The 121339-nt window shown below is 39.5% G+C and overlaps 3 protein-coding genes across 4 annotated transcripts; 1 reads left to right on the plus strand and 2 right to left on the minus strand.

The window, feature by feature from the left end:
- Positions 1-6827: 6827 nt before the first annotated feature.
- ERCC8 (ERCC excision repair 8, CSA ubiquitin ligase complex subunit) lies at positions 6828-37186 on the minus strand. 2 transcript variants are annotated; one of them, XM_076362645.1, is made up of 12 exons: positions 37054-37186; positions 34729-34824; positions 34478-34579; positions 29759-29882; positions 28126-28207; positions 27416-27484; positions 25273-25339; positions 23467-23570; positions 20505-20629; positions 15589-15786; positions 10371-10457; positions 6828-8693 (listed from the first exon to the last, which is right to left on the minus strand). In XM_076362645.1, exons 1-12 carry the CDS (start codon positions 37128-37130, stop codon positions 8625-8627), a joined length of 1200 nt encoding a protein of 399 aa, XP_076218760.1. In that variant the 5' UTR covers positions 37131-37186; the 3' UTR covers positions 6828-8624. The 2 variants fall into 2 exon arrangements, with proteins under 2 accessions (XP_076218760.1, XP_076218761.1); XM_076362646.1 differs by lacking the exon at positions 15589-15786 and having other exon boundaries at positions 37054-37185.
- Positions 37187-37415: 229 nt separating this feature from the next.
- NDUFAF2 (NADH:ubiquinone oxidoreductase complex assembly factor 2) lies at positions 37416-102621 on the plus strand. The gene is made up of 4 exons (XM_076361656.1): positions 37416-37584; positions 73940-74029; positions 82892-82932; positions 102264-102621. The coding sequence occupies exons 1-4, from the start codon at positions 37458-37460 to the stop codon at positions 102519-102521; spliced, it is 516 nt and encodes a 171-aa protein (XP_076217771.1). The 5' UTR covers positions 37416-37457; the 3' UTR covers positions 102522-102621.
- Positions 102622-103415: 794 nt separating this feature from the next.
- On the minus strand, positions 103416-106282 carry SMIM15 (small integral membrane protein 15). Its single transcript, XM_076361657.1, has 3 exons — positions 106221-106282; positions 105922-105997; positions 103416-105198 (listed from the first exon to the last, which is right to left on the minus strand). Exon 3 carries the CDS (start codon positions 105169-105171, stop codon positions 104947-104949), a length of 225 nt encoding a protein of 74 aa, XP_076217772.1. The 5' UTR covers positions 105172-105198; positions 105922-105997; positions 106221-106282; the 3' UTR covers positions 103416-104946.
- Between the last annotated feature and the right edge of the window lie 15057 nt (positions 106283-121339).

Genomic DNA, 121339 nt, shown 5'->3' on the forward strand with positions numbered 1-121339 from the left:
AGGGTTCGGGTGATCGGGGCACCACAGAAGTGAGCACTGGCCTTGGTGATGCACCACTGCAGCATGGAAGATTGTCAAACATGCACACCCTGTGCATCTTGAGGCACAAGCAGGGCTCTACCTTCCCTTCTGTAAACTAGAATGGCTCCTTTGCTTCCTTTCTCTATCTTCATTTTTCTTGTGTCTGTCAAACTTAATGCTTGAGCAGTCTTGTGAACTATGGGACTACTTTCCACCCTTTGACTTGCATCATTTTTCCTCTCTCTGGCAGGAGAAAAAACTTTGCTGGCACAGTTTTCAAGGCCACTGGAATGTATGATTCCTACTGATACGAGATGTACCAGTGAGACCTTATACATGTTTAGGGCACACAGAGCAAGCCTCCTGAAGTACTGAAACCTATAATCCAACACAGGGGAGTTCTGCTAAGCAGCAATATAATTCTTATACCCCAGAGTTCTGCGTGTCTCACAGGTATCTACATTTAATATAGTAGCCCATCACTGAGTGTTATTTAAATTACTTTGATATACTTCATTAGTCAACCTAAACTTTAATAGTTATCCATAGTGGCAGAACAGGATGAAGCAGCTGCTTCAAACATTCATTTAGGCCCTCAGGTATATTAGCTGTCTGCAAAACGATTAAATGTTCTGGAAACTTTCTTTATAAACAATGATGAATAGCATACGGACAGCAAAGTTCCATGCAACTCTAGAGATGCATTTTTTTTTCCTTGGGAAACAATTTATGCACTACCTTGAGAACGTGCAATACACTCCAAGTAAGTACCAAATGTGACCATTTCCCACAGAAGATGTGCAGAAGAACTGCTCAGTATAAGGCTCCTGTTGTACTAGTGGCAATGCAAAACCACAGAAGAGCGTCAGACCATTTGGATACTTAAGATGCTTAGCTTCAACTCACATAGGCCGTAACGCATGATTCAGGTATAAAAATATATTCTCTGGGCCATATACTCCACCTGGAAGAACTAGTGATGGGCAAAAGAAAAGAGCTTCATTCAAATCTAGTATTTTATGAAGTCCCAAAACATTTCTTTCATGTTTGCTAGCATGAGAATCATAATCAGCTGATTTCCTGAGGTGTTACAGAACAGTGTAGGAGGTGATAGCAACAGTAATTAACTGTTGAGCAACACGAGACACTCCCTACTGATGGCCACAAAACATGAGAACTTGATATTCTTACCGTACACCTACTGTTTGGTATATCTTTTATCATAGCAAAGATGGGCTCCCCAAACTGCTGCATTCATTGTGCCCTGCTGACACAGCATACCTACAGAAAATAGGAAAGAAGCATATTAACATGGTAACAAAGTAGTCTAGCCATGGCAGTATTAAGCTCATATAGGTGAATTGATGCAGCATCCCAGCAAGGTACATTAGCCTGTGGTGGGGTTGCTCACTTAAGCTGGAGTTAACATCTCTGTATTACGCTGCTGCCCGCAGAACAGATGTACCCTAAGTTAGAGGAAAGGATTCTCTTTTTTCTCTTTCTTTCTCCCAGGACAGATTAAAGATCCACCATACTGACCAAGATATATTTGTGTGGATGAAAGTAAAACATTGCAGGCAGGCATTAATAGCTACAGTTCCTTCAGAGGCCATCCTGAACTACTAACGAAGAGGATTAAGAGTCAACTTTAAATTTTAAATACAAATGGAACTGGCTGGCTACCAAATGTAAGTTTATTCTTGCCAATGATCTCCAGCAAGAGCATAATACATTTCTTCATTTATTATGAATATGTTTTTTGAGCTAACTTTTCTAAAAATATGATTCCAAATTTTCTTAGAATGTTTTAATAATTCTGTTGGAGGCTAAGACCTGTAACTAATATATAAAGCAAGTATCCTGTTAAATAAATGCTTTGCAGTCAACAGAAAAGGAAAATGCTCAGTATACTCCAAATGTGGCTGCTGAGAGCAGCGAAAAAATGTTTCAATACCCCCTCCCCTTTCTCTGCCCTCCATGTTAATCTATTTTGTATTAAACAAAGGCATATTATTTCTGTTGCTGAATAAATTACCCCATTCTTGCTTAAACATGTTACTCTAGATTACAAACATATGGCTGTAAAAATAACTGGTTGGACTGATTTAAACTGCTGATTTTAATCTCCGATTTGGCATGAGGAAATTTACTATAAAACCTGTTTAGGATCGCAGAAGCATCTCTGTCCCACAGCTGCAAGAAAAGGCTGGATTTGTAATCTTCCAAGTGTACAGAACTCAGTGACTGACTGAAAGTCTCCTTCTTAGCACAAAGCTAAAATGCTTAACTAAAAATACCCTGGTTTCTTTCTGCCTTAATTTGAAAGCAAATGGTGATAAAATGAAAATTAAGAACAAAGTTGTATGCCTATGCAATTAAAAAATTCTATCATATTTAAATAGAAAGCTGCCTTAATAGCCCCAAATATTTTTTTTCCAGTCTCTTGGGCTTGGTCGAATTTGGCAGGACTGGGGGTGGTTAAGGGTTGCCAGCATGGTGGATGACATTGGTTAGCTGTCATCTGGGCAGAACGTGTGGGCTGGTGGGTAAGGCTGACTGCACAGCACACAGGTACGATTAGAAGGGATGGAGCTGTGGGGAGTAGTTATGCACCTGCCTGAATTCCTGGCCAATCAGTCATCCCTTTTTATCCTCCATTCCCACTGTTTTTATAAAATAGACTAAAAGAAAACAAAAACAAGGGGATGATGGAAGAAGGCATGTCTATTTCATAACTCAGCTTTAACCACACAAAAGGACTTTATTGATATGTTTTACATACTTTCGTTTAGTTGGGTATTATAAGCATTAACTGCTGTCCACTGAAACCAACATACTGCCTTCAAGAACATTTCTCAGGTGTCAAAACCTCAGCACACATATTAGTGGCTAAGCACATGGCCAATACTCAAGCTCTCATTCTTTATGGACTACTTTAACCATGTTAGTTCCCACGTTTTACGTACCAAAAACATTTATCTGGACAGTTCCCGTGGTTTAACTGATATGCCCGTAACTTGACTATGTATCTCAAACTTTACTTGTACTAAGCTAACAGTAGGCTTACCTGTTCATTGTGGCAGATCCTAGACCAATGTGCACAGAAGAGCTTACAATTCTCAACTGTCTGCACTAGACCTTTACCTGCATTAAAAGATGAGGTAGGAAGAAAACCGAGAACTATCCTCCAATGGTGTCAAAGCAGTGGTATTTTAGATATATTTATATCTTGTGTGCATCTATGTGTGTGGGTGTGTATACATATATCTCCTATTTCTCCATTCAGGGTAGGATAAGGACTATAACACAAGGGGAAACATAAGGGAAAAAAATGTAACAGACAATTCTATTGATGTTCCCAAATCTAAGAATTTTTCAGCTTTACAATGACAAGGGTCTTAAATTCTGGGCCCTAAGCTGACTAAGCATATAAGGAACTCATTCTTGATTAAAAAAACCCAGATGTCTTGTGCAGTGAGAAGCCTGGCCGGACTACAAATCCAAACAATGCAAAAAAAGGTGTCAAATAAATCCCTACATTTTTACTCTTGTCAGCCTCTGTGTAAAAGTGAGTATATTGGGGATAGAGGAAAGGACAAAGGGAGGTAAGCACATGGTGTTAACTTGTGCTTGCCAATACTTGGGAGTTAATCATATTTAAATTCTCATGTGCTAATACTTTCTTCCAGGTCTGTGTACAGGAGGAAAAAAAGAACCAGGTTTTTGCTTGGATGTCGCAATACCGGATTCTTTCTGAGCATCATAACCTAGACAATAAACAATCAAAGTCCTATCTTACTGTCTCTGCAGAACTCAACTTTCACTCAAGCTGAAGGAGGCTTGTCTTAGGCTCTCTGGATTTCTTCAGCTGGGCTGGCTCAGACTGACTCCCACCTCCATTGTTTTCTTAGGCTAAAAGGGAAAGGAAATTCTTTGATCTCTTGTAAGAACAAATAAATTCTTTTCCCTCTTTTGGTACCGGCTGTATCAAGCTCAAATAAAAATCTCTGCCTTGGCAGGCAAAGCAAGTCTCCTAAGCAATAGTCAATTCCCGGAACCGCCTGAAAAGATGAAAGCACTTCTCTACAAATTCTGATACAGAGTATGACTACTAAATCCCAGTACTGCTACTGCTGTAAGAGTGCAGTCCATTCCAGATTAAGCTCTCTCTTTAAACTGTTAACTTTCTTACTGTTTTTAGCAGGAGCTTAGAATCCAGCTATCAGCTATCACAGCATACCTTCACTGTCCTTTAAAATTTTTCATTTTGAAGATACCAGCAGTTTATTTAGTAATTAAGTACAGCCACCACAAGAATGAAGCAGAAATAAAAAAAAATATTTTTTTTTCCTAGAAAAAACTTAAATAATAAATTTATCACATCTACAGAAAACCAGAAGTATTGAAGAGAATCATAACATTTGCCATTATTCAAAGTAGAATTTTCACAGAAATTGGTGTTTGAGATGCTGGCTAGTACCAAGAGGTTTCAAACCTTGCAAACTAAACATCACCTATCAGCTACTGCCATTATATGGACGGTTTGCAGATGCTGGATTGTAGAATGTGACTGGATTCTTGCCCAGATAAGACACAAATGTTTTTAATTTCTCTCACCAGAAACACCTCTCCTTCCAGCAGAGGACAACAGTCAAGAGGGAGAATGACATAATCAACTGATACCAGAAGAGAATTTGGAAAGATTCCTGTGTAGAAGGTACTAGCTGTTAGTAGGAGCAATACGCCCCCAAGGCAACCAATTTCTATTTTCAGCCATTTGGGACAGCTTCAGACACTAAACCAACAGGTGCCTGGGTGGATAGATACTTGGGCTAATAATTCCCAGACCACCTCTTCTTGAGCTGAATTCCACATTGCATTCACAGTGCAACTTATGCAAAACTCACATGCAAGAAGTTATTCAGCAACAGTATGAAGATGAGCCCCATAGAAGTATAGAGGAAAGCTTCCATGTTTCCAGATAGATCTCTATTCAGGGTTCTGTCTGGAAGAATCCCATGGGATATGGCCCTGATGAGAAGGAGGGTCCAGGAAAGCTGGTTGATTTTCAAGGATGGTTCATACTCACATGCAGGAAATAGAACAAAGGTGGAAGGATGTCTGCATGCATGAAAACGGAGCTCCTGACAAAGCTCAAGATGCAAAAAGGAAGCTCACAAGAGGTGGAAGCAGAGAAGAAAATAGAGAAACTGTCTTAGCATGCACAGATATGGCTAGGAAAGCCAAAACCCATCTGGAGTTAAATCTGGTGAGGAAAATGAAAAGCAAAACTAAGCTATATCAGCAGCAAAATGAAGACTAGGGAAAATGTGGGCCCACTGTTAAATGGGGCAGGGGAACTGGAGATGAAGAACACGGAAAAGGCTGAGATACTCACTGCTTCTTCACCATGGTCTTTAGTGGTAAGATTGGACTTTAGCAACCCCAGCTCCCTGAGACCACTAGAAAGTCTGGAGCAAGGAAGCAGTACCCTTGGCAGAGGAGGATCAGTTAGGGAACACTTACACAAACTGGACATACACAAGTCCATGGTGCTTGACTGGATGCACCCACAACTGGCTGATGTCATTGCAAGACCACTCTCAATTATCTTGCAAAGGTCACAGTGAGCAGGAGAGGTTTCTGAAGATTGGAAGAAAGCCAAGGTCACCCATGTCTTCAAGAAAGAAGATCCAGAAAATACAGGTCAGTCAACCTCACCTCCATCCCTGGGAAGGTGATGGAGCAAATAATCCTGGAAACCACTTCCAGACACTTAAAGGACAAGAAGGTAGCAGTCAGCACAGATTTATGAAGGGAAGATCATACCTGACCAACGTGATAGCCTTCTACAACACAGTGTCTAGCTTGGTGGATGAGAGGAGAACAGTGGATGATGTCTACCTTTACTTTAGCAAGGCTCCTGACAAGTCTCCCAAAACACCGCTATAGATAAGATGACAAAGTACAGACTAGGTAAGTGGACAGTGAGATTGAAAAATGGCTGAAGGGCCAGGTCCAGAGGGTTGTGATCAGTAGCACAAAGTCCAGTTGGAGGCCAGTCACTAGTTGTGTACCCCAGGGGTCGATAGTGGGGCTAGTACTGTTTAACATCTTCATTAATGACCTTGATGATAGAACAGAATGTGCCTTCAACAAGTTTGCAGCTGATACAAGACTGTGAGGAGTGCTTGATGCACCAGATGGTTGTGCTGCTACCATTCAGGGGGACCTCAACAGACTGGAGAAATAGGCAAACAGGAATCTTGTGATGTTCAATAAAGGCAAATGCCAAATCCTGTACCCAAGGAGGAAAAAGCCCATGGCCCAGAAGAGGCCAGGGACCAACCTGCTGGAAAGCAGCTTTGTGGAAAAGGACCCAGCACTCCTGGTGGACACTAAAGTGACCAGCAATGTGCTCTTGCAGCAAAGGCGGCCAACAGCATCCTGGGTTGCATAAGGAAGAGTGCTGTCAGCAGGTTGAGGGAGGTGATCCTCCCTATGCAGAGAGGCTGAAGCAGCTGGGACTGTTCTGCCTGGAAAAGAAAAGGGGGGGGCGGGGGGGGGATGTCACCAATGTGTTCAAAAAACCAGGAGAATTAATGCAACATTCTTATTTATGTGTTTAATTTTTATGATTTCTCACTTTTTTTAATGAATGTAATTTTTCTACCTCTCCCATTTTATATACCATTCCCATATATACCATATTCCCATATATATACCACCATAGAGCTGGTGGTTTTTCTGGTGGGTTTTTTGTTTATTTTAAAATCAACACCATTTATAGTCACATTACAGATAACTGAAAACTGAAAAAAAATAATGCGTTTATTCTTTGATAACTAGCTCTATGATTTACTGAGCACATTTTCAGAAATTCAAATACCAAATACATGCACTGCAGTTGGCATATACAAATGATATGCACAATTACAAAAAAAGTTATCCTCTTCAAGACAAAAATCAAAATGTGTCATCTTTCTTCAAATTTGTTCCCGAGTTTTTCCAATTTTAGAGTGAACAGCCACCATTGGTAATGAAAACTATCATTTGAAAAAAACAGAAAATTCTCTTCTCTATTCCTGTAAAGTGACAGTGTCAGGCTGATCCTTAACTTCAGCTGAAACTTCTGAAAGTCTTCCACCCTGCAGGTATCCACTTAATAGCGCAACTTAAATTTTGGGTGTCTCCCAGCAAGTATGTGCTATATATGAAGCTTGTTTAATTACAACATTCCCTTCATATGCCCAGTCCTCACTTGGTATCATTTTACAATGCTAGATTCTAGATTGAAATAGAAACTGACAGCCTATATCTTGTATAGATATTAGAATACAAAAGCACAGTGAATTAATTCCAGAGTACATACTAATCATAGAAATAATACACATTATACAAAGATTAAATTATTATCTTTATTTGTACAATATTTTTTTCCTTTTGTCTGAATTTGTGGTCCTAATATCTGCTCTGTTTTGGAAGGAATTTTTCCTCTACAGAGCTGCATCTACATCTGATGGGAACCTCTAACTCAGCTCTCAGACTGGTGAATACACTATGTCTGAAGCACAAACTAGTGACTAAGATGAGACTATAACTCCACAACAAAGCTCCTCCCTTTCAAAACAGAGCAGGCATTAGGACCACAAATTCAAATGAAAACAGTTTTGAACGACTACATTTGATATTTCTAACTTGAAATGTGATCTACTCTCTGCCTTGTACTGTACCTCAAGCCTGTTTCTGTCCAGGAATTCTTGACGCTGGCTAGGGAAGTGTGAAAGATTCACACATAGAAGACTGATCTTAAAAACCTGGTAACAGGAGCAACAAAAACTCTAATTAAACTAGTTTCTACTCTTAACTTTGATTTACTGAGCACATTTTCAGAAATTCAAATACCAAATACATGCACTGCAGTTGGCATATACAAATGATATGCACAATTATAAAAAAAGACTTAACTTTCTGGGACAGATTCAGGTACTACTTGATGGCGTCACCATATAAATACTTGAATAGATGATCCCAGCTATACTTCTTTCTGAACTGAATACTGCTTTTATGGAGAAACTTATGCAAAACTGAAAATGCAAAAGAATGGGCATAAAATCCTGTTGGCTCCCACAGCACATAAGCACTTGAAAATGGATACAGTCTGCTCCATCTAGACATTGATAAAAATAAGCTGTAAGTATCCCTGAGCTAGTCCTCCTTCAGGCAAAATCCTCTGTATCATGTCTCTTGGAAACATAGGGATTATCTCCTTATGTATTAGTGATACCAGAAACAATGCAATATTAACTGGTCCCAAGGGCTTTTATTTTAACTTTATCAGCTGTTCAACACTGAATAAAGTATACCAATATGTAAGGGTAAGTATAAAAGTCAGTAAGTATGAAAAAGTAATCCTTTAGATTTAACTGTAACAGTGAAGAAAGAACACAGAGAACAGTGGAAACTCATTTCTGAAAGATCTTGCTCTAACAGAACTGTACCAAAAATCCAGTTGTAATAAATCTGACAATATCCAATTCTGTAGATAAAGTCCGTGAACGCAGTGCCTGAATGTCAATTTTATATCAGCACATAATTGAAATTCAGCCTTCATCATCACTGCTGCTCCATGCGTCTTCATATGCTGGATTTAAATGCTGTTGAGGCAGAGACTAAAGAAAATAAAAATTTTCTCAGTGGTTTGCTTAATTAAACATACTAAAATAAAATAAGGGCAATGCTAAAGGCATTTCTTAAATTACTATATGTAGACAAACTATTGTGTCTCTCATGGCTACTGGATTTTTTTTTAACCACTTCTTTGGCCATTCCGCTGATTAGAGACAGGATAAATTATGAAAAGAAATAGTACTCTATTCAATTCCAATTTCAACAAAAAAAGATCTGGAGCACTGACTAGAAGTTTTACAAATGTCTGGTATAAAATATAACAGATAGATATTACTGTGTTTGAGACTGGTTTTAAGTCATAATTTCCCTGGCCCAGCGTAACTGAGCACTACTATCTCAAGAAGTAGTCCTGGCCTCTATCCACATCCAACAACTATTTCTCATCTCAGCCCCTCTAGGGTCAAGCTAAAGGGTTTGTGCAGCTACACAGTGCACTGAATCACAGTTTTGACTCGGCGTAAATTTTTTTTCTTCTTTACTTCTATCCTGCGTTCAGGTTCTGGTCATACAGGCACTCAAATGGCTATCCTAGCACATGAGAGCGAGCAGGAATTAGTGGCCTGTGGACCCCAGAACTGCTTCTTTCAGGGGCAGTGCTCATCTACAACATTTGCAAACAGCAGCTGTAGCTTAACAGATTTCAAAACAATGGCACATATTACATACCTCCACCGTGTCAAATTTAAAGGGGCAGTTCTAATCAGAGCTGTGTAAATAATCTTGTTGCTGTGGGTTTGTTTTTGTTTTTCAGACTAAGAATAAACAAGTCACACACATCAAAATTCTCAGTTACAGCAAAAATGTTCATTTCAGGTCAACTGAACACATTTTGGGTTTAGGGTATCTAACCTTTGAAACTATTTTTTTCTTCTTTGCTTAAGTGTAGGATAGTTTTAAAATAAGTTGTCTTACAAAGCAAAGCAAATGTTACAAAAATCTTATGCTTCTTATTTCCCCATCCAAAATGGAACATTTCAGAAATTTTAAAAAGTGGAATTTTTGTATGCTATGAGGCAAAACATTAATATATCCTGACTTTTTTAACATTAGTACAGTTTGCCAAACTCTGATTCTGTGAATGGTTTCAGTTCCTTAAAATCTATAATTTTTCCCTGTTCACTGAAATTTTTATTGCCCAGCTGTAATACTAAGAGAGAGAAAGTACTCTCTTGGAAAACAGTGTTACATATGATCTTTTCTGTTAACAGCCCGAATGTCTTGCCTCAAACACTAAAATAACCTTGTTTAGAATCTTCTTTAATATATTTCTGCATCAAAAATATTTGGGTATGAAGTGTGGCATCCCTAATCTTACTGTTTAATACACAGTATATTCTTAAACAATTTAAAATACAATCTATGGAAATTAAGGAAGCTAAAGGAGAAGTTGAAAGACTGATAGCCAAATGACAAGTATTGCTTTTAATTAAGTAAGAAGCTAAAAGTCTGCAAAAGTTTTTACTAGACTATGAAAGAAAGTGTCCTCTCGAAACCCCACAACAATCAAATGATTGCACAGAAATAATAGGTGATTCTCCTCTTAATTAGGAATTGTTACAAATTTTGATGGTGAAACACATACTTCATATTTAATTTCCACACACACCCCCAAGTAAAATAGCCATGAAAAGTATAGTTCAAACTCACAAATTCATTACCTTTTCAGAAACGTCATCAGGAACTGGCTCTCGAAGAGCTGGTATCCACGCAAGGATATTGCAATCTTTGCTACCACTATAAAGTTCCTTTAAGAAAGTAAGCAAAAATTACTTTTACACAAATTTACTGAACAGTGACACAGATATAATGTTGGGAAAAAAAGTGTATGAAAATTTTATTTAAAAATAAAGACAAATATCCAATTTCTAATTTGTATTATAATCTCGATAAATGGTATTTTAAATGATATGCCAAAACAAAAATGAGTGTTTATATTTTCCCAGATATAAAACAGCACTACCCACATTTAAATGAACTTTATTGCTTAAATGCACTTTTCTTCTTCCCTCTCTCATGTCTCCTGAAAATACACCTATTTTAACAATTAGGAAGCTTAAGAGATCATTTATGTTCAATGGAGAAGTAAGAAAAAAAAAAAAGAGGAAAAGATTTTTTTATTATAATTAAAAAATATTAATCTACTCAAAAGGATCTAGAATATGCTTCATGTTAGAAGCGTGCGTAAGTATGGAACAAAGAAGTATTAAGTAAACATAGTTTCAGTATGCCTAGGGAAGGAAAAGAACAAATAAAGAACAATTTGAAGCCTGTATCCTGTTGGGAAGGCAGAGATCAGAAAGACCAATTTATTATTTTTAATATAAATAACTCTATTTATTATGGTAGTGACTAAGGACTGAGATCCTATTGTGCAAGGCACCCTGCGAACACATGGAAGCAGTCTCCACACCAAACAGCTAACAGTCAAATATAGCTTAGTTTTCTTAGCTCTTCATTAAAGGAAATACAGACTTCTCTGTCACTTTAAACTGAGGAAATTTTGTTGATGAGAAATACTGCACCATCTTTGCAGTAAATTTTGCACTAATAATGCTTCTATTTTCCAAAGTGCTACTTAAACGAACACACATGAAGATATTCTCATATGCCTTCAATCTTGAATCATACTCCTGCATATTATATGCGATGTCTGACAACACTTGAGTATTGTCCTGTGTTTAAACTGCCTGAGTGAAACATATAAAGTATTTTTTCTGTATTCAGGCCAACAGTATGAAAGCCTTGCTTTAACCCTGTTGGCTTTTACACTTAAACTAGCAACTCTGTGCATATGTGCACATTATTAATACATTGATTCAACATAATTTCAACAAACTATTACAGTTCTGTGTTTGCAGAAAGTCTCCTATATTACGTAGATTTAATTCTAGAACTGCATGAATCACGTTGACGGTGCAGGAACTTAATGCCTAATTCCTACAAATACCCATTTATGTGGGTAATCTTATTCAAGAGAGCTGACATGCTCACTTTTGTAAAACTGGTCCCATGCATGAAGTTATTCATGCATAAAACACATACAAGATTAGAGTTTATAATTTTATAAGAGAGAAACATCCTACTTATCTTGCTTAAAAGAAGACAGGTCAAACTTACACAAAGGTATAGATCAAATCCCACTTTATCCTGTCAGCAGTACTCTACTCAGGCCTCCTGTCTTTGACAGGATACAGAATACCACTAGAACTTTAAAACCTCTTCCCATGCCAAAATCTCTCCTTGTGAGCAATGTCATGGTGACATCAGCGTACTTTCATTTAATCTTTATTACCACTTGTCTCACTTTCTGATCCTGGCATTGCAAGATCTTCAGATAATATCCACTGCATTAAGTAATACTTACAATTAATTATTACAACCTGAAATGGTGACTCATACTTTAAGTCGGTCAAAAGAATAGCCAGTGAGCTCCATACATGTTCATGGTACAGGACATACACATATATTGTACTACAAATATGCTCCATGCATGTTTACGGTACAATATATGGAAATATTATATTTTAAGACTCTGAGGGAAGATTGCAAATAAAGCCTAATTTAACTTTCAGTATCTTTACTTAATTAGCCAACTACTGGATTTGCCAAATACCTTTGCAGATGTCACTGGCATTTCTTGAACAATAGAAGTAGCTATAATTTAAAGCAAAATTGTTTCCTGATGCCTATCTAATATTTTATGACATGTTATTCGTGCATGGTGCTTTACTCCATTTCTTTTTCTGAAAGGGAAATGTAGGTCTTTTTTGTTTACTTAAATTATTTTAAGGCAGCTAATATGGCACAATGGTGTCTAGCATATTAGATCCAACAGTAAACATCATCTAAGAGATTGCATAATGAAGATTTCCTCTTCCACACCACCCTTGAAATTACCAACCTCCTATTAAATTAATGGCTCTTATTAAAGGGCCAAATTCTGCAGTTCTTATTACTCAAGCAGACTAACATCTTATTAACTTTACAGAGATATTTACGTAAGAATAATTTAGGCCAACAATAATATAGTGTATTTTATGGTTCTATTCCCAGGATCTCAACAGGCATATATACGCACATTAACTAAATCTCACCCCACTCTGTGGAGACAGCTCCACACAATATATCAAACACAACAGGTATTCCACATAAACCTGCTAATTAATTTGGACCTCGTAAGAACAGATAAATACTAGTATCATTGGATTGCAAATAGCTAGTTCCTTGGGTATCAGTGATCATATTTGATTATATGGTTCTGAGCAAACAGAAGACACTTCTCATCTCAAATACATAATTGGTGCAAAGTTAAAGTTCCTTTTAGGGCCTATTGCATTTATGAAGTGAAACAAAGGTAGTGATTAAAATACAGTTAATGAACAGAAAGAATGTGAGAGACTGGCAGCAACCAATATCTACCAGAAATTTTGAACACAGAAAAAAATAGTAAGAAAATCTAAGGACCAGATTTAGGGGTGGGTAGGACAAAAATCACTCAGCAGGGTTAAAGACAGCAGAAGAAGTTTAGAAGACTATTAATATGAAGAAAACTCTTAACAACGACAGAGACTCACTGCTAGATGGAAATGGTAGAAACTATGCAGAAAAGATGTAGACCTTGTTTCACAGGAATATAGTGTACTAATTTCAAATGTGCTAATAAGCAAGAGAAATGTTAGAAAGCCACATGCTACACATTTCACCAGTAGATGCATAACATACCACAGAGACTTAGAAAAGTTGTCTAAGACGACTTCTGACTTACTTCAGTTAATTATGTTTTAATACGTATTGAAATACTACAAAGCTGAAAGTGAGCTAATATGCCATTCAGAAAAAAAAAAGAAAAAAGTGGAATGATACAGATACAAGCGAACTAACTGACATTTCTTTAATCCTAAACAAGACAATGGAAAAGGTGATTAAATGATTCAGTTACTGTAGAGTTAAGATATAGGAATATAAACAACATCAGTCAACATGGTTTGCAACAAAGCGGGTTTTGTCAAGCAAAACGGATTTTATTTACAACTAGTAACCTAAAATAGAAATGCACAGCTGTGAATAACTTTGTAACATATTGATTTAATATCACTTGCAAGACTAAAATAAAACAGGTAACTATACATTTTATAAATGAGTGCATTCTCAGAAAATGAATTTTAACTGGGAAATCATCATTTCTATTGGATTATATGAAGACTGATTAATGTACTTAATTGTCTCAGGACAGAATGAGCTATTTGGAAGTATAGGTGTGAACACAAAGAGTCAAAATAACACTACCACTACCTTTGGGGTTGACACACTGACTATAGTGATGTTATTCCATCAGAGTAACAATTCAATACAACTAAAAGCAGAGCACTTAAAGAAAAAGAAAATCCAGTCACACTTCTAGGATATAGACCTGAACTCTGGAAAAAGGTGATTCTGAAAGAGAATCAAGAATCACAACGGATAAACAAACGAAGTTTTTGCCAACATAAACCTATAGCTATAGTGACTGATGCAGTTCTTGGTGCATGCTCACACACGAGTGATCCTTTTCTAAGGATCTTAAAATCCAAGAGACACTTCCAGGGCTGGAAAACATGATTTACAGTGAGATTTAATGAGCCTCACCTCTTCAGCTTATCAAAAAGAACATCAAAGATGACTTAATGTAAACACTAGCACTTTTGTTGGGAAATTACTCTTAAAAACACAAAGGACTTTTTAAGCTAGTCAAAAACAGTCCAGAAAAGATGTGTCTTAGCTACAACGTGAATATTGCACCTTTCAGTGGATCTAGTATCTCACTGCCTATTCATGCCAGAACTGCTTTCCAGGTCTAGCAAGGCTTATTAGCTTGGGCTCTATTGCCTCATCTGCAACACGTCCAAAACTTTCAGTGAAGTCCACCTCAGTGATAGGGAAACATTGTTTCAAAGTTACTGGACTCAAAGAAAGAGCTACCAGCTTAACTTCTATGACGTATTGTAGGAGAGGTCATGAAAAGATATCCATGTGCCCTTTCTGCCTCAAATATTTCTGCCTGATATTTCAGAAACAAAAGATGAGAAAAGAGGAGCTGGAACATGAAGTACAATACTCAATACCTGAGGGCAACTATGTAAGAGCCGTAAAAATCCATACTAACATCCACTCTGCTCGTCACACCACAAGCCATAAGAACAATCCGTTGTGAAGTATCTCGTAACGAATTCAGCTTTGTCATCCTTAAGCCTTTTATTACAAGTGAAAAATATACCATAGGGGTAGAGGAAAAGAAAAAAAGGCTGTCAACACCATGAGTCCTTGTAATGCTACGGTATTAGGTGAAACGTTCTCAGATTAATTTAAGAAGCTCATCATGTTCTCAACACTTCATCCAAACTGTTCATAGAGCCAGTGATTGGTATAACTACAGGCATTTGAGCAAGATCACCTTAGCAAAGTACTTGATAGGTTTCTCGGTACTGAAAGCAATACTAATGCACTTCACCTAAATGCACTTCACCTTCTTTCTTTTATTGCCTTAGGTATCTCAGAGAAAGACAAATGCCTCCTCTTCAGTCTTACAGAAAACAGGCAAAAGCCTTAATACATATGATTTATTAATGACAATATAAGCCAAAAAATTACTATAGGTATACAGAAAAGTTACCTATGTGAGATGAAATGCATAGTGGAAGGAACCCAATATAGAAAGGGCCGCGCCAAGAACTTGACCAAACTTCTCTTGCTTGACACACACAGGCCACAGAACTCTCTCTTATGTCAAGATCTTTGATTAAAGCACATCCCTGAAAAGTTAATACTTTTTGTGCAAATGTTTTGGAAATCTGCATAAATATTGCAGGTTGTCTGGAATATTGTTTCTACTTTACTTACCTGAAAATTAGGTTGAAATACACAGCAGTTGACAGTACTATAATGCCCTCTAAGCATAGTTATCAGTTCTCCTGTGAAAACTGTATAAACAGCAATGGCACTACCATACGGTACAAAGGCAAACTCTGGATTACAGCCACAAGAGACGGTAAATTTGAGTCCTTTTCTACTTTCATTACAGACTTTCCCATAATTCACCTGTAAAATGAAGGATTATGCAGTTAGCTATTAACTAAAACTACAGGAAATAACTTTACATGAAAAGGTCAATTTCATTTCTTTTTTAATACGCGATAAAATGAATTTTAAGCTTCTCAATGTTAACACAACTCTTGAGATTTCCAATTACAAATGTCTATCAAGAGAATAATTTTTCTGTTCATTAAAGTTCACTCTCCTTAATATCAACTTTAAGAAAGGGAAAGAAAAATATGCCTAAAAATCAGCAGTTCCACACTTTGAAATAGAATTTGCACAGGCTGTTGCGTGCCAGATCTACACTGAGCACCTAAACTATCACTGAAATTAGAACTCATTCAGGAATTACTGCCTTAAACATTTTCCTAGATGATCCACATAGTAATTTTCTCTCAGATATTGAAACTATTAAAAGAACTCCTTATGCACAACAGTGTACACTTATAAATCATAGAATGGTTTGGGTTGAAAGGGATCTTTAAAGGTCACCTAGCCCAACTCCCCGGCAAAGAGCAGGGACATCTTCAACTAGATCAGGTTGCTCAGAGCCCCGTCCAACCTGACCTGGAATGTTTCCAGGGATGGGGCTTCTACAACCTCTCTGGGCAACCTGTGCCAGTGCTTCACCACCCTCAGTGTAGAAAATTTCTTCCTTAGATCTAGTCTCAATCTACCCTCTTTGAGTTTAAAGCCATTCCCCCTTGTCCTGTCACAACAGGCCCTGCTAAAAAGTCTGTCCCCATCTTTCTTATAAGCCCCCTTTAAGTACTGATAGGGTGCAAGAAGGTCTCCTCGAAGCCTTCTCTTCTGCAGGCTGAACAACCCCAACTCTCTCAGCCTTTCTTCACAGGAGAGGTGTTCCATCCTCATGATCATTTTCATGGCCCTCTTCTGGACCCACTCCAACAGGTCTGTGTCTTTCTTATGCTGAGGGCTCCAGAGCTGGATGCAGTACTCCAGGTGGGGTCTCACCAGAGCAGAGTAGAGGGGCAGAATCACCTCCCTCGACCTGCTGGCCACGCTTCTTTGATTGCAGCCCAGGATACGATTGGCTTTCTGGCCTGCAAGCACACATTGCTGGCTCATGTCCAGCTTTTCATCCACCAGTACCCCCAAGTCCTTCTTCGCAGGGCTGCTCTCAATCCCTTCATCCCCCAGCCTGTATTGATACCAGGGGTTGCCCTGACCCAGGTGCAGGACCTTGCCCTTGGCCTTGTTAAACCTCATGACGTTCACACGGGCCTACTTCTCGAGCTTGTCCAGGTCCCTCTGGATGGCATCCCATCCCTCAGGCGTGTTGACCGCACCACTCAGCTTGGTGTCATCTGCAAACTTGCTGAGGGTGCCCTTGATCCCACTGTCTACGTCATTGATGAAGATATTAAACAGCATTGGTCCCAATATTGCAAGACTTTAGTCCACAGACTGAAGAAAAAATTGATCTACACTACCTTCTACCCTGTAAGTGCCCTTGACTAATGTTGCACAAAACTACGTTTCTGAAGTGTATATGCCAGTAGGATGGCAAAGAACAGAAGCATCAGTCTAGACAACGCAAGAACTAGCCCTAAGGATTTCTCAGCAAGTCATCCTTTGCTCGGTGAAGAAGGAACAGAGGAAAAACATCTGCAATGTAGGGAAAGATCCTGCATCTCTCTCATGTGTTACCAAGAAACAGGAGGAGATGAATAGGCAGTATGAAAACAGCTGAAGGACAAGCAGAGGGATGGCACAAGTAAAGGGTGAAGTAAAGGGATTAGAAGAAAGAGACTCATGAAGAAGAAGCAAATAAAGGATAACTTGCTAAATTATTATGGACCAGTTAAGAGTGATAAAAAAGCCTATCTTCTAACCAAAGGTAAATCACCACTGAGAAATTCAATACTGGTCCCTATAAGGGCAGCTAGGATAGGAGCAAATGCTACATTTCTGAGACCTGGCTTGTGAGGTGTGTGGGAAGCCTTGCAAATAAAAGTAGTATAGCTTATTACTGTCTGTACATTTCAAGCTCTTGACAAGTCCTATACAGATAAAAATCTCACCAAAGGTTGAAAGTGGAAAGTTTCCAAACACGCTAGGAAATACTCCATTTGGATATATCAGTCTAATTAGGTCTTATCAGACATCAAAAGTGTATTCATGAGAAAATACAGAAATATATTCATGAGAACAAACTTAATTAAAACAAAGGATTAGAATTTTGACAAATAAAATATACATTTTTTTTTTCATGAAGAGGGAGAAGTCCACTACGAACACCTGAAATCCATACATTATTTTATGACTTAAAAGAAGCATTTTTTCTAATAAAAATAACAGTACTTTAAAATTAAATTCATTAATACTATATAGCATTATATATAAAACATTTTTTCAAATAGTATTGTCCTACAACCTATGCTTTTAATTTCTGCTGAAAAACAGAGATTCACTTATACATACAATGTTAGGAAAGCTCTCTGGTTAATTTTAAAGCTCCCTACCTTAAACTCATGGCCTATAGTTTAAAAAAAAAAAAAAATCCTAAGTGTGAAATCTTTTGAGTATAAGCTAACAGATTCGTAAAGTTTAGCAGGTAAATATTCTAATACAAATGTCTTGCTTTGTCAGGTTCTTGATCCGTACTACATTAATTGCCGGAGTTGGAAGTTTGAGGCAAATATAAGCATCAGTCAGCATAAGCCAGGCAAGAAAGGAGACTACTTGTTGCTCTATTTTTAAAGTATGCTCTTTCATAGCAAAGAGCACTTCTGTAAGAAATGTGTAATAAAAAGGAGTCCTGAGAAAATCTCTCTCAATCATCATAAAAATGTACACAAAGAGAGTTTGATTAGCATACAAGTAGGTTGATATTTTTTCATATTGAGAGGATATTTTCATGAGATGTGGAGCTTATATCATGTCCTTTGTGGATAATACTGCTCATTTTGTAAAGAAAGTGTTTGTAAATATTGACTGTGTTAAGTCTTGTTAATTGCTAGTTGTTTTAAGAAGCATATTACCCTGCTGATAAAGAGCAATTAAACTCCTTTACACAGCATGTGAGCTGTAACAGCGACAATTCCCAAGCTACAACACTGCTCATAACAAAGGCATGTACAATGAAAGGGAGGAGCGAAGGCTGGGAAAAGTAAATTACACGGATATACTCAGTGTAAATGTTCCTGCTTGATAGAGGAGCAACATAAAGGAAAGGATACTGCCAAAACAAGAACTGAAGAAAGATCTTAAAAACTAGCTTTGTCCTCTGAGCACACAGACAAACAGAAAAGCTGCTTCATTCTGTTTGATTCTTCCTATACTCAGTGAATCAGGACTTTCTACTCCTTTCTGTGATAAAGGATGTACACAAGATGTGTACGACTCCAACATTCATTTCTCTTACTAACAAAAACAATCCATTAGGCCCCAAATTTGGCTCATTGCTCAAGAAATTTCATATGCATGGCTTAATTTCTATACCTTTTGAAAGGTATAGAAAAAAATCATGGAGATCAAAAGGACTGGCTAGTAGGGGAAATAAAGGGACTATGGTGTGAACTTGTATTACCCGTACATGCATTTATTTGTCTGCTGGTGCCTTGAAATTATTTTAAGCAATACCCCTGGGCAGTGTGTGAAGAAACAGTACTCTGGACAATATAATTCTGGACTTGAAAAAGCAAGGCAGGATCAAGCTATTCTACACCAAGTAAGAAAATTGTAAAATAGCCTATGAAACAAGCCAATGAACTAACAGGCACAGAAAAACAAAAAACAGTGATCCAGCTGGTGACAGGATAGTGAACAAACTGTATTATCTACTTTAGCTATGGTGATGTGAAGACAGAAAGATGTCTGTATATGAAGTGTTGAGAACAAGCTGGCAAATATGGGTAGCGTGGAGATAGAAAAGTCCTTTCATTTAAATGTCTATAAGGAATTCTTTTTGCTGTGTTCTGAAACTAAGCAGCAGAAGTAAAAGATTTCTAAGGTAGAGCAAAATTTCTTCCTTTCCTGATAGCAATGACAGACCATAATCACAATTGTCTTAAAATCCCATGGAAACTGACTTACCTAGTATGTCTTTCTTTCAAAATAAGCATAGGAAACAATTTTCTTTACTGAACAGAAAATTAAACAGGAATCTTCAGCAAAAAACAAGCCATAGAAAAGACTAGAGTAGCAATAGAGATTTCATTTCTGCCTCCCCCCCTGCCCCCTTTGGTTGCAATGCAAATGTAGAGGGACAGATATTTTTAACACTGCTATATAACTCCACAAAGAAGATTCCACAAAAACACAAATAAAGTTGCAAGAAGGCCAGGCAGTCAATCAGTGAAACTCTTACATATGGACAATTGCTCTGTGGATAGCATGCTGACAACTAGTGTTTAAAAAAACCCCAAAACTTCTACCAACAGTCACTGCATATGAAGGTTTTCATTACTGTCTGAGGTGTTTTCAGCTATGCTCACAAATTAATGAACTTAAAGTTACCATATTCAATTGTTAAGTAGATCCAGGCTTTTTCTTTTTTTTTTTTTTATAATAAGTAGAAATAAAAAAAGAAATCTTGAAAAAAAATGCTCACAAAATCTTCTAATGATGAGATTAAGCAGCTATATCCTTTATGAAAATGAATAAATATCCAAAGTTGTAATGACAACTGCACAAATCATAAATCTTCTAAAATTAACTGCAAGTAAAAACATAACTGAAGATCCTTGAAAACTTACTAATGTGTTTTCTCCAGTGGAGCTATTCCAGAGTCGCATCCGATCATCTGTACCAATTGTCAACAGATGAAGTCCATCATTCGTATAGCGTAAACCGTTAACTCTCCCATTGTGAGCTGTGTTTGCTGTCAGGAAAAAGAGCTGGTTCAGGTTTCCACAGAAGAATTACTATTTTGTATACACATTTTTATTTCAGTGTATAGCACTGAAAGTGCTGTTTAAACGGTAACATATCAGTAAATTAATAATTTAACTCTTGGTTTACAAAAGCACTTGGCTGGCGACCGGTCACCAGCAGCGTTCCTCAGGGTTCAATTCTAGGGACAGTTCTGTTCAATATATTTATCAACGATCTGGATGCAGGAGTTGAATGCACCAGTAGCAAGTTTGCTGATGATACCAAACTGGGAGGTGCTGTTGACTCTCTCGAGGGATGAGAGAACTTGAAGAAGAATCTAGATAGATTGGAGCACTGGGCAATGATTAATGGCACGACATGTAACAAGAACAAATGCCAGATGCTGCACCCGGGACGGAGTAACGCCGGGCACAAGCATAAACTGGGAGAGGAGTGGCTGGAGAGCAGCCCTGCAGAAAGGGATCTGGGGGTGCTGGTCGACAGCAGGCTCAATATGGGTCAGCAGTGTGCCCTGGCAGCCAAGAGGGCAAACTGCATCCTGGGGCGCACCAAACACAGTATAACCAGCCGGTCAAAAGAGGTGATTCTCCCGCTGTATTCAGCGTTGGTGCGGCCTCACCTTGAGTACTGTGTGCAGTTCTGGGCCCCACGATTTAAGAAGGATGTGAAGGTCCCTGAATGCGTCCAGAGGAGGGCAACAAAGCTGGTGAAAGGGCTGGAAGGCATGTCCTGTGAGGAGCGGCTGAGGACCCTGGGCTTGTCTAGTTTGGAGAGAAGGAGGCTGAGGGGCGACCTCATTGCTCTCTACAGCTTCCTGAGGAGGGGACGTGGAGAGGGAGGTGCTGAGCTCTTCTCCCTGGTATCCAGTGATGGGAAGCTTGGGAATGGTTCAAAGCTGAGCCAGGGGAGGTTTAGACTGGACCTTAGGAAGCATTTTTTTACTGAGAGGGTGGTCAAACACTGGAACAGGCTTCCTAGAGAGGTGGTTGCAGCCCGAAGGCTGTCAGTGTTTAAGAGGCATTTGGACAAGGCTGCCCTTAATAACATGCTTTAACTTGGTCAGCCCTGAATTGGTCAGGCAGTTGGACTAGGTGATCGTTGTAGGTCCCTTCCAACTGAATGTTCTATTCTATTCTATGTTGTTTATAGAGTACAATAAATGAATTCAATTGAGTTCACCCTGCAATACTGCACATTCTTAAGTATGTTGAAGTAGCTAAAATCCAACTCAGTGCTACCACAGCAAACTTAATTATGGTGTCCATAAATTAACTCACTGAAAAATGGATAAGGTATCTCTGCATTATACTGCAGTACAGAATTTAGACATACTTCTTAGATAAAAAGTGCATTTGTTTTTCAAAGATTTTATTAAAAAAAATTGTTAGCTGCATTTGGTTTAGTTCAGCTATATTTCAATACATTTAATATCCTAGTCGATTTCACTGCCATTAGATTATCAAAAAATCATCTTGAAGCTGACAGAGAAATAAGGTTGAAAAGACAGTTGTGTTTGAACAAGACGACATGTCATTCAAATGAATGTATATAATGGCACTAATTATCTTGGGAGTTACATAGAATTTTGGTTTTCGTAAAAGAAAATTTGTCCAAATTTTTCTTTTTTTTGTAAGTCTTAGATTTCTTTAGAGCATTTTCATCTCAGTAATTTCTTGAATTTCAATGAAATTTACAATTGTCAAAACCAAACATCTATATTACCACACTACAATTTACACATCAGAGAGCATGGTTATTAAAACAGATACTTACTGCTACTTCATATCCTCTAACTGTACACTTTGGAAAATTAGTTTGACTTTACAGAGATTTGCATGTATTTTTCTACATGCAAATTAAGTTGCACATAACAAGTCAGACAACTGACTTTTAGCTTTAATCACTATGATTTATGCTATGCAAATCCCTTTGTTCAGAGCCATGATACACAGTTTCTACTTTGTGATTCAACTCCAAATACTATGTATTTCTACGTCAGAGCAGCGACTGTTCAAGCACTTTTTTGGCCTGCTGTAATTAAGTATCTTTTGTCCAGAATTGACCGAAATTCATGAACTATAATTTAAAGTTCAGAAACTTCCCTTTGATTTAGTGGGTTTTTTTGGTTTTGTTTTGTTTTTTAGGTACAGAAATGTGACCTGAAGAGATACATAAAAATGTTAACGTTGTAGCTAATAACAATTGATACAAGGCACCATTAATGCATTTGACTGTACTGAAATAAGAGTGTAATTTAGCTTCCTGTACAATTAAATATAATCATAAATTTATACTCCGTTGTATACTTTATGCAGTATAAAAAGAATATAATTGATTTTACGGCATCATGTATGAGAAAATATTCTAGAGGCTTGCATTAGAAGCAAGACTAATTTAAACAGCAAAAGGAATGCACTTTTGTGGGTTTTGTTTGTGTTGTCTTTGTTTTTAAAGGAGGGTAATTCACCACTGGAACAGCTTCTGAAGTATGAAGTGATTGCTGTTTATATGAAACTTAATCTACAGCAGGAAAAAATTCTCCCGCCCATAAAACTGATGGCAAAATTTCCCATTTTAGGGGGAAAAACATTTAGAACAGATACAATACTGTTGCCAAGGAGATGTCTCTAAACAAGATCCCCAACCACAAACACTGTCTCTATAACTGAAGTAACTGAATAAAATTCAGTGGCCTGTGTTATGCATTAGGTAACAACTGGGTTACCACTAGCCTCCTTGCTGGTCTTGGTATTCAACACATTTATGAAATATAAGAATGCTTCTAGTTACATATGGATTACCACCAATTATATTCTGTATTACCTGCCTCAGAAGATGCTTTGGACTTTTCTCCATTGTGCTGATCAAGCGTAGTCAGACATCCAGATGCTCTCCTCACATCCCATAATTTTACTCTACTGTCAGCACTAAAAAAACAGATTTGCATACATGAGGGAAATTGCGTGCACCCTGGTTCAATAACTGTTTTTAGCCAACCCACCTGGCCCTCACCCTGGTCCAGCAACTATTCTGAACTACTCATCATGCAGTGACATTGAAGCCAACAAAATTTCATGAAAAGATTTTTAAGACAGACTTCAGACATTCATTTACATGAATTAATAAATATAGCTGGTACACTACAGACACCTAAGTTCAGAGTGAATATTTGTCTACAACATACAACCCTTGCATACTTATACAGACTAGGAATAAACTTGCTAATTCTTCTGTTGATTAAACTGTAGCTACTGACTCCAGCATTGTCTGTCATGGTTGTCTGGGAACTCAGGCTCTTGTTATCACAGATCTACAGTCTGACTGGTACGCAAGTTGGCTACATACACGTAGGCTGGATAGGTCTATACGCTCTGTAGTCACATGGTGCTATGGCAGAGAAACACTGACAGCTTGCTTCTGTAGGAACTCACTGGCTTTGTCTACATTACCAGGGTGGCACAAGGAGGGAAAGACCAAGGCTCAGGCTGCTGTGATTCATTCTGGTTCCCAGGCTGCATGCTCAGGCTTTGCTCACACTCTGTCTTTGCCAGCAACAAAAGCTATGATAACTGTTGGTACTAGGTACACGCTTAGACAGCAACATTGCAGACAATGCACTTTGTATGGCACCTTGATGTGCAGCTTGACTTGAGCATTCCAGTAGTATACTCCTGTGTGCACCACAAGACTCCCAGGTATAGACAGGAGGTAAATTCATAGAAAAGACCACTTCCCATGCGCTAAGTCACCAGTGTAGATGTATTTACTGAAACTATTTAGACAGTTCCCAGCAACTTAACTGTCCTTTTGGAGAAAACAAACAAACATACAAACATAAATCACTTTTTACCCCAGCTAAACAAAAACAACTGCACCTTTTCGATCTACAGCTGGAAAATATACCAAATCAAACTGCTTCTTAGATAAGCAGTCTTCTAACTGAAGTACGATTTGCTTTTTCCTGTGTGTTCTCAAGTTAGATCAGTGCATTAATATCGGGAATATATATAGTGTATCTCTCTCTCTCTATCTCAACTGAACAAAGCAAACCTAACTGTTATTCCTCATCTGTTCTGCATCTGACAAAGCTAATGACTAATTTGTTCTTTTGTGCTCCCCTCCACTACAGATTGACTCTGTTAACTTCCAAGTGGTATTCCAACTGAATGTGCTGACAACACATTACTTTGCTGCAAATATTCTAAGACTGTGAATAGAGATATTAATAGCTAAGCTACCTGCATTATGCTCTTTGACATAATTGAGCGTGATTAACCAGGATGGTACCTCGAGCTAAACATGTTTTACTTTGTTATAAACCAGATTAGCAATGCGCACACTAATATAAGAAGTAAGTAGCTCCATAATGCTCTACCATTTTGCTATACCATTAAATGCAATTACTATTTCAAAATTCTGTACAATCTTCCTATAAAATAAGCATCACTTGGATAGCTTTTCAGGCTTAGTTTTTCTAGGCAAGATGTACAAAATTGTGAAGAGGTTAAAGTAAATGATGAAGATTAACTTTAAAAGTGCATTTGAATTGTAAAAAACATGCGTAATGAATATATTAAATTTTACCATCAGACATTTTTAATGCATATAACAGCCCAGCAACATCTTTACCTTGCTGTTGCCAAAACATATTCGTGACGTGGGGACCAAGACACTGCCAGTACTTCTTGCCTGTGACCTAAAAATTGCATGAAAAAGTTTATATGATTTTCTAGGAAAATATTTATACACACCATTTTATGTAAATAACTGAAAGAAAAAGCAAATACTTAGTTCTATAGGATCCACCAATCCAGAACAATAATCTAAATTGTAATATGAATTTGAATTTTGTGAAAATATATTATTTTGGGCTAGAGGTTATTTCTCTTTCTTCCTCTTGCTCCAGTGGAATTGCAGTAAGCTGAAAGTGATACATGGAGTATTACATGTGTATAACTTCTGATAACAAAGATGGTTTGTCTTATGCAAAACACATTATCGTACAGTCACAGCTACTGAGCTCACTTTAAGTACTGTTATTAAATTTTGTGTTAGCATTGGTGTTCTCACACACAGAAGGAACTTTCCATTTGTTTTTCTTCAAATCCTTTCAAAATGTGTAAATATAAAGTATATTTACCTTATGTACTTAAGATTAAAACTTTATTCAGCTTATCCTCAAATACTCTTGTCCTGAATTTGGGCTATTTTTTCCCATTACTTGGGAAAAAGACTTGGAAAGTTTTAAAAATGTTAGACAAATACAGACAATAGGAAGTGTAAGGTGTCCTAAATGGAAAGACTGCAATCACGCTTTGTGTAATAATAGGAACACATTGCTGAAAAATAAACTAAGTTATACAAATACATTTTTGCTAATGCAGTTTAGAGTTATGTGAACGACCTTGTTTCTGGTACATCTTCTAGTAGCTGGTTTTCCATTACCTGAAGTAATCAAAGGGCTGTGATGCCCAGGATAATGGAAAAAATCTCCATAATACAGGTACTACAGGATATACTTGGAAGGCTCAGGGCAGACACATTTATTTGGATCCATTAAGTAAACTACAGCCAAGCATTTAGCTCCATTTCAGCTGCTAGAGTTAGCCTATGTGAAAAATATTCATACCTGTTTTCAAGACGCTAATGAGTGCTTCAAGTTCTGTAAAGAATGATTACGTTTAGTGGAAGACATAATCTGCTTCCACTTGTGCAGATTTCAAAGTTCCACTAAAATTGCACTTGAGCTAACTGTACCAGGCTGTGTACAAGGACACAATCAGCTTGTGCCTGGAAAGTACTAACTCTTGTGTCAAAATTAAGAAGCCCTGCTGAAACCACACTGATTCTTTAGAGAACTATTTTTGTGTCTGCACCTTCTGGTGGCTCTCAGTTCTAGAAACAGAATGTTGAGATGCCCATTGTGGCTGATTTAGTTCAGAAGGACTTTACTGGCTTAAGCTCTGCATCACACGAAAGCACCTAGGCTGCTTTTAGACTTGAGCTGGCCAGTGAAGAAATAGAGCTGCATTTGCACATTGCTGTGTCTGAGCTAACACTTCTCTACAGTTTCTAGATCAGATCTGGCTCTTGCCCTGTTGATTTGAAGCATGAAGATTTACCTTGTAATTGCCTTCACTTGAGCATGTGTGTATATACTCATACTCCAAAAAGTAAACAGAAAAGAGACGTTAAGGGCAAATTCTCATTAAGTGCAAAAAGTAATGGATTACGCAACAATAAACCCCCGTGTTTACTGAATTAGGTAAATGCAAAGGATTAGATACCATCCTTCTATAGCAAGTAGTATCTTGCCTGTTACACAGAAACTTCTAAACAAATCCATGCAAGCAGCTCCACAGGATATTTTGTTAAAAAGAGTGAAGGTTTTTTTGTTTTGGTGTTGGCTTTTTTTGTTGTTTTGCGTTTTTTTGTTTTTTTAAAAAGCAGCACCCCATATTGAATTTCCATGAACACAAAACCAATGCCTACACTTAACCATGTAATAAATAGTAATCACTATTGATTAGGTAATGAAAATGCCCAAACATCTGTAGTAACTGTTCATTAATTAATATTTGTATTCTCCAATTCATTAGCACTACACTAACACCCAGAAGAACCTTTTGCCACTGTGTAACTTTTATAACTGGCAATAAATAAATTAGTCATGTTACTTACAAAGAATACATTGTATACAGTGTTTCTTTACAGGACTTGTTTTACTCAAAGTAGTTATTGTTTAACATTTATGTTTCAGACTAAAAAGTACCCTGCAGAATGTGAGAACAGGATCCAGACTTCAAGTCACAGAGCTGTACTTTGGGGCTTTTGGTACCAACTGTAACAAAAGAAACAAAGACAGCTAAAAAAATCCCCAGCATTTGAGAGAACAACAACAACAAAATCTTAGCAATGACAAAGAAATAGAAGAAAAACATTAGCTGCATAACAGTTCATTTAGTCAGCGCAATGCATTCTATTAACAGCTTTACATTTTTAGTCCAAGTAAATTTACCATATAACACACAAAATTTAGAAACCACGGGTAAACAGGACAGTACTTATGAAACATAAAAATTAAAAATATCACCTCTTTAAATATTTTTTTTTGCTAAACATAGTTAAATTGCATACATGTAAGCAATACACACACACCCCTATTTACACAATTTACTATGTTTGGAGCTAATAACCTTCAAATGCTAACTTATGTAATGAAAGGTAACCTAGTTATAGCTAGGTATTTTTATCTAGAAGGTGATTTGATTGATGTATTATTTCAGAAGAACAAATGCGATATTCTCATCGACATAATCCGACTAACTGATAACATTTTATTTTACCAATGACCTTACGTCTTATGAAAACTCAAATTATGTAAAAATAAGACAGAGGAGGGAAGAAAACCCTACTGAATATTACTTGCTTTTTACTATAACCCCAAAATACATAGGGCATTTCTGAAAAACACATACATACCTGCTATTAAACAATGCTTTGTAGCAACTGGAGACATGTGATGGCTATAGACTGTTCCCTCAAAGTGAAATATATCTGCAGGCTGATAATAAAAAGATTAAATTAATCACAGCGCCAAGTATGTTATCAGAATGTAAATCCTCATTATTAAGTATTTTTCAAGTAACAGCTACAAATGAGACTAATACAAATATTACTGTTTACATACTAACAATAACTCTCCTGGTTAGAAACCAGATCACACAAACATCGCAAAGTAAGTCTGTTTCCAACACTAGAACAATTATGCCAGAGCTCAGAGATGACTCAAAAGAAAGACCAAGAAAACTGGATAATCAGAAGCATGAATGGAAATTATTTAAAAATTATAAAAAATTAAAGAAGTTAGCAAGAAAAAACAGCAAGAAAAAAACCCAAGAAGGTTATAATATGGAGATAGAAATCAACAGGAAAGAGGCACTTAGACTAAATTTAGAAGCCCCTTGTCATTCACAAACATCACATACTATCTTCAATTCCTCAAAAAAAAAAATTATTAGCTCCCTTGTGAATGTTAAAAATTAATGAAATATAACATTGGCTTTAATAATCAGTACAATTACTTTCAGGTACAACTGCTTTTGTTGTCTCATTCTAAAATATTGTATATATATAAAACCTAAAAATCTTAAAACTAAGTTGTCTGTGTTTTCAAATACACCATTTGGTGGCAGAACAGGTCGATCAATAACCTTCACATGAACACTGTGTCTTTTAAGTGATGCTCACAGAACTACCTGGAAAGTGAATTGAAATTTGCATTTACAAGAAGATTTAGTAACTGCAAACACAGCTTCACATCTCACAAAAAAGAGGTCAAAATTTATTCTCTGTTGTGTCCCTAGGATGACAAACCTCTCATTTTTTTGAAATTCTTTCACTAGGCATGAAACAACATTCAAATAGCATCAGTGTAAATCCATTAATACATGCATACTGGAAACAGGATAAACTGCAGTCCAGAATTCATAGTTCAACAACTAAATGCGAGGATTTGTGAGTCAAAGCAACCTAAAATCCTACAGAATCTGTTTACTTTAATGAAGCCAGTTACATTGGTTAGCATTTTCTTAATGGTTTCTCTCATTCTCCACCAATTTTTAGAAATGGTGTCTGTACTGCTTACAACACCAGAATTTTGGACCTAATGAGACCCTGAATGCCAAGACCACCAGTCCTTCAAAAGCAGTATTTAGGCCTTGGTTACTAAAAATAATTAGCCCTGCAGTACACTACCATTACACTCAACAATCCCCGAGAATGAACTTCAGACCAGTCCTTGGTGGACAAGTTTATATAGCATAAATTCAACTAGCTGTATTCTTGTTCACGGCAAAAGCAGAAAGGAATTGTCCCAAGGGTTCCGGGCCCTCACACAGTTTAGACATTCTGGTCTTCAGAAACAGACAGGTACACACCAAGGTACGCATGAATGCCAGAACCACGTCACCCTCTGCTGCACCCACAGTTCCAACAATCGGCTGGTTTTCATCCTTTTGGATGCTTGGTCCTGTTGAGCTCTGGATGAACTACAGATGTGGAATGAATAACATGTATACAAAGAAGCCTGCAAGCTGTAGAAGTTTTCTCTTACTTGTAAAGTATTTGTATCCCATATTTTCAAGGTTTTATCAAATGAGCTGGATGTAAACATGCCAGTGTCATGAGGATACCACTGGACTGTCTCCACACTGAACCTATGTACATCAGGATGGCTCCTAAAATCAAGGAAAAGATTCCAGTTGGTTAGAGTCTTGGTAATTGTCTTATAATTGTCTTGATATTCGATGACAAGTTGAAAACATACTTTAATTTTTTTTTTTAATTTGTACTGAGGTTTTCAAGAAGAACTTCTTGTTTTGATGCCTCAATTTTCAATCAACCTATGTTAATTACTCTGATGAGCCCTCATTTCAAGAAACTACAGATCATTTACCTTTTCAAAATATGGTATCTGTAGCATATCTCAAGTTAAGACACTCAGTCTGAGGCATAAAAGGCACTCATGTCTTTTGAAATTTTTAAATTCTTATGTTTAAAGATCTAATGTTTAAAGTGAGGGCCTAACACTACAAACCATTTATGCTCGTGGAATCCCACTGTCTTAGAAACGGATCTACTGAAAAATACAATCACATATACAGTTCAAAAAATTCATAGAATCATTGAGGTTGGAAAAGACCTCTAAGATCATCGAGTCCAACCGTCAACCCAACACCACCATGCCCACTAAACCATGATTATTAGCTAATAATTACAGCTACACAGTTATCAGGAATTCATGTATACTGAAGTCACCAGAGAGCAGCGGACTGAGTTACTGAGAGTTAGTTATTTTTGCATTCAGAAATGAAAGAGGAAGAACAATATGAAACTTTCAACTCAACTATGCATAGTAAAAGAACGTAATATAATTAATAATACTTTAACAGTGGTGGGAAGAAGGGACGCCAGAGCCAATCTCGACAGCTCCAGTATATGATTCAACTGACCAGGCTCTGAACAATACAGCTCATTTCACACACCTGCTAGGCCTCTCTCATCTGAGCTGGATCCACATGGATTCAGCTTCAGGGCCCAAAACCATGCTCCCAGACTCAGAAGTACCATACTGTTGTGGGTTAACCCTAGGCAGCTAAGCACCACCACAGCTGCTTGCTCACTCCCCCCCTGCAGTGGGATGGGGGAGAGAATCCAAATGGCAAAGGTGAGAAAACTTGTGGGTTGAGATAAAGACATTTTAATAAGTAAAAGGAAAGGAAACAAAACAAAACAACCCACAAAAAGAAGAAAAACAAGTGATGCAAAAGCAATCCCTCACCACAGGCTGACCGATGCCCAGCCAGACCCTGAGCAGTGGCAACCCCTGGAAAACTCCCCCCAGTTTTATTGCTGCACATGACTTTGTATGGTATGGAATATCAATATCCCTATGGTCAATTTGGGTCAGGTGTCCCAGCTGTGTTCCCTCCCAGCCTACTTGCTGAGGCAGCAGAGTGAGGAACAGAGAGTGCCTTGACACTACGCAAGCACTGTTCAGCAATAGCTAAAGCATCAGTGTGTTATCAAGACTGGTCACAAATCCATAACATAGCACCATACAAGCTACTATGAAGAAAATTAACTCCATCCCAGCCAGATGCAGTACACATGCGAAAATAGTCCAACTGGCTCCATCTGCAGCTAGTGAAGGGCTCACAAGATTTCTTCACTTCAGCTCTTATCTTTGCATTGTTCTCTCAAGTGTCCTGGCCTCCAAAGCGGTAACTATTGCAGGGGTATCACTGTGTAAACGCAGATGCAGATCTTCTGCATAGATCTGGCACTACACCTAAGCTAATAAACCTTCCTGCTTACTTGGATTGCTAGAAAGCACAGAAGCCAGCACTGACAATACTAAGCAAGAGCTATTGAGCAACTGTTGAGCTTAGTTTAGTAACTCCTGCACTGCTTATCTCTGAAGCATACCCTAGAACAGCTTGTTACTTTGCCACGGTGCTAAAAATCAACAGATTTTGTGCACTTATTCTACAGGGGGTTAAGCTAAAAATCTTCAGTACCTGCAGTGCCAGGAAATCAAGCCTGACTCAGCGTGAACTTACTCCTGCAGAGGCATTTGTAGGCATTGTGCAGAAAAATCTAAACTCATGGAACTAACTATCCTGGTACAATAAATATAAGTGCACAACACTGGACTGTGTTCAGCACTGCACCAAAGCAATCAACTCTCCCATAATCCAGAGGGCTGAGGAATGAACTAAAATACTCTTGAGTAGCTGTGCAGGAATCACCTTTGATCTGGCTAGGCTTAGTAGTGGCCACATGCCATTCAGCCTGGCTTCATGTCTCAGGGCTGTATGTTATTCCCAGCTTATTCTATACACAGTATTTCCCCCCATCACTCAGAATATCCCAACCTTTTCTACCAAAGACCAAATACAGAATTAATTCTATGGATAGTAAGGTCACTGCCATTCATTCTTCCTAGACAGGTTTTGAGTAGAGGACACTACCTTACACACAAGCATCAGCTATATATTATCTAGAAGCTGGTACTGTTGGGTTACTCTCAAATGCCAGTTTTTGCCACAGGACAGCGTGGATCATGTGAAACCACGTAAAGCTCTGTGTTCTGACTCCCGGTGGAGTTGGTTGTTTTTGTTTTTTTTTTTTTTACAATAGTGGCCCTACATTCTAGATGAGAAACACTGGGTAAATCACAGCCTACCATCAGGAATTATCGCCTCTGATGTTCTAAACTCCTGGACCCTCAGCAGGCCCAGTTCAGAGTCTATTCAGAAATAGTTTTGAAGGGCCTCTACCAAGAGCTTATTCTTTAAGCAACTTCGAGACCAGAGTTGCATTGTGCCCTGCAAACTTGGAACACAGACAAGCTTTTGCAACAGGTCATTATCACATGCTTCAAATATAGGAGCTGGATAGTCAGATGGGAATTGTTTCTTACTGGTAATTATAAATTCATTTATGATGTCAGGAACTCTGCATGAATACTATTCCAATATCTGAAGCTACATCTGTGGCTAATTAGCTACAATAAGTAATTAAAACATACTAGGAAGCTACATGAATACTGGGAATAAATAATTGAGGCAAAAAACCTACTATGGTTACTTTAAGTGATGATAATAATAATAAGCCTATCATTTAGATCATTGTGTCACACAAAATCAGATTCTACTAGTATGATTTATGCCTCTACTCAACTAATAAAAAATAAAAGATGCATCTATGCAAATTAACACTTACTCAAGAAACAAACTACGGACTAACTATGCTTATAAACAGAATTTTCAAGTATGGAATATTTCTACTGACCTAATTGAAGTTAACAACGGCATGATTTTAGCACAGATTTGCCAGTTTTTATGCTGTCTTCTCAGCGTGTATTTCTTCAGTTTGCTCTATCTGTTTCAGAATTCATTTTGGTATTGAGATTTGGGCATGCATAGTCATTACTTGTTCTTAGTTACAATTTTAATTAATTTTGTTCAAGAAGTCCCAGCCATCAACACTTACCAAATGCAGCTTATTTGCAGTAGATTCTGTTCCTACCCATTTGTTTTGACGCATGTTCTATTACCCTTTTTCTTTCTTATGGTCTAAGTTACCATTTAGGCCTTTTATTGTTACAAATCTGATCTGTTCTTGTTGATCTTAATTATGAAGCTCTTAGACCTCAAATAATTGGAAGACTGGGAAAAATAAGGGGAAAATGTAGCTACTAATCTTTTTACACAGTAGGATATATCTTATTATGAGCCTCAGATAAAGTCCTAACCTACTAGATAACCTTACTATGTAAACACAAGGAAAAAACAGCTTTTGCTAGAAGACTTAATGCCCATAATGGACAAATTTATACTGCCTGCAGGGAAAGTCTGACATATCAGTAAAGGCTCTGAGTCTTTACATAGACTACACAGTATGGTAGTACCCTGTTCTTCAGAAAAATATGTTCAATTTTTATCAAACACATCTGTCTTCATTCAAACATGTTCTTACAAAGTTCTGTATTAATTACTTCCGTACCTGGTGAACTTGAAATAGCTATTAGTTAAACTGGGAGCAGGGAGAGGGGCAATAAAACCAACAACTGCAAATCTGCATTAGATTTTTTTCCAATCAGATGAACAGGGTTGTGCAAAGATTATTTTCCTTTTGCTTAGACACATAATTATTCAAAGAGATATATATTACATGTATTTGGGGGATACAAGGAATATTTCTACAACAGTCTGAAAATTACTTTCTCATAGTTACTGGCATAGAGTCAGAAAATTTCAACGTGAAACAATAAGAAAACTCACAGGTGAGGAACTGTGACCTGGAAGATGGTTGGGTTTTTTTTTTTTCTTCTTTCTAGTGTTAAAACATGAGATTGGAGTACTAACTCTAACTTTTTTGTGGGTTCTACAGGAACACAAGCCTCTCTACCTTAGTTTCCATATGTTTACATTTAACACCCTCCATTTTAACTTCCGAACTGTCAAAGATCTACTCAAACAATATCATAGAGTCATTGTACATATTTTGTAACTGTTAGAGTAGACAAATAAAGAAAAAACAATTAGCTCCTGCTACTTAGTAAATCACATAAATAATAACAAAGTTTCTTGCTTATTTTTTGCATGCCAAAAACCATAATGTATCATGCTAGCCTTCAAAGATTTCTGGTACTACTTTCCACAGTCTTTTTATCCTACAAATAAGAACACACATTAATTTGTGAGTTTAATGCTAGTCACACAAGAGACATCATCATGAACTTTTAATAGAATTTTTGAGTACCTACCTTCCCACAGAACAAAGTGCTTTACATGTGTAACTTGGTTTTCTGCTCAAGTTTTCAAGGTCATAAAGTACAATAACACCATCTGATCCACCGGATAACATGCTGAAAGTGTTAATAAAGCATACAAGTTACAACACTCATGATCTCAATATGCTCAATATAATTGAGTGTTCAGCAAGAAAATAAATCCATAGTACCAAAACACAGTGAAGTTCTCATACACATTTTTACCAACTAAAGTATATACTTACTATCTTCCTTCAACAGGCTCAATATCAAGGGTGTTGATACCACTCCCATGTATTCTTTCCACATCTCTATCTTTATTTAATTCCAAACTTAGAACCCTTAAAACAACAACAAAAAAGAAAAAGAGAGACATTAACAGTAAGAACAGAATTGTAGAATGTTACTATGTAGCTCTGAACAGCTCAAACCGTAGTTTCACACTTCCTCAATGCATTTAACCTATCACTGTTATTTTTTGCAAGACTTGCAGACACGATACAGGGCTGGAAATAAGTCCTGTGAAGTTGGCAGAAAAAATATTTTATTCTTTATGTTGTTTGGAAGGTAAGAGAGAAATAATTATGTAAAATAGGCTCAAAGAAATAGCAAAACTACATTTGGGGCCAATATATGAAACAAAAAACAGAATGTAATTTTAAAACACTGAGCAGAAGAAACATTAAGAAGTAGTTGTAGTCACAACAAATATTAGTTATTTTGAAGCTTCATCATGTACTGTCCTTCCAAGCTTCATCCTACTTGGAACTACGGACACCTAGTGGACAGATGCATTTAGTTTAACAGATTACAGTATTTCCTTTAAGGAAACAATGTTTGTCTGTTATGCTTTCTGTAACATTAAATAAAAACTATGCTATCCACATGAGATGAAGCTTCCACGACAAACTTTTCTGAGCTGCAAGTAGTGTCTTGTACTACTTTGTAGTAGCCTGTATCTTTAAATATGCTAATATTGCCTAAAAAAAAAAAAAGGGACAGATTCTGCTTCCTTAAACCACACAACCTGATATAAAATTAGCCTTACAAGATGATCAGTGCTTCCTACAGCACTATTTTGTAAAAACCATTATCAACAAAAACGTAACTAAGTAGATAACCGAAAAGCTGTAAGGCAGAGTGCCCCTACTCAGCTTCAGCTTGAGTGGCAAAACTCGATGTGAGAAGCTTAGGCTGTTACAGGCAGACCCCCAACAGCATGTCTGTAGGCATGCTTCAAAAGCAGCAAGTCATTTAAGCTCTTTTAAAAGATGTGAAATATAATTATGCAAGAAGTCACCCAGAATAAGAATTTTGACATATACAAGATACCTAGTTTAAAACTTTTGAGCTCAAGATTGAATTTTAGTGAAGCAATAAATTCCCCTTAAGAAAATGTTTTAAAATATATGAGTTTAAAATGTAGTTATAAATACAACCTACCAAAGACTATAGATCATTTCTTTTTAAAGCCAAAATTAAAATGTTTAGGAAGGGAAATGTTAGGTAGACAGTTGTCCAAATAACGTAAATTCTGTCCACTCTGCTTCCATTCTTAACACTGTCTGCTACACAAGTGCTGAGGGCACAGAAAGGACGTAATTGTGTTGTCAAAATGCACCTAGAAAGGAGCTTCCTGAATCACCAAAATTCAATTTCAAAGAGACTCTTTTTACAATCATACAGCCACAAAAGCTGCATCATTGTATGGGTAAATCACCAACACAAATCCTTCCTGACAGAGTTGTGTGAGCAACTGAACTGAGGTTGGCTTTATTGGATTTATCTTGAAATACAGCTGCAAAACTGATTCTCTGATAATGAACAAATATTATCACATTATAACCGTCAGCAGGAATATCAATAAGCCTCTCTATGCAGTCACCACTTTTCACAAAAGCTGTTAGGAACCTAATAAAGCCCCGGTATCTGATTCTTTTGCAACCTGCCAACAGACCAAGTTTTGGAAGGAGGGAGGACGAACCGATGCGGGCACACAAGCATCACATAAATCTTGTTTCTCCACAAAGCGGAGCATAGCCGCATGCAAATTGAAACATCTGGTGAAACCGTTAAGACAGCAAGGGCAGCAGTGCTAAGGTACAGTTTACTGCCCTGTGCCCACTCAGCCTACCAAAGCACCATTGCTCAGCCCACCCCAGGGCTGCTAATCCACACACGTAACCAAAAAAATCCCCACGGGAAACTCCGAGACGAGGCACGGCAGACACGCGGGAGCCCCTGCCGGGGAGCCCAGGCCGGCCCCGGGGGCTCCCGGCTCCTCCGCTCCGGCTCCCCGCGCCCGCAGCACACGCAGCGGGGCAGCGGCAGGACAAAGCTCGGCTCTCTCGGCCGGAGCGGCAGCGGGGGCAGCCCCGGGCCACACCTCAGGCCAGCCCAGCCTAGCGGGGGGGGCGGTTCGAGGGCTCCCCGGCAGGGCGGAGCCAGGGGCTGCCGCTGCCGCTGCCGCCTGGCGGGCCTGAGGCGGCCGGTCCGGGCCCCCCCCCCGCGCAGCGCAGCAGCGCAGCGCAGCCCCACCCCGGTCCCGGCTCCCCACCGGTCCGTGCTACCTCCGGGTGGACTCGGCCCGGCGCAGCCGCACTGGGTCGTCGAGCCCGGCCTGACGAGCCGAAATGAACCCCAACATGACGAGGCCGCAAAGCCACTCGACACCGCTCCGCCATCTTGGGCTAGGGGTGGCCGGGATTGGCTCGGGGCAGGCCGGCCTCCACCAATGGCGAGCGGCGTTGCTGGCGCGCCCGCCACCGATGGGCGGAGTCGGGCAGGCACGGCGGCGCCGGAGAGCGTGGTCGGCAGGGCAGGGCAGGGCAGGGCAGGGCAGGAGGGGGGGCGGGGCGGGGCGGGGCGCGCGCACGTACGTGACGCAGCCCGCCGGGGGTGGGGCTTGAGGCGCCGCGGCGGGGTCGGTGGGTGGCGGCGGCGACCTTGGCGCGGCGCGTGTCCGCCCGCCGGGATGAGCCGGCCCTGGCGGGCGCTGCGCGCCCTGCGCCTGCGGCTCTTCGGGCCCGCCAAGGAGCTGGTGGGCACCGACCAGTTCGGCAACAAGTACTACCGGGTGCCCAAGCACGAGACCCGCGCAGGTAGGCACGGGGGGCCGCCCCGGTGGGGCGAAGGGCTGCTTGCCGGCGGGGGCCGCGGCCGGGGGCCTGGCGGGCCGGCGGCGGCTGCTGCTGGTGGCTGAAGTCAAACGTGCGTAGGGGGCCCTGCGCGTACGGGCGCCCAGGCGTGCTGCCTCTGCCCGCCGCCCGGGAGCCCCGGGCGCTTCTGCGGAGAGCCCCCGAGCGGCCGGCGGAGAGCGCCGAGCCCCAGCGGAGCGCGGTCCTGCGTGGTCCGTGACCGTGTTGCTGCTCTCTGTAGACAGCGGGGCGGTTTGACTGCTGCTGCTGCTGCTGCCCGGTTCAAACCGTGTTCAAACTTTGCTTTTTATGCTGTTGATTTCTCCTGCGTTATATTAATTGATGGAACTCACTGTTACAATCGGACACACTTGACCGCGAGATGCGGGACGTAACAATCATTAAGGAGGGAGGGAAATAAGTAGACAAAGAAGCGCGCCTTCTGAGTGAAGGAAGGGGTGCAGCTGCTGAGGGGACCGGGGGTGGGCCCGCTCCGAAAACCACGCTCAGTTTCTCTTTAGGCTGAGGCTCTAGTGCAAGAGGAAACCTAAAGCCAGCCATCAAAAGATGTCACAGCGTGGGCATCACCCTGTAGTAGGTAGGCAGGTAGCAATAAACAAATTGACTCGCGATAATTCAGAGCACTTCTGCATATGTTTTTAAATTAATTCCTGTGCGTATGCTTGCTGCACTCCTGAGGAAAAATAGCTTTCTAGGTTTCTGCCTGTGTTCCAGGGAGCCTGGGTGCTCCTGTAGCATGTCCTCACATCATTCCGTACAGATGCTATGCTTATGCTGCACAGCTATGTGTAATTTACTAAAGGCAGCTTCCCTGAAGGTGTCTAAGTGCACATGCTATAATATTTTACAACCCTGTTTCCTCTCTCTGCACAGGCTTGTTTATCTGCTTGCTGTACTCCGTATGTTTTGTATGACCGCATCAACTAGAGCACCCCCAGGCTGTGGAGACTTTCTATTTGGTATTCTTCAGAGTACAAGGAGAAGCAGAAAGTCTGAGGCTGTGCAGTCACTTAAGCCAGTACCCTTCCTAAAAGGAAGGGAGGGAAGGGGCGCACACCTTCCCTTCAGAAACATGTAATGTCTTCTGGAGTTATTTTGCCTTCAGAGCAGTTCCCTTGAACTGTTTTGCTGTGCGACTTCATGAACAACTGGCAGTGAGTTAAAGCAGTATGCTCAAATGAGTGTTTGGGAAGCTGATGTGCACACCCTTTCGTCAGCAATGTGTCTTTCCTCTGGGTTGATATGACAGTGTAACACTTCTAGGCTTTCCGCATCTTGCTTTCAGTTTTTGGTCTTCTCACTGTTAGGGTTCATGGTGACTTTGAGGGGTGTACAAAAGGCTTCTAGTGTACAGGAAGCAGTAAAAACTACAGCCAGATTTCTTGTGTGGGATTATTGCAGTGTCAGTCATTATTTACCAGTAAAAATGACTTGTTTTATCAGAAATACTTGCAGTCTTTTTCTCGGTACTTGAATTTATGCTGGCATGCCTTTCACAGTGAAAGCCCTCTGCTGAAATCTTTAAGACTGATCTCTGTATTTAGAACTTAATTATATGGTAGTTGTAGTGCCAGTAAGAGGGCAGGGGAGGTGGGACATCGCTATTGAACTCAGCAGGAGCACAGTATAAGAGGGTTTTAAAGTTAGTAATGAATTGACATAGTTGTATCTAAAACCACATTGTGGTAGCCTCTATGTTTCCCAGTTTTTCTTCAGATGAACTGTAGGAATACTGACCGTAACACTTCAGAGGTGAAGTTGCACTGATTTTGCCTTGAGCAGGGAGGGCTGGCTCTTCAATGCTCGGCAGTTGCAACTCTGCATATTATGTGGGAAAAATCGTGTATTTTAAAAAAACATAAAAAGGCAGACTAAGAAAAAAATATCTGGCAAAGGGCTAATGTTTTATTCACTCTTCCCATGCTTCTCTTCTGTCCTCAGAGTGAAAGTAAGGGAAGGGTTATTAGAATTTTGCTTTACAAACTGATATTTGAGATACTCAAAAGTAATACCGCATAAATGTGTTCATTCACAGTCAGTTAATTCTCCCTTACTGTCCTTTTTTATGTAACTAGAGAACAGGAGAGTGCATATGAAAAATACTAATACTAGAATTCTGTGTGAAAATACTACTTTTGAAAATTCTGTTTCTGTTTAATTTACTGACGTATGTTTGACACTGTGTACTAGCTGTCTAGATGATCTCAAAAAACCTAACCCCTCAACATCAGCAGAATGAAAGAACTCTGAATGAAGTAGGCAAAACTTCCCCACAGGAAGAAGAAATTTATGGTGAAACTTTTTCATGAAAGTGTTCAAACTTTGCTTTTTATGCCGTTGATTTCTTCTGCGTTATATTAATTGATGGAACTCACTGTTACAGTCGGACACACTTGACCACGAGATGCGGGATGTAACAATCATTAAGGAGGGAGGGAAATAAGTAGAATGAAAACAGCTTATTTCAGGAAAACGGGCTTCAATAAATGCAGAAAACGGATAGGGGAGAGCCTGTGACTGTCTAAACAGAATAAGTGAAAAGATGTGTAGGACAGTTCATACCTGTACCTTCTCCAACTGTTGAAAGCACAAGTACAAATTTCCCTAATGTGGATGAAGTCTAAGAAGTATAGCAATAAATAAACCTGGCTAAATCATGAGTTTTTAGTGACCTCAAAAGAAAAAACCCTCCATGAATCAGCTTAACTGGCATGGGTGCTGGAAAAATAGAGGAACAAGTAATAACTTGTAAGTGTATTCACAAGATAGTGAGTGAAAACTGATGTGAAATTGTTGGTTTGACAAGATAGGTTCTTTTCAAAATTGTTTTCTCAGTGGACAATACTTCGATGTTTTTTAGACCTTTTTGTTGCAAAATTTAAGACTGTGGATTATGAATTTGCTGTGTGGGTACATAGCAGGTTGGAAACTGTTCTTGGAATAGTCAGAAATGTTACCTGTCAGCCGGAGGGAAGTATCCATAGGGATCCACCAGCTGTCTGTTGAAGTCTAGAACTACTCAAAGTTTTTATTAGTGATTTGGATGAAGAACAAGAAAGTATTTTTCTTAAATTTGCAGGTCAAACTGTACAGAAGGAAACTGGGAGTAGCTGTGAGCATCTTATGGAGGGTCAACTGTCATATAATTCAACGGGGGGATCAGCTGAGGTCATGCCTTGCTTATTTCTAAACAAAGATCATACAATGTAGTGGTTAAAGGGTTCCGAGAACATGGATCTACACAACTGAGAAATATTCTGTAGTGCAGTATGTATTGTATTAGTAGTTATAGATTTCATTTCTGTGTTCTCTTAATTTGGATACTCATTTTCTCCCTCCATTTTCACTTTAAAGACTTCCTCATGAGTATTTGTTGTTATTATTTTAAGATACAGTCTTCCCTGAACCTAGCCAGCCTCTTGCGGCAGTCCCTTGTGACTTTGGGTTCCTTTGATGTAGGAGATTCTATATCCGTTCAATTTCCCCACCACTGGTGACTCATTTCCGCTGTAATTTGTGCTTTTACTTCTGTGGATGGCTATCCTTGTGGTGTCAGCAGACCAAAGACACTAGGTTTGGTCTATTCCAGAGCAGGAAAGTATGCCAGTCCTCCCTGAGGTTTGTATTGCCTTGTGGCTGAGGGTAAGTCAGTTCATTCTATCACTACCAATCCACTCGCTAGGGAAGTGATCACAGGTGGTTACACCCACTGCCTTGGGTGGGGGTAACTGACTTGCTCTCACCTTATAACACTTTTGAAGAGCATCCTGTGCTGGTCACACCAGGACTTGGGGACTTTTAAAACTTGTGAAGAAGTTTAAAGATATGGGATGGGGAAGAAAATTTATTTTAGCCTGTAGAAAACAAAATGTGCACGTGCAGAAGAATTCTGAAGCTCAGTTTTTAAAGATGTTAGGAATTTAAAAGTGTGGAGGATAACCATATTGAAGCAATGCTCTTTTTTGAAGTGTTGGAGAGTGTTATTTGTTGTACATTAGGAAAATCTGCAGCATAGGTAGTTCATATCTTATCCTGCGTCCTAGCCATGTAGAGATCAGTGCAGGGTGGGAACAGCACTGGAAAGAAAATGAGTTGTAGAGGCGGCGTTGTAGAGACGCTCAGCTGTTGTGTACAGGTTCCACTGCAAGGTCACTGCAGTGTGTCTGTGCCATGCTTTGCTGTCCTCCGGCTTTGGGGAGGACTGATTAGCTCTAGCACAGTGCCAGGCCTAATGTGCTTTATTGCTTTGTGTTGCACTTGAGCAAAGAAGCTCTTGCAGAAAGAGAGCGCAGAACAGACAGGTGCTGCTTTCCTTTTCATGTGCTAGATGTGGTAGGTCTGTCAGGACCCAGACCTGGGGCTGGGCTTTGTTTCAGACCAGCAGGGAGATCCCGCCTTCAGCTAGAGCTGAGGATGGATGGCATAGGTAGTATCTACACCTTCTTGTGCTTCAAGCAGAAGCTGGCTGACAGCTTTCTTTTGGCCTGCCTGGTCCTCGACAAGGATTTAGAATAGAAATGCATGGAGCTTATGGTGCAAAGAATCCATGTTTAGTTTCTTTCAGTTGTGAATTGCTCTCCTTTACACTCAGTCCAGAGTCCAGGATGCTCTTGGACCCCGAGGCGTTGCCTACATTAGTAAGGAGCAGTAGGAGCAGATCAGTGGATCCGAGTGGTTGATGTTGAGTTTCCTCACACCTCCATCACATGTGATTCAGAGAGTTTACTTCAGATTAAATTTAGTCTGTTTCCTAGGACTGAATGTCTACAATACATGTAGTTTGAAGTTCTCAAAAAGGTAAAAAAGTGTTAGGTAAATGCTGCAGGTGTGGCCTTCACACTGCATTGGCATCTAACATCCTGTTAATTTTTGAAATGTTTTATAAGTAAGGATTCCTTCTTCAAAAAAGCAAGTTGTGCACACAAACTACTTTGAGGTCCAAATCAGCACGTGGTAAATAGAGGCAGCACAGGATTCACTACAAAACTACACTTGCTTTGAATCACATCACTGCTGTAGACACAGTCTCACAAATACCCTAAAATCTGGGATGGTCCAGGTCAAACTCAAGACGTAGCAACTGTACCCTGAGACCACCATTACATGTTTGTAGTCACAGGAAAGTTGTCTTGCATTCCTGATTTTGACTGCCTGTGAATAATTAGGTTATTAGAAGAAGAGCTAGCAACTTGAATGGATTTCATTGTGGTGTCAATGTGGAGATTTAAACAGTGGTATCAGTTGTCAGTGACATGCAAAGGTGCTGATTTTAACAGGTGTTTTGCCTTATTTTAAAAAGGCCTAATGTGTAACGGCAAAAAGATAGGAGCTTGCAAGGGTATCATAGTTCCACTGGGTGAATATAGAAAGGATTGGCAGTTTGGAGAGGAAGGGAAGGAAAATGTAAAACTGAGCTGTTTGAGTCTGGTTGTGTTAATTCTCTTGAAAGAGAGAAAATAAACATTGAAAGTCCCTAGACTGTAAGAATAAGAAGTTAGTAGATTCAATAAAGAAAGTAATTGCTAGAAATAGAAAAGGAGTTAAGAAGAATTTAAGTGTCAAGACAGAGGGGAAAGACCCTGAAAAAGGAACTGTTCTGCCTGCAGGAATATAAAAGAATTTAGAATTAGCGTAGTTACTTTTCTGAAAACATGGACCTTCAGACGCAGTGGGACCGAACGTACATTGTGTAATGTTTATCAGGGACTTTTATTTTCAAGTGGGAAGAAACTATCATCTCCAAAGTCAAGTCAAACCTTCAACACTACGGTGAGGTAGGCTCATTTGGAAGAAGACATGACTCTCTATTTAATGACATTCTGCAAGTAGTATTTTTTACAAGATTACCTTAAAGCGATGACAGTGATTAAATAGTACAACTGCACCATGCCTGTCATGAGAGGTCCAGCATAACGCATTATGAGATGACTCTTCAGTTGCCAGTCCTGAAACTGGATGTGATAGAAGATGGCAATAGACAGTTGAGTAGTGGTGATTGATGACCCATTTCAGTATCTCAGACAAGTATTTCACTAAACAGACTAGATTTATCAATGTAATGCATTTATTTTTCTTACTGTATAACATGCTGTCAGGGCATTGCCATAGCTTTGCTACATGATGAATTGTTCTTGCTGCAGACCATGGAGTGATACTTAAAATGTTCATTTTTTTTTTTTTAATTATAAAACAAATTCCTCATACAGTTTGTGCATTAATTACAACAAAATATATCTTACAGGAAATAGCTGATTCCATTTTCCATTGAAAATAATTTATAAAGACAATAACCAATTTATTAAAAAAATGCAGGAAGATAAGAGGCACTAAATATTTAAGATCTAGTATATATTTTTTATCTGTTCTAAAGGTTGATTAATAAGCAGCTTATATTTAAACTTTTTCAATATCTTCATTGGTACCGTCATCTGTTGTAATAATTAAGAGTTAAAACGAGCGCTCTGTGAAATACCAGCATATGCAAGCTTTTACAAGAACAGTGGATCAACAACAAGAGGGTAGTTTCTTTAAAAATTACGTATCAGTGCTAAAAGCATGGCTCAAGTTTTAAGGTTCCCTTTGGGGAAACCTGAGGAGACTCAGGTTTGACTTGGTTTGGAGCTGCAGCCTGCCAGGAGCAGTGGGGGAAAAAGCCTGAAACATTCTGTATCTATAGGTTTTTATATGTTGCATAAATTCTGTGTTAGGGGGCATATGTGGCCTGAGCCTGTGATGATAGGAGCTTTAAGAAGGAAACTGTCAAGTGAAATATGTTTCTCAGTATTCTTGTAAATACCATCTGAAACAAAGGGGGCGTTACCAAGCTTCAGTTGTAAATTTTGTTGCCAATAATTGCGTGTAAGCACTAACTTCTGTGGGAATCCTTTTGTTCATGTGAAATGCCCACTCAGGTTCGTGTAAAAGGCCTGCATCTTGTGAACTCTTTTTCTCCACAAACCAGAAATGTGCAAATAAGAAAGAATCTGTGTAAGGAAAAGATACTAATTGCTCAGTTGCGTGAAACGTGTAGGATGTCCTAAATCTTACTGAATCCAGACTTCAATAGAAATAGATACATTTTTTATGAAAGTTAGAAAAATTTACAATTCTGTTGAGATAAAGGAATCCTCTGTGATTGTTTTTGTACTGCCTGGTTTTTGTTTTAGATAGTGGCACGTTGCCTTCCTGTGCATCAGAAGTGTGGAGTAGAATTTCTTTTTTTTTTCTTTTTTTCAAAATTTGCTATAAAATAAAATTTTATGTTGAACACTAGACTGAAACATTCCTGTAATGCTTTATAGTGAATAGGATAGAGTGGAAAGAACAACATCTTATTTCCAAAACATATCTTCTGAGGTTAGAGCTATGGTTTTCTTTTGACTCTGAATATTACCTTTCTCACTAACAGGACTGAAGTCTGAGGAAGAGGCAGAAACTGATTCTGATTGTATGAAGCATTCATAAACTAATTATCAAGTGTGGAAGATAATTTTACAGAATGTTGGTGAACATTAAAAAAGTTTTGCAAGCTAGTTTTTCAAGCATTGGTGGAAAGCCAGTAAACTCGTTTTAGTTTTACATGTCTAATTTTAAGATACTAAGGAAACACAGAACTTGAATTTTGATTAATGAATATGAAACCAAATTTTAAAAGACTTAATTATTTCGGATACGGAAATAAGTGTATTGAGAAGGTGTTTTTTTCACATAGGGAGTTTTTATCCAGATACCTACTCTCGGGTCCAGTAATAGCTGGCAGTTGCAGGTTTGTCCAGATGGTGGCAACGTTGTTTCAGAAACAGTGCATACTGACAGCTCGCTGAATATTCCTTTCGGGTTTCTCTGACATAGCAGAGAAACCTAGCTCTAAAATAATTGTGTGTATGTGTGTTTGTACAGAAATAAAACTTGCATTGCAGACTGCCAGCTTCCAGGACAGTAATTCTGGAATGACAAAATAGCTTTTCAGTCTGGGTGATGCATTATGCAGCAAAGCAATTATACTGTGAAGAGCTCACTGTAGATTATAAAAGCATTAATATTTGAAAAACAGTGTTTGGGTGCAGTGATATTGTTTTCCTTCAGCTGCCAGAAGTGAATTGACAACAGGCATGGTATGTTAATCTTGCTGACTTGAAAACCAGGAATAGCAATAAGTAGTCATATGGACAGGCAGTAACTTGCACGTTATCTGTTACTATGGCCAGGTTTGATCTTCAGTGTGTATATTGATAGTAAACCGAGATGCTGATCTTGTTGAATTTTGCCTGCCAGTATTAAGTTTTATATGCTGTACATTTGTTACTTTTAATTATTGTGGTTTTGGTTTGAGAACCCGTTTTGATTCTTTCAGTAGAGGTGGAGGGGGGTGTGTGCGTGTGATGATTTTGAGGTTTTTTTGAGATCTGTTTGATGGCTAAAAATCAGGTAGTAAAAAATATACATTTTTAATTTTCTTGTTATAATAGCTTTCTTTTTACTGTCTGTAGAGAAAGAAGTAAAGTGCTGGACAGATACATGTTTTTAATACCTGGAAAAATCATACTCGATTTTGTTAATCCAGCTGACTTAAACAGCTGTCACCTGCAGGGTTCAGAAAAGCAGCCCTTTTGTGTAGTTGTTACAAGCGTATTTCATTAGGCATGTCTTTTCTAAGAGTTAAAATAACTATAGGGTACCTGTGCTGTCTTGATGAAATTCCTTGTGCTTTGTTTTCCTGCCTGTATATTAAAAAGTGGTGTGACTCACCACTACATCCTTCCATTGTAAGTTAGCACAGGTGAGCCTGTTTTGGGTTCACGGTGGCAGGAGGAGGAGGACAGCTGTCCCAGAAATAGAGCTTATAAACTGTCAGCAGTCTTGTCCATGTTTCATCCTTGGAACATGATCACTAGAGCTATGAGTGTTGCAAACATGATCATTATATCAATCAGGATTGTCGGCATATCATCATACCTGCTTTATGGCTAAATTCTGTTGCTTTTAGTTTCATTATCCTGAAGTACAAGAAGAATTCAACTTACTTTTCTGGTTCAAAAGGAGGGAAAAAATCAGTCATTAATATATATAAGAACAAATCACCTACTCTCTATAAAGCTTTAGGGTTTGAAATTGTACTGGCAAAATAAAGAACAGGTTTAATATATAGAAGAGACTTGAAGTGTGTCTGTAGCTGCTACAGGAAACTTTTTCTAATATGTCTGTATAATTAATTTCAGCTCATTATTTATATGAATTTGGATTAACAAGATTATAAATACTGTCCAAATGCTTTGTTCATTGTGATTGTCATGTGAAAATTTTCAATGTCCACTTTTACTGGTACCTTATTTGGTATATCTTTTTAGAAATGGTTTATTACTGTAAAATAAGACTAGAAAGAAAATTAAAGCATTTAAATAAAAGTGGAGGAGCTACATTATTATTTTAAAAAAGAAGATAGAACAGAAGGGTAAAGAGCTGAACAAAAGAGTGCAGTTGAGAAACTGTAGTAAAAGAGAGGTTAAATAAAAGGAGCTGAGGAAGGTTGGCATGCTACCCTGTGGGTCACTGTAACCTTTTCAGTTTCTCCTGAAGAACAGAGAAGGTGGTAAGGAATTAGGTTTGACTTCTGCTTTGTACAATAAGTTTTTTGTGTTCTTTATAGATCTTTAAAATACCAAATAAAGTTTCTGTCATAAGAGGCTTGGTAGTTTTAAGGTCAGATTTACGGAGATAAGAACTGCTTTGCTTTGAGGAGAGGGAAGAATTGGTTTCATGCTCTGCCTCTGGGTACAGGAGTTGCACAGAAAGGAGGAACACTTAAAAATGAGTGTGATAGGTTGAAGAAATGGAATGGTGAAATAGGGAGGTAAGATCTTAGTTTCTAGGTATCCATTATGTATGGCCATGTGCATATGAAACACCCTTCTTGAAATGAAGGACTAATTTGACTAGCCTCCTATGTCTAGATGATCTGGAGGCACCATCAAGGGGAATTGCAATCAGTATGAATTTTGCTTCTGATCAGGAGAGGCCAAAGGAAGGATGCATTCTGGCAGACTTCTGCAGGTGGTAGTCAGTGCTGTAGGAATTGAAAATGTCACAAGCTTTGGAACTCATGAAGCACGTGGATTGATTGATCTTTTGTACCTGTAAGAGGGATATTGAACTCAGGGATGAGGAAAAGTTGGTCCACTGAACTACAACCAGAAAGGTAGAATGGAAAGATACATAGCATTATGCAGCAGGATGACCGCTGCAATGCCTGAGGAGTACCCTAGAGATACTAGTCACAGCAGAGTTTAATCTGGCAGAACTAATGTCCTTGAAAGGGGGTCACATCCAGTCACTGATATGCAGTGAGAAAGTGAAAATGGATGTCAGTGAGGGTGGCATCACCTCAGCCAAAAATGTTATTGATTGTTAAGGTTAATAGAGAGAATGGGGGAGCACAATTATACAAGGAGCACAATTATACAAGGGTCCATTGCTTGCATGCAATTAGTATTTGTACAGGGGTATTGTTTGGAAGCATATTGGAAGAAAATGCCTGTTTGGCAAATAGGTGCCTCTACATCTAGTAGCCTGTCTACATTGGCTTGAGTTTTATTTCAGTCTTGCAGCAGAACTTCCTGTGACGCAGAATTTCCAAACACCATAGTTTTCTAAGCAACTTAGACTTCCCAGACCCTCAACAGTAGCTATACATTCCCATCAGTCATTTATTTGCTTCTCTGTAAGATGAAGGCAAAAAGGTCCAGGGCATAATTGAGGCTTTTCTTCCAGTGATATAGAGTAATTGTTTCTTTTCTACTGAGGAATCTTAAATTAAGATGATCTAACAAGGCAGCTTAGAATAGCAGAACACTACCAGTGTTTCCCAGCCTCACAGTCCTGCCCACTCCTTTTTCAGCCTTATCCATAAACAGTATTCATATTTTTTCTCCTTTTTGCTTAGTATATAGCAGTGACTCATTAGTATGGTCAAGAATGCTTAAATTTAACAGTTGTAACAGGAAGATACTATGTAGTGAAGAAATTAAGATAAATTAATTGAGCTCAGTTGCTCCTTCATATTTTGTTGTGTAGAAAATTAAATGTATCTCCCACCCCCATTTGGTCAGAAATATTATTTATCAAGTTTTGCCGTCTGGATCAGGATGCACCACCCCAAAAGCTGATAGCAGCCAAGATGAGGTTCTGCCTGAAGCGGGTGAGGAATTCATTCAGGAGCATAGTTCATGTTTGTTTGGTATAAAGGTTAATCACATAGGTTGATAATGAAATTTACTACTGCACTTTTAAACTTAAGTGAGCTGAACTGTTGGTATTGTTTCTCTGAATGTATGAAGCATAAGAGAGGAACTGAACATCTTTTTAATTCAGCGTCATCAGTACAATAAACTGGCATTCAGAGAAGACTGCCGGCTGCTTCTGCAGACTGGGTGATTAGGAATTGAGCAGGGGGGAAATAAAGTTCCCAGTCACGCAGAGTGGCAAAATCTGTGGCTTCCAGTAGGATTACAGGCAGTTATCTCAAGCAGATGCGTCCAGCAACAGGGTACTAAAGGAATGCTTTTTTTGCTCCCATGACCAAACTGATCACAGAAGATATAAATTTTTTTTTTTTAAGAAATGTCAAGAAATTTGGAATGCACAGCTTACAGTAGCAGTGTGTGTGTGGAAAAAAACATGGGCAATTTAAAAAGACCTTGCAATTTGAAAGAACTTCAAGGGTAGTTGCTTAAGATAAGCCACATTTTTGGCAGTTCTTGTGAGGATGTCATGCCGTAGTTCTGTCTGCTTGGTCCCTGGATCACTACTTCACTTCAGGTCATCTTGCATCAGGTATTGTCTCGTTGGTGGTCCTGTGCCCTTACTCAACGTGGTCCTTGCTACTACTTTTTTGGACCAGCACGGGGCCAGGGCACAGTGAGTTCAGTGTTAGCTTAATTTGTTTGTATCTAGCAGCTTTTCTTCTTTCCCTATCAACAAGCATTCATTCTGTGTTGAAAGAAATGAAAAAAAAAAAAGATAAGTTTAGTGATGAAGAGCTTCATGCTATACAAGAGCTGTGAAAGGTTCAGGTCGAGCAAGAGAGAGAAGCCTCAGAGTTGGTTATTACCAGGAGACTCTGCAAAGACTGTTTCAAAATTATGGCTGAAAGAAGTGTTACAGTTGTCTGTTTAGCTATCAGATCTTGCCTACTTGTACTGGAGAAGTGGTAACTTTTTCTAATATACTAGCTAGAAATTGAAATATTGAATGCTGGTTGGTATAGTCATCACAGTATTAAAATGACTAAATATTATTTTAAGCTTCAGATGAACTGATCTTCTAGAAGCTTTAAAAAAGTTTGTCCTGATTTAAACGACCTCTAATTGTGGGACTATGAATGTTTCAGTTAGTGATATGACTTTCATAAGTGGATGTAATATATCTTTTTCTATTTTTTGTCAGTGAAGAAATGTTAGTTAATAAGTGATGACTTGATTATGGCCAGACCCATCTGTTATGCTTTCTCTTTTACTACATCAGATTTTTAAAAAACAGATTTTGAGTGTTTTTCCTTAAGAAATGAGAAGAAACTTATTGTGTTGAAGTCAATGACAGAATGTCTGTTGTCTTCCAGAATTTCACCTCCCTTTTTGCCATTCTTGCAAAATACCTACTGAGAGAGTTCTGTATGTAAATGTCTATTTAATCTATTTCATGTGGCATGTGTTGGCGTTTAAACTGATTTAAAAACACGAACTGTAAATACTTGATCTAAGCAGTATGCTAGAAACACTGGACTCTAACATTGCTGAAAAATAACCTCTTCATGGTTTCCATTTTGTGTGAAACTACTTGGCTATAGTAAAATTGACATCCAGGTTTATTTCCATGATAAAGTAAATATCTGATCTGAGAGTTAGTAGAAGCTAGTATTTCTGTCAAAAAAAGGCAGAACAGTCCTTTTCCTTCGTCGGGCTGCTCATGTCTACCTTCTAATGCTGGCCTCTCCCTCTTTCTCATTACAAGTGTTTGTAATGTACTAGATCTGTCATCTCCGTAACCTAGTGCGCTTCCTTTTTTCAGCAAGAGTAGTTACTTGGTCTGGTTCATGGCACAAGCTGTGCAAGTGCAACAGTGTAAGGGAGCAAAAAGCACCCGGCAATGAGAACAAGACTGGTCTGCTACTTTCAGTGGCTCTTCTAGCTTGAAATGCTAGTTGAACTGCTAATCCAGGTTCACTGTGGAGTAATTCTAGTAATTCTAAAGAGTCAAGGGCTGCACTGTTCATTTTTACCTATCTGGTAAGTAAGTGGAGATTTGCAAAGTACTGGTATTGTTTTTCTTAGCTCATATTTGTAATAGCATTGAGAACTTTGCCACTGGGCAAAGAACTTTTTCATCTTTCCATCTTATACAAAGCAAACTTCTGAATTAAACCTAGTATAATGATTATAAAATAATAAAAAAAGTTTTAGAAATAAGTTGTGGTTATTATCTTACCTGGCTGGGGTATTATTTTCTTTTTACTTGGTGTAATAGTTTTGTATCTTTAAGAATTTCTTCAGATGAAATAGATACATTTGTCCATGCTATTAAAACATACCTGATGTAAGTGTATGGATATTTCCTCATTTAAAAAAAGAAAAGTTTGCTTAGTCCATTCCTGATTTGAGAACCAGGAATACAGTATCCATAAGCTAGTCATGACATTGCTTCAATGTGATGCACCAAAATTTCCTAGGTTGTTCTTGAAATAATTAAGTGGGAAAACGACAGGTAGTTTATGAAATCAGCTGGTTTTGTGAAATTTCTGTCATCTCAGGTCAAAAAGACATGTTGTGTAAGCAGTTTCTGAGCCAGAGCTGGAAAATGGACAGCTCCTGGATTTGGGTCTGACCCAGATATGTAATAGTATGGGATAAAGTCCAGAAAACTGGAGCCAGGATCTCTTGTGAACCTGAAGGTGAAGTGAGGTTGACTCAGTTGATTCCCATAAGTTTGCTGTTGCTGAAAGGGAGAGAATCTTGTTCTTTCTTTATCTTCTCTCCCTCAAGCTGGCAGTGGCACTCATGAGACCAGCTGCTGTGCCAGTTTAACTCAACACAGTAGAAAAAGGTGGGCAAGTGGTTCCATGAGCTATGAAGCTAGGACTAAGGAGGAAAGTAGAACCTTTGAGCTAAAAGTAGGGTGGGAGGTTGGTGACTATGGGTGGGGGAACCCAAGAGACTTGCCAGTGGAACACATCCCATCTTGTGTAATCTTCAGTGTTTTTCTAGGATTACCTATGAGATTCTGATTTTTGTTTTGTGTTAGAACAAAACATGGATCTTTTATATGAGAAAGAAGTGGTAGTACTTGCTGAAATACGAAGTTTAGTGTGATTTGTTGTTATGATCACAGATTTTTGGCAGATATGTTAAACACTTTTCCAGTCCTGGAAGAAGCCATTTAACCCTGTCACCAGAAGAGAAGATTGCCAAATTGAGCATTTTAACAGACTTTCTATAAAGTTTCTGTCAGTGGAATCTCTACTAATATTTGACTTACCTTCAGCTGGAACGAAGGTCTGTATGGTCTGCGCAGGTCCCGTATGATGGTAAGGCTTCTGAGGAGCAACTTGTCAGTGCCAGGCCAGGGCTTTCCTCTGAGAGGGGGAAGGAGGTATGAAGGCCCAGTTTCTTTGGAGGTCATATTAATTTTTAGGCTTTTGCAACAACCGCAGTACTCCTGAGTGTGATTAACTCTGTCACTCTGTCCTCTGAAACAGGAATATAGGCAGACTCTCAAAGAGGAATCGTTGTCTAGTTTCTGCTGTTCCAATGTGCAACAAGGCAGTTCTGTACAGCCCATAACTCTGACCTAGTCTCTTCTGAGTCCTTTGGGTGATCACATCTTCACCTCAGTAAAAGAAAGGTGGCTATTCCAAATCAGAGTTAGAGGCCTTGGATGCCTAACCACAACAGCCTACCAAAATAGCTTCAATGTACCAGAAAACCAGCAAGAAATGTGCTAGTTGCCTAAGTCACATAGTTGCACGGCAGTGGTTGTATATTTGGTATTTTGCTTTAATAACATTCAGGCAGCTGGTGAGCAGACAGTTCAAATAAGGAGCAAACGTGGGTCACCCAAGCACCTTGGAGCCAGTTACAGTCATGTCTATGGAAGAAAGAGAGCTTCAACCAGTAACACATCCTGACCTCCCTCCTGAGTGACAGCTGGCTATCTGGTTTTTACAAATTGTGACTCTGTATGTCTCTAAGCTTGTAGTAAGCTTATGTGTAGTAACCTTTTGTATGAAGAATAGTCATCAAACTATCTTGTAGTAATGCATTTTTAAATTATTAAAGTACATAAGAAATCAGGACTTCTGATACTTTTAATATGGATTACTATCTCATGACCCAAAAAAGACTCTGCATTGAATTTTATCACATGGTTCCATAGCTATAAATATTGTTAGTTTACCATGGGAGTCACCTTTTCACAACTAGTGTAATTCTGGAGGAGGGATGGAGAAGGGGCAAACACCCATGTGTACTACCCAAGGGAAGATGGAGATGTCTAAGATACTATTGTGTTGGATGTCCACATGTAAAGAATGATCTAAGTTTTCACCCTGGAGGCCTGCTGCTATGAAAATCTTGCTGCAATGGATCGTGGGCTTTACCATGAAGAACGGTAGGAAGACACAGCTGCACTTTCCTGAATTTCCCACCTTGCCACCCTCTCAGATAAGGAGAGGAATGAATCAGCCGGTGGGTGAAAATGGAAGCTGATTGTCAAGGATTTGTGTTAGTTATTCCTTGCTAGAATTTATGAATCTGTTCTGATGGAAAAACTGTTGTGTTGAATGATTTTTTTGGCTCAAAGCATTTCCAAAATCTGCAGCTTGAAAAAGTTGATTTGAATTGTCCTTGTTTAAAAGTTTGGAATAGCAAGAAGTTTATATATTAATTGATTGTTTCAGACTGCTTACCAACATCCACATACTTTTACTTACCATGCAAGTTGAATACATTCAGTAATCTGGCTTGGGACAAATTTTTACAGCTTGGTTGCTACCCTTTAAAAGGGGATGTAATAGAAATGCTGGTACAATCAAGACAGGCTCCTTTGTCTTGATTACCAGAGGTAGTGATTAAAATTCATCAACTTGCAGACTCTGGCCTTTTTTGAGCTGAAAGGGATTGTCTTCTCTTCCTCAAGTGTTCTTGGATCCTTGTAGATGTATTACCCTGGGTGCAGAGTTCACAAAGAAAATCTTTCTGTAGTAGGAAGGTATGGCATAACGTGAAGTAGGAGTACAACTAACTAAATGTAAATGGAGAATTAAGTGGAAATAAATCTTGTGAGCTAGAAGATAAGAAACTGATAATCTGTGATAGTTGTACAGTGGAAGCCAAAGGCAAATTCGATGTGATGCTTTGTTCTGTTCAGATGTATAAAGTGCAAATGCAGGCCCTCTTTATAGATGTGTGAGCTGAGGAAATAAATTTTACCTACCTTTCTTTAAAAATGTTCTTGTTTGTTTTTCTTCTGTTGGCAGGCATGTCCTGAGACCAGGTATGGCTTCAGTGGCTGGCTTCCTGGCTGGCTAGGCAGAATATATGTATTAAACAGTCTAGACGAAATATTGTTAGGCATTACTTAATGCTAAAATTACAGCTACCAGGTCGTATGTTCTGCATATTGATCAGGTGTGGATTTATGTAGGCTGCTAAGTGGATTATAGGCATCTTTACTCTTACGCTGACGTTGCTCAGTGTAATGCAATAGGAGTGATGATTCCTGGTCATTGTTTCTGGCACCCCCTTTACTGTATCTTCCTCTCTTCAAGTGTTTTAAAAAAAAGTTAGGAAATCTCAAATATTTCATTTCTTCTGTACTACAGTTTCATTATCTGTAGAGACCTGTTTTCTTTCTCCCATATTCTACCAAACAAATGTTAAAAAGAAGCACCTCTTTCTGAAACTGGAATAATACAGAAGAATTACATTAGGAGGAAAATGAAGTTAAGTTGCTGCGTGGCGAAATGTGTTTGTTTATATACAGTTATTTCAAATTGTTGACCTTATAGGAGGAAAACACCCTGCTGTAAAACTGTTTCAAAATTTGCTGTAGTTATGGGCAAAGAACAAGAGCCATCTCTATAGTTTTATGTTATCTTCCCGGCTATTGCAGCACTATTTCTCCCATCCATGTTGTTTAAATTTATTTTCAGGTATTGCTCTTTTTATTATTAAGTGTATTACGCTTATGAGCCATAAACCATAGTCTTGCATCTCTGAGTACCTGCTTAGTGATTTAGACAGAAGGATAGTCTTTATCCAAAGTGTTTAAAGTTGATGCATAAGAAAAGGTACTCTAGATAAATATGGATAGTAATGGTCATCCTCAGTAGCAAAAATGCAGTCTGAGTAGCTGAAGTTTTTGTTTTATACTTCATGGCAAAATAGAAGGTAGAGGAAAATTTTGAAATTAACTTGTGGATATTAATGGAGATCTCCTGTCTAGCCAAGGAGGCAGAAAATAAATTTAGGTTGATTGATACAGACCCGTATGTGATAGGAGTCAACCTGTGTCAGGCTATAGAAAGACAGAGGAGAAGGGGACAGTTTGCAGAGGAGTTTGAAAATGAAGTAGCTTGTAGCCAGAGTGAAAAACAGAGATCCTGTGGAGGGTCTAAAGACAGAATTGAAGTGCTCACAGTTTCTGACTAGAAAAGCAATCTTTGCAGCAGTATTATAAATTCATGAGTAGGGTAGGATGCATATGCCAAGTCAAGAGAAAATGATGTCATAGTAACTGAGCCTGGATGACAGATTTAGCAGTGTGGAAAATCAGGAAATTTTATTGAAAAAGCCTTACACAGAAAGAACCTATACGTTTGAGAGAGAGCCTGAGTATAGGGACAAGAGAGCTCCAATTATAAAACAATACCAGAAAGAAAGAAGAGTGATGACATTCTTCATCATGATTGTGGGGGAAGGAAGGAGGAGAAGATCTGTTTTAGACATGCTGATTTTAATATAAAGATCAGGCATCTATTTGGAGGTGTCAGAGAGAGAGAGAGGTATCTTAAGGCAGAAGGAGGCAAGTCTTGAAATTCTTAGAAGAGAAGAATTTGGTTTTGTGTATTAGATGGGTGAACCCTGATAGTAAACTCAAAACAGCTATGGAGAGTGCTTAGCAGTAATTTGTATCGGAAACAAGAGTGAGAGATTGGCATTAGGCTGTGGCATTCTGTACTATGAAATACTTGTCTGAAGAATGTTTGTGTTGCAAAGATTGCAGCGTTTCCAGAGATGAAATACAGAAAGAGAAGAGGGGATCAAGGACAGCCAGTGCCATGAGGCAGTAGCCTTGTAAGTATTGCAAGAAAATTATTAGTTACATATTTCTGAGAGCAGCTGTTAGAACAATTGCTGCAAACCCTGTAGTGCACTGGAGCTTTCTAGCTCATCTTGCTGTTCAAAATGCTGACACACCAGAAAAAGCTGGAAGCCAATGAAGTAGCGTAATAGAGAAAATGTAACTATAGCAAGAAAGGTTATGGTGGGGTTTTTTTGAAAGCAGTATTGTTGACAGACTATATAGAGGAAGTAAAATGAAAAACCAAACAAGTATACATTGGAGATAAGGTGAGAGAGGACAAGGACTTGGATCAGATCAGAGATTTTCCTTTGTAGTGAATATAGTTAAAGACATGGATTTAGAGAAACTGAAAAGGTAAAAAAAGCACTTTTCAGTGGGAGCTTAAATGTTGGATGGTGATTGGTATTTAGGGTTTAGTCCATTTATAACAGTCCATTTATAAGTGCTGTTTGAAGCAATAAAACAATGCAGAGGAGGGGAAGAGAACAGAAATGTATATGAATTTTAGATTTAGGAGAGTCTTACCCTGCAGAGGTGGTTTTTTTTTTCCCTCCACCAAATATGGAACGTGTATTTTTTCTCACATTAATGCACTGTGCATTAATGCCTATTGTTTCTTCAACATTTAGTTTGAAGTATTGCATAAATGTATAATGTGATATAATAATGTCAGTCTAATCTCTGCAGCATTCAATTCATTGTTTTGGGGATGGTGCACCTGCTTCTTAGAAGGGACTAGCTTTCAGCTTAATTTGAATTATATTTTAAGTATTGGTCCAGTTAATAAAACCCGAGAAATTCCATCTGTTCAACTGTCATGTAGAAGAATGTTTTGTCTCTGAAGCACATTATCGTATCTAAAATTGACAGTATAATCTGTTGATTTTTTTTAATTTTGTGCCACTTCCCCAGTTGTCTCTTGGTACAGTTTTGATTAAAAAGAATTAATTCTGTACTTAAAACCAACCTGTCTCAAATTATGAGATTTTTTTTCTGTCATTTCTGTGGCACTGCAGTGGCCAGGCAAGTTATGATATGTATGCAGTATTCACTAGATTTTCCACTTACTTCCCCTTCATACCCTCAACCTGTGAAGAGTATAGCAACCACTGTGCTTAATTTTAGTAACAATTCACAAGTAGCAATAACATTTTACCCCTTTATGGATACCCTGCTCATCTGTAGCTGGCATACCACTATTAGCTGCGTGTGCTCCTTTTTCTCAGGGTAGCTTCCCAAGGCAAGTTCCGTGGCTTGCCTTTTGTCGTGCTGAAGGAGCTCACAGATGACGAAGCCAATATTTCTGTGAATTTAGATAATTTTGCATTCTCGGATCAAAGTTTCTAATTTACTGAATATTGCTTTATTGTGAGCCTTTTCAAAAGAGGTTCAAATTTATTTCTGAAGAGTTATTGGCAGACTTGAACTCTTACTTTATGTTACTGTAGTGAAAGTTCACACAGTAGGTTAAATCATAATATCACTATTTAATATTTTTACAGTGTTAGCACTTTAAAATTATGTTACCTTGAAATCTTATGTAATAGAAGACTTCATAACATTGAAACTGTTTATAGGAGCTAATTTCTAGGCAAGAGTTGATAGTCTGCATGAATAGGATGGCAAGCACTTGGACTGACACTGGCATAATGGGGTTCTGATGCATTTTGTAAGTGAGGGAGTGGGATACAGCAATTCTGAAATGTTTCTGTAACTTATTGAGCCATTTCAGCTGCTTTCTCTGAAATTCTGTGAGATGAGGTTCAAGAATGCATTGACTCTGTTTTTGAGCCTGTGACGAGATATGTACCTGTAGTCCAACTAAATGAACTAAACTGGTGGGAAAAGATGGAAGAATGAGCTAAGTAAAAAATGGTGACATTGCTCATTAGGAAAAGATACAGCGTAAGGAAGTTGGCCAAAATATTAAAGAGGAACCTGGAGCTGGCTCAAAAGGAAAGATGCTATTGGGTGCATCTGAAGATTGGCGTAAGTGTGGATGAGTAATAAATTGCTGACGATGAATGAGAACTAAAGCACAGTAATGCTCTGTAGAGAAGAAGAACCTGCAACTTGTTATAAAATGGGAGAGAGAATGCAAAATATATTTAAAGTGCACAATAGAAACTGCACATTAGAATATTTGGATTAGTTTATTTTAAGTATGAGAAACATTAAAGACCTAACAAATAGTATGTGTGCATCTGACAAGCAACAAAAAAATGGACTAAAATGAAAGTAATTGGTAGTTTCCTCTGTATCAATATTGATAAGTATTTAGATAGTATACCTAAAAGATGTTTAATAGGTGCTAAAGAAAATAGAATGGAGAAAAAAAACTATTAAAAGGCACCTTGTCCGATGAATGTATGGGTTATGGTGTTGAATTAGTCTGACATTTCAGTTATGGCTGTATCATACATGGGACATCCTGATGTGAAGTGTTTGTATAGCTACCCTTTCCATGGCCAGCTTCCAAAAAATAGGGTGGATCTTCCATCCCTCACTCTTTTGCTGTCCCCAACGTGTGGAAAGCCTTGGATGGAAGAATCTGTACAAGGAAGTCCCAAATTTCTGTTTTTCTATAGTTTTTCATCAGGGCAGTACTCTGAGCCGGCTATTTGTGATGCAGTTTACAAGAGCAATTCCATTTAGAGAGCCTTTAACATCTCTGTGTGCATTGTTGACTGCCAAATTCTATGAGACTCCTGCACTCCAGGGAGGGAAGTTTGTGTAGAGGAGATGCGCTGTCATTTGAAGCAACTGTGAAACAGTTTTGTGGTGGTGGTTTGTGTTTTCTCTCCATTAAGAGAAAATAGGAGAATAACAGAAAGGTGTTTGGACTAATCTTTGAAGTAGCAAGTGAAAGAAAGACAGGTTTATGAAACAACCATTGAAACTTCTCCTACTTTTAGGAGGGATTAGGAATGCAGTTGTAAATATTGGTGAGCACAGAAGGCTAGGATTTGATGGCAGATACCTAAAAATTAAGTTTAGTGTTTGTCTTCTTCCTGTTACATCAAAGCTGTTCAGAACTCCCATGTTGTGCACACAGCCTATTTGGGATTTTTTTAATGATTATAAATCTTATTGTTGATATCTCATTGGTGGAAAATATTTGAAAATGAGACTTAATGTGTAGTATCACAGAAAAAGGATATGTGCCTGATTATTAACTAGCATAGCCTCACTCCAGATGAGGCTTTTAAGGCTATCATAGATAATGATATTGGATATCACTGAGTAACATGATTATTTATATTGTTTTGCGAAGGCTGCAACAGTTCTGGAACGCAAGCTTTTACAGAAACATGCACACAAATTAATATTATACTGAGAACTATTTTTGAGAGACTGGAGATTGACCATGTTTTCTTTTAAAGGATAAATCTTGTGTATATTGGGGTGATGCAATGTTATTATAGATGACATTATCCAAGCAATGCCTATAGAATTCTAGAAATGTTTCAGTCTTTTTCCTGAGGAATAAAACAAGCATTTCCATTCACCTTTTAATTTCACTAGGGCTTTACTTGGTTAATATGACAATTTTTGTCTATGGATCCAGCAGCTGATGGAAGCACTCTTATTCTGTTTCCTCCTCCCCTATGGGCAACGGAAAAGGAGAGGCCATTGAAAGAAATAAAAGCGGAAGGGAGATGAAAACGCAAGCACATAAGAACCAAGCTGTGTCCAAAAGGAAAGGGTTTTCAAGTTCGAATCATAGAATCATTTAGGTTGGAAAAGACCTTTAAGATCATCAAGTCCAACCATTAACCTAGCACTGCAAAGTCCACCACTAAACCATGTCCCTAAGTGCCACATCTACATGTCTTTCAAATACCTCCGGGGATGGTGACTCCACCACTTCCCTGGGCAGCCTGGTCCAGTGCTTTATAACCCTTTCAGTGAAGAAGTTGTAATGTTGTTTCTTTTTCTCCATTCTTGCTAGTGTCCAAGTGCTTTTCCACAAGCTCTTCCTGAGAGCGTTCAAGTACAAGGATATCCCACTGGACAGCTTGCTGCTGTTGCAGTGTTAAGCTGTTCTCTCTGTATCACTCCCACGTTTCCTTGTTAACATGCCATAAATGATGGAGACCATGTAGAAAGCTTGAAAGTTAATGTTCCCAGAGAGGGCATATCCTTTATGCCATATGGTGAATTAACTGACAGTCCTGCAAATAATGTAGTTTTAACCAGTGTTTATTTTCTGTTTTGAAAACTATTTATTATTTGCATTACAAGGCTTGGTTAAACTTCATGTCAATTTTTAAGACGGCATTTTTAGAGTTTTGTAAGTGGAATGATTACCTTACTTAGAGATTGTCATGTTACAAAATACCTTTAATGAGAAAGTAATTGACAGTTACAAAGAGCGAAATCAAGCCCTTTTGTTTATTATTCACTTCACTTTTGGCTTTGCCCACTTAAAATACTGTCAATGATTATGCTGTATTTTAAAACAAAAATCAGCTTCACAAGGTGGTAGTGCTACCAACCTTTCTAAGCAAAACCTTGTTAGATGTCTTGCCATTTACAAACTTTTCCAGTTGCCTTAGGAAGAAGATGAGAAAAAGGAAATCTTCATGAACTTCTGCGCATGTGTGTGCGAGAGGTGTTATTAAATTAAAAGCAAAGCTAAATCAACTGTTTAATATTATTGGCTATTGAGTAGAAAAGCCAAGGAAAATATTGTGGTGACATTTTAGCCATGATCGTTAAGAGATGAGCAGGGCAAGGTTTGTAGGTGGAAGGCAGTATTTTTATTAAAACAACCAATTACATTTTCAGAAAAAATAAACAGGCCAACTTTTGAGCCCAGAAACATATCTTCAGTTCTGAGTCAGAAGTTGAGTATTTCAATCATAAATATGTGAGTTTGGGGGCATCTGGAAGGAGGCCAATACAATCTGCAGGTGGTGTACCTTAATGCCATAAAAATTACAATTTTTGTTTATTTGTAATACTTGTGACAACTTGCCAAAATGCAAGTTTAGTGTCATTCTAGGCTTACCTGACTTGTGACGTTACTGCTTGATGCATTTTTTTTATATCCACAGATGACTGAATTCCCCTACTAATACAACTTTTTACATAACACAAAATTCTAAAACTGTTTCACTCAGGATTAGGGCTCTTTTCAAGTGCATAAGTTTACTGTTCTTGTTAAACATATATATGTAATTGATATGCTAACGACTTTCAAGGTTGTATTGGAAGGAAGAAAAGAAATCACACTTGTTTAGTAGCTGTAACTATGGTGCCAGAAGATGGCACTGAAGAAATATGTAGCACATCTTAGATTTTGTGGGATTGCATTTGTTGGATTTGTACTACAGTGAGTTTTCTTTTGTGCAGCTCTGTGTTGCTTATTAACACTGTTTTCAATTTTCATTTTCTTGCCTAAGTTTTAAAGTACGTTGGTGTTTTCAGTTTGGGTAGGAAGCCTGGAAGTTGGCATGTTGGAGTCCACACAGAAATTGGAAAATTCTGCACTTTCATGTGTTAGATGGCAGTTTAATCAGCTCCCTTTGGAAGTGCTTCAACACTCTGCACTTTAATAAAGCATCATGGCCTAGAACTTGAAAGGTACGGATAAAATGGAAGTAATTGCTTTAGAGAAATAGAGGTGAGGTTTTGAAATAATGTGAGACAAAGCTAAACCCTAAAACTGAACAGGAACAAGTGCTCATTGATGGCGTATTAGTACAGTTAGGATGGATTCTTGGTGCCTGTCCTTCACATATATTACAGTGAGATCTATCAGTAGTACTCTGGATATTTTGAGAAATAGAACCAGATTTTCTTGTTATGCCTCCCTTCCTTTCTGGCAGGCTCCACAGATAAATGTAACCGAATAGTGCAATATTCAAGCAGCTGTTATAATGAAAGCTATTCTAATACATTCAGCTATTATAATACAATCTTGCCATCTACCCTAGCAGAATCTGTAGCTATACTCAGATGCTAAAACTTGTGACTGGAAACTGTGTGTGTGTTACAGAACACCTGCTTTACTATATAAAATTACTGGCATTACAGAAGAGATTGGTGTGTGCTTTTGTTTTGCTGTTAAAGCTAATAAATATATGACCATGTGAAACCAAAATAAAGTCCTTGCATTATTTGATTTGGGATGTTGTGACTTAGTGAAGCAAAACCAGAGATCTGTTGAAATAACGTTTTGAGCAAACTTGGGGTTTTTTTGTCATGCTGAGCAGGGAACTTGCATTCTAGTAATAGCGAGTTTATAAGGGTCAGTTTAATAAGTGTGGTTTAAAAGGGAGCCCAGTAGTTTTGTCTGAGTGACTTGCCCCTCTGACCTGCTTATTTGCCAGAGCATAAGATTTCACCTGACTCTAGTGTAGGTCCCCTCTGCAGCTGCAGGCCAGCATTCTCTCCTTGGGCCTTTTTTTGAGACAAACTGGATTTTCTACATAGACTAGTTCTCTCATATGTTGTTTGGTTTTTTTTTTTAATAAGTAGGTCATATTTACATGAAATTGAACCAGATTTTTGGGAAATTGTACAGATCAGTTTGTTTTGAGAGTTTGGAAATACAATCAACTCTCAGGTCATTCCAGTTCACACAAAAGAGAATTCAATGCAGATAACCAAGAGCGGGTGGAGGGGCTTGACCAAAGAAATGCTGTAGTGGCACATTAAGAGTGATAAAACCTCAGTACATTGAAAGTCTTCTGTAAGGGAATTATTCTGTAGCTGCTCATTTCTAGGTTTCTTTCCTCATTCTGAGAATTAACTGAAGGTTTGGTGTAAAAAAAGAAGATGCCCTATTGAATTCTTCTGTAAACTGAAAGACAGTCTTGTGGTTTGGAATAATGGTATTTGTATTGAAACATCCAAAACAGAATAATTCTTTTCAGTGTTAGTAAAGTACATTCAGTAAGCCCTCCACCTACCCCACCCCAGTTATTTATCCCTGGAGAGGAGAAAACAAATAGAAAAACAGCCAGTTTTTAACTACATGAATAGATATATTGTCTTTATCAGTGAATTTCTCTTTGTGAACGGTATTTTTATATATGGAAAGGAGGTGAGAAGAATGTGTAATCAACAGACCATTTAGTTTGCTTGCAAATAGAAGTGGTATTGTTTTACATATTTCATGTTAGTGTCTACAGAAGTGAGAAACAAATATTTTTCTAAAGCAAAATACTTGAGCTGCTATAATATACCTGATAGGCTGTGTGTGCTTTCTAAGCTACTGTAAGAAACAGTAATTGAATCAGAAATTGTATTTTGCTTTACTGTATTCAGAGAACAGCTAACTGTTTGTTTGAACTAAAAGTTGAAATTGAAACTAAAAGTTTCAATTTTAGTCATTTATGTATATATTTTCTCATTTCTGTCAACATTTAATGTAAGTCAAGATTTAGAAGAAACAAACTGTCTGTGAACTGAACTTGCTCTCCTTGAATATTGCACCATTTTGACACTATAGGAAATTCTTTAAGTTTTATTGCAGCTAATTTCTGGGGTTTTATCACTGCAAAATACTGTAAAATGAATAGCGGGTTCAAATAACTGATTTGAGAGCATTTAGAATATATTGAAGGCCTTTCTATCTTATTCTACTACTAAAAAGAATAGAAAATGTAATTTATTTTTATGTAAAAAACCAGGTCATTTTTCAATGGTTGTTATTTAACCCTTTCAATGCTAGAGATAATGAGGGGGAAAATTACCTGTCTCAAGCTGGTAGGCACTGTACCTGGGCTAGCTCTATTTTAGTGCAGCTCAAATTCTAACATAAGAAAATTGCAGAAATTTACAATTCAAAGTGTGTTTCATCACGGAGAAATCCACAGATTGTTTTGACACTCAGTTAGAAATTCAGCATGAAGATGGACATCTCGTGAAATTTGCAGCTGCTGATTGAATTTATATTTCCATAAAGGCCATCAACAGTAGCAGCCTGCAGGGGAAGTGGGGGAAAAATGACAAAAATTGTGAGGCTAGCATTTTTTCCTCAGCCTTATAGTAGCAAATTACTTATAATAAGGTCCTACACTGACCAGGATTAAAGAAAAATATAGGCAGCCAGAAGGGGATGATTTCTCAGTTTAATTGATTTGAACTAAAAATGTCTGAACTTGGTATTTAAATATATGTTTAGTCATCTGTACAGTATGTAAAATGCAACTGCAAATCAAAAGTGTCCTTAAATTGAAAAATAAGACTCTTACTGGTAATTATAGAAGGTTTATCATACGAGTAATTTGATTTTATAATAAATTCTCAGGATAGAAAATGAATGATACCGAAATGTGCAAAAGTAGGTTGTCTTTATTAGGGGTGAAAATCTCATCTCATCTCTGGCAGTGCTCCCTCTCATTCATTCACACACACAGATAGGAGAGGATGTGCAAGATCTGCATATGTTTTTTTTTCTGAGTAACAACTCTCATTACGTTGATAATTTAAAAAGCAAACATGCATTCACAAAAACAAGTCCATGTTGTCAAAACAATTAGCAAGAAATGTCATTGAGACAAATAGTATAATAAAATTGAACAGATTTATCTTTTGTTTAGAAGGTTTTGTATATTACCGTCTGTTTATGTTTTCATGGAAGGAATGGGCAGGGGAAGGTTAAATATTTTTGAAGTGTCTTCTTTTTTGATAGAAGCAGAATCATTATTATCATCCTTGAGAGATTCTAACTCCCTTAATACCTTTGTTTCAAGATACCTGTGCATCTTAAGACTGGGAAAGTTTAATGTGTAGGTGTTTTCTTTCATCTCGGTGTTAGAGATTTATGCATGCAACTCCCAACGCATAGCAAGGCAGCTGTACCCACTGAGTTGTGTTCAGAAGCCTTTTCCTCATAGTAGTCTGCATTTGTGCCATCCTATGCTGCAGTTCCATCATGTCTTGCAAGCTAAGGAAGGTCAACAAAAATAAATTTTGAAGTCAGTAGACACCTAAATGTTCCAGAAACTGTTAAGGGAGTTCTCCGTAGCTGGACAGCAGAGAGTTGTACTTTAGTACGGTGAGACACAAGTCATGTAGTCTTGGTATCAGTAAGGTTTCTTAGTATATGGAGACATTTAAGAATGAAAGAACTTGTGTGATATCTTAATATAAAAACACGGAGATTACATATCTTAGCTACTCAAACCAGAAAGAAATGAGTTAGAATTCTAATGAGATTAATTGAATAACTTTGTAATAATATCTATGAATGTCATTATTTCTGAGAGTTTACATTTTAGAAATTAAATTGGTAAAATGTAGTAAAACAACTATCTTTAATTTTACTTCTAAAAATTAAAATACAGCTTAGGAACCTACATGTCTTTAACATACCTGGAAATGAAATTATTTGATTGTAGGTATCAGCTTGTTCTTTCAGTGATCATAAACTCCATGTATCAAACACTTGTATTATGGTTATTAGAAGCTATGCAAGTCTAAAGATTGCAGTCCAAAGGCAGTCTTTCTTCTTTTCTTTCACTGGCATCAGCATAAATGCTTTCACATAGAAACCTTTATATGTACATACTGGCTACAATAGTTGTACTTGGTGCTTTAGCTTGTAGTAACAGCAAAATACTCTAAAATCAATGGGCACACAACTGAGTATTTAAATACTTAATGATTAGGTACTTACATACTGTGAAAGCACATAGACCTCAGTATTTGCTGTTTAGTCTAAAATTTGCTTAGTTAAGCTGGAACTGTGGAAGTAGAAAGCAGGAAAAACTGTTAAGTGGGGACTGCATGTTGCTTTTTGCATGTACATTTGTTTTTCTAACTTGTGAAGTGACCACAGAAACTCTTGAGATTTGAGTAGAAAAATAAATTAATGAGTTGACTCGGGTCTAAAAAGCATTGACTTTCAGGTAGTCCTTGGTCCCTGCTGTTCCAATTTATCCTTTTCCTGCTTAAAGTAGCTTTGAAAGCAGATCAGACATTGCTGCAGTACTTTGGCTATGTGAAGTTTTTTTTCTTCTTCACCACCTACACCACTCTGAGCTTACCAAAACCAGCTAAAATGTTTTGGTTTTTTTTTTTCCCCGAATCAGTGTTATTGGAAAATACTTTAACTAATGGGTACACACTGGTCAGCTTAAAGAAACAAACTTTTGAAGCAGAGGTTTAAAAGTAACCTAACAATGTAAAGTAAGAGTTAAATCAGGCAAAAATTTTCAGCTGTTGAAAGAGAAATGATTCCACGTTGCTAATATTAATCCACTAAATTGTTGTACTTTCTGGTAAGTATTGTTTAATTTAGTTTTAAAAAAGTACCAGTTACCTTTGAAATACTTGTTTTTCTTAGAACTCTAATGAAGTAAGTATTTTTTTATTTCTATATATAATGAAATATGACATTTTGCAAACTTCAAATATTAAAAGCTATAAAAGTACATACTAACCTGAACAATGGTAATTAAGCTCCTATAAGCATTAGTATAGCATTCTTTTGGAAAGTATATTACTAATTTTGCTTGCAATCTATTTCCTATTTTTTACTTCAATACCTTTTTAATAAATACTGAATAATTTATGTAACATACGTATATAATATGTGAAAAAGCATACCAGAAATTTATTGTAAATATAAGCAAACTTGAAAGTAAATCAAAATACAATGACTGATGAACATGAAAAATCTTACTGCACCCATATGTCGTGTCAAACTAGTAAGTCAGAAATATGTTTAGAAAGCTGTTTCTAAACTAGTGTACACCCTTTTTTAGATATCTCATTTTAAGCATCCCCTTTCAGCTCTCATACCTTTTAAACAAATTAGGATAGAAGAGTAAAATTGCGTGGATGTTTTTGACATCCATCCATGTTAACTGTCTACCCAGCTTCTTCTCAAGGATCCCGAGGGTCAAATGCTATTATAATAATTAATATAAAACACAAAGGATGGTGCATTTCCTCTGTTTTTTAGAACTGAGATGACAGTTTTGGATTCAAGATGTATACCCCTATCATAGTATTATAGGTATGGAGTTGTCTTTAAGCCCTCTTCAGTAATATTTTTTCTGTCTTATAGTGAAAGTGAGACTTGATTTGCTTATGGGGTAAGGTATTCAAATTCAGTTAGTTTATCTGAGTAAAAAGTTAAATTTTCAAGTTGGAAATAAGTGTTGATAACATACTTCTATTTGAACTCACTGCTGCAATATGTACATGCTACATAATACTGGTATTTTGAAGCACAGAAAATTTTTGTGATAGCATTTTGGGTTATGAGTTCAATGTACATGCTTCTTTCCCAGGTCAGGCAATGTTCATGTTCTTCATTTTGTTCCAATACCAATTTTTGTTTCATCTCAAATGTGATTCTTTAGAATTGTTTAAAGCTCAGTCCAAGTGAAAGGTCTGCATTTTCAAAAAGAAACTGCAGTATTGTTTTATGTAAAACATGAATAAAATATCTAGATGCAGAAGACGGTTGCAAGATTCTGTTCTTCAGCCCTGCAGGCCTGTGGTTGTGTTCTCAGCTAGGCAGCAGTGGCCGTCTGTGCGCACTCGGATGCTGTGGAATGACATAATTTGTCGTGTCGGTGTCTACGCCTTCACAGCCCTTTAGGTTGCTTTATCTGAGAGCTGAAGGAAAGGAGTCCCTGTTGCCACTTTACCTGGTTGTGTCGATCCCGACTGCCTCATCTCACAAGACATATCTTTGCCACGAGGTTATTTATAAAAGTATAAAACTTTCTGTTAGACCCAGCTGTGTGATGAAATGGAAAATGTTTTCTCTTTTGGCAACCCTGGCAGACTCTACAATTGTCTACACTTATTTCAGTCTTTGTTAGGTATTTTATTTCCTTGAAGCTGTACAGTGTTTCTCTAGTAGGCTACACTTAGTGGACGTCCCCGCAAACCATTTGTGCGTTCAGGGTCGTGCTGTAGTCACTTGTCCTGTCGTATTAAAATTGCTTCCTCTTCTCCCAAGGAAGAGCTCTTGTTCTTTCCTGAGATCCCTGTCAGGCCTTGTCCTGCCTAGCGGGCTGTCCCTCCGAATCCATGCTAACCTGTTCCCTTTATCAGCCTCCCTTTGAAAACAGCGTTTTGGTGGTCATCACCCCAGCTAAAAATGTGAGACGGACTGCCAGGGTCCCACAGGTGGTGTTCTGTGAGGACCGCATCATGTTTAGGCCCTGTTTTCTGGTATTCCCTGCCCCCCATCTCTCCCTGCCCTGCCTTTTGCCTTGAGCTTTCACAACGGTATTTCTTGTTTTCTTCCCAAAGCTGTATTTTAACCCATGAAGAGTAGCATTTCACCTGCTGGATGAACTGAGAGGCTTTTTTGAACAGAATATACACATTCAGCATGTCTCCTGAGTTGACTGTGACATTTGCAGAGGGGGTCAGGAGCTCAGTCTTGTTCTACTCAGATTTCCAACCACACCACCAACTTGAGAGCCACGTTGGCACATTCAGAGGGGGCCACCTGCACCTGTTGTGTCTGAAATACTAGGACCTCTGTTCACATCTTGCTCAGATGTGAACTTTGCAAGACTTTTTGTGTAATTGCTTTATATGTGAGAACAAGCAACTTAACTACAGTAGGAGTTTTATTTGTGTTATATTGATGTATCTGCATCCCACTTTTTCATCTGTGTTTGTGAGACTTCTGTTAGTGAAAAGACTAGGTGGGGTTTATGTACATACACCTTCTCTTATGTACTTAAAATGCTCTGTCTTAGAGTATACGAATAGTGCAAGTGCAGCTTCAAAGGATAATTTTGTAATTTATATGATAAAATGAGTAGCATAAATTGTAGGATAAAGAATAATTTTTAATGCTGTTTAAAAGAAGTGTCTGTAGGATATGTGTGTATGTGAAATGGATAATATATGTCAAAGGACAAGTTTCTTTAGCTAACCTTCCTTTTCTTCAGAAGTTGCACTCTTGTGTTGACTGTGGCTGAAATACATGAGTATTCTCCCCTATACTCTGCAATGAAAAGCAAACACAATAAAATAGCAGTACTAGTATTCTTTAATCCTTCAAGTGCTATCCACAGTATTAGCTGTAACTGTGTTCACACCTTGTGTAAGACAATTTTCTTTGCAAATCTCAAACAGTAATCCTTTTGTAAAATTTATTAAAACTTACTAAAAAACAGCTCCTTGAGAGTGTGTGCAGCTAGCTGTAATAATTCCATTTATCCTGAAAAAAATGGAGATAGCAAACGAGCGTTTGCAAATGATTTATAATTGAAATATAATTAATCATCCAAACCAGACTGTAACACTGCTGTGTTGGGTCATATTGCTTAATTGATGTTCTCCACAGCTGTAACTTTCTCTTCATTTCATTTACAATTCATACCCTTGCTGTCATTTGCCCATTCCTCTTCCCTGCATGACTGCCTTTTTGTTTATCTTCCTGCATTATGTTTTTATTTATCGAGTACAAGTTATTGTATCTTTTTATTGGCTCGCTAAATTCCCTTTATACATGCTAAATCCCCATTTTAAGCCGTTTTTCATACATTTACAGAAAATATTCAGTACTTCATTCCTGGATTTATTCACATTTTGACAGTAATTGGTAGAAAACTGTTTCTTGAATCTGATAGACCAAAACAAACCAAAAGAACAGTTGGGAGAAAGCTTCCGCATGCCAGAAGCACCGAGCATCCATCAGCTCTCCAAGGAAGTGGCATTTGTACTAGTATCATTTACAGTTTTGTTGCAAAAAGAATGAATGTAATGTTGCATATTTCTAGGAAGCCTATTGCAGATTCATTTACGAAACAGTGGTTCCTTGTAAAGGTGTAGGATCTGTTGGGCTTCGTGCTGCTTTGATGAGGTAGAAGGCACAAGGCTTTCCAGTGAGGAGGGAACGGGAACTGGTGTTGGTGCATCCTGCTGCCATATGAACAGGGCTTGGGGACTAGAATGACAATGGGCATTTAGCAGAGGTTTTTTAAATCTCTGTCCGCTGAAGGAACTTGCTTCTTAGACAAACTGCAATAAAAGATGTTTTTACTTGAGTTAACTGCCACAGTTTCAGATACACCAGGCTCTCAAAATATAAGGTTTGTGTGAACATATATAAAAGCTGTGGGCTCTGATCCCTCGGGAAGTTACAGGTTCAGCATTTTCAGATCATTAAATTTGTCACTCCTAAAAAGAAAATACAGAACATAGAATGCCTTTTCTTGTATATTTATGATACAGATGTAGGTGAATATATGTTGACTGCTCAGCAGCTCATAATTCATAGGATCACAGAATGGTTTGGGTTGGAAGGGACCTTAAAGATCATCTAGTTCCAGCCTGCCTGCCATGGGCAGGGACACCTTCCATTACACCAGGTTGCTCAAAGTCCCATCCAGCCTGGCCTTGAACACTTCCAGGAATGGGGCATCCACAGCTTCTCTGGGCAACCTGTTCCAGTGCCTCACCACCCTCACAGTAAAGAATTTCTTGCTAATATCTAATCTAAATCTATCCTATTTCAGTTTAAAGCCATTACCCCTTGTCCCATCACTACATGCCCTTGTAAACAATCCCTCTCCAGCTTTCTTGTAGGCCCCCTTTCAGGTACTGGAAGGCTGCTATAAGGTCTTCCCGGAGCCTTCTCCAGGCTGAACAACCCCAACTCTCTCAACCTGTCTTCACAGGAGAGGTGTTCCAGACCTCTGATCATCTTTGTGGCCCTCCTCTGGGCTCGCTCCAACAGGTCCATGTCCTTCTCACACTGGGGGCCCCAGACCTGAACACAGTACTCCAGGTAATATTCATGAAAATGAATCTAGGGCTGCTGGAGATCTTTAGAACAGTATATATATATATTGTTTTAAGAAACCGATATGGGAAGAATAATAATTTGGTTATAGAACAACGCAAGTTTGGGATTATTCATTATTTAACTTAATTTTGATCTGGAAGGTTCTTCAATGGGTTTTTCTTAATGCAAATGTGGATATATCAGATTTAGTGACTGCAGTGGAAACAACTAGGATGTTTTATCTGTGGAAGAGGGGCTCTTCCTTAGAAGAAGCAGACAACATATTCATTTTATAACATCTGTGCATATCTACAGTTAACGATGTTTTTGTTGTGGAACTATAACTTAGTTTCTAGGCTTCATAGTCTATAGGTAGGGCTGTAGAAGTTTAGAAGATAATTCATTAAGTCATTTGCTACCCCTTCAGATTTCACCTACTATTTCCCTTGCTGGCTTTGGCTACCCCTTTCTCATGCCGGTAGGCTGCCTAACTTCTGTTAAATACTTTTGTTTTCAGGCTTTTATACAAGTTCACTTCAGTCATCACACACTGACTTTCAGATAGACTGTGACAGAAAGGCTTAGAGAAAACACGTACAGTAAGAAAGTTTATAAATCTAAAATGTGTAAATACTGTATCACTTGCTGAAAGATCTGTCCATTACTTAGACTAATTGGCCATTTTCCCTGCTTGTAACTCCTGCAAAGTTGCAAATTTTGGCTACTTCAGTGTTTTGTGTAAATGATGTTATATCTGAGTATTCTACGTGAGTGTTCTGTACATCTGTTAAATTCTTTCAGAAGTAATCTTCTTTTTGTTTTATGAGTTATTGGCTGTCGTTCTTTGGATATGTTGTGTTTTATATAATCCCAACTTGAAGTATTAATGGTTCTTCTATGTTTCTAAGATCTAGTGGTCACATGAAAATGAGGTTAATTTTAAATTTAAAACTGTAAATACTGGTTCTTACATTGCTATTTGTAATTACTTCACATGTATACACTTACAAGTGAAGTTTCTTGAGTTGCAGTAGCAAACACCACAGTATTTATTTGAAAACGTGGGAATGAATTAATCAATATGAAGCAAAATAGTCAATATCTTTAGTATGAAAAAACACTTCTCTAAACTGTAAAAGGTTTTAATTACATCTAAAGAGGCCTCAGTGTGATCTTCAATAGAAAAGTCTATGTAAATAATTTGTCAGTGGTGGTCTTCCAAAAGAAACCTAGGGGAGGGGACAAGGCAAATCAGATAGTTGAAGGTAATTGGTGTCGTGTGTGCATCACAAATGCAGAGAGGCTTACAAGCCAACAGCACTACTGTGTGATGATTCTTCAAAATAACATCCTTGGGAAATAATTTTCTGAGTTTGGCTCTACAGTGTGATTTGACAGTGGGATCTGGAGAATGATTTTTTTTTTTTACACAGGTGTTACGAAAGCTTGCAGCAGAATAAAAAGTGGTGTATTTTGTTAAAAGTAGATTAGTTAAAAATGTTTCATTTGGAAATTCATAAAGGTATAACATCAATAACAAGTTGTGGTAGCAGGTAGAAAAATACACTTCTTTGTTACTTTTGCTTATGTCAGTTTACTCAGACTGTTCTACCTGCGTAGGACTCACGTTATGGACAGTTTTTTAAAAGGTGCTGTGCTAACAGTAAAATCTAGTGACTTTCCAACAATGGAGAAGAGTGTTAATTCTGAGACTTAGATAGGATCAGACCTAATTAGGTAGGTCTTCAGCTTTTCTGGAGATCTGCTGTATGGGAAGAAATTAATTCTGTATTTTTGTTTTGCTTTGTAGATAAAGAGTTTGAGAAATGGAATTATCCACACTATTGTTGAAAGGAAATTATTTTAAAGCAAGTGTATGAAGTATAATATCTTAAGCATATAGGAACTGTGTACTTATAAAACAAATAAGTATAAATCATGTATCTTTCAACACTGATTAAAAATATCTAATCTTGGAGATGAAAGTATGTTCCACTATTTTCTTTGCCTGATGGCATATCTGAAACAGTAAAAATTGTTGCATTGCTTAAAAATAAAAAGAAATATTATAAAGCTAAAGAAGGTACTTAGAAAAGGAATTGCAGTTTCTATACAAGTTCTTATTTTACTGTATTCAATACTTAATAATGAACAATAGTATGCAGTTTAGCTATTAACCAGAGATGGGTGAATTGTAACTCCTGACTGCTATCAGTTTTTAAATAACTTCATTTGAAATACTTGTTGAAAGCACACTGAAGGAATAAACTGCATTAATCACATCATTATGAAAGAAAATATTTTATGCAGATATTTCTTTGTTTCCTCAAAATGTCAAATTTTTCCATATCAGCCTCCCAGGAAGGGAAAAAGCTGGGAGAAAAAGCCTGGGGAATGTTAGTTTTTTTTGCCCTGTGAGGGATGGGGAACTTGCACATTTTTCCAGTACCTGCTAATTTAAAAAGCAAATTAAAATACTTTTTCTCTGTATGGTAGCATGATATCGGACAGTCTGCTGTGTGCTACATCACTGGTTCAACCTTAATTCTTTCTCTTTGGCAGCAGTAGAATCTGTGGGTGGGATGTAGATCCAGATTCTCCACACTGGCTCCCCTTTCAATATACTGAATGTTCCCTATCAGGGAGCTGCCTACTGGTTTTTGTTTTTTTAACATAGAAAATACTTAGTTTGCAAGCATATGTGAAAAGGCTCACATGCACAGAGCAGTTGCCAGTGATTGGAGATGATGTAGCCTGACCACTTTGCAAAGCTAACCAGTGAACTTTCAGTGCTGGTTTTTGACTCGAGAACAGCATCAAGTTTCTGATCCCTCACCAGCAATGGTGTGGAAGATATCCAGGTGAAGGAAAAAACAGTTGATAGAAAACTTAATGACAGTTCTTCAGAGAAGCATTCTCAAAGGGAGGGATACACTAAGGTGGATAACTTGGGTTGAAATATATTTATCATTAATAATCCAAGTCAACTGTAGAACATGCAAGCTTTTGTTAAAGTTACTGAAACATAGCATTTCAAATTGACATCTAGATGGTAATCATTTTCTCAGTATTTTAATCCTTCGTTTTTATCCTGTAGACATCATTGCACTTGTGTGAATAAGTACAGTTCTTTCAAAACAGTAACATGATCAGCAATTTAAATATTACATAGAAATATATTTAACTGCCTTTTTTCTTTTTTCTTTTTTTTTCCTGTAGGGCAGATTATACCAGAAAGAAGATTTGTAGAAGCAATAAATCGTCAAGCATATCAGTATGAAATGGGTGACTTTCCAACAGAATGGGAAGGTAAATCCTGAATATTTTGGGTTTATTTCAAGATAATTTTGCCATTGAATGTAGATTCAGTATTTTTAATGGAAAGCCTGACTAGGTTGTCTGTTATCTTTCATTTTGAGTAATGCAGGCTTTTGTTTAACTGCATAGTTATTATGAATTCTTGAAGTAACCCCTTTACAAATAGGATAAATAATGTTTAGGAAATCAGTACTTAATAAAAATGTAAATAAAGCCTGTATGATCATGACTTTCTCCTATTAAATGTGAAAATATTTGTGCCTGAGGGGGATCTGATAGAATAACCAAAACTAAATGTGTTAAAATTCCTAATTATGCCTTCACTGCAGTGTTAATTTCTAGGTCAGTTCAATTGTTGGTGGCACAGTGATGGGGCTTTTTTTTTGTTATGGTGGTATTTGGTTTCCTGTACTCATCCTTGCACAGTCTCGTAGGGAGTTGGAGAACCTGTTAATGATTAACCATTTTTTCCCACTGCTACTGGTGAAAATTTTGTCTGAAAATTTGGGACATAGAAAGAAATTCAGGGAGGTTAGAGAAGTTCCTTAGGATTAGCTGAGCAGCCCTTGGAGAAGGAGAGAAAGCAGAGAGGGAGTGTATGTTGGTCCTTGAGGCTCTAGGAGCTCGAGCCAAGTGTGGGGTTAAATGTGGCTTAAAATCCAGGACTCTATAGCGTAAGCAAGGAACCACTGAAATAGTAGATGGAGTCTACCCATCATTCAGCATGCTTTTTGGGGAGAATTAATATCTAGGCATCTCCCAGAAGTTGGTAGGTTTAAAGCAAACAAGCTTAAATTTTAAGCAGTATGTAGGTAAACTGTGGAATTCCTTGTCATTGAATATTCTGCTTGCTGGGAGTTTGCATGAGTTCAAAAAGTGATTAAAAGAATTTGTGGAAGAATTCTTTACACAGAATGTATAGACATTACTGTGTTTTAATTTGTCAGTGACCTGCAAATTAATGGAGGCTACAGTGTGTTTTGAGCAAATACCGCAATATACTTACTTTACCTCATTCTCTTCCCTTTGCGCTCACTGTTGACCCCTGAGGGTGATGATACTGAGCTAAGCAAAAACTTTGGTCCCATTATATCCCTTCATGGAGTCAGTAGAGAAATATCAAATGTTCCCATCTTGCATTTTATCACTGTCATTACATGATTCCTGGGATTTTTTTGGTGGTCAACTAAGGCTAGTATTAACAGCTAAAAGCTTCTCAAAGGTGTTTCAACCCTATTAGCAGCATTTGCCAAGTGTGGCAAAACCACTGCCTCATCAGCTTCTGTCTTCTACTGCCGCAGTACCCACAGTTGGCTGGCAAGTCTTAATCTAGTTGCTTCTGGTTCTTTGAGTCTGAGATAGCGATCTTCTGAAGGAGAGCGGCAGCCTGGTAGGCTTGTCCTTATTAAATCATCTGGTGTTTGAATGGGTATCTACCTAATCCAACTTTCTTAAGGTATACGTCCTCATCCAAATGTTCTCCAGCCACTGCTGGTCGTCTTAGGTCTGTGTGACTGTCATGCAATCACTCTGCACCACAAGCACTGAGGAGTGTATATAAAGCCTCAGGTAACTCTGCTCTGCTGTGAATGAGTTCTCATCTAAGACCTGCTGCTGCCTTTTAAGAGTCAGAATGCAATCCAGTCGTCTCTGCGTGCACTTGTCTGGAATTAACAGGAAACAACATGGACAGTCAGACTGCCTCAGATGGGTGTGGGCTAATCACCCTTTCACAAAGGGTCTTGGACTGGTTCAACCAACTTCCTATATGAACCTGTTCCTTAGGACTGCTGGAATTGGTGTAGCACTAATAAGCCTGCGCTATTATCTTTCTTCACAAACCTTAGCACAAATCCATGTGACTTGACAGTGTGGTTCATGGGAGGGTACAGCTGTTTGGAAGGATGCTTTTGGCAAGCACCACTATGGGGACCTTGGAGTCAAGGGTCAGGTACCTTGCAGTATGGCTTGCTTAAAAAGATGCAGCTGCCAGACCTGCACTTTTGCAAGTCAAGGCATCTTTATTCAGGTTTGTTTTAAAGAAGAAAAGACAACTGGCCAGTCCCATTTTTATGAGCTGCACTTTAATGCTTAACTTCCTCATCTTTGTAACTGCATTTTTTTTCTTTGTGATTTTGTCAGCAGCAAATAGGAGGAATTCACAGAGAAAAGGAAAATTTACGGCATGCAGATAGGTAACAGCCTTTTCCTCTTAAGTACTGAATTTCTCTAGAAACAGAAAGAAAAGACACATGCATCTTTTTTTCCCCTGTGCATTCCTTAAGCAGGATGGGTGTGTAGTGCATGTTTCTGACAAAGTATGGGAATTCCACAAAAAAGGCTAACCTGTATTTTTTTGTCTAATGCTAATTTAAACATTACGAACAGTTTTGTAGAAGTATAACATAATTTTGAAAAGCCAAAACTGGTACTTCTGCTGTGGGTATAGAGGCTGTTCAGAGAACTATTTTGCCTTTGCTCTATTGGGGTGTGAACTGGGGATGTGGGATGCTCTGAAGTTCAGTTCATTACTACTTCTTTACTGCCTCCTGTAAAATGAAAAATTCTCAGTAAAATATGGGAAAGAATGGAAAGAGTAGAGAGTTCAGATAATACTATAGAAGCCAGTTATCTGAGTGGGAACAGTTTAATCAAAGTTTTAAGACACACTTTACTGGAAGGCTCGTTACAATTCTGTCCCTATTTTTTCCTCTTTTAAGATTGGTCTAGAAGTTTACCAGGCCCACAAGACCTGTGCTGAACTTTCACTCTGTATCTTCTGTCCAGACTCTTGAAAATTTCCCAATGCATTCTTTCTGTGGGTGTTCACTTTATAATTCATGCTGTTGTGGATGCTGATCATTCCAGCAAATAGCCTGAGACTTTGCAGAAGGATTTCTAAAATACTTGCTGTTTTCTCTGAACAGTAAAAGATGAGTATAAGTTTAGAAGGCTATACAATATTTCTCACTTCTGTTTTCTCTTTACTCTTGGAAATTTTTTTTTTAGTGTTCTAAATCCTGTCCGCTGGGCAGATGCTTACATCTCCAGGGGCCTTCCCTCCAAATCCTGTGTATGCACTTTGACATCTGCGGCCTCTCTGCTTCAGTTTTGGCTGGTTCAGCACTAGCAGTCTCCTTGCCTAGCCTTCTCAGGCTTTTCACTTTAAGGACTGTGCTAAAGTTTCTGTTGCCTTATTTCCTCTCCTTTTTCTTGGGATCTGCAGAGAACTGCTTTCACCTGTGCTGTCTTTGTTCTGCCAGGACTCTGTTTTTTCACTTGTGGATAATCCTTAGTGGCCACCTGATCTAAAAGCAGTCATCCCAGCACCCTTTCCCTCTCCTTGTTTCCCTACATCACGTTGTGTGACTAGAAAAGAAACCTCTTGTGACCGAAATGAATAAAAGCACTGTCCCTGGAAATACTTAAGGGCATGAGTTGTCTGAGGAAACTTGCACAAAATCAGGGACAAGGGATTGTTTAAGGGGTGGGAGCAGACTGTAGTGAAATTTGAAGAGGGTCTGAGTTAAATCTCATTGTGTATCTAAGATACTCAGCCTGGACAGCTGGTAAACTAAGGGGCTTATTTTGGTGTCGTGTTTACCAAGTTACAAACATGTAATAAGGTAACCAAGACCAAGTAGAAAGCTATAAAGCAAGTAGATAAACCAATCCTCCAGATCAGAGACTCAATCTGTGGAAGCTGTTTCTCAGAGTCCGGAGAGGATGTTTGTGTATTAGTCCTGAGAGTTTACTGAATACAGGGCCAAGGGCTTACTCCTGAAGGGTTTGCCTGGAATTTTTCTCCTGAAGATGTTAGTTTTAAGTGCTCCACAGGATTAAATTTCCTAAATTCTCAGACCTTGTAAAAGAATTGTAAAAATTCAGAATTTTACAAAAGTTCTGAATGTCCATTAAGGCTTTTGTAAAACTGAAATATGCTCAATATTAGAAGAATAGAATCATAATCCCTTCTGTTCTCCTTAGTCTTAGTGTTAGCTATTTGTACACAGAAAATTAAGTCGATTTTAGTTTTAAAAATCCAAAAGTGTGTTTCCTTTTCTACTGTAGTTTTGAATTTAAACGTAATCCATATACACAATACAAATATTACCTGGTTTTGTTTAGGTAAAGCCTTTTCTGTTTTACTACAAAGTGGGAGTGCATACTTGTCTTTTCCCTAGGCAATATGGATGCACACAACAGATAACCTTTCTGTAATGTTATTTCTGAATGTTCACCTACTGTAGAATTGTGTAATTTACCTCCTCGGGACATGTCAATAGTGCTCCTGAGAGGAGATCAGTAATTTTACATACCTATAGAGATTCATGAGATTGCATGCTTCATGCGGCATTTTATTGCCCATCTAGTCCTAGTCCTTTTTTTTTTTTTTCTCCTTTCCTGGTAACATTTAGTGATTAATGGGAGTCTTAATTTGCATGCTCACTTTTACGCTCATTACAGTGCGTTATGTTCCAGTAGGAGTCTTGAAGTTCAATGAAAATCTCATGCATACTAATGAGAACGCAAATGAGTGCTGATGAAAGAATGCGAGGGTCTCAAGGTAGGAAATGTCCAGCTATCTTGCAAAATTCCTTTTAGACGAAAGTAGCATTACAATGAGTATGGAATGCAGGAAGTGCCATCCAGATAAAATTAGAAGCAGCAGCATAATTAGTTTGAAATGGAGGCAATGATTCATTTTGCCAAAGCTTTGGGGAGCAGGGAAGCATGTTTTGGTTGCACTCAGTACATACATGTTACCTTCTCTACTTTACTAGGTTTAAAGCATCTTGGCTGACAATGGTGAGGGCATTTTGTTTTGTTAGTGTAGGGAATGGGAGTGTTCATGTGGAAGCCTTTTCCAGCTATAACTGTCACTGGACACTTTTTAATTATGTGTATGCATGTGTGCATATGGTGTTCAAATAGTATGTAGTAACGCACCTACCTGCCTTGTTTCCATCAACAAATATTTAACTGTGGTATAAATCTGTTTAGTAATTTAAACCTGCATTGACTAAAAGTGTAAGGGAGAGCGCAAAGAAATGTGGGAGAGCTTTTCCATTGCTAAATACACTGACTGCATTTTTCAAAGAGAATGCAAAACATCTTAATTTCAAGATATCATTTACTTGGATTTTGTTAAAATTAGTGCTAACTCAGTAGTAAATCACTGGTTATATTTTTGTATACATTCATTCTTCCTTTAATTGTTACCATGAATTTCTCTTATGCCTGAGTTATGAGGTGTTGGTATTTTTTTGAACCTTGTGTTGGATGCTCAAAATATTGTTGATCCCTTATAAAAAATTGAAAGGCTTTTAAAATTTTCTGTCTGAAAGAGAACCACCTGAAAACTGGTGGGGGGTTAAATATATTAGTCCTCCCATTATTCTCCCCAAAGACTGAGGAGTGGTCAGGTGAATTATTAGAAAAAGGTATTGCTTTTGAAAGACTGATAAAACTATTGGATGCTAAAGTACAATATACTAAAGTATACTCAATTCAGATGATGTTTCTTTGCTTTTAATCTTGTAATGTATCTTGAGCTGTGCTTTATATAGAATATTTCAGAAATGGATTTGCACAGAGGGAATTTTATATATTAAAGCTAACTAACTTCATCTTATGGCTATAAAGAGATTTTAGTAAATTTTGTTACTGCATTTCTCCCTTAGCTACATAGCAGTGAAGGAATCTTTAATAATGATTTTCTAATGCAGCTCATTAGAGATGTTAAAATGAATTTACCTGTAGTTAGTTGGAAAATGGTATCCAGTCTTTGTGTCAGCAAGTTTTATTTAGGCTTAAACTGAAAAAGATTTGTAGTCCTGACATTTATTAGAAAGAAGGAAGGTTGATAGCTCCTATAAAACCATGCATTCAAATGCTTGTTATACCTGGAAAGAAAAATAGCACAATGTTATAACTGCATGCATTATTTGTGTATTTAAATAGATACAGTCTGATAATGGAATGTTTGATATGAGAAATCTTCCTAAATTAAGGATTGTTTTGTTGCTTTTGAGTGTTGGTACTAATTGAGATCTATTAATGAATGAAAATGTGTTGCGTAACGCTTCTTGCTTCACAGCTTCTGTTCACAGGACGTGTGTCATTGTGTTACCCTTCACTGTTCTGTCTGTGGCTTATTAAACTGAGGCAGATAATTAAATGATAAAATCTTTTCATAGAAGTATTCCATTCATCTGAAAATCATTAATCAAATAACTGCCTAAAAGTCCCATCTGCTATTGAAAGAAAATCTATTGTAATGGTGATATTTCAGCAGTAGTTTCTAACTGCAGCTTAATTTTTGTAGGATTTCAAATTTTAAGAATCTTTCTTTCAGAATCACTAATTGTGATCAGTTGAAGTTAGAATGTAGCTGTTGTTTTAAGAAAATACTAGCAATTGCAAAAAAATGAAGCAATTTTTAGGTGCTGAGAGCTGTGGAATTGAAACCAGTGGTACTGTACTTGCATCTGACAGAAGCAAGGCATGGCAAGGCAGAAGATGATATTTTGTTGAAAGTAATCCCTTAAATTTTGGAGGCTTAAAGCTTAATTTTCTATGAAACAATTTAAAGTACTACTTTTCCTTTTTTCTCCAGCTGCATCTTTTATTGATTAATGTCTAGTATACATACTTCACTATAACTGATACCGCTACCACTTTCTTGCTTTTCTGGATGATGTTGGAACTGTTGCTAAGTACGGACAAAGATGACTTCTGTCAGGAGGAAGGCCTTGTGGGCTATGATTTTCTCTAATAGCTTTGTTCGTCCTTTTACAAAGAGTGTCTGCAAGGCTGCCAGCTGAGAAGTGCCAGTCTGTCATGTCAGTTTAGTCTCTGATCTTTGCCAGATTTTGCATTTGGAAATCCTCATAAAATTTAAATGTTTGAAAGTGCTACAGATACATGCAAAATATTTTCTAGTTCTATGGATTTAAAAGAAAGTAATTTAGTTCTATTTTGGATTATCTTAATGGGCTGTTTTTATTTCCTCTAACATAAAACTTTTGCTGAAGGGGTGATGTTGACTGTTCAGTGCTCAGTCACTTCTCCACAATGGCAAATTTGGGTCTAATGTTTGTTAGGACCAAAAGACCTCTGAGAAGAGCTGTCAGGGACTGCTTTTAAGAACAGATGTTTGAGAATGGTATTTAAAAGAACACGTCTTCAGAAAGTGTCATCTGATAGACAAGAACCAAAAGTAATACCTTGCTTCATATCATTATAGGTATTTTACCATTAACCTTGAGTTAAGGCTGTTGGCCTTGCCATCATGGCTAAATTCCAAGCTATGTAATGCCATTTTGCCTCCCTTAATTCCGTTCTTATGTTAATTGGAAGCTATTCCTCCTAAAACCAGTTTCATAACGTTGCTGAAGCAGAGTGGTGTTCGTGTTTCACCCCGTGTATAATTGCATTTTCAGTAGTGAGGTGACATTATGACTCTGTGCAGCTTTTAGTGTTTTGGACTTGCAGTCTCACTCATTCCCTAGTTCCCCTCAAAATAGCACAGATGGTATTAAAAAATTAAAATTTGGAATAGTTCCTTCTTAAAGCATTTCTGAAACTTTATAGACAGCTGCAGGTCAGACCAGGAATTTGACTGGATGATAATGAAAATGTCATTTTTGCTCTAATTTTCAAGCACAGTAACAAAAGTCTTAATTATCCAAACAAACATGCAAAAGAACATTTTGCCATGTCTCAGCACTTGGAACTGGCTTTCCTTATGTTTGTCCTTCTGTTCATTACTAGCCACTTGCATTCTGCTACTCATTCATTTGAAAAATATGAGCAGAAAAGACAAATGTCTACAGAATATACAACCCAGTACCTACCAATTGTGTGGACTGAAAAGGCATGAAAAAATTCTACAGTAGTGATACTTTTAAAGAGTGATGGATATTGCCTTGTCCACAGTCAGGTAATTTGTTTGTCTAAATAATGCCTGTAATAGTTGGAGCTATCTCTAGTAATTCGTCGACTGAATGAAGCAAGACCTGACGGAGTGCTGCTTCTCTCTCTGCAGTGGGGTCCCTTTGGGTTGCTACCTCCAGTCAGTCCCACACTAACCATCGCCGTTTGCAATGGGAGTGGGCATAAGTCTATTGATTTTGGTTCATCACGGAAAACCTGAGCCGCAGGACAATTGTCGTTGCTACTGCTTTCATTCCTCTTCTGTCTTCTCCAATGTGAATTGACCGAGATGGAGGGAGCCTTCCCTTGGTTACAGTCCCTCCCCCTTGATGCAGTGGGTAATCCCACACAGCTCTAAGACATGGTGCAGTCAGGGTTATGCAGCCCCTCAGTCAGGTTTGGGGCTGTATCTCGCATCCCTGTAAAGGAATTCTAGTTGGCACTAACATGAATAGGTTTTCGGCTCTAACAATGCCTGAGGCATATACAGGAATCCCTTTTCTACAGAGTGGTCTAAGGCTTTTCAGACTTTTCAGCACTCATCTTGTCATTTTCTCAGGGTGAAGCTCAGCTCTGTATAGCAAGCTCAACAACAGGCCTTGGGCTGTGAACCCTGCTTTTTAAGCCCTGTTTTGGCAGCCAGGGTGGTATGTAAACTGTGCCCAAGCTTTCCTCACAGAGGTGATTTCCCCACCCCCACCCTTCCTTCTGTGAAGACTGAGAGTATTGACATGGGAAATAACATCTTCGGTCTTTATATTTTGGGAAATGACATTGCTTGCCAGGTTGTGGCAAACTCTATTGTAATTTTTCATATAAACATTTGCTTTCTGTTACAAATTCATCATAATTTGAGTTTTGTGTGTGTGTCTCTGATCTTTGAAATAATCCATTTGATTTTTATTTCTTTTGTAGCATGGATAAGAAAAAAAAGAAAGGATCCACCCACCATTGAGGTGAGAGAGATAAAGTGTCTTTAAATTTTCAGTTGTTGTAATTAAACTACAATAATTAATTTATAGTGGACTCATCTGTCCAGTAACCTGTCACTTTTGGGGGAGAATTTAGTATGTTGCTTGCCTAATTGATGAAATTATACACAGACTAGATATCTAACACTTAGGAAGAAGAAAAAACAAATGGAAATATAAACTCCAGTGTTCTTTAGTTGTTACTTTTATCTATGTGAATTCTTTAAGATGATCTATGTAGATTCTTTAAGATGATCATGGCCATTCAAGAGTTTCTTTAAATAAATTCTGAAATTACTGCTATGAATTTCTAAAATAGGTCCTCTATGTATTAATGCAAGGTTTTTTTATGGTAGTTGACATTAAAATGCAGGTTTCAAATCCAGTTGCCAGTGGATTCATCAGTACAGGAAAACAAATTGCACTAACGTTTTACATTGCTAATGAGATGGGGGAGTTGCAGCCATGACTTTTTCCGTAAGTGGTTTCTAATGGAATGAAGCAGGGAAATACCCCACAGTCTTAAAAGCTGATGAGTTTGTAAAGAGTGGAACAAGTTTGACTGTTATCTGTGTACGCATGCACATACACTACTTGCCCTGGATTTGTATTACAAGTTGCTAAGCACCAGCTAGGAATGAGTGAGTAGATGAGGCATGGTTTACTACAGGAGATTCAAACTGACACCCACAGAGGCAGATACTTGACTTGCATCAGTAGGAATAACCGTGTCAAATTCAGTGAAGGTATGTTGGCATGCTCTAGCCAAAGATTTGGTCACTGAGATCTTCTGGAATATACTGTTTGTGAAAAGTTGTCCTGCCTGCCTGTGTGTTAAGATGACCTGGGGAAGCTTGTCAGCTGATGTTTACAAGCCATAACTCATTGAAATGAGCTCCCACACAACTTACAGCTTTTCAACTAATTCTCTCTGCCGCTGTTTCGCACTTGCCACTGAGGTTGTAGAGATAATAAGGGCTATAATACATCCATGAATGGAAGACATTTAAGTTAAATTTATCCTCAAAGCTTTTTAGGACTTAAAGCAGATTAATACACTTTTCTTTGCATTCACATTCAGGGAAGTATTAATTGTGATTTTTAAAAATTTTTTTTTTCTTCTTTCCCCTCCCTCCTCATCCTAGTTACTTGTGCAGAAGTGATACTACAACAGTTGTTCTGTCTAAGCTTGGACTGATCTCCTTTTAAGTAGCTCTGGCTCATACTAACTGTATACATTCAACTTTTATTGTTGAAATTACCATCTCATGTGATACTTGAAGGTGGGGGGTGTTGCATATCTTTTGTCCTATCGTTTCCATGAGCCAGACTGCCATGATAATTGTGCTAAAATCAACCTGCTCCAGAGAACGTGGGCAGCCTTGGGTTTGGAGTTGGTGCAATAAAACTCCTCCTGGCGCTGGAAGTGTTGGTTCTGTTTCAAAATAGGGAGCAAGGAGTCTCCACCCAAGAGTGCTGAGAGAGCTGGCAGAGGAGCTCGCAAAGCCACTCTCCATCATTTATCAGCAGTCCTGGTTAACGGGGGAGGTCCCGGACGACTGGAGGCTTGCCAATGTGACGCCCATCTACAAGAAGGGCCGGAAGGAGGATCCGGGGAACTACAGGCCTGTCAGCCTGACCTCGGTGCCGGGGAAGATTATGGAGCGGTTCATCTTGAGGGCGCTCACAAGGCATGTGCGGGACAACCAGGGGATCAGGCCCAGCCAGCACAGGTTCATGAGAGGCAGGTCCTGCTTGAGCAACCTGATCTCCTTCTATGACCAGGTGACCCGCCTAGTGGATGAGGGAAAGGCTGTGGATGTGGTCTACCTGGACTTCAGCAAGGCCTTTGACACCGTCTCCCACAGCATTCTCCTAGAGAAGCTGGTGGCTCAGGGCTTAGACAGGTGTACTCTGCGCTGGGTCAAAAACTGGCTGGACGGCCGGGCCCAGAGAGTTGTGGTGAATGGAGTTACATCCAGCTGGTGGCAGGTCACAAGTGGTGTTCCCCAGGGCTCAGTTTTGGAGCCAGTTCTGGTTAGTATCTTTATCAATGATCTGGATGAGGGGATTGAGTGCACCCTCAGTAAGTTTGCAGACGACACCAAGTTGGGCGGGAGTGTTGATCTGCTCGAGGTTAGGAAGGCTCTGCAGAGGGACCTGGACAGGCTGGATCGATGGGCCGAGGCCAACGGTATGAGGTTCAACAAGGCCAAGTGCCGGGTCCTGCACTTCGGCCACAACAACCCCATGCAGCGCTACAGGCTTGGGGAAGAGTGGCTGGAAAGCTGCCCAGAGGAAAAGGACCTGGGGGTGTTGGTCAACAGCTGGCTGAACATGAGCCAGCAGTGTGCCCAGGCGGCCAAGAAGGCCAATGGCATCCTGGCCTGTATCAGAAACAGTGTGGCCAGCAGGAGTAGGGAAGTGATCGTGCCCCTGTACTCAGCCCTGGTGAGGCCTCACCTCAAATACTGTGTTCAGTTTTGGGCCCCTCACTACAAGAAGGACGTTGAGGTGCTGGAGCGTGTCCAGAGAAGGGCAATGAGGCTGGTGAGGGGTCTGGAGAACAAGTCTTATGAGGAGCAGCTGAGGGAACTGGGGTTGTTTAACCTGGAGAAAAGGAGGCTGAGGGGAGACCTCATCGCTCTCTACAACTACCTGAAAGGAGGTTGTAGCGAGGTGGGTGTCAGTCTCTTCTCCCAAGTAACTAGTGATAGGATGAGAGGAAATGGCCTCAAGTTGTACCAGGGAAGGTTTAGATTGGATGTGAGGAAAAATGTCTTTACTGAAAGAGTGGTTAAACATTGGAACAGGCTGCCCAGGGAAGTGCTTGAGTCACCATCCCTGGAGGTATTTAAAGGACGTGTAGATGAGGCACTTAGGGACATGGTTTAGTGGGCATGGTGGTGTTGGGTTGATGGTTGGACTCGATGATCTTAAAGGTCTTTTCCAACCTTAATGATTCTATGATTCTACGATTCCACAGGTGAGAGAACTTTGGATCAATAGCATTCTAAATATTTACCTTCCAGAAAAAGCAATTCATGGAGAATGAAAGATTATTGGGAGTAATGGTGCATTCAGAGTTACAGGATTGCTTATACCTTCAGTTTCATGAGGTCATAGATCTGAAAAGTAATTTAGCAGCTAGGTACTTTACCTGCAGGACTGTGCATTGACCTTATCGGAGCAGAAGTGATATACCAGGAATTTGAAAAGTAGTTATCTTTTCGTCCAAGTAATCTCTAAATTGTTTTTCCTGTATAAGAAAAGGTAGTTCAAATATATGTATGTTGAAAATTCTTGCTAATATTTTGAAAATAATACTGCAGTCACATTTTAAATATGTGATAGTGCAGCTTAATTTTTTTTTCTGTATTAGCGTAGGGTGATATGTATGATCTACTTTGCTCCTGATTTGAAACTGTTATACCACAAACCCTTATACCACAATATCATTATAAATATAACTATACTAGTGAAGTACATATAGAATACTGTTTGGTCCCTATTTGTAGGACTGATTGGCTTTAGTGTTTTAGCTACATAAACTTTACTGGCTGCTATTCTGTATTATATTCCCTTTTTGACAGTAATGCTGCTATGGTAAACTGCTGTTTGACAGCTCTGGAACAAGGCAATATTTGTGATCATATTTCATGTTGAAACCCTGTATAACAAATCTCCTTGTTCTTTCACATACTTCTCATGAGACTAGACTATTTCTGAAAAAGGATGCAAAGCCCACAAATTTTGCATTTTTGCTTTAATGACATTTTACTGTCAACATCATATTGTAAGACCACAAAACAGCATTAAAGTTCCTAAAGTGTAAGTTTCTGGAGCTGTGCCTATGTTCCTACCTTTGTGGTCTGTAATAACACTTTTTTTGGGGGTGCTTTTCCTTTTTTCCTGTCCTTTGCCAATCATCTTTTTTTTTCTCTTTCTGCTATCAAATGACATATGTTAAACTTTATTAAAATTTTTGTTCCCCTTCTCTGCTCTGTTTGCCTACCACCCCCCTATAGTATTTTATGTTTGGGTTTTTTATATTTGTGAAACTTGTCTTTTATTCAGCTCTCAGCTATGGGTGATAGAGGTTGCCACACTGCTCAGGCTATCAGGTCTTATGATGAGCTCTGTGATCAAACTTTAATTGAAAGTATTGCAGAGATACGGCTTCACAAATCTGGATCTTACTGATCTTACTGATAGCACTGATGACCATATGTTGGGAACCAATGGTTTCGTGAATACTGTAGGCCAACAAGATGTCATTCGTAATCATCATGACATGTCAGTCACTTAAATGAGAATGAACGTGAGTTGTCCTTCCTTACACTGGTCAAGGTAGCTGGGTCATGACACCAGCTAAGTCTGTTGACGACGTTCTTAAGACTTGATAATGTTTTGGGTTTAGGCCATTCTGTCTTCCACAAACACCTAAACGATCTTTTTTTGTTTCTATTATAAAGCTTTCATTTTCTCACAGAAGAAATTGCTTTACATCTCTTCTTTAGATTCCTTTTTTTTTTTTTAATGGAAGAATACTGCAGTGACTTCACCAGACAACTTGTTCAGTGTTAGGTGTTTCACATACTTAACGGTTTCTTTCCTCCCTGCGCCCCCACCGCTTTTTCCCCATTTTTGGAGGAAGTCACTTAGACCAGGGCTAGTCATAACCCAAGAATGCTGCTCATCGCCTTGGTTATTTCTAATCTGACCAGTAATGTATGGCACGTTAGTGGTTGGAAGCCTTGGGTTTTAAAAGCCACCTTCTGGGATACTGGAAACAGTTGGTTGCCTTTTGATTTTATTACAGCTTGAAATATGCCAAGTCTCATTCTCAACTCAGTTATGATGAGGGTGATAACTTTGCAAATGAATGCAGATGAAGTTGTTTCTTATCTTGCACTTAAACATATTCTGTTCCTATGGTAATCAGGGAGTCCATCTTGATAGAGAATTTCGGATCACATATGCACCCAGTGTAAGCATGCATGTGTGCATACATATACATATACACATACTACTTTATAACGGGTGAGAATCTGGGCTTGTATATGTATATTTTTGCATTTCTATAGCATTCTGTCATCTGTCCCTTTATATATATTGTGTATGGTCATATATGCTTGGCTGAGGAAAATTTGTCATTACCTTTATTCCTGTGCAGCTGTAAATTATATTTCAACCAATTTAACAAGTGATGAATAATTAAGTAGACTACTAGATTTCTTTATTATGTATATGGGACACTAGGTGTATGTAGCATGTTTTTGGACAAATAGGAAATGTGCCCTTGTCTAGAAAGCTTACAGTTTTAAATTACTGAAAATGTTTTAAAGGCTACAAATACTAAAATATTTTTAATCAAATGCTATTTTGTGGAAGCAGATTTAATAATTTATCACTTTACATGCAAATTAGTTTACCTGCTAAGCATTAATGTCGGAATTTATTAACAAAAGTTGTCTTGGGATATGGCAGTTGTTTTATAGGAGTGATGTTCCATCCATGCAAATTATTTCTTTAAGAGACCTTCCATTCTTCAAGCCATAGTCCACTTTCAGTATGGCTCATCAACTAGATTGTAAGGTAAATGTAAACGTGGTGTCTCACATACACTCCTACCTCCCAGTTTTCCTTCTGGCTACAGATTTCACTCCTGATTTAAAACATGGCATCTTTATCTTTTGGATTTTTCACATCTCGGTTGCAAAGGAAAGAAAAAATGCTCTTGGGAGGCAGGGGGAAAATTCTTCTCTTCAGGACTCCTTTTTTTTAGGCTTATGTTACTGTTCCATCACCAAAGCGGATGTTAAATACCCCCAAATTTAAGATGTTAAACAATGTAACACCTATAGGATCACTGTGGGTATGTCTCACTCTTTTTATGCACCTATATGAATTTCAAGCAAAGTTCGGCTGATAACATCTCGAGACTTCTCAGCACTTTGCATGGCATTCACAAGCTTTGCTGTATTCTACATTTCCTGTTTTCATTCTGGGTCACATCCCTTTAAAAAAAAAATGCTTTATTTAAACTTTGAGATAACATTATCTAAATATATTAAAAATACTAATGAAAGAAATTGTTATTTTCTGTTGGACCAGCTCCTAATTGAGATAGTGTCTGGATGCGTAAGATACTTGTAAGCTTTGGTTATGGTGCCTGTTTCAACAGAGTATCTACCTCTCTATGTCTCTCATCTTTACACGATCAGTGCATATGTAACACACCGCCAGGTTTTCCCCCACACAGATAGTGGGAGTCATATCAAAATTGGTTTAGGTATCTTCTATCTAAGACACATTGAGTCTTCAGCTTCTAAACCTGGAAGGAACTAAGAGGCACATTTTTAAGGATGTAGCAAACCTTAAAAATATCAGGCATATAGTGAGTTTTTAGGCCTTTCTGTGCCTAACTTCTATTTGATTTCTTTACTACTTCTAATTTCAGAGGGCATCAGATTTGTCAGGGCTTTTAAAGGATCCTACTGTCTGTAACCCAAAGTGCCTGAATGTATTTAGAAGTCTTATTTTTTCCCGTAACAGACCTACACACTACTTCTGACAGTGTCCTAAGGTTCAAGAGTATCTGAGTAACTTGGCATTGTTTTATGGCCTTGTCTGTAGAATGGAGATCGAAATAAAGTTACAGACTATCTTGGGGTGCCAGGAAATGCATGAGGAAAAAACAGAGAAGGTTCTCATGGCAATGCCTAGAGAAACTGGTATGGAGAGAAATGTAGTTTATCTCTGAACCTACCCGTGTGATATCCTGCGATTGCCAGATGTGTACCTATAGTAATGCTACTCTGTGAACACAGATCCTTGTACTAGAAGCCACTTCACTGTTAAGCTAGATGCCGCTTCCTCTGTAGTGCACGCAGGGCTGCATAGCTACAGGTATTCTAGTGTAAATTGAAACCTCACTGTTGCTTTGTGTGCATGCGTATGTTACTATTTCATGGGAATTAAAGTAGAATTGCATGTTCCTTTAATTAGTGTCAAGAGCCTGAAAATAGTTTGAAGTAGAAAACCACTGTAAATGACTGCTTTTCTCATGCATTATGTACTTGTTACACAGTAATACAACACAGTGGCTTCTGAATTGCACAGTTGGCTAGAAGGTGAAACGTTAAAAAAAGAAACTTTTTGTGACAGCTCTTGTCTTCCTTCAAACTATTTCTAGCCTTTCCATAATTATCTGTTTTGACAACCTCTTTGTCAAGGGAGGAGAAATGTACTTCAGTGAGTTGTAATAAGCATAAGGTTTCAATGATTGTTTCTCCCCCCCCCCCCCCAATAATTACATTGAAATTCCATTCTGTTTGGTTGCCGCAATGCATACCCATTTTTCCCATTTATTTGATCATAAGTATTATTTATTAGTATGATTATTGATTAGTATGATCAAAACTGGCTTCAGTCATGGACATTAGTTTACACAGAATTCATGTTCCTTTAACCAGAATGGGATGCAGTTTAGAAAAATTCTTTGGCTGACACTGTTGGGATTGCACGTGATGGTTTTGCTTCTATCTTCTTTCAGATGCTTCAGTTGAGAAGTTTTAAAATGCGAACTCTGACATGGAGATTGTACATTCTTGCATAGAGAACAGGGCTTAGCAAATGAGTATTTTACTCCTGAAGCCACAAAAAGCTGCAGAATATGATTTACAGTTCTGAGAAATGTTATTAAAAAAGCACAGGGATAAACAGCGCTCTGAGCAAAATATTTTCCACCATGGTTGTCCAGGATCACAACCAAGATTGAAAATTTGGGTCATATTCAAATGACTTGACTTGCACTAAATAGCATTTTGCATAGTAAATTGTGCATGATTCCAGAGAGGATTATTACTCAGTGTGAAAGGACAGTAAAATTTGACAATATAAAGAGATGAGCTACAAAGGTCTAAATAGAAGGAAGTGGTCAGAGAAGTCACTAAAAAAAAAAAAAAAAAAAATTGAAAGCTTGAAGAAGCCATCATCTTTTAGAGTTTTTTTTCTCTTAATTCGCTCTAACTTTCTCCTCAGGCTGGAACACAGGTGCTTGTCAGCCTCCACAGAAGAGTATCGAGGCACCAATTTGTCCCATTACTTCCAGTTTGCCTATGCTGCAGATCCCAAGGCTATAAGGGGAGAGCGCTGCTGCCGCCCTGCTGCTACTCTTCCTGTGGGAGGGAGTGCATGGAGCATTGGCTCTGTCCCTAATTCACTGTCAGCACAGCTGAACGGGGGTGGAGGGAGAAGTAACAGTGTACCAGGAAAAAGGCTGGTACAGATTACATCATATGTAGAGTAAGGGGAAAGCAAGGACCAAACTGGGACTGAGTCACAGCTACAGTTCCTTGTTTGCTTTGTGGGCATCAAGGCTATGCATTGCCCTTTATTCAGGGGAGAGTGCAGTGGTGCCAGGCTAGTTTGTGATTTTTGCTGCTTCTACACAGCTTCATCTGTGATCTACATCTTGTATATGTAGTTCTGTACAAAAACCTTTGCAGTATTATAAAAATAATCCAGGCACAAACCCCTACTGACTCCATGTGTTGCCGACATGCTTTACATTCCAGCGTCTGTGCCTTTTCTCTTGCTTTTGCCCCTCATTACATGTTCTTGCCAAATACATGTGTGCTATGCTGTGGTGCCCTAGAGACTATGTCAGCTCATGCCAGAGATTCGGTAGCTCAGAAGTAGCAATATAGTAATTTAGTAATAGGTATCATTGTTTCTCTGTAGATTTGATTTAAACAAAAATTGCTGTGAGTTAGAATTAGTATTTAACTGATCTAGCTTGGTAGGAAATGTGGTAATAGCACTGCATTTAAAACTAAATATTGGGCTGTCATCAAAGCATGTATTTGTACATATATCTGTAATCAGTATATTGGTTTAACACTTACACGAGTTGTGGAGTGCTTTAAACCCTAATTGCAATTTTTGTGCTGTTACTGATTGATTCCAAAGAATTAGTGCACCTCTCATTTACAGGATTAGGAACCCAAAACGCACAAACAGCCTTCATCTAGAGTGAACTGTAACAGATGATCCTAAGGAGTTACCTTTCCCTTACAATAGAATGGGAGTCAGAGTTTCCCATTTCAAAAACCTGTGGACCGTTAGAGGTCCATTTCTGTATCTGCTTATGTTTAAGGAGTTGTTGCAGGTTGCAAGCAAAAGTAACTGTTCTAAAACAGCAGCTGTGTTAGTTTAGTAATTTGTTTAGATAATTTATCTGATTTATGTTCAAAGGTCAAAAAGGCTGTTCTACAAAGCCTAGACAATGAGAGATGCCATAAATTGTGATGTATCCAACAAAGATCATTCAGATCAGTTTCCTTTTGAGTTACGCAGGGTGCATCCTTCTAAAAAATCACACTGAGTGCACAGAACACAGTCCATATTTTAAAACTGCAACTGATCAGAGATTTGCTCGAAAACTAAACCTGAATAAAGCAAATCTTACATTGATTTGACTAGTGTTGATTGTCAATTGATGAAAGATATTTAGCACGTATGTTCTTTATAAAATTAGCAGTCAGTTGGCTCAGTTTTTGATTTAAATAAGTATTTTAGCAAAGCCAGCTACGCCTTTCTAATTCAAACTGCTCCTCTGTTTTTGCCATGCACTGACACAGCCCTTCATTTACCACATTATTTCTTATTCCTGACCTGGCACTGCTGAGCTCATGCTCAGTTGCTGAGTTAACAAGACCTGCCCTGGATCAGAACATTCAGTGCTTCCCAGTGGTGAGGGCCTCTCTCTGCCTCCTACTCTTGAAATATGATGTAATAGCTGATTATTTCATCTTGCCTATTTAACTTGCCAAACTGGAAAACAGGATTTGGTTAACCAGTTTGGTGATATTATGAAAACAGGTGAATTGGCTTAACTTGTAGCACTTTGCTGGACTTTTAGTTAATTTGTCAGTGAAGAAAAAATTCTGACATGTCAAATTGTCTTATAACAATCAATTTTTTTAATACTGTTCCAAAACACATTTTTTCCTTTCCATTTGTCATCTTTTTAATTTTTGCTAACTTGTGTATATGAATTTTTAACAGGCAGAGTTCAAAGTTCAAGTTAATTCATGATTAAACATAAAATATTCAAACTAGACACCAAAATGCAAGTATTCTATGAATATGTAGTGTCTGTACAGTTCAAACAAAGAACATTAGTCTGTCCAGATGTTTCTCAGTTCTGGTATCAAATAATAGTTAGCTAACCCTATTCAAATCAAGAGAAATCATGAGTATTTCAACATATATAATTAAGATAATTTAGGAAGCTGGAATAGTTTCTAAGACAACATAAAGAAGCTATTTTTAATTTAATCAAAATACCCATCTGAAATGAAATTTGACAGTTTGCTCAAAATTAATAATACATAAAACCCTTGTATTTATAGGTTTGCATATAGTGTCTTTAGAAAATCATCTGGAAAGAACAAAACCAAAACAAGTACCAGTTTGTTAAAATAATCTTTAAACAATCTTTCTTGGCCATTGTTACATTGGTACTGTACGTCTAGCCATCTGCATCCCTAGAGCTACTTGTTCACAAGTTTGGGTTGCCCTTTGCCTTCAGGAGACTGAAAATACTCCATGAGAGGCAAGTGGTGTTACAACCGATGGCTGGCTTGAGGACTGAGAGAGAAACAGTAAGGACGTAAGAGGAAGGGGAGGAGGAGTTCCTCAGAGTGTGGGATTCAGGAGGTGCTGCAGGATAGAAAGAAGTACAGGTATTTGCCTGTGGAGAAGACTGGCAAGAAGTGTTCAGCAAAGGCTAGTCACTAGTGAGCAAGACCCCAGCTGAAGGAAAAAGCAAGTCTAGAGAAACCTCTTTTGTATTTATGACATTTTCCTACCGGGAGGAACTAATTTTATTTATTCTGTAAGACTACTAGTTTATTCAGAAAAGGGAAAGCGGCAACAATATAAGATCCTTTAAGAGTGAAAGAATTCTCCATTCCAAATCTTCAGCCTACAAAGCAGGTCTTCCAGTACAGCCTGGTAGGCACTCAAAGTCCTTTGACTAGAGACAAACTTGTAGATTTTTCTCCTTCTGTGGAGTAGAGGAGAATACAGTTTCCAAGCAGGAGAGGATGCTTGGTGATACGTCTCAGCTGCCAGAGTTAAGTGAGAGCTTTAAACAAAAATATAGTTTGCAAGAAAAGTGGAAATGTCATGTCAGTGGCATGAAATACAGCTTGATCCCTTTTGCAGCAATGCACTTGGAATACAGCGATATGGCTTGGGCTGCATTGCCCTCATGAGCAGGCTGTTTTTCATTCTTTGTTCATGCAGCTGTTACCACTACTAAGATGTCAGAATCACAGAATCATAGAATTGTTTAGGTTGGAAAAGACCTTTAAGATCATCAAGTCCAACCGTTAACCTAGCACTACGAAGTCCACCACTAAACCATGTCCCTAAGCACCACATCTACGTCTTTTAAATACCTCCAGGAATGGTGACTCAAGCACTTCCCTGGGCAGCCTGGTCCAATGCTTGACAGCCCTTTCAGTGAAGAAATTTTTCCTAATACCCAAACTAAACCTCCCCTGGTGCAACTTGAGGCCATCTCCTCTTGTCCTATCGCTTGTTACTTGGGAGAAGAGACCGACACCCACCTCGCTACAACCTCCTTTCAGGTAGTTGTAGAGAGCGATGAGGTCTCCCCTCAGCCTCCTTTTCTCCAGGCTCAACAACCCCAGTGCCCTCAGCCGCTCCTCATAAGACTTGTTCTCCAGACCCCTCACCAGCCTCGTTGCCCTTCTCTGGACACGCTCCAGCACCTCAACGTCCTTCTTGTAGTGAGGGGCCCAAAACTGAACACAGTATTCGAGGTGCGGCCTCACCAGGGCCGAGTACAGGGGCATGATCACTTCCCTACTCCTGCTGGCCACACTATTTCTGATAACAGGCCAGGATGCCATTGGCCTTCTTGGCTGCCTGGGCACACTGCTGGCTCGTGTTCAGCTGGCTGTCGACCAACACCCTGTTGTGGTTTAACCTCAGCTGGCAAGTAAGCACCACACAGCTGCTTGCTCGCTCCCCCCACCCCCAGTAGGATGGGCAAGAGAATCAGAAGAGTAAAAGTGAGAAAACTCATGGATTGAGAGAAGAACAGTTTAATAATTGAAATAAAGTAAAATAGTAGTAGTAATAATGATAATAATAAAAGAATATACAAAGCAAGTGATGCACAGTGCAATTGCTCATCACCTGCAGATGGATGTCCAGCCAGTCCCCAGGCAGCGGCCCCCCCCGGCCAGCTTTCCCCCAGCTGATGTACTGAGCATGATGTCACATGGTATGGAATGTCCCTGTGGCCAGTTTGGGTCAGCTGTCCTGGCTGTGCCCCCTCCCAGCTTCTTGTGCACCTCCAGCCTTCTCCGTCGGTAGAGCATGGGAAGCTGAAAAGTCCTTGACTAGTGTAAGCACTACTTAGCAACAACTGAAACATCGGTGTGTTGTCAACATTGTTCTCATCCTAAATCCAAAACACAGCACTGTACCAGCTACTAGGAAGGAAATTAACTCTATCCCTGCCGAAACCAGGACACATCCCCAGGTCCTTTTCCACTGGGCAGCTTTCCAGCCACTCTTCCCCAAGCCTGTAGCGCTGCATGGGGTTGTTGTGGCCGAAGTGCAGGACCTGGCACTTGGCCTTGTGGAATCTCATACAGTTGGCCTCGGCCCATCAATCCAGCCTGTCCAGGTCCCTCTGTAGAGCCTTCCTAACCTCGAGCAGATGAACACTTCCTCCTAACTTGGTGTCGTCTGCAAACTTACTGAGGGTGCACTCGATCCCCTCATCCAGATCATTGATAAAGATACTAACCAGAACTGGCCCCAGTACTGAGCCCTGGGGAACACCACTTGTGACCTGCCACCAGCTGGTTTGAACTCCATTCACCGCAATTCTCTGGGCCCGGCCATCCAGCCAGTTTTTTACCCAGCGCAGAGTACACCTGTCTAAGCCGTGAGCCGCCAGCTTCTCTAGGAGAATGCTGTGGGAAATGGTGTCAAAGGCTGTACTAAACTCCAGGTAGACCACATCCACAGCCTTTCCCTCATCCACTAAGTGGGTCACCTTGTCATAGAAGGAGATCAGGTGGGTCAAGCAGACCCTGCCTTTCCGAAACCCATGCTGACTGGGCCTGATGACCTGGTTGTCCTGTACATGTCATGTGATGGCACTCAAGATGATCTGCTCCATAACCTTCCCTGGCACCGAGGTCAGACTGACAGGCCTGTAGTTCCCTGGATCCTCCTGGCCTTTCTTGTAGATGGGCGTCACATATGCTAACCTCCAGTCCACTGGGACCTCCCCGGTTAGCCAGGACTGCCGATAAAGGATTGAAAGTGGCTTGGTGAGCACTGCTGCCAGCTCCCTCGGTACCCTTGGGTGGATCCCATCCGGCCCCATAGACTTGTGTGTGTCTAAGTGGCGTAGCAGGTCGCTAACCATTTCCCCTTGGATTAGGGAGTCTTCATTCCGCTCCCCATCCCTGTCTTCCAGCTCAGGGGACTGGGTACCCGGAGAACAACTGGTCTTACTGTTAAAGACCGAGGCAAAGAAGGCATTGAGGTACCTCAGCCTTTTCCTCATCCTCGGTGACAATGTTCCCCCCCGCATCCAATAAAGGATGGAGATTCTCTTTAGCCCTCCTTTTGTTGCTAATGTATTTATAGAAACATTTTTAATTGTCTTCTACAGCAGTAGCCAGATTAAGTTCTAGTTGGGCTTTGGCCCTTCTAATTTTCTCCCTGCATAACCTCACGACATCCTTGTAGTCCTCTTGCGTTGCCTGGCCCTTCTTCCAAAGGTCACAAACCCTCCTTTTTTTCATGAGTTCCAGCCAAAGCTCTCTCTTCAGCCAGGCCGGTCTTCTTCCCCACCAGCTCGTCTTTTGGCACATGGGGACGGTCTGCTCTTGTGCCTTTAAGATTTCCTTCTTGAAGAATGTCCAGCCTTCCTGGACTCCTTTGCCCTTCAGGACTGCCTCCCAAGGGACTCTGTCAACCAGGCTCCTAAACAGGCCAAAGTCTGCCCTCTGGAAGTCCAAGGTAGCAGTTCTGCTGATCCTGCTCCTTACTTCTCCAAGAATCGAAAACTCTTTATCATTTTGTGATCGCTATGCCCAAGACAGCCTCCAACCATCACATCACCCACAAGTCCTTCTCTGTTCACAAACAATAGGTCCAGTGGGATGCCTTCCCTAGTTGGCTCACTCGACAGCTGTGTCAGGAAGTTGTCTTCCACACACTCCAGGGACCTCCTAGGCTGTTTCCTCTCTGCTGTATTGTATTTCCTGCAGACATCTGGTAAGTTGAAGTCCCCCACGAGAATGAGGGCTGGTGATCGTCAGACTTCTCCCAGCTGCTTATAGAATATTTCATCTGCATCTTCATCCTTGTTGGGTGGTCTATAACAGACTCCGACCATGATATCTGCCTTGTTGGCCTTCCCCCTGATTCTTACTCATAAGCACTCGACCCTATCGTCACCATCATTAAGCTCTAGACAATCAAAACACTCCCTAACATACAGAGCCACCCCACCGCCTCTCCTTCCTCGCCTGTCCCTTCTGAAGAGTTTATAACCGTCCAGTGCAGCACTCCAGTTGTGCAAGTCATCCTGCCGTGTTTCTATGATGGCAACTATATCAGTTTTCCTGCTGCACAGTGACTTTCAGCTCCTACTATCTGTTGCCCATGCCGTGTGAATTGGTGTAGATGCACTTCAGTTGGGCTACTGATCCCGCCACCTTTTCTGGGGGGGAAGAAGCCCTAATTCCTATGTGACCATTCTCAGCTGCTTCCATGGTTTCTAACACATCCATAACCCTTGTGCCTTTGCTGCCGCATGGATCTCCATCCCTACCTCCACTGAGACAGCAGACCGAAGGACCTTGCTAGCACACCGTCCCTCAAACATTGATGTGCCGCCCCCAGGCTCATCTCTAGTGAGCCTGGTTTTATCCCTTTCCTCCTTCAAATCTAGTTTAAAGCTCTTTCAATGAGCTTTCAATGAGGCTATGCAGAAGTCATCAGTTTCTGGATGAAAAGCAGCTGCTTCAAACTCCACATAGGGCCACTTTGGCATTTCCTTAATAATAATGTTAGGTTCTGCAAGAAAACCTTAGAGTTTCTTAAACCCTGCCTTTCTAAGGAGGGAAGGCACGCAGCTCCAATCATTAGAAGGATTAAAAACCTCATAGAGCTTACAATAATCACCAAAGCTAGACAAGTAGTTACCTGCAGTGAGTAAAATGTCTTCTTTTACATTCCACCTAAAAGTAAACTGTAGAACATGTAGTTGGACGTAGTTCTCACCGCATCATATGTATCTTGTTCCAAATGCTGGGAGCTGGTGCATTTCAAGGTGAACATCTACATGTAGGGATTTCAACTGGTATAAAACATCGCTGGATGTCTTCAGGCATTTTTCATTTTTTAGCTTTGCTGCATAATCCAAATCCTTAGATTTCTCTTTTAATAAAAATGATGAAGGGCATTTCTGATAACTCTTTAGATGCCACGTGCCTCCTGAGAACTGCAGGTTCAAAGGGCTTTTATCATTTATTTGTATAAAGGGAGTGTTGGAAGAACAAGCTAACCCTTAGAAAACTGCAGTTACCTGGTAGATACCGTGTTCTCTGTGTTGGATAGAATGATTTTGTATTTCCCCTAAAGGTCAGAGCACATTACATATTCATGTTCTTATATTTCAGCAGAAAACGTATATGGTATGTTTGGGGGGGCAGTTTATAGTGAAGCTAGCCATTTTATAAAACATTTCAGTTCATCTTGGAGGAGGAGAGAAGATAAATGTTCTGAACCTGCCGATGTAATTTAAAAAAAACCCAAAAAAACAAAGACTTTCAGCTCCCAGTCAGTGTTTATGGTATTTCAAACAGTGAAGGGTTGGGTAGCAATGGAGCCTCAAAGTGAAAATGTAGCAGTGTGCAGGTGAGTTGGAAGAGCCTGTGATGCCATGGAGATTTACAGACTACTTGTCATGGGTGGAAGAGCCCAGCAGATGTCAGCTTCTCTACCGCTGTTCACCAGGTGATGGGAAGCCCTGTAGAACCAGGAGGGTGTCTGGGGAGGAACCTTTCTAACACTCACTCTATTTAATTGCAGTGAGCCATGCAGATAAACTGAAGCCAAATTTGGAAGATTAGTTATGAAGATCCTGCACGTTTCTAGTGTGTTTTAAGGATAATCCCTTCTATAAATATGCACGCAATAGTTTCATTAAAATTTACATTTTGAACCAAGTTGATTATCCTATTCAAATTTGGAACTACTTGGATCTTTTATTTAAATGCCTGTAATGGCAGGGAAACTTCAGTCTCATAACTGCTTCAAACTGCAGTGGCTATGGTAATTGAACCAATAGTATTTAGAAATACAATCACAATATTAAAAAAAAAAAAAAAGTACATGTTCTAGTGAGAATTGAGAATGAAATATTTGCTGGTGATAATATTAGAAACAGGAAGGATTGAGTGCCTGTGAGACAATTCCACAGAACAAACTCGACAGTATCAAAGGACAAGATGTTTATGCTAAGAAAACTCATCTATTTGACCCAATTTTTCTAATATGCCAATTGACACAAGATTCCTGAGTCACATTTTCTTTAATTTGAGCACAGGAACCCTGATTTCAGTGTACATATTAGTGGCATGAATTTAATGCATAAAATGGATGTGTGCAGATACTTTGAACTTGAAAAATTTTTATCCTGGTGTGGATTGTATAGAAGATTCTGAACAAGTCACTTCAGTATTTTTTTTTCTGTGTTTGCTAATGAGGATCAGTCCTCATGTTTTTTTCAAGATCAACATGGTTATTTTACTAGATCACAACTATACTGTGGCCAGTGAAAGCTGATTAAAAGAGCCTTACCTGAGTCTGAAAACCAGATGACAATTATACATCAACATTGAAAATGGAATTGGAGCATTTGGAATTTAGTTACAGCTGCTATTACCTGACTAAGATAACTTTGTTAAAGTAATCACTGGAAAAGATTTGAAGTTAGTAAGTAGCTGTTCACAGTAAGTGAATTACATTCGTATTTTAATAAATCATTTCATGCTGTTTTAGCAGAGACTATGATGCAGTCTTCAAATATCACAAAGGTATATGACCTTGTTTCTTAGTAGTGGGGTAATACAAGCACCATAGGAGTAATCCCCCTGAAATCAATAAGGTCATGGTAGATTTATACAGGCATGTGGTAAACAAGGACGGAATTGCGAGATGTTATAATGAGGTTTTGCTAAACTGACTGTCGAAAATTTGACCTTGTTACACTTGGCAATATGTTTATTTGAGTATGGGAGAATTTTCTCCCTCCCCGCCCCCTTCAGTTTGCAAAGTCGTTTATGTGCTGCTGGTATATTTTCATGCTATATAGGTATGTGAAGTGTTTCGCCTCTGCTCTGTGCATCTGTGAATTTAAGGATAGAGGCAATTAAGGGCTCAGAAAAAGGTGTTAATTTTCATGATATCTCTAAGAGAAGGTTTTCTTTAAATACTGCCTTTTTAAATGTTCTTAAATGTTCACATACTTGCTATGTCAACTCTTGGCAATATCACATGTATTTTAATGCCATTCCTAAAATAACGTCATGGTCTTCTACTCAGAGGGAAGTGTACTGGTCTAGTTTCTCCTTAACTATTCCATATACCTGTAATCCAGAGAAAGCTGTTCACCCTTTTTCCTCCTGTATCCCAGTCTAAATGTGGGTACTAGCAGCTTCCTCATTACATGGTGTTGATTACAGTTAAGTTGTATTTGGGTTCAAAGTGTTATAAAAATTCGTATCACCTTTCTGCTTTTTTTTCTAATACTCCTCACTATCTGCCCTAACAAAAGCACAGGGAAGTCTTGTTAGCAGAATTTGCAAATCATCCTTCTGATAGGAAACATATGCTAACAGATAAAAACCAAACCAGTATTTTTCAGGGCTTTTTTCTTTGTGTTTACTTTGGGAGTGCTTTGTGTTTTCCTCTGAACAATATGGCAAGGTCTACTAACAGCTGTTTTTCTGTTTACCTGTGGACAAGCCAGTAATTGTACTTGCTTCAACTAACAGCCTCAGCATTTCTCAGTGGAAGCAGCCAAATCCCAGTTCAAGTCATCTTTATTAGTGAATTTCCAGCTTTAACCTGTACCCAACCATGTTTCAGTACAGAGCTTCACAAAGTTGAATCAGCAAGTTGTACGAGCCTTCTCTGAATACACGTCCTGGGTGGGTTTTTTGGCCTTGCAGTAGGAGCATGCATCAGATAGATAGATAGTTGCTTCAGTTTATCAGAGGTAGAGGTAAACGTCTAAAACTAGATCACTTTTATTTGAATTTTTTACCAGTGCAGAGGCAGTAGGTATGATTTTACACCCTTTATGAATGCAGTACATTCATTTTAGCTAACACACCTGGTAGATACCTAGAGTTACCATACAGCTCGCCTAAGCAGTGTTGTGCTTAGTGTCCTCATCACAATACCCAGTTCACCTCTGCTGGCCCAGCAGTCGTCAGCTGAGGATGGGCTGGCCTGCCTTGCTTCTTGGACCATGCTGGTCCTCGGCCTTACTGAGCCGTCTTCAGAGTCCCTGGGGCAGGGTTTCCCTCAGTGATTTTTATGCCTTTTTTTCGCCCCCTGCAGTGTTTTTTCTCCTGAGTTACTAGTACCATCTCAGTAGTTTCAGTTCTGTCCTAGCTTTTTTTTAGCTATTTATTAGCTTATTATTTTAGCTAAAATTATTATTTTATTATTTATTTATTAATCTTGCCTGGCTTCGGCTTACGTAGTAGCAGAGCCAAGGTTGCCCATCTGTTTCTCTGATAACTGCACCCTGGGGCACAGATACCTAAAGTCATAGGCATAGTGAGTTACAGGAAGAAATGCAAGTGATAAATAGTGATGTAGTAGCAAGTCCTGCACAGAAAACAATGTAAAAAGTAGCCTTATTTTTAGTGCATTTTCACATCTGTTGATGGCTTACTTCTTTTCCTTTTTGATCCAATAGAATAGTGAAACTGGCACAGCACAATGCAGTTTTGCTTCAACAGCATGATCAAAACGTTAACAACATTTTAAACTAGGGTTGAAATTGCAGTTGTAGGAAAAGAATTAATTTTACCACATTTTACCTACGTACCTGAAAATTTGGATTATAAAATTAAGAAAAAGCGACTGCTTAAAATGTTTTATTCCAACACTGTCTATTGCATTTACTTCTGATTTATCGAATTACCTTTCTTCTGTGTTCTTAGGAGATTCTTAAGAATGAAAATTACAGAGAAGAAATGAAACAGAAAATCCAAGATGTCTCTGAAAAGGATAAACTGCTTCAGGCCAAGGAATACAAAGAGGGACTTGTTGCTGAACGAGTTCATACTCATGTTAAAGGCCACGCCTCAGCCCCTTATTATGGAAAGAAAGAGCCTTCGCAAGACCCAACAAGCACTGCGAGTAGCTTTCAGCCAGGCTCCTGGATGCCACCAGGCAGTGGTGGTAGTCATAATAAATAAACAGTTGCAATTTACAGATAGTGCTAAGGGATAAATACTTTAACAGACAACATAAATGGCTGTTACTAAGTGAGTATGCAATAAAAAAATATTAAAGCAGTTTCATTTATTTTTGCAGAACTGTTCAAGTAGGCTTAATCATGACAAACTACTGTAAAACGTTTGGGTTTCGTGAAAACCAGGATGTGTTAGTAAGTAACCAGGATGTGTTAGTAAGTTTGTTTTTGACAGTTGCTCTTCATCAGTTACTCATGAAATCATAGGTAGGTTTTCTAGCTACCTTAATTTTCTTAAGTAATTCTAAATTGTTTTTTCATTGAAGACTCATTTATTTTTAAAATTGTTTTTGATGTAATAAATTTTAGTTAATCAGTACACTTAAATTTTCCCAAACCTAGGCGTCAGTTTAAGATAGTTCTTCAGAATGCTCGTTAATTCCCTTGGCAGGGCCAGCGCACTTTCCTCTGGCCAGTGGATGGAAAAGTTGATTTCATTAGCAGGAATCACTACGACACTACACTGACTACGCACTGTATTAATCTTAGAGACATTCTTGTAACTTAAGTTTAAGAAAACAATCAACATGTTTGAATAATGTTTGACTTGCAGCCAGCAGTATAACACAGGATAAAATCAGGCTGAGTGAAACTACATATAACTACTATAATAGAAGTTAGAGGCACTTGGTAAAGCTGCTGGAAAATAACACAGGGTCTGGGGACAAGGGACCATCATTAATATTAAAAAAATAAAATTAGGATTTTTTTCTGGTGTATGCGGGGACTTCCCTAAACAATTAGGTCGATTTGGCCATAGTTTAGATACGTAAAATGTGCAGATTATTTGCTTAGAGATGGTGTTTGAGAACTTCAAGTCAAAATAAAGACCACTCAATTTTTTGGAAAAAAGTATCAAATTTATTTATGCAGTGCATCCTTCATCAGTTCTCCTCCATGTGTTTTAAGCTATGTAGGTATCAAAGGTGCAACACATACACATTTGACAACACGTGAGGCAAAACACTGGAGACTTAATCCCATGTATTTATAAAATGCCGAAATGTCATATTCTAATAATGCTTGCTTTGACCAACAAAACTGAAAGAGGATCAACAATACTTCACGTTCACTTTGTCATTTCAGTTAAGATTCCCCACTTCTAATCCCCCTTTGTGTCAGCCAGCTCTATAGGTCTCCTCACTGGAACAATGGTATCACTTTAAGGTTTTATTTTTAAACGTAAGTTGCTAGAAAGCACAACTCTGCGCTAAGTCTAAAAACCTAATGACTGCCACAAGCCCTTTAGAACTAGACTATTAATAAACGTTAGGCTTTGAAAAATCAATCAGATCTGTTAGAAAAACATGAATTGGAATGAAGGTTAAATAATTTTGGCGTATTTACAACACAAACCCCACTTGGACTTTTTCCAGTATGCCAGCATTCTGCAACCTGGAAGGCAGCGGTTTCCAAGGGCAGTGAGAACAAAGATCCCAAAGATCAGAAGGTTAGCACGTAGGAAGAACTACTGTCACCAGCATGCGCATCCTGCTCCTGTACCCTCCCACAGCCACCTGCTCTAGGTCACGAGGACACAGCACACTAGGCCACCGGAGCCTTTGGTCTCACCCCATTTATGGCTATTCTTTGAGGCATAAAAAGTTTCTGACAGCCGAAACAAATTAGTCACAGGTGGAGCGTTCAGGTGATCGTTAAGGAAAACCAAACAGCATAGTAGTGTATTTCATAGAACATGAGTGGCTAAGACAAACGAAGGTCACAAGAACAAGCAATCGGTTTCCTAGAGTTCGGGCTGAATTTAAAGACTGCTGATGGCTGGTAGTTCAGGAAACGGGAAAAGCTAAGTTAGTTTCTTTTTGCAGCCAAGCCCCACCATCGAAGACGCTACAGCAGACCCTGTGGGCGCACAGCTGAACGAACCGCAGGGCCACGTGGAGTGTCCGTAAAGGAAATCAGTAAGGTACGCTACCTAACTCTGAAGTTAGCTCATCTCTACAGCTCTGCTGAAGGTATACCAAAACTTGCCTTTCTGTAATCCAGTTTACCATTCACATTTTCCCCATAATTTGACAATTTTAAGACACTTACTAAGTCGTAGCTTAGCTAAGGAAAAAAAAAAAATCTACCTCCACAGCCACCCAACAGATTAATTTTTTAACATGCAAATTTAGAAAAGCAACCTGCACTAGAACACGAGTAGTAGAGTAAATGATTGTAACAAGTGTCACTTGGGCAAACTGACACAGATCATCTCAGGAGAAAAAAAATACACTGAAGGGATTAGATTTCATACTTCAAGAAATAACAGGATCAAGTATCAAAGGACAGTTACAACACAAAATATACAAGCGTTTCATTAAAAAAGTGGATTCTTTGCACAAGAAGGCCTTTTTTTTTTTCCCCATTTAATCCTTCTTTGTTCGTTTGGCTTTTGCAATATTCTCTTGGCGTTTCTGTTTCTTCTTTTGCTCTCGCTCCCTGGCCTCAATCATTTTTGCAAGCTTCCACGAAAGCGCTGCACTAATGATGAACAGTGGTGTAAGAGCCAAGATCACTGTAGTAAGAAAGCCGTATGGGTCCTTTGCAGCCCACTCCACGATGTATTCAGCCCAAGCCTTAATATCAAACATTTTTTCTGTTTTTCTATTGGGAAAACCCTACGGAAAAATAAAAAAATAATTTCTGAGTATTCAGAAAAATAAAAGCACACGTACACAGCAATTACCATTTTAATATGTCATTATCTTTCGTTATGGAAGAGCAAGTTCATTTCTGCTGTAAGTTAAAAGTAGTGCACAGTACGTGAAAGTAAGCGTAACACGAACCAAGTGCTGACCCTGCCTGAGAGTACAGTGTTTACAAAACAATTAGGCACTTCATCCAGCAGAGCTTCAGATGCTACCAAGAAAAAATTGCTACACGGAAAAAAAGTGAGGTCTGTGCTTCTTTGGAAGAGAAGGAGGAGTGCCCAGTTGGTCCATCTTCCCACAGGTTTTACCAGGGAGGGGAGGGAGCCGGGGCAGCCCTTCAACAGTGAACTAGCAAGAGTCGGCAAGTCACAAACAACGTAAACGCCGTGTCGGCAGCGAGCACGACGGTGCCGCTGTGCGTCAGCCCGCGCAGAGGCGCACAGGTAGAGGCCACCACACCGCTCCGGGCCGGTCGCCCGCCAGCGTCCAGGCGGCCTCGGCAGGGCCGGAACCCCTCGGCCAGCGGCAGGAGCCAGGCCGCGGCCACCCGGACACCTCCCCGGCGACTCCCGCCCCCCCGGTGCAGCCGTTGCGCTGTCCCCGCCGCCGGACGCCGCCGCCCCTCCGCCCCGTAACGGCCGGCCGCGCGCCCCGCCCCGCCCCCTCCCAACGGCTGCGCGCCGGCCTCACCTGCGGCGGGGGGGCCCAGCGCCGCCTCGGGCACCCCCCGGGCGCCTCGAGCGACGGAAGGGTGGCGCCGAGGTCCCTGCGGAGAGAAGACACAGGCCGTGAGGGAAAGGCGCCCGCCGCGGCCCGTCCCCGGCAGCGCTCGCCGCCGCCCGGCACGCGTAGCGCTGCCCGAGCGGGGGCGCAGGACGGCGGCGGCGGGAAGGCATCGCCGGGGCGCGGGGCGGGGCGGGGGGGGGCCGTGCCGTCCCGCCTCCCCTCACTTCCCTCCCGCTGCCCCCGGTACCGCTGCCCCACGGTACCGCTGCCCTGGAAGGCGCCGGCCTGCCGAGCGGAAACAGGAAGGAGGCGCCCGCTCCGCCCATGCCGGCCGGGCGCGGAGGAAACAGAGTCCACCCGCCGCGGCTGGCTAGAGCGGCCCCGCCGGCGGCCCGACCCACCTCCTTCGCCGCTGCCCGCCAGACGTCACCCCGGGGGCGGGGCAGCGCCACGCACATACGCGCGGGCGTGGGCGTGGGCGAAGCGGCCCCGCCACGCCCGGCCCACGGGGAGGGCCGGGCCCCGCCCGGGCGGTGCTTCCCCCGACAGGCCCGTGGGGCGCCGGCGGGGCCGGCCGCAGCCCGCCGGTGGTCTTCCGCGCTGCCGCCGCGCCGAGGTTTTTGTTACTGGTTCGAAAAAGACCGTAGGTAGGAAGAAAGAGCTGCCAAGGCGTCTGAACGGACTTCGCGCGCGGCGAAGTGGCCCTCTTGGGGCTGGTGGCAGAACGCAGCTCGTAGCCAGTGACAGTCTGGCGGCGGCCGGTGACCCGCGCAAGCCGGTGCAGGTTTGGGAGCTGGTGCCCTGCGCGCGCGGTGGTGTCGCTGGTCTGTAGGGCCTCCCGCTTCTCTCCCGCGGCAGCGCTGCTCGAGCGCCTGGCACGATCTGGGGGTAGACCGCAAGTAACTTGCCGGTAGCTTGGCAAGATACCGCATGTATCTCCTGCGACTTGTGGGAAATCCCGACCCTCCCTGTTGGTCTTCCAGTGACCAGCTGCAGGGCAGCGTGCGGTTCCCGGGGGTGAAAGTGCTGTGCCATAGCTGCTTGCTGCTGGCAGAGCTGCGGTGGTCACGCTGCTCCCTGTTGAACTGACCGCAGCAAAAATACTCGGCTGATCCCAGTATAATCTCAGTGGCCGTTAAAGCCGTTAATATTCTCATAACCGAAAATTCAGCGTCTGAGGTTTTGCTTTATGTGTATTGCACCAACCCTTCTCTTCTCCCTTCGTTCACGCGTGTGTGCATGCACAGACTGATGTGAATAAAAACTTCATTGTGCTTCCAAAGCAAAGTTAAGCATAGATTAGGGTATTACCTTAGTACATGAGAAGACCTTGCAATCACTGAAATTGTGTTGATCAATTTCAGGAGTTCCTTTCTCTGTAGCATAACAGCAAATACCATAAGGGCATTCTGCTTTTGTATGTCTTTTCTTCCTGTGAATATTTACATTATTTAAAGGGCAGCAAACAGGCAGATAAGAAATATATTTTGTCAATGAGAGAGTCACTGACAAGAGATCTGACTAATCTAAAATGCTTTAGATTGCATATGTTGAAAGCAATTTTGTGCTATGTGCAAAGTTTCATTATTTGTGCATTCTTATTCAAAACCTGTCTGTAGTGTCCAGGCTCTTCTGATATCTTTTCAAAATAGTGTAGTATGGAATAGAATATTTCAGTCGGAAGGGACCTACAACGATCACCTAGTCCAACTGCCTGACCAGTTCAGGGCTGACCAAGTTAAAGCATGTTATTAAGGGCAGCCTTGTCCAAATGCCTCTTAAACACTGACAGCCTTCGGGCTGCAACCACCTCTCTAGGAAGCCTGTTCCAGTGTTTGACCACCCTCTCGGTAAAAAAATGCTTCCTAAGGTCCAGTCTAAACCTCCCCTGGCTCAGCTTTGAACCATTCCCAAGCTTCCCATCACTGGATACCAGGGAGAAGAGCTCAGCACCTCCCTCTCCACGTCCCCTCCTCAGGAAGCTGTAGAGAGCAATGAGGTCGCCCCTCAGCCTCCTTCTCTCCAAACTAGACAAGCCCAGGGTCCTCAGCCACTCCTCACAGGACATGCCTTCCAGCCCTTTCACCAGCTTTGTTGCCCTCCTCTGGACGCATTCAGGGACCTTCACATCCTTCTTAAATCGTGGGGCCCAGAACTGCACACAATACTCAAGGTGAGGCCGCACCAACACTGAATACAGCGGGAGAATCACCTCTTTTGACCGGTTGGTTATACTGTGTTTGGTGCGCCCCAGGATGCAGTTTGCCCTCTTGGCTGCCAGGGCACACTGCTGACCCATATTGAGCCTGCTGTCGACCAGCACCCCCAGATCCCTTTCTGCAGGGCTGCTCTCCAGCCACTCCTCTCCCAGTTTATGCTTGTGCCCGGCGTTACTCCGTCCCGGGTGCAGCATCTGGCATTTGTTCTTGTTAAATGTCGTGCCATTAATCATTGCCCAGTGCTCCAATCTGTCTAGATCCCTCTGCAAGGCATCTTGTCCCTCGAGAGAGTCAACAGCACCTCCCAGTTTGGTATCATCAGCAAACTTGCTACTGGTGCATTCAACTCCTGCATCCAGATCGTTGATAAATATATTGAACAGAACTGTCCCTAGAATTGAACCCTGAGGAACGCTGCTGGTGACCGGTCGCCAGCCAGGTGTAGCCCCGTTCACTAGAACCCTTTGAGCCCTGCCATCCAGCCGGTTCTTCACCCAGCACACCGTGTACCTGCTCATCTCACAGTTGGACAACACGTCCAGAAGGATGCTGTGAGGGACGGTATCAAAAGCCTTACTAAAATCCAGAAACACTACATCCACCGCCTTCCCTTCATCCACTGGGCGGGTGACCTTATCATAGAAGGATATCAAATTAGTTAAACAGGACTTTCCCTTTGTGAACCCATGCTGACTGTGCCTGCTGATTGCATTATTCTTTAAATGTCTTTCAATAGCACCCAGTATAACATTCTCCATAATTTTTCCAGGAACTGAGGTTAGACTAACAGGTCCGTAGTTCCCTGGGTCTTCGTTCACACCCTTCTTGTAGGTTGGAATGACATTGGCTAGCTTCCAGTCAGCGGGGACCTCCCCAGACTCCCAAGACCTTTGGAAGATATCTGTACGTGTATCTCTGTACATATGTTACTCAGCCATTTACATGAGCATTAAAATTCTTAGAGAGGTTATGGGTCCCTGTTTGATCTGTAATTTGTAAATGTTAGTGAAATATAACAACCTAAATTTATTGGAGCTTAGATATTAGTTCTGAGGTGTTTATTTATATCATTGTAAGAGGTTTTGCATGCTGTGTAGCTAAGTTAAAAGTAGATGGGCTGTTACATAAATACAGCCTATTTCAGGTAAAATTGTGAATTGGGCTAGAGGGGACACAGTTATATTTCTGATGCTTGGATGTCAGATTCAAGTACGTATGCCAAAATGAACAGTGACTTAGTCAACAGCTATATATCACTTAATATCTGTGCTTAATATCATCACCTTTAGACCTGCTGCAAAATTAATTTCCAGTTCCAGTCTTTCACATAATAGTAATAGTCTCATCTGTCTGTCTTTCTATGTCTTCTCTGCCTTACTGATTTAAAAAGAAAAGGGCCTGATCCTTGTGGCAGAGAAGCAATAAAAAGTAGGGATTTTTAATTCACTTTTCTAAGAAAACAGATCTTGCATAATTACCTTTTCTGGTGTCCTTCTCCCCCTAATAGCTTCTGAAGTTGTTGGCCTGTTACACTGGCAAAGTAGTAGAGGTCTCGTACATAATAATTCCACTCCTTTAAGATTTGTGAAAGTAGGCAGCTAGGTAGAGAAGAGAAGCCTAGGCTACAACCTTTACTGAAAGCTGCGGTGCATCTGTATTAGGCATGAAGAGATGTTATGGGATTTCTACCTGATGGGAAGGCTTCATTTGGGGCTTGCACTCTACCAAATTCAGAATAATTTAACCACAATGCCACAGGAGATCAGTTGCTTTTCAGAGTTACTCAGTTGTTGTACTTTAAGTAGTCAAAGAGAGAAGAGAATTTCCAGAATTCACTACAACTTGAACAAAGCAGCACAACCCTTAGCACACCACCAGCATACTTTAAAAGACCACATAAAGCGTATGTTTATGTTAACTATAATTTCGGCAGTTAACTGCTACTTTGTAAATCTGCACTTTCTTTTACATCTCATCTAGAATTCCTTTAAATGACCCTGTTCTGTTATTTATAGCTATGTATTTGCCTGTGTGTATTTTAAGACAGACACTCTCTAATTTTGTATCTGTCAGTTTGTTGTTGTTTAACCTCAGCCGGCAACTAAGCACCACCCAGCCACTCGCTCACTCCCCCCCAGTGGGATGGGGGAGAGAATCAGAAGGGTAAAAGTGAGAGAACTCATGGGTTGAGATAAAGACACTTTAACAGGGAAAGCAAAAGCTGCATACACAAGCAAAACAAAACAAGGAATTCATTCACTCCTTCCCATCGGCAGGCAGGTGTTCAGCCATCTCCAGGAAAGCAGGGCTCCATCACGCGTAATGGTTACTTGGGAAGACAAACACCATCACTCCAAACGTCCCCCCTTCCTTCTTCTTCCCCCAGCTTTACATGCTGAGCATGACGTCACACGGTATGGAATATCCCTTTGGTCAGTTGGGGTCAGCTGTCCTGGTTGTGTCCCCTCCCAACTTCTTGTGCACCCCCAGGCTGCTCGCTGGTGGGGTGGTGTGAGGAGCAGAAAAGGCCTTGACTCTGTGTAAGCCCTGCTCAGCAATAACGAAAACATCCCTGTACTATCAGCACTCTTTCCAGCACAAATCCAAAACACAGCCCCATGCTCGCTACTGTGAAGAAAATTAACGCTACCCCAGCCAAAGCCAGCACACAGTTGCAAGCAGATTAGCGAGAGAATTGGAGGGCTTAGGAAGGAGTGGGAGGGCTTAGGAAGGAGTGGGAAAGGATCCAGCGATGAAAGATCAGCTCGTTTAAAGTGTGAAAGTCACGATTCATACTAAACATCATAATGGTTTACCTAGATGTCATTCCAGATATCTAGGCTAAGAAGGAACTTTACTTAGGATGGAGTTAAGCTTTTCAGCAACTACATAACCTCAACGGCAGCAGCTACAGAAGTAGTATCAAAATATAATACAGTATGAATTTATGAATCATCAACTTTGATAAAATTAAATCACCAGTTAATTTATATATATATACATAAAAAACCATATATATGAACAGCATTAAAAGTTCCATTTCAATGGAATTTCATGAGAGCATGCTGGAGGGGACAAGTATTACTGTCCATTGTCACACTTTGAAAGAGGGAGTGGGCAGAGGAATGGAAACAGCACTCAAAAAATCCAGCAGTAATAAAGTAAGATATAATGCAGAGAAATTTACTGAGAATATAATACAGGCATGGAAAATGGGAGCGTTACTTGCATGAAAGCAAAGCCTTTCTCATGCCAACAGTGACTGAAGAGTCTATGAGTGTTTGAGTGTGTGTGGTGAAGACAAGCTTTGAGTAAACGTATTCATTTCACTCAGATGTGTTGACATGTATCAGTGGTCCAAAATCATTCTATGTAAGGAAGCTGCTAAATATTTCGTGCAGTGTAATCTCTCACTACCCTTTTACCATTTGTAAATTCTGAGGATAAACTAGTTCCCTGAAGCTCCTTTTTTTCTACATGTAGCATGAGTTCTCCAGCAATCTTCATGTATACTTGTTAATGTCCTGGGCATGTTGTACTCTGCCTGCTGAATATCCCCATTTCCAGAAGAGCTAGGTGGAATTCTTATGCCCTTGCACAACGGTGATTTTTTGAAGAGTTTTGAAAAGTAATTTGACTATTGTTTTTTTTGTCCAGCCTGTAAAATCTCTCAGCTGTGAAAGCTTTATTGGCACTTTTTTGGCCATGTATGATATATCCACAGCATGTGCCAGCCAATAAACATTCTAGTTTTTAATAGCTGTACTTGAGCCAACAAAACTCCTTTGTACCACTGGGGATTAAGGATTCTTCTTCTGCTACAAATCTTTGTTTAAAAACATTGGTGTTTTATGTTTAAGTGGATCTGCAGTATATCTTTATTCTGTAAATTGCATGAACAACTACAAACGTATTTGTAGTTTGGCTACCATTCAACACAGCTAGGTCTGACTATCCAAGACAAAAGTAATCGAAATCATGAGTAATACTGCTGCTCTAGTTAATTCACTTCAAACCATCCTTATAAATTGTTCTGCTACTATATACTTTCAAGGATAGAGCATGTGTTGGGACAGTGCGTGACCCATAGACCAAGTAACGTGCTGCACACTTTCGTATCTTAAGAAAGTGATAGAACATAGAAGTATGTTCTAATATTCAATTAAAGAATGATCAAATGCTTCTGTGCTCTAGGTGGACTCATTTATGTAATAGCATTGGTTTTACTACTCTTATAATGAATCATATAATTGAAGAACTGAAGTGTGTCAGGCCTTCCTCCATCCTTCATTTGTTCCTATTTTAGGTCTTCTTACAGTTCAAAAAGGGAAAAGAATTATCAAAGATAGAAATGGAAGTTATCAAATAATAGAGATCTTCTCCTAGATCATTACTGCAGTCTGATATGGTCATGACTGATGTGGGTATTAACTGGCTTCTGGATTTTCTTGGGTTATATTAAAGGGAAGGAGAGAAAAAGTCATCGATACAGCTTTATAAATCCTCCAAGCTTTTACCAGAGCTAGCTTAGTGTAGCATCATTATAAGACACTGAGAATCACGGGATCATATACCAACTGTGACAGTAGGTCTGGGCTGATTCTGAAAATTTTAGGCATCTCCACAGAAGTCTGATCCCCCGGGAACAACGGAGAAAGGGAATGGGGAAAGATCGGTGCCTCTGAGCAGTGATTCAGGCCCACCAGGATGCGAGTCACTCTCTGAAGCTGCCTGTTTCCTCCCGCGGACCATAGAGGGCACTAAGGACTGAGGATCGTGTTCCCAACTTAAACACCTCAGTTAAATGCCAAATTGAAGTACAAGGAACCCAAACCAAACATCATATCCTTCGGTGAATCAACTCCATGTCTTTATGTATATGTAAGTGGTAATATTCATCCACCTTCTTAAAATATTTCAAGGTTGTTGAATAAAAGAAGCAGTGCCAGTATGACTACTAGTTTAACTTTTAGGATTCAGATTTTCCTTGATTTTGTAGAAGCTCAAGTTTAACAAGCAATTTATGTCTATCATAAAGCCATATGCAAGCAATGGATCTAAACACAACCTTTTCAAATTCAGGGAGTACGGGTGCAGTTCTAATACTTCTTCTCTTTGTAGTCTTACCCTATTTTCTATTACAAAAACTTAGTAGAAGTTGGTATTTCTAGTGGGTAACTAGACATCTCCCCAAAACTGTGTATAAGCAGGTTCATTTTGTGGCTTCTTCATCAGAGAAGCCAAAGTTGAGGCGACTGATTGACATTTAACTCATAAATGACGTTCTTTTCAGAACTTAACTGATGTATACTCTAAGGTAAGAAACTTAGCCTGCTCTGCATGTACTATGTATGTTCTAAGAACTAGAGAACCAGAACCATACTTCTGTCTAATCCATCACAAAATTTCATAGAAGAGCTGAGCATAGTTACTGTTTTTATAGTTTCTTTCCAAGAGCAGTAGGAAGTAATGATACTGCTTCACTAAGTGTCACAGCTGCTTCACCAGGTCGCACTGTCCCTAACTGGAGTTGAACAAATGTCCCAGGATAGTGCCTGCAAGAACCTCTTTACCTGAATCATTGTGCTCTGCATATGGTGTAAGAATGAGGTCCTGATACTTATTAATAATTGTATTAATAATTGTACTGTATAGTGTTTCAGTGCTCTGAAGTATTCGTCACATAGTCAGGGAGTATCTCTCACAGCTGTTCTAGTGTCCTTGCTAAATTCTAGTTCAAGTAACATATTTTCCTAAACAAAAATTCCTTTTCACAGCTCCAATGAATTTGATTTCCTTTTTACAGGGTACTACGAGGATTCCTGGTGATCCAGGGTAAAAGTGAAGTTTGAGACTCATTATAGGATATACTTTAATGACTCAGGACTGCTTTCATAACAAAGGACACTAATTCCTTATTCCTTTTTGGGCAACTAGACCTATATTCTATGGTACATTTTTCCTGTGTGCTATATGGCTGCCATTATCCATCTGAACATGGCAGTATCTTTTTTTGCTTATGTGTGTTTAGAAACACTTTATAAAGTATTGTGAGCTCTCTGCTGATGAAAGACACTGTATAAATCTTCAGTACTGATAATGAGTGCCCATTTCAGTATTAAATGAACTTACAAGAGTAGTATATGTATGAGTCACTGAGATCTGAAAGACAGCCAGCATTGTTGGCTGCTTCCTGCTCTGTCTTATATGGAAAGAAACTGTTGTCAGTGGAAGTGGGAGTCTGTACCTTATTTGAATTCTTAGTCCTATGGAATGGAATGCTATAGCAGTCTGTAGCATTACGTGTACATCCCTCCTGCCATCTGCTCAGCAGTGAAGTAGTCTTTAGCAAAAAAGAAAATTCTAATATATTCTCTTACCTAGTTTTCATGCTAGAGTTAAAACACCTAAAGTTAAAAACTTTTCAGTTCATTCTGAGCAAAGCAGAATGATCAAACATAAAGGAACAGTGCAAAGACTAGAACATCTAAACATCAGCCAGTCTTGGCGCTGATTTTATCATATGAAACACCTCAGCTTCAGGATCACGTGTTTAAACGATACTGCATGTTCAAAATACAATCAGAAAAGATACGTGATTCACTGCTATGGAACTTGTACTTACTTCCTTCTTCCTCAGATTATGGGAAATAAAGTTCACAGAAATGCCCTCACAACTGTGGTATCTCACTAACATAAATTTACCTTTATCGTAACAGCAGTGGTCCGTTTTGCAAAACGTATAAATGTATGCTCTTGAAATTGGATTGTTAATGAGATGCATATCAATCTGGGTAACCATCAGCTTGCCTATCCTTGCCAATGCCAGGTCCACTCCTAAGTTTCAAACATATGGTGTATATACACTTAGAACAGGCACCACTTAGCAAAAACAACCAACTAAAATTGTGTAACTTAGACTGTCACCAAATACAGTAGTATACATCTGATTTGTTTAGAAGCAGCTTGGTAGCCTAGCTTGCAAAGCTCATACAGTTGAGCTCAGGCAACTGAAAATTGCCGTCAGGATGTTTCATCCCTTCAAGAAAATCAGGTGCTTTTTCCTTAACTGTTTCTCCATTCTGAGGCATACAACAGCAGTAGATTTGAACACTCGTCTGTCTTTCCTTTCTCTCGGTAGTGGAAAACCTTTATAGAAAAGATCAGATGTGTTTTTAAAGGTGGAAATATTCCTTCCTGTATGCATGCTTTTTAAGAGCTCTACCCACAGAATTAGCATAGGAATTTTTTCTGTACCCTCCACAGGTTCACGGTCATACTTGGCAGGAAGCAGCAAGGGCAGGCCACTCTGTAAGAGAAGGTGAGCCAGGGGCCAAGGCAGGCGGGACAGTGGCCTCACTGACAAGGGTGCAGTCCCACAGTACCTGAGCGCAAAAAGCAGAGCAGGCCTGGTCATGGTAGCGAGGTTCAGCCAATAGTTCAGATCACCAGGCAACCCTGTAGTGATGAGACAGGTCCAAGATCAAGCCAGAACATCAAGTGAGCAGGTCAGGACCAGAGTCAAGAGTCAGGAAGGTAGAAGGCCAAGCACAGGCATTCCTGCAACAAAATTCAGGCAGAAACTGAGAGCAAGAGCCCGAGCTTAAAAGCAGCTCTGGAGTGAAGGTGGACAGGACCCCACTTCCCACAGCTTTTTCTCACACCACTCTTTCTACACAGCCCTCTGACTCAAGGTCACAGAGCTGCATGAAGCCAGTGCTGAGTTTGAGCCATAGGCAGCTAAATCATAGAATCATAGGATATCTCAAGTTGGAAGGGACCCATAAGGATCATTGAGTCCAACTCCCTACTCCTCACAGGACTACCTAAAACCAAACCACATGACCAAGAGCATAGTCCAGCTGCTTCTTGAACTCTGACAGACTTGGTGCCCTGACCACTTCCCTGGGGAGCCTGTTCCAGTGACTGACCGCCCTCTCGGTGAAGAATCTTTTCCTAATGCCCAGCCTGAACTTCCCCTGACGCAGCTTCATTCCATTTCCTCGTGTCCTATCGCTGGTCACCAGAAAGAGGAGGTCAGCACCTCCCCCTCCGCTGCCGCCCTTGAGGAAGCTGTAGGCTGTGATGTCACCCCTCAGCCTTCTCTTCTCCAAGCTGAACAAGCCAAGTGACCTCAGCCGCTATTCCTGAGTCTTGCCCTCGAGACATTTCACCATCTTGGTCGCCCTCCTCTGGACACACTCTAATACTTTGATGTCCTTCTTATATTGAGGAGCCCAAAACTGCACACAATACTCAAGGGGGGGCCACAATCCCTGGAGAAGAGGCACACTTGGGGCCCTAACAAAGCTTGATATGCCAACTGCATGTTTATTTAGTCTGAGTTGACTTGCTTTAATGTCTGGAAAAAAATTAAGATCTACACCTGTAATTTTGGATATGGTAAGACGAACTGTTCTGCCTATAGCTGACACAAGTTAAGAAGCTGGCCCTCAGTGCTGCTTGCCAAAGCTTGTATGTGAGGGGCCACTGTCCAACTGGACCTGTGTTTGTAATTGCTCTCTAACGGTTCTGTCAAAATTACCTGGTTTAAAAACATCTACTAAAAACATGTTTAAGATAAACTGTGTTTCAGGTGTGTTTAAGATAAACTGAGTTATTTAGCAGAACTGGGTTAGGGAGCAATTACATATGCCCTGATGCTGGTAGGCCTTTAGGGGAAGCAACCTCTTAATTGAAATTGACTATGGCTAGATCAGGTTGTCTAAAATGTCCTTACATACTTCATGCTCTAAAACCCCTAGTTTTGGAAATTAAGACTGGAAGGTATCTTCTGAGTGGATTAGTCTTATTACAAGCTATTGTGGGAAACTGTCTTCTAATCCGTTTCATAAACTGATCAAATTCAACCTCTAAACTATTTTCTCCTGTTGCAGCGTTTGTGCAGAATTTCTTTATTCTGAAGATTTGCAACATTTAAATTTCTGATCTAAATGTATTTATAGCCAGCTTATAAACTTTTTTTTTATGCCAGCATCGTCCTCTAGTTTCATAGAACCACGGAATGGTTGAGGTTGGAAGGGACCTCAAGATCACCTAGTCCAACTTGAGCAAGGGTCACCTAAAGCAAGATGCTCAAGACCTTGTCCAGTAGGGTTCTGAGCTCTCCAAGGGTGGAGACTCCACAACCTCTCTGGGCAACCTGTTCCAGTGTTGGCTACCCTCACAGTAAGAAAGTGTTTTCTTACATTGAAACGGAATTTCCTGGTTCATGTTCATTGCCTCTGGTCCTTTCTCTGGGCACCAATGGGAAGAGTCTGGCTCCATCTTCTTTGTGCCCCCTCCACTCCCCCCCAACCAGGCATTTGTACAGACTGATAAGATCCCTCTGAGCCTTCTCCTTTCCAGGCTAAACAGTCCTGCCTCTTTCACCCTTTCTTCATATGACAGATGCTCCAAGCCCTTAATCATCATCTTTGACATCTGCTGGACTTGCTCTGGTCTCCTTGTCTCTCTTTTTGGGGGAGCCTGGAACTGGACGCAACACTCCAGATATCTAACTTTGTCATCAACACATTACTTTTTATGCCAGGCTTATTAATAAAGAATAAACAAAACAGATTCTCAAGCTTCATCAATTCTACTAGGAACTTTTTCACTTTATTTTTCAACAGTAACTGTTGTCACCTACTAGTTGTTTACCTGGAATAAACCCTATTTTGTAAGCAATTTCTTTTGCTTACAGCATTTATTTTGTTTAAAAAAAGAGTCTTTTTCATCAAAAACTGTGTTGGGTAATATGTACCTTTCCTAAATTTGTGCTTTGTATCTTCCTCTTTCATTAAAAAATGCTCTAAATAATTAAAAGCTAAGTAACTTATTAAAAAGAACAGAAAAATTGTGAATGATTATTGGAAACTTTCAAAGAAGATTTTCCTAGATGTCCCAGAATCAAAAAGTAGATGTCACAGTCTAAAAAAAAACGTTTAGAGAAAAAAATTAAAGCAGCTATTTCAGAAATAATAGATATCAAGAAAGGGAAAACTAAACATTAATTTGTATTCTAAAGCAGAAGGTAGGTATTGCAGAAAGGTAGTAAGAGAAGTAAGTACAGGAGGATGAGCTTATAGCCAGCAGAGTTAAGGATAACTAGGAGTTTTGCTTATATTTTCTTCTAATAAAAGAATTGGTCCAGGAACAGTTGAAATGTTTGGTAAATATTTATGATCCACATCTGGAGAAGAGTCTTGTTTATGGCCTAATATGTGCATGCACTTACTTATAAGAGGATAGGTCAGGTTTACATACCTCAAAAGGACACTTTTCCAGGGAAAGAATGATTCTATAAAGAAGCTGGTTCAAAGAAATCTCATAGCCAGACTCAAACAGGAGGTAGAATAGGTAGTCACAGGGGATTTCTTATATTACATATTTAGCCAATATTCTATCAGATTGAAACCAGTGCTTCTAGCAAAAATGATGCCAGTTGATGGTGGCATCTGAAGAAAATTTTTGCCTCCTATACTTAGTTTTTATTGCCAGTTAGAAAACGTAATTTTATCACTATTGCTTTTGAAACAGTCTTAGTCAATAGTATTTTGCATTGCATAATGATCCTCCAAATTAAGGGACAGGATGTTTTTGCTATTCTGGGTTTTTTTTTATTATTTCCCAGCAGTACTATCTTTCATCTAGCTTGGATGATGAGGTAGGTGTTCATGCTCTCTGTCACATCTCCCTAAGGTGTTTGGTCTGTTACTTTACACATTATATAATGTTTGCTGGAGAAAGCCAATGGCTTTGGTGTCCTTTTTGAATGGAAGTGTTTCATAATGTGGTTGAAGACTATGATTCAGCTTAACCTTTATATCACGCGGATACTGAATTACCTACTCTCACTTACATTTCAAGACTCCTTCAGCCTAATACGACACAATGTTCTTGATTCTGAGACTTGCCAGTAAACTGTGATTAACAAAGAAACACCTGCACAACTAGGACTATTTCTTCCATTCAAAGTTTTGCTTCATTTCTCTCCTTGAATTTTATGCTTTTTCCTCGAATTTGCTTCTGAAAAGGGAAGCTTTTTCCTCCCTGCTCCCATCAGGCATACATTACAGGAGGCAATGTGTTTTCTCCAAGGAAAGCTTTCACTTCATCAAAAATACCAAGGAAGTATTCCAAAAAACAGGGGGCACACTTTTTCCTGCTCTGATTCAAGAGCATTTTTTATATTAGTCACAGTCCTCTTCAAGAAAGGGAAAGGCGGGGCCCCCCCATTTTCATTCTTAAAACATTTTGAACCAAACAAGTATGTTTATACTCAGCCCTGAAGTTTAACTACTCTGTGCTTGTTGTGTTTTCTTAATTGCTCAAACATTTCCACTGGAACTTTTGCTCTCTCCATTTTGGAGTGGAGAACAGAAAGACATCTGAGTTCTGGTGGTTCCCACAAACTGCCCCAGTAATTGCATTGCCCACTCCAGCAGTGGAAAGAACAGCCCTCAGACACCTTTGTTAGATGAAGGATATTCATGACTCCTGGACCGGTTCTGCCTTGCTGATGTTGGTATTGAATTTCCCATTGACTTGATTGGAAGGAGAATCAAACTCACAGAAATGACAGTGAGAAGCACGATGCCAATTTCGTACCCACAAAACCATTGCTTACATCAGTCTAGGAGAGGCAGGACTGAATTGTTTGGCTTTTTGGAAGTTGCTGCGCAATTTTACACCACTGGAGAATCTGCAGAAAAAAAACATTGAAGGCAGAGGAGAGGGCTGTTTGAATTGTTTAGAGATGATTGCCTATGCTGAATTTGCATGTTGGGCAAGTGCTTTACAAAATGCCTCTGCCTCGGGGAGGTAATAAATTAAAACAGATGCACATAACAAAGACAGGTAGAACAAGTAGGAGGACTTCTTCCTTGCACTGCTCTTTCCTCAAAATGCACAGAATAGTAGTATCCCAATCCCCTGTATCAGGGATTCAAATTAGATCCCTTAGTGCTAGCAATGGCTGGCTGGGGAGGAGATATTCTCAGATATTCTTTGCTCTCTTTAACATCCTGGTAGTGCCAGAGAAGTATAAAACAGCTTTAGTGTAACTGAGGATTGCGCTGCCACAATGGTAGATTTGTTGCTTCTTTCGTAGGAAAGGCCTACATTAACATTAAACACTCCCATAAATCACAGCTGGAAAAAACTGTGTAAGTTAAATATCTTCACTTTGCTGCCATGTGGTAGAAGTTGGGGCCCTACTGGCTATTTGCCCTTTGGAGAGAAATCAGTAATGTGAGATTTGGATATCCTCCAAGTACAACTTCTGCATTTACGCCGTATACATCCTTCGTGAGAGGTGCTGATAAGCCACACCCAAACAATTCTGTTTTCTCAGGAATCTTCATTCCTGATTCCAGTCAGTTCCCTGGAAGCAACTTCTAACAAGACTATGACGTTCTACCAATTCTAGACTGTGCAAAAGTTCCCCACAAAGAATCTGCATTATAAATAAACTACATTGCGCTACATGGTTGTCTCTTCTGCTGTGTTTAGCATCTTTCATCCTAAGTTCAGAATGCATTAAAAAATGTATTGAACACAATATAGTAAATGCAAATGTAGTAGTGTAGTGATTTCATGAAATGGTATCAGTTTGATGCTCACTTAAAAACAATTTTTTATTATCTGTCCTTTGGTTCTTTGAAATGTTGGCCAGTTCACTAATGTGGTCAGTAAATATGGAAAAGAACATGAAATCCTGACATTTACCTTCTGCATTAGAGTGCATCACTTTGTTTACCACCTCTGAAATCTTTTCTTGTAGGCAGGTTGCACTTTGTTCTTGGTTGCACTTCTCACATATTTCGTGTTAAATACAGAAATTTCTTTGTAACTTAGCAAGGAGTTCTCCCATGGCCTCACTTCTCTGCTAACTAGGGAAGTCTATAGTGAGAATGCTATATAATGGTGTGTGCTGATGTATTGTTAAAGCTCCAATTTTAATAATGCACAAGGTAGGAAATTTAGAACTTATTTTCAGAGATGTTTCTTCTGTCATTTTTCACTTTTACCCCCTGATAGGGCACTGAATTGCATAATCCCAAAACATCAGATACCAAGATATAATATGATGCAGTCAAAACTGAACTGTACTGTTGTCTGTAATGAGCCATGCAGATATATAAATATATGCATATAAA

The sequence above is a fragment of the Aptenodytes patagonicus genome, chromosome Z (assembly GCF_965638725.1).
Source record: "Aptenodytes patagonicus chromosome Z, bAptPat1.pri.cur, whole genome shotgun sequence".
In the NCBI taxonomy this organism is placed as follows: Eukaryota; Metazoa; Chordata; class Aves; order Sphenisciformes; family Spheniscidae; genus Aptenodytes; species Aptenodytes patagonicus.

Bases quoted from the DNA above. Each gene is read 5' to 3' on its own strand.
- SMIM15 (XM_076361657.1), bottom strand. From the start codon at position 105,171: ATGTTTGATATTAAGGCTTGGGCTGAATACATCGTGGAGTGGGCTGCA.
- ERCC8 (XM_076362645.1), bottom strand. From the start codon at position 37,130: ATGTTGGGGTTCATTTCGGCTCGTCAGGCCGGGCTCGACGACCCAGTG. The intron at 25,340-27,415 runs GTACTTTTTAGT...TGCAATTTTTAG, and splicing joins CTGTTCTCACATTCTGCAGG to GTCACAGGCAAGAAGTACTG. The intron at 10,458-15,588 runs GTAAGTAAAGTA...ACTTTCTTAAAG, and splicing joins TATTTCAACCTAATTTTCAG to GAACTTTATAGTGGTAGCAA.
- NDUFAF2 (XM_076361656.1), top strand. From the start codon at position 37,458: ATGAGCCGGCCCTGGCGGGCGCTGCGCGCCCTGCGCCTGCGGCTCTTC. The intron at 37,585-73,939 runs GTAGGCACGGGG...TTTTTCCTGTAG, and splicing joins CAAGCACGAGACCCGCGCAG to GGCAGATTATACCAGAAAGA. The intron at 74,030-82,891 runs GTAAATCCTGAA...TTTCTTTTGTAG, and splicing joins CTTTCCAACAGAATGGGAAG to CATGGATAAGAAAAAAAAGA.